The sequence below is a fragment of the Ovis aries genome, chromosome 12 (assembly GCF_016772045.2).
Source record: "Ovis aries strain OAR_USU_Benz2616 breed Rambouillet chromosome 12, ARS-UI_Ramb_v3.0, whole genome shotgun sequence".
NCBI lineage: Eukaryota > Metazoa > Chordata > Mammalia > Artiodactyla > Bovidae > Ovis > Ovis aries.
The window spans coordinates 16,490,759-16,634,937 of NC_056065.1; positions in this window are offsets into that span (position 1 = coordinate 16,490,759).

Genomic DNA, 144,179 nt, shown 5'->3' on the forward strand with positions numbered 1-144,179 from the left:
GAGAAGGCTGAAGAACCTTTTTAAATTAAATTGTTAGAAAGTTTTGAAATCTTAAGGGTCACTAAAGATGGTAATAATTTTTTTCCTGTATCTTGATAGTCAACAGCTTGATGGCTCTCTTTATATTAATACAATCACTATAATGAGATCCATGGGAGATCAGGTGGTCAAAATTAATATGGTGAAAAGATCTAGATTGAGATTCTAGTCCTATCATTTACTATGAATAGCTGAATTTCTTCATTTTTCCTAAGCCCAGTTTTGTCATCTGTAAAATAAGAATAATTGTAGCTACCTTGTTGTGAAAGTTAGACATAGGACATGAAGCAGATTCTCAGCAAATGGGTCTAACATTTTATTGACCAAAGTTTCAGGTAAAATTAATCCAGGCATTTGGTATAACTGACAGATGTCAAGTAGAGTCAGAGAAGAAAACCACAATTTATGGTCATAGAGACATAGGTCCAGCTTTAATGAAGACCTAAAGAAAATCTGTTGTTTTGGTTTTCGTAGTATACATCTTTTTCAGCTGAATCATTAGAGGGATCCCAGAAAAAATCTGGCTTACATAACATACAAAACATAAAAATATAGTGTGTTATAATTTTTTTAACTTTCAGACATTATATGTTAATAATCTTATAGAGAACATAACACTAAAACTATGTAAATAAGGATTATATTAGAGAATCTACTCTACTCATCTATTTTATGTTAAAGTAACTATAATAAAACCCCAGAATTACCATAACAATCTTTTTTTTTTTAATTTAGTCTAAATATCTGGCATATTTTGCTGCTGTTGTTTAGTCACTAATATCAGACTCTTTTGCTACCCCATGGACAGTAGCCCACCAGGCTTCTCTGTGCATGGAATTTCCCAGGCATGAATACTGGAGTGGGTTGACATTTTCTTCTCCAGAGGATTTTTCCAACCCAGGATAAAGCCCACATCTCTTATGTCTCCTGCATTGGCAGGCAGATTCTTTACCACTGAGCCACCAGGAAAACCCATTTGGCATATATGGGATCCTAAATTATGTGAAAATTACATGACTCATATGATTGTCTTACATAAAATTACATACAAATCCTACAAATCTTAATAGTTAGTTGATGTCAGAAGTCAAGTCATTGGGAAAAACAACAAAAACAACTATGATTAGCAATTGATTAAACTGTGAACTAGGGAAATATTTTTAAACCACAAAAATTATGAATGGTTTTGACAAAAAGAAGATTGGACAATTTGATTGGACAAACAGTACCAATTTATAGGTCAAGATAAGCTAATCAAAATTGTTTTTGTTTGATACAAAACTGAAAGTCAAATAGGAATCTCAGTAAAATATTAAAAACAAGTGCTACATATTCATCATATCTGAAATATATCCTTTCTGTTCATATCATTAAATACTCCTAAAATTCACAGATGATATGAGTAAGATCTCTCCTCACAATAATAACATAGACTAAGAAAAAGAACATATTTTAACAAAATATCTCATTAAACATACATGATTATAATTCTTCATAATATTTGAGGTACTTTCAAAGAACTACATTATGAAGAAATAGTGAGATAATATTTTAGTATTAAATTAACAAGGATAAGTTTTAACAACAAACAATTTTTAGTGTTTTTAGTGACAAAAGATAATATTGATGAAACAGATACCTTGAAACAGTATTGGTAGTAGTTTAAAGTGCTGCAGTTGTTCTGGAAGACAATCATAAATGTTAAAAATATTTTTTAACCAACTAACTGTGATTGGAGAGTCTGTCCTAATGAAAACTTCAAAGGTGATGTGTGTGTTACAGTAGATAGTCATTATTTAACAAAAAACAACACAATAACATATTTACTAGCTCCAGGTAACCTTAATTCCTTGTGAAAAAAAAGGCGAACTTTTGAATTAAGGTATTAAGAAAATGAGTAATATTCTGTGCATTACAGTTTTTAAAAATCTTCATTTCTTTTGTGACATTTGCAACATTTTTTATTCCTTGGTTTTTTTCATGTCTCTTTTTTTTAAATTTATTATTATTTTTGTTAGTTTTTTATTTTTTAAATTTTAAAATCTTTAATTCTTACATGTGTTCCCAAACATGAACCCCCTCCCACCTCCCTCCCCATAACATCTCTCTGGGTCATCTTCTATCTCTTTTCAAAGTGGCAATTATCTAGTGAATAGATATATATGATTTTTAAAAGTTGGGCAATAATTCATACTCTCTTATAGAGTAGCAATGAAACTATCTTGTGTGTTAATTTTGTGTCCTGCAATTTTTCTCAAATAGTCATCATAATTTATAACATTGAATCCCTGAAGCACATTATTCTATTTATAAAACTTAATTGTTTGCTGAGCATTAATGTTTCATAAAGTTAATACTTAGAACTTTATGCTCAACTAATTTTGATGGAAAAATAACTGGAGAGAGAACACAAGGGCAAGAAGAAAATGAAAGAAATAATACTTGGTGATTAATTGTGCTTGATTTAACAGCAGTGAAGGCTGTGTTACAAGTGCAGAGGAAACTCTATTGGCAAAGAGTTATTTGCTGCTTCAATTAATGACAGGAGGAAAACTGGAAAGAAATTACAGTTTTCTAACATCAAGGAGAATAAATTCAATATTGTATTAACTTTAAGATAGAACAGTGTATTCAGTAGTATGTTTCCTTTCCTCTAAACATACTTCTCCTTAGTATCAATATTGTTTAAAATGTCAGTTCTGTCTACTAACAACACTTTTACAATTCTTTAGAAAGAAAAAGTTAAGAGCACATTTGCTGGCAAAATCTTTTAACAACAACAAATAGCTATAATAGTGAAATATTAACTTTTATGCTAAAATGGCACTAAAATTTAAGCAGTTGGTTCTAGGTTTCTGGTTGTGAACTAGTTAAATACAATATATTCCCAAGCACTATTATAATGGGTAAAAAAAAAATAGAATCTTTTTGGGAAAAAAAAACATGTTAATACTTTGTTTTTCTAGTTTTATTGAGAAATAATTGACATGCATCTCTGTATAAATTAAGGCTTTTAGCATGATAGTTTGGTTAGTAGTATATATTGTGAAATGATTGCCACAGTAGGTTGTTAGCACCAGTTCATTTTCTCATATAGATATAATAAAAAGATAATTTAAAAAAATCACCTTGTGATAAGAACATGAAATTTATTTTCAACTTTCCTATATATCATACAGCAGTGTTAGCTATAGTCATCATCTTGTGCATCTCTAGTAATTATTTGTATCATTAATGTAGCTGGAAGTTGTCCTTTGCACCACCTTTCTGCAGTTTCCCATGTCTCTACCTGTGATAACCACAAGTCTGATAACTTTTCTATGAATTTGGTGATTTTTGTTGGTGGTGGTTTGTTTTGATTTTTAGATTCCACATATAAGTGAGATATATCTTGTTTTTCTCTGTCTAATTTACTCTGTCTCTGTCTAATTTACTTCACTTGGCATATTGTCCTCAAGATACATCCATGTTGTTGCAAATGTTACAAATTTCCTCATATTTATGGCTGAATAATATTTCATTGTATATATCACAGCTATTATATTCTTTCATCCACTGATGGACACTTAGGTTATTTCCATGTCTTAGCTTGTAAATAATGCTATAATAAACAGAGGTGTGCATATATTTGTTAAGGCAGTGATTTTGTTTTCTTTGGAGATATCCTCCAAAGTGGAATTGTTGGATCATATGGTATAGAGCCATAAAGTAAGACACAACTAAGCACTCAGCACAGCAAAAAAGCTGGGAAAGTAAAAATGAGCATTGCTTCAGGATCAGGATGGCATATATAGTTCAAATTTTTTGAGGCTCCTCCATACCGTTTTTCATAATAGCTATACCAATTTACAATCCTACTAACAGTGGCAAGGTATCCCCTTTGCTCCACACCCAGTTATTTCTTGTCTTTTGGATGGTGGCCATCCTAACAGGCTTTAGGTGATATCTCACTGAGGTTTTAATTTGCATTTTCCTAAGTACTGCAGATGGTGTTTGCAGCCATGAAATTAAAAGACAGTTACTCCTTGGAAGGAAAGTTATGACCAACCTAGATAGCATATTGAAAAGCAGAGACATTACTTTGCCAACAAAGGTCCGTCTAGTCAAGGCTATGGTTTTTCCAGTGGTCATGTATGGATGTGAGAGTTGGACTGTGAAGAAGGCTGAGAGCTGAAGAATTGATGCTTTTGAACTGTGGTGTTGGAGAAGATTCTTGAGAGTCCCTTGGACTGCAAGGAGATCCAGCCAGTCCATTCTGAAGGAGATCAGCCCTGGGTGTTCTTTGGAAGGAATGATGCTAAAGCTGAAACTTTGGCCACCTCATGCGAAGAGTTGACTCATTGGAAAAGACTCTGATGCTGAGAGGGATTGGGGGCAGGAGGAGAAGGGGACGACAGCGAATGAAAAGGCTGGATGGCATCACGGACTCAATGGACGTGAGTCTGAGTGAACTCTGGGAGTTGGTGATGGAGAGGGAGGCCTGGTGTGCTGCGATTCATGGGGTCGCAAAGAGTCAGACACGACTGAGTGACTGAACTGTACTGAACTGAAGTACAAGGAGATCAAATCAGTCCATCTTAAAGGAGATCAAACCAGAATATTCAGCCTAAGGACTGATGCTGAAGGTAAAGCTCCAGTATGTTGGTCATCTGATGTGAACAGATGACTCATTAGAAAAGCTTGGGATGCTGGGAAAGACTGATGGCAGAAGAAGATGGTGGCAGAGGACGAGATGGCTGGACGGCATCACCGCTGCAATGAACATGAACTGGGGCAAACTCCAGGAGATTGTGAGGGACAGGCAGGTCTGGTATGGGTCCATGGGGTTGTAAAGAGTCAGACACGATTGGGTGACTGAACAACAACAGCAAATACAAGTGATGCTGAGCATCTTTTCATACACCTGTTGGCCTTTTGGATAGTTTCCTTGGAAAAACTTCCATTCTGGTCCTTTGTCCATTTTAAATTTGAGTTATTTGTTTTTCACTATTGAGTTGTAGTGATTATTGACATATAGATTTTCCTTATATATTTTCCCATTCCTTGTCTTTTCATTCTGTTGAATGCTTCTTTTGCTATGCAGAAGCTTTTTTATTTTAAAGTAGTCCCACTGGCTTGTATTTTGTTTCTTGTGCTCCAGGGGTCATAATGAAAAATCACGAACAAGACCCATGTTAAGAGCTTTCTTTATTCCAGTGTTTTCTTCTAGGAATTTCATGTTTTACATTTAAGTCTTTAATCCCTTTTGAGTTAATTTTTGTGGGTGGTAAAAGATATGAATCCAGTTTCATTCTTTTATGTGTGAATATCCAATTCTCTCAGCACCATGAGGCGCACAGCACCATGAGGCGCACATAAAATACCTTCATCTCGTAACACTGTTTTAAACTGGAAACAACTTAACTTCAATAGAGTTTCTAAACTCTGCACTTTTACTTCTCTTTACCGTCACACTTTAGGTTATTGCTACTAAAATTTATATGTTTTTATATGGTATAACTAGTAACAGATTACTTTAACTATGGTTATTTTGACTACATTCTTTTTTTAACTTCCAAACTAGTTTTGTTATGTGAATTATACACAACTGTTACTATATTGCAGAATCTAACTGTGACTATATATTTACCATCACCAGTGAGATATAGACCCGATTTTTTATGTCTTTAATGATGTTAGTGTTCTTTTGTTGTTGCTCAGTCTCTGAAGTCCTGTCAGAATCTTGACTTTTTGAAACCGTATGGACTGCAGCCCACCAGGCTCCCCTGTCCTCTACTATCTCCTGGAGTTTGCTCAAAATCATATCCATTGAATCAGTGATGCTGTCTAACCATCTCATGCCTGCTGCCCCCATCTCTTCCTGCCCTCAATCTTTCCCAGCATAAGGGTCTTTTCCAGTGAGTCAGTTCTTCACAACAAGTTGCCAAAGCTTCATCCTCAGTCTTTCCAATGAATATGCAGGACTGATTTCCTTTAGGATTGCCTGGTTTGATCTCCTTGCAGTCCAAGGGACTCTCAAGAGTCTTCTACAACACCACAGTTCAAAAGCATCAGTTCTTCAGTGTTCAGCCTTCTCTATGGTCCAACACTCACAACTGTGCATGACTGCTGGAAAAACCATAGTTTTGACTATATGTACTTTTGTTGGAAAAATGATGTCTCTGCTTTTAAATATGTTGTCTAGGTTTGTCACACCTTTTCTTCCAAGCAGCTAGCATCTTTTAATTTCATGACTGCAGTCACCATCTTCAGTGATTTTGGATCTCAAGAAAAGAAAACGGTCACTTCTTCCGTTTTTCCCCCATCATCTATTTGCCATGAAGTGGTGGGACCAGATGCCATGATCTTGGTATTTTTAATACTGAGTTTCAAACCAACTTTTTCACTCTTCTCTTTTACCCTCATCAAGAGGTTCTTTTGTTCCTCTTCACTCTCTGCCACTAGAGTGGTATCATCTGCATATCTAAGGTTGATATTTCTCCTGGCAATCTTGATTCCAGCTCATGATTCATCTTGCCTGTCATTTCACATGATGTACTCTGAGTGTAAGTTAAATAAGCAAGGTAACAATATACAGCCTTGTTGTACTTCTTTCCCAATTTTGAACCAGTCTATTATTCACTACCCAGTTCTAACCATTGCTTATTGACCCACATACAGGTTTCTGAGGAAATAGATATTCCCCTACCTTCGAAAATTTTCCACACTTTGTGATCCACACAGTCAAAGATTTTAGCATAGTCAGTGAAGTAGATGCTTTTCTGAAACTCCCTTGCTTTCTCCATGATCCAATGAATGTTGACAGTTTGACTTCTGGTTCAACTGCCTTTTCTAAATCCAGCTTGTACATCTGGAAGTTCTTGGTTCATGTACTGCTAAAGTCTAGCTTGAAGGATTTTGAGTATTACCTTGCTTGCATACGAAACTTCTACTCAAATCTTCCTTTAGTATTTATTGTAAAGCAGGTCTAGCAGTAATGAACTGCCTTAGGTTTTGTTTGGTCAGGCATCTTTCTCTCTCCTCCATTTCTGATGGATATTTCCAGAAGTTATGGAATTCTTGACTGACATTTTTTCCCCAATATTTTGAGTTTGTCCTCCTATTCTCTCCTGACTCAAAAAGTTTCTGTTTAAAAATCCACTGATAGGCAAATGAGGTTCCTTTGTATGTAACTTATTTTCTCTGCTGTTTTTAAAATTATTAGTCTTTGATCTTTGTAATCTCCTTGGGTAGATAGGACCTGTTATCATGGTCTGTTTCTAGGTGAGGCAACTGATTGAGCTTTGAAGATATGTCTGACTTGGGGGGCAGGGGGATGTGCCACTGCTTTGAGAACAGTCAGCCAACTGTTGGCATCATTTTCTTCCCAAGAAAGGCTGTAGGATGGGGTCTGAGCTTGCTTGGATTCTCTGTCAGGCTTATGAGATGGCCAGGATTAGGTGCTGTATTCAGTAGCTGATGGGTTATGAATTAGGTTCCTTGTCCTGATGGGGTAGTAGGATGGGACATAGAGCCTTAACAACTCAGAATCAGCCCAGTGTTAGTGGCTGAGTCGTGTCCAACTCTTTGCGATCCCATGGACTGTAGCTTGCCAGGCACCTCTGTCCATGGAATTCTCCAGGCAAGAATAATGGAATGGGTAGCCACTCCCTTCTCCAGGGGATCTTCCTGATCCAGAGCTCGAACCCAGGTCTCCTGCCATCCTGTGGTGCTGGATCAAAGTAGGGGCTCTGGCAAAGCCACCTGCAGTGCACAGGGAGGACATTGTCCCCATGGTTCTCTCTCTTCACTGGAGGAATAGGAGGCTCACAGCTTGAGACTTCTCCGCATGGTGCTGCGCCTGCCGGAAAGTGAAGCCAGGTGGTCAACCTGCCGCCTGCTGATGCAGGGCCACCCTTTGCGGTACAGCAAGTGCTTCAGGTTTACCTTGGTGTTCTCAGATCTTTTCCGTGTATCTCATTCTTGAATAGCTGTTAGTTGCTCTTCTTGAAAGGAGAAAAATCAGAAACAACCTATATTGCCAGCTGGGTGATGTCACCCAGCCAATGCTAACACTCTTGTAACTATTCCGCATATTAAGCAATGATACAGATGCAGAAACTTTGTTTCTTCCTCATTGTTACTCTCTACTAGATAGCAACTTTGTAACTCCCCTATGTTCCTTCTTTTTTATTGAAAAGAAGCTCCTGCTCACTGCTTAACATACTTAGGTTTGAAGTTTGGAAAGTTTTTCCATTCTTCTGTTCATTCTCTTTTAACCAAGGTTCTTCATTTGGTCTTGCCACCCTCTAGCACTGTGCTAACAGTTGTACTGAACACCTGTCTACCAACTGAATTCAATTCTCTATACTTTGATTATCTCCCAAGTTCCAATCACCATTATCTCTAGCCAAGACAGACTAACTAGTCATACTGTCTCTGCTTTAAACTCAGCCTTTTATGATTATCTTCCACAAAGACATAAGTGCAGTTATCTTAGAATATAAATAAGATTTTATTTATCACTTGTATGTTTAAAACCTTCCAATGGCTTTGAATCACATGTAGAAAAAATAGGCAAACCTTTTCTGTTGACATTTAGTCCCTGCAAGATATAACTCTGACTTCTCGATCATCATCTACTACATACTCTTTTTCTTTATTTTTTTTTTCTTTTATACCTTTTTTTTTTGGCCACATAGCATGTGGAATTTTAGTACTCTGGGCATGGATTGAACCCATCCCCTCTGCAGTGGAAGCATGGAGTCCTAACCACTGGCCCACAACCACACACTCTTATTCACCCTAGTCTAGGGTTAGCAGGAGAACTTGGCAATGGCAACCGACTCCAGTATTCTTGTCTGGAAAAATCCCATGGACAGAGGAAAGAGTCGGAAACAACTGAGTGACTTCACTTTCAATTTTCACTTTCATGCATTGGAGAAGGAAATGGCAACCCACTCCAGTGTTCTTGCCTGGAGAATCCCAGGGATGGGGGAGCCTGGTGGGCTGCTGTCTCTGGGGTTGCACAGAGTCGGACATGACTGAAGTGACTTAGCAGCAGCAGCAGCTAGGGTTACCAGATTTAACAAAATTGGAAGAGAAAAAAAAAAAAAAGAACACACATATAAATTAAATTTCAGATTTAAAAAACAAAACAAAAAACAAATTTCTTTTTAAAGTAGAAGATGTATCATCTGATGGCTGGATCTATTTATACTAAAAAATTCTTTTATATTTTTAATATTTTGATTTGACTTGTTAAAAAATTCAATTTTAACTGGATGTTCTGTTTCTTAACTGACAACTCTATTCTAGGCCTCCAAATTTAGCTCCTCAAAATCTTCAAGTCTGTACATGATGGAGTTTTTAATATACTCCTCCATGTGCTTGAAATGCCCTTTTTAAAACTTTTCATACACAAAATTATTAAAATTTTAAATGGCAATGAGGCCTTCAAATAAAACACTTGTGAACATTCAAATGTAGTGGCAAATGGCAAAATATACTTTTTTTTTTTTTCAAACAAAAAAGCCAGTTTCACAAGCCTAGGACCCCTCCATGGCATCAAATGTATAAAGTGTAACATAGCAAAGAAAAGGAAGGGGGTTCTGAGGCAAAATTCTTTAGAAGAGAAGAGGAATACAAAGCAGGTGAAAAGAGAACAACTCAACTGTGGTGGCCTGAATAATGGCTCCCCAAATATGCCCAATCCTTAATCCCTGGAACCTTGGATGCTGTATTATGTGATGAAAGGATCTTTTCAAATGTGATTCAGTTAAAAATCTTGAGATTGGGAGATTATCATGGACTCTCCAGATAGGCCCTATGTCATTATGATAACCATTATGAGAGAGACCCCAGAGAGTCAGCAGAGAAGAAGGCTATGTGGATGACAGATGCAGAGACTGGAGAGATGTAGTTTGATGGTGGAGGTAAAGACATAAGCCAAGAAGCCCAGGCAGTCAGTAAAAGCAGAGAAATGCAAGGGAACAGATTCTCCACTCAGACCTTCAGAAGGAACCAGCTCGGCTGACAACTTGGTATTTCAGCCCCATAAGACTCAGCTCTTAGAACTGTAAGAGAATACATCTGTGTTGTTTTAAGCCATTGAATCTGTTGCAATTTGTTATAGTGCCTACAGGAAACTAATACGAGAGCCAACTCAGTTTCTACTCTTTTCCCATTGAAGCCTCCAAACTTAATGATCAAGGATTTTTCAAAGGAATGTTATTCATGTTTGTTTTAAACTTGACTTTCCCCCAGTATTCCAGTTAAATTAAGTCTTACTTAATCATTCTTCTGTATTACCCTGAGTTCTTTTTAAGATGTTGGTAGGGAAACTGATTTAAACTCTCAACCTGGTTTTTTATAGCAAGTACAATGAAATTCCATGGTATTGCTTAAAAAATATGCTAAGAAAAATGTATTAAGCCTTTTAATTTAGCTGCTGAAGTAGTCTTGGTGACTACAGAATATATTTTGGCACTCCTTGAATGATACAGTTTGTCTACTTCCCTTCAGAAATCAACCATGTAAATAAATACATCTGGTAGCCTCTTAAGTCCGTTGATAAGACAACAAATTATGTGGTTTTAGAATTAGGGAACAAAAAGAATTATTATGCATGAAGCATGTTCTAAAAATAAGATAAAAAGATTGCAAACATAATAGTATTCATAAATATGAGGCATTACAATATGAGCACAATTATGATAAAGGATAGGGGAGGAATAGTAATGATAACCAGGATTACAGCTAGAACTGAAAACGTTAAGAAATACTTCTTTCTTCAAAATCCAGGGGCACAGTTTAGGCTTGATTTTAGTATTAGAAAGTTTTTCAGCATAATGAAACAGTTTCTTAATACAGCATGATAAAATATCTTCAACACAGTAATTCTATAGAAGTAAACAATTTGGCAACTTCAGGAAAGAGAGATACTTTTGCTACAAATACTTGCGTGAAATTAGTGTAGTCATTTTAAAATTATAAAAATACAAAATATAATGAGTGCACCAGGATAGGAAGGAAAATTATCATAACATTGTCATTTTGTTCTGTAGGTACATTTTCTCTACAACCTGTAAGTACTGGTTTGCCCAAGTTTGCACCTCATTCTTTCTTTGTATTTTATACAGCTTTCCAAAGAAAGTCCAATCAAAAACTTAAAAATCAATAATCCCCATCTTACTTAATGCTAATTGCATTTCTGTATATTTACATAAGCACTAAATATCATCTCCTAAGTGTTCAAGATCAACTTCAACTCAACCCAAAGCTACCTTTAAGAACCTGTTCCTTTTCTCCTTTATTTCTAACCTTGATGAATGATACTTTTACACACTTGCCCAGATGATATACTAGAAAGCATCATAAATGTCATCGCTTTTCAATTTGTAATCAACTGTTAATATATTTCCCCACCTCTGTCTTGGTTTCACTACTGTTTCATCATCTGCTTTTGAGGTTGTCTCAGTCTCTCTTCATTGGCCCTATCTAGTCAACTATATTTTACAAACTACTACAGATCTTGTCTATATACAGTTGTTAGGCCCCAGGGCTTTGTCCCATGTTCAGCGGACTCTGTTCTCTGCTCATCTCTTTCTGTCTCTTAGCTTGATTGAGCTTACATGAAACAGGCAGCTCAGGTGAGGTCTCAGCCTCTTTCCTATGCTGGCTCCCATCTCAGGGCACAAACCTCCCAGCAAAAGATGTGTCTAGAAGTGGTTTGGGCCAAATATTTATTATTTCATAAGACATATACTTTATGATAACCACTTCTAACAGCTCTACCTTGTTATGTGGTACCTAAAGGCTCCCAGTCTCAGAATTCTCCATCAAAGTGGACTGTCAGCCAGAAGCAGCTTAAGTAAAGCTTCCTTTCCATCCATCACAACTTGCAGACAGCAAATCGCACTTGCAGACAGCAAACCTCTGGTGTGTTTACATTTTTCTTACAGGATTTTGTTTAAAGTGGAAAGAATCAACAAAAACATATATGCTTTCTTAATTTACTCTAACATTTCCATTGATGTTACAGAGAGGTAGGAATGCACTCTGCCTTCCATAATACAATCAGCAAAAGGAAGCCAAAAGCTAACCTTATCAGATATTCATATTTATTACAAAATGATCATACTTAATGGTTCTTTGGTGAATCATAGATTTACCAATTAAAACATGGATCATGATAAAAACTCCAGAAAGAGATGAACACATACAATAAACACTGCTATACAATAATGGTAATATCAGAAATCTTTAAAATAACTATTGTGGACAGTTGCTTCAATATCTATAAGGGGATGACAGTGATATCAGGTTCTTTATTTTATAATACACATAAAATTTAATTCTAGATAAACTAAAAACTAAAATCTGGTTAAGAAACAATAAAACATTTTTATGATATCCATTTTATAAATAAAAGGACCTCTGCAGAAGTACACTATGAGTAAATCAAGAAGGCAGAAATTAATCATTTTGATTGTTTTGAACTTGAAGATTTGAATTGATAGCCTAAAGATAAACCAATATTTCTGAGAAGATCTTTGAAAAGCATAGCCATGAAAGAATAATATCCAAAATATGTAAGTGTGCAATTAAGAGAAAAATCAAATATCTCAGGAGAATGTGACCTGAAAATGGAAACTGTTTCTGTGCAGAGGAAAACACATAGATGGTGATACATTAAATCCTTTCAGTACGAGGGGAAATGTAAGTTTTGAAAACATTCAGATACTTCATCCTGATGAATACATCTTGCAGAAAATGGTACCCAAGTGCAAGAGGCATGTGCAAGAAAGTATATAATAGCAAATGAGTGAGTGAGTGAGTGAAGTGAGTGAGATGAGTGAGTAAAGTCATTCAGTCGTGTCTGACTCTTTGCGACACCATCGACTGTAGCCTACGAGGCTTCTCCGTCTATGGGATTTTCTAGGCAAGAGTACTGGAGAGGGGTGCCATTTCCTTCTCCAGGGGATCTTCCCAACCCAGGGATTGAACCCAGGTCTCCCGCATTGCAGGCAGACAGTTTACCCTCTGAGCCACTAGGGAAGCTGGCGGAGGAGTATATAGTTTAAACTCAACAGTAATATTCTAGGTCTTACATGGGTACAAATGTTCTAATGATACTGCAGAATTACATGTATATTATGCATATTGTTTTGTATGCATGAAACACTGCAAAGTAGACTGTTTAAAGTTCAGTGCCACTTTTTATCCTATAATCAGTTCTTGTCCCAGATACACATGCTAATGAATAGATTTGAAAAGATCCAGTCTCCCTCTCCTTAACCCCTTGCTAGAGTGCTAGAGTGTTTCATCTTGGATGCCTCTTCACTTCTTTGCCTTGTGAAGAGTAAAACATTAAGCCACACTGGCCAGTTTTCTTAGGAATATCACTTAGATATTGGGCTGCAGATGTGTACATGCATCAGAATAGCGCATAGACGAAGTTCATGTGTAAAGGATAGAGGGATTAAGGTTCCAAAATAACAGAAAAAAAGTTAAATTGATCTCAGAAATCTTTTGAGAGAGGAGAATGAGAACTGCTCAGAACTTCAAGGTGTTAGTGGAGAAGAAGGCAAAGGATGTTTTCACCAGAGTTGCCACAGACTGTTTACAAATTCAATCTTGCCAATGCATGTTTAAGAAAAACATAGTTTAGAGCATGCTGTATATAGACCTGCTCTGAGAGTCCAACACTGAGCTCTGGATTTTCTTGCTCAACAAAGAGAAAATTAAGAATGAAAGTTTGGGAATGCATGTAAGAATTAAAGATTTTAAAATTAAAAAATAAAAACTAAAATTAAAAAAAAAGAAAATTGATGAATGTTCTATAGAGAAGGTGTATGACATTCAGGACTGTCCTAAAAAGATTGGTGGTGGGCATTTGCCAGGCTTGTATGCTACCCAGTATTTTCACTGCCTGCTAATTATTTCACCATGGAATTCATGTCTTGGATTAAGACAGTGATGCTTGGATGTCAGTAACAGCACTGATTATCTTCTTCTTAATTCTCAAAGCGTAATCACAGTAACACACAGTATTAAATGTTTGGCAGTGATGACAACAATATACTAACTACATCAGTTCTGCAGCTTCAGTTATTTTTCTTCCTTTTTCTTGTCTGTGTGCTCCCAACGTAAGAGTTAGGTCCTGTGGCGTACAATGAAAACTAATAACTTAAGATCCCCGTGATAGACAATGTAGTTGACTTCTTCAAGTCCTACTTCAAACTGCTTCTCCCTTGCTATATTCCACTATAGAGGCTAGAAAGCAAATACTCAATATCTAGTCTCTCTCTGGACGTAGCAGTGTTTGTGTTCACAGTTTAGAGGATGGTTTTCCCTTCCCAGAACAAAGAAAGCAGAAAGGAAGGGAGAAGGGGGAGATAAAAAAGAAAGAACAAGAAAAGAAAAAAAAAGAGAGAGAGAGGAAGGACTTAAAGAAAGGAGGAAAACATTAAAACATTAGGGAAAGGGGAAGAAGAAAGGCATAATTTTTTTTTGTTTTAGTTGTTCTTTTTAATACAAAAAGATGTTACAGCCACATTCCAACCCTAAGGTTTAAAGTTTTAAACAATGAGTGTTTAAGGAGCATATACTGGACATGGAAGGCCTTGCAACAGACATCTTCACATGTAAAACAAAATATTTTGTACTTCACATGTAAAACAAGATATTAAGTATTTAGTCACTGCTTATTGAGTTTTCCATTGCTCTAGAGCCTATTTGACATAGTTCATAGGAAAAAATATATAAATATCACTGCCATTGATAATTTTTGCCTGGCTTTTATTATTTAAATAATGAACACGTTATTGCATGAACAAATGGACCCATTACATGCATAATATATAGAAATTTTGATGAAAATGAAAGATATGTCTTATGTTTAAATCAGATTTCAGATTAGAATTTAACCTTTAATGAATGTATAATCTTTCCTGCACATTGTATTAGTCATGAGTAAAGAACATGAAATGTTCATTGTAATTAGGATTATACTTATATTCTCAATCTAAAGTTTAATTTTTATCTACATTTTTGTAATTGTTTCCCAATTGTGTGTGATCAGTTGTAATGGGAGTCGCTTTTCCTCAACAATCTGTAGATTCAAAATGGATATGATAAATATATTGTCTCAGCCTCAGCCTGCTCTCATAGGCCTCACAGTGTCTGCCTTCTATGCCAGGCATTTCTGGGAATCAGCGGAGTTCTCTGTGCTTCTCAGGAGGAAGCCAAATCATGTTTTTCTGCTCCACTGTCCTCCTGATGGCTTTCTGTGTGGCTTCTGCCCAGGGAGAATGCTGTTCAGCGGGGCACAGCTGCTGTCTGCAGGGGGTTCCCCCAGGCCATCAGTAGCAGAACACTAGCTTTCTTGCAGTTCTGAGTCAGCCTTTGGCACGTTACTACTTAAACTCAGAACCTCAGAAAGTATTTGTCAGCTACTTCATCTTGTGACAATAATCCCTAAAGATCCGAAAGAGTGGTATGTTCTTGTTGACTGCTTGAAATAGACTATGGTAATACTATTTATATCATGGAAATAAGATTGTGATACAAATCAAGTTCAAGTTATGATTTTTTAAGGAGGGAGTGATTGTTAAACATCTGCCTGACACACATGATTCAAAACAATCACCAAAAAAGATAGAACAAACTAAAAATGACAACGAGAAAAACAAAACTATCACTGATTTGGGGAATGGAAAAGAAATAGCATAGGACTTTTACCACACCATCATTTCTTCCTCCATCTCTTATCAGAATTAGGTGCATGGAGGGGAAAAAATCAAATTAATAAATAACAAAAAACAAAAAACTTTATTTTTCCACCTTTAGCCAAAAGTAAAGGACCCATTTATAAAAAGCCTGGATTTTTATGAGATGGTTGGATGGCATCACTGAATCAATGGATATGAGTTTGAGCAAGCTCCCAGAGTCGGTGATGGACAGAGAAGCCTGGTGTCCTGCAGTCCATGGGATCGCAGAGTCAGACATGACTGAACAACTGAACTGATTTCTACAAACTACTATATTCTGAAGATTCTCTGCTAACACTTCATTACAAAGTAATTTTTTTTCATATCTCTCTCTCTCCCTTCAACACACACTCACAGAGTCCCTGAGCTATGCTCCTAAGAGTCAGATATTTTTGAACTGACACCCCAACAGCTTTCTCTTAACCCTTTTACCTGTTTCTCTGGATTAATAATCCCCACTCTCTATAACAATTTACCTGACTTTCCTGACATTGATAGAGGATTAAGTTATCAGAAACGTTGAGCCAGAAACTACTTCCAGTAAATAATATGATCACTATTCTGCTTTGGATACTGAAAAGAAAGATACTGAATTATTGAGACCTTATGGGAAAATCAGGAAGTTTACTGAAATTGAATCTGACTCCATTTTTTATATTTTTTCACAACTGTCAAGCCCCAACACTTCTTCATGTCCCTCCTGTCCTCACCTTCGGGCAAGTGCATAAGAAAAGCCAACCACTCCCTACCTTCCTACTGGCAGGAGGTTCAGACCACAAAAGCCCCAACATTTGTGCAGGAGTAATCACTCCCCAGCCCTACCTCCTAGGCACCATGGAACTCCAAAGCCACTCTGTACCCTCCTTTCTCAAGCTATTTTCTGACATACCTGGAACTTGCCTTGCTCCCTCCAAAAAGTCTCACAGTGTGAATGGTAAATACTTTTATATATTTGTTTGTTTGTGTATAACATCATCAGTCATGACATATGAACTAAATTTGGCGTGTATATGGAGAAGGGACATACATCCTGTCTGGATGAAATTATCCAAGTATTTGCAGAGGCTCTTTGGGCCGTATTTGGTCCAATAATGGGAACGTATAAGTAGGAAAAAGTCCATAAAGAAATTTAGACTTGGCTGGAATTAATTCATTTATATGAAATTAAGCAGTTTGTAGGATAGTACTAATGTAAGAATTTGTCCATATTCCTCGTTGTAGGGTAAGGTTTGTCTTGCTTTTAATGATGCCAGTATTTTGGTCCTGTGCCTGGAATCCAGTAAGTGGAACAGAATGCAGTTCAAATAACTGTACAACCGTCAACTGCAATGTAAGGCAAGAGCTCTTTGTCTATTTTGTCTCAGCACTCTATCTCCTAGTATCTAAAAGTATCTAATATACAGTACGTGATACAATAGAAAGAAGAAGCTGAGCAGAATACACTGAGTACAATATTAGAAGTATCATAAATATTTTATGCTTATGTAGAATATCAAGGACCATCTTTTGTCTGAAAACAGAGGTGAAAAAAGAAAAGTGGTAAAGACTGTATCATGGAAGAAGCTTTTGAACTTGCTTGAGAAATGTTCAGAAATTCCAATAGTGAGCAGAAAACAGACTTAGAGTTGGGAAATAGCACTTTAAACATTGTGTATTTTAAGCAATAAAAGAGATCTGACAATTCAAGCCTGATAGACTAAAAAAAGTTAAGTACTGAAGCATGTAGAATATCATATATGAAATGAATCACCAGTCCAGGTTCAATGCATGATACTGGATGCTTGGGGCTGGTGCACTGAGATGACCCAGAGGGATGGTATGGGGAGGGAGGAGGGAGTGGGGTTCAGGATGGAGAACACGTGTATACCTGTGGCAGATTCCTGTTGATGTATGGCAAAACCAATACAATATTGTAAAGTAATTAACCTCCAATTAAAATAAATTTATATTAAAAAAAAACTCTAAGTAAACAATAACTTGCATTCAACTTGCATCTAGCAAACAGTGTTCAGGGAAAGTAAACAGAGTTTTTGAAAGCTGTACATTGTATGATTTCAGTATAAAATTCCAAACATGCTTTTAACAATCTGAATCCTGGTAACCCTTGAGCAGGACAGCTTAGTAAATGGAAGGGTCATAAGGGGGCTTCTGGAATGTTCCTAATCCTCTGTTTCTTGATCTGGGGCACTGATTAAACAAATATATTCAGATTACAAAAGTTTATTGAGCTATATATTATGATTTGTATGGTTTTCTAAATGAATATTATAATGTAATAAAGTTTGCTTTCAAAATTAAAATAAATATCAACAATTACATTCTGAGTAAAAATATATGAATGGTTATGTTTGGTTACAGATTAAATTAATATTGAATAACAGCAAGATATGCATTTGGAAATGAGTGATAAGCTATAAAAATGGTTCTCAGAAGCTTTGGGGCCAAAATTACACACAGAATTATAAAGAGTTGTATAAATACAGTTATGTTTTGCCAAAACTAATCTGAAATTAGTGCAGCTAATGAAAGGTAGACAGTAAGCAGGTATTGCATGGCAAGGCTCTGGGACAGGTGGTAGAACAAACCAGACAACAATTAGTTCAGCCGTGCGCTCGTGTGATAGCAATGGGAATAATCACACAAATCAGATCCTTCATATACTAACACATCCTCCCATTTAATAAGGTTAAGCTAAATGAGTGTGATATAAAGCTACTAAATCTTCTAGTTAATGGTACTAAAGATGCTAAAATAAGGGATTTGGGGCTTTACAAGTTCGAAATGAAGGACTGGCAGGACATGCTTGAATTCTCTCCCTCCCTATACTTGGAGAGACTGAGAAAAATTGAAACTGCTCTTTGTTTGGAAAAAGTTCAATTAAATCAATGTCTCAGGGCCTTTTGGGGAAAGTCAGCCATCCACTCTATGGTGCTTGGACTCTATTTCAAAGTGGCCCAAAGGTGTTATACAAAAGTGGTAATTAGGTTTATCAAACTGATTTGTATAGACTTTCGCCTGAAGCTATGGCTTATTCATTTCAATAAACTCAGTGATAACAGGCTTAAGCCTTACTTATTTTCTAAAGAAAAGTCTCTTGACCATAATACAGCCTGACATGAAGGAGACAAATTCTTCAGCTCTTATTCATTGAAAGTATAGAAATGCACAATTTGACCTGGCAGTACATTGATAGGACAGTAATTGTGCTTCATCCTGGCATAATTCCTGGACACAAGCACCCAGCAGAAGACTGTCATCCCTTTGGCATTGGTAGGGAAGGTGTAGTTAGTGCAATCTGTTTGCAGGAGCCTGAATGACTGCTTACAACACAGGCTCTTACAACACAGTACTAGAATACATATTTTTTCAGATCCCTAAAATGTTCTACAGCTATTTTAGGGCCAATATTTGTCATATATTATGTTGTTCTGTGTGTTTTGCCACCTCTAGCAGAGCAGTTCACAGAAGGAAATCAGATTATGGGGATCTCTTGTAAGCCTCCACTAAGCCTACCCAGCTACTTGCTTTGGCACCCATCTCTCCTTCTCCTCCTGTTAGAGTGAAATAAATCCCATCTTCCTACCTATGAGTAACCTGTGTATAATCCGGTTCCTATAATTAATCTGTTTTTTTTTTTTTTAATTGAGCATTGTGTTGGCTATGCACACTATTCTACTCTTCTGTGGCACTGACTTATTTAAAAGAAGACACATTCTGCTAATAGGAATGAATTAGGCACCTATTATATTTTTGCTTCATAAATTATTCATCAGACTGTGTCCCAAGAAAAGCCCCCTAAATAGGACTAGAATTTCTCTGGAAAAAGCATCATTGGAAGACTTTCTATATATTTCTGTTCTTCTTTCTATATATGCAATGCAGATTTTTTTTTCCTAGAAAATCCCCTGGATTTTGACCCAGGAAAATACACCTTGAGTTGTAATGATCAAGCAAAAGTAATCGTCAAAGGATGGCCACACACTGCCTCTGAGAGTTTACTGTCAGAGAGAGGGCACTGTAAGAGCTAGTGTGAAAGGGTTCCCGGGGAATATCAGTCACTCTCTCCACTGTCCCCAAGTCTACAACACACATGGGACACCTAACGTGGAGGCAAAGGACTTGCTTCTCTCAGTCAGTTGTGTCACTGAATACACCATTAATAGGAAAAGACTACACTCATGCAAGAGATGGGCTCTCATCTTTATGGGATCCAGCGGTCTCAGAACATTGTTATATGTCTTACTCCTTTACTCCTTGAATTTCATTCATAAAAACACCCAAAACTTCTAACACCATGTGGCAGAGATATGAGTCATTGACAGACATCATGGAGGGAACACTTGGTATGCTAAGGGAAAGGAAACCACATGATTATTTTAAATTAGTTCTTTAAATTAAGTTGCCTTTCTGAAGGGTCCTAAAAATCTCTTACCAGTTCAACTTCACTGCTAAAGCTCAGTTATCAGAATGTAGAGAAAATTAGGTCACGCTAATTTTTATATGAGTATTATCTGACTATTTCCAAATGCATATATATTTATACACACATACTCATATACATACACACATATGTAAGCCTGTGTAAGCTAACAGTTAAAATCACTTTATAGGCCATATATTTTTGAACAAAGGCTCTTTCAATCCCCACAGAGTATATGAATATTGAATGCTTGTTCATGTATTCACCAAAACATGTGACCAGTACTGAATGCTGAGATTACAAATAGGACTTGTCATGCTGATTAACTCCGGTTACTCTAAGACAGAATAAAAATATCTCCCTGCATTAAATTATAAATTCATTTCTTACAACACAGCCTTATTGTAATGTTCAAAAGGAAACATTTCATGTGCTGTTTTAGGATTCTGACTTCCTCTGAATTTCTACACAGCCAACTCTTAGAGCTGTGCTGTCTGATACTGTAGCTGTGAATCCTATGCTTCTCTTCAAGTTCACATTACCTTAAATTAAAAACCAATTTCCTCCAATGCACTAGCCACATTTCAATTTCTCAATAGCCACCTACATGTAGTGTGTGGCTGCCATGTTTGAGAGTGCAGAATTATTTCTTCTCGAGCCGTTCATTCATACTTCTGGCAAGCAAAGGAAGATAGCAAAAACTGAAGATCATCCAGGAGATTTTGGAATTCAGGCTTGAAAGGAGGAATTTCACTTTCCCCAGTATATTTTGGTTATAGATAGCCCCTGCACCCAAGGATAAAGGACCAAGGACCAAGGACCCTGGCCCTGGATCAAGAGGAATTGGAAATATATGTTTTTGCCAATGAGGCAAACTTAGATGGCTCACTGAATGAACAACATTGCCTCCACTATAGTTTGCTATAGCTATTGAGCATTTACTCCATTTTTCTTCAGTGGCTAAAATGTACTCACATACCTCTCCCCAAAAGAGATATCCCAAATACCTAATCTCTCTCAAAGTCCACTTAGAATTTAGAGACCACACCTGCTACTTGAAAAAGTCTCATTAAAATAATGAGCATTTATCATAACAGGAGGAACGTGGCTCAGTCGTGTCCGACTCTTTGCGACCCCATGGGCTGTAGCCTACCAGGCTCCTCTGTCCATGGAATTTTCCAGGCAATAATACTGGAGTGGATTGCCATTTCCATCTCCAGCAGGTCTTCCTGACCCAGGGATCGAACCCAGGTCTCCCACATTGTAGACAGACGCTTTACCGTCTGAGCCACCAGGGAAGTCCATCATAACACCTGAAATTGAAAGACGCTTGCTCCTTGGAAGAAAAGTTATGACCAACCTAGATGGCATATTAAAAAGCAGAGACATTGCTTTGCCAACAAAGATCCGTCTGATTTGTATGGAAATACAAAAACCTCGAATAGCCAAAAGCAATCTTGAGAAAGAAGAATGGAACTGGAGGAATCAACTTGCCTGACTTCAGGCTCTACTACAAATCCACAGTCATCAAGACAGTATGGTACTGGCACAAAGACAGACACATAGATCAATGGAACAAAATAGAAAGCCCAGAGATAAATCCACACACATATGGACACCTTATCTTTGACAAAGGAGGCAAGAATATACAATGGAGTAAAGACAATCTCTTTAACAAGTGGTGCTGGGAAAACTGGTCAACCACTTGTAAAAGAATGAAACTAGATCACTTTCTAACACTGTACACAAAAATAAACTCAAAATGGATTAAAGATCTAAATGTAAGATCAGAAACTATAAAACTCCTAGAGGAGAACATAGGCAAAACACTCTCAGACATAAATCACAGCAGGATCCTCTATGATCCACCTCCCAGAATTCTGGAAATAAAAGCAAAAATAAACAAATGGGATCTAATTAAAATTGAAAGCTTCTGCACAACAAAGGAAAATATAAGCAAGGTGAAAAGACAGCCTTCTGAATGGGAGAAAATAATAGCAAATGAAGCAACTGACAAACAACTAATCTCAAAAATATACAAGCAACTTATGCAGCTCAATTCCAGAAAAATAAACGGCCCAATCAAAAAAGTGGGCCAAAGAACTAAATAGACATTTCTCCAAAGAAGACATATGGATGGCTAACAAACACATGAAAAGATGCTCAACATCACTCATTATTAGAGAAATGCAAATCAAAACCACAATGAGGTACCACTTCACATCAGTCAGAATGGCTGCGATCCAAAAATCTGCAAGCAATAAATGCTGGAGAGGGTGTGGAGAAAAGGGAACCCTCCTACACTGTTGGTGGGAATGCAAACTAGTACAGCCGCTATGGAGAACAGTGTGGAGATTCCTTAAAAAATTGCAAATAGAACTATGGTATGACCCAGCAATCCCACTGCTGGGCATACACACCGAGGAAACCAGAATGGAAAGAAACACATGTACCCCAATGTTCATCGCAGCACTGTTTATAATAGCCAGGACATGGAAACAACCTAGATGTCCATCAGCAGATGAATGGATAAGAAAGCTGTGGTACACATACACAATGGAGTATTACTCAGCCGTTAAAAGAATTCATTTGAATCAGTTCTGATGAGATGGATGAAACTGGAGCCGATTATACAGAGTGAAGTAAGCCAGAAAGAAAAACACCAATACAGTATACTAACACATATATATGGAATTTAGGAAGATGGCAATGACGACCCTGTATGCAAGACAGGAAAAGACACAGATGTGTATAACGGACTTTTGGACTCAGAGGGAGAGGGAGAGGTGGGATGATTTGGGAGAATGGGAATTCTAACATGTATACTATCATGTAAGAATCGAATCGCCAGTCCGTGTCTGACGTAGGGTGCAGCATGCTTGGGGCTGGTGCATGGGGATGACCCAGAGAGATGTTGTGGGAGGGAGGTGGGAGGGGGGGGTCATGTTTGGGAACGCATGTAAGAATTAAATATTTTAAAATTTAAAAAAATTAAAAAAAAATTAAAAGATAAAAAATTAAAAAAAAAAAAAAACAAAGCTATGGTTTTTCCAGTGGTCATGTATGGATGTGAGAGTTAGACTATAAAGAAAGCTGAGCATCAGAGAATTGATGCTTTTGAACTGTGGTGTTGGAGAAGACTCTTGAGAGTCCCTTGGACTGCAAGGAGATCCAACTAGTCCATCCTAAAGGAAAGCAGTCCTGAATATTCATTGGAAGGACTGATTCTGAGTTGAAACTCCAATCCTTTGGCCACCTTATGTGAAGAACTGACCCATTTGAAAAGACCCTTTTGCTGGGAAAGATTGAAGGCAGGAGGAGAGGGGACAACAGAGGATAAGATGGTTGGATGGCATCACTGACTCAATGGACATGAGTTTGAGTAAACTCCGGGAATTGGCAATGGACATGCTGCAATACATAGAGTCACAAAGAGTCGGACACAACTGAGCAGCTGAACTGAGCTGAACCTAGTTGAGATTTTTCTGAAGATATTTTTAAACCAATATGATTCAATAGGGATGTAATATAGGAGACAAGATTATATTAATAGAAAAACTGAAAATGAAATTGATGCTCTTCGTGTTTGAAACTATGGGTTAAGATTTTCATATAACTGCTTATAAACCAAGGTTGATTTTAGTAAATAAAGGTGGTGGGAGAGGCCACGTTTATTACTGCACTCTTTTCATTCCACTACCTATGTCTATAGGTCATACTTATAAAAATACTTTTAAGGATAATGCACAAATACAAAAAGAACTTGAGTTGCCTTTTAGCTTAACAAATGAACTCTTGTATAGTAAGAATTCATCAATCATCTGTCAAATCTGATGACTACATCTATATCTACTTCTGGTAAGTCGTACCATATATTTTATTAGTATATTATCTCGTTGCCTCAAATAAATGCATTCTGTTATTAAGAATTAATTGGAGGAAAACAGCATGCTCATGGGTTAAAACTTAAAACAGTGGCTTTAGGATTAATACAGAGGTGGAATGAAAATATCATATTTGTAATTGGAATCCTTTTATGAGGGACTATCAAAGGAAAAATTAGTCAATTACAAAGCAACAATGAAAAATGCAAAGATGGCTTCTCCTGCTTATAGCCCACAGCTGCTCCTGCACATCCTGGAAAATAAACAGTCTCAATTATAAACTTGGCACAAAGAATAATGTTTGTGAGTTATAATTAATGTAACTTATATGAGCTGATTTTCTCAGCTTTATGACCAGTAACCTACAGGTAAACAGAATATTCTATTACATTTAAGAGGTTGTTCATAATTCAGAACTACTTAATATGCAAATAAGATTACTTACTGTGTTTACCTGAAATTTGGAAATATTCTTCAGAAATAAGAGAATAAGTAGACAAAGTGTGCATTTTAAGGGTGTATTTTTTAATAATGACTAATTTAGTTTCATTTATTCATGCTACTCTCATAACTGATTTGCATATTACCAAAGTAAAATAATCATTTGAGAAAAAGTTATTTTTATAAAAATATGGCCCCTTATTTTCTGGAGGTGAGTATTCTTAAATTATACTGAATCTTAATGATGAAATAAATAATTCTTCATTCAAGCTATCTTTCCACTGGGACAAATTAGAACATGAAATATATTTCTCTATATAATCACTACTTAAGGCATGTACTTGTGAACTATTGACTCAAATTTCAAAATTTAAATGTCATACATTCATTTCCCTGTAGTACACATTTGTATGTATGTATGTATGGAAATATGTAGTACATTTTTCTCTGTGAATACTCTTGTTGAACAATAACATTATAAGTGCTAATATATTTCTTTAGATCTCTGTTAGCTAAAGTCAATGAGATGCTGCTGTTCAAGATATTCTGTTTTGATCAAAGAAAATCTCAGGGGCAATCTTTTTTTTTTTTTTCATCAGATAAAATTAACTATCTTCAAATATCTATCCTCTCCATTTTTGTTTATGTAAGTGCCCTACATAATGAGTTCCATTCTGAGAGCACATTTGTAAGTTCAATTTGTTCTTAAATCCAACAAAGGTACCTAGGTACCCAACTAATACAATCGGCTATATAATACTGTACTGTAATAGATTTATTGTACTCTTCACATAAGTAATACATAAAAATAAATGCAGAAATAAACATTTTTAATTGTACAGTTAGTACCTTGAAAAGTACAGAAGTACCAGCTATATCACTGCTATTTTTACACTTGCTTCTGGACATTATGGGCTTGGAATAAAGATTCTGTACCGCTGTACTCTATACAGTACTGTACACAGAAGTACACAAAAATAACCACTTGTAGAGGATGCACACATGTGACAATGTATGTCAGACACGTGAACTAATGTGATTGGACGTGAAAACATGTGGTCACATCTTTGAAAGTTCACAAGTTGAAGGGTTGTATATGGAAACTTCTGCCTCATACTTTAATAGTATGCATGGATGACTGAACTGAACTGACGGCTAAATAGCAAAACTTGAATCTGATGCAACCATGTAACTAAGGTCTGTTAAATACAATATGAACAGAAGTGATATGTACAACTTGTGTGATATCTTCCCAATGAAGTTACATGCTTTTCACTGCCTTTCCCCTCTCAAGCCCTGCATACAAAATCAGGTACTATGATAATGAAACTCTTTAAAGAAAATGGACAAAATGTATACCCTGAATAAACTGTGGAGCTAAGGGACAGACTGATTCAGTGTTGAATGGCTTCATGAAGCAGAGCTGCCCAGTATGGTTCTATGTACTTCTCCAAACTTTTTCAGACTTTTTCAGACTTTTTATAAATTTACTCTTCTGGGTCCTAGAGTCACACCCATAGTTATGGTTTTCTCCTCCTCCGTTTTCCCCAGAAAAAACATCATCAGGGCCTAAGAGAACTGTCTTAGTTCAGTTCAGTTCAGTCGCTCAGTCGTGTCTGACTCTTTGTGACCCCATGAATTGCAGCACGCCAGGCCTCCCTGTCCATCACCAACTCCTGGAGTTCACTCAAACTCACGTCCATCAAGTTGGATGCCATCCAGCCATCTCATCCTCTGTCGTCCCCTTCTCCTCCTGCCCTCAATCCCTCCCAGCATCAGAGTCTTTTCCAGTGAGTCAACTCTTCGTATGAAGTGGCCAAAGTACTGGAGTTTCAGCTTTAGCACCAGTCCTTCCAAAGAACACCCAGGACTGGTCTCCTTTAGAGTGGACTGGTTGGATCGCCTTGCAGTCCAAGGGACTCTCAAGAGTCTTCTCCAACACCACAGTTCAAAAGTATCAATTCTTCAGTGCTCAGCTTTCTTCAGAGTCCAACTATCACATCCATACATGGCCACTGGAAAAACCATAGCCTTGACTACAGACCTTTGTTGGCAAAGTAATGTCTCTGCTTTTGAATATGCTATCTAGCTTGGTCATAACTTTCCATCCAAGGAGTAAGCATCTTTTAATTTCATGGCTGCAGTCACCATCTGCAGTGATTTTGGAGCCCAAAAAATTAAGTTTGACACTGTTTCCACTGTTTCCCCATCGATTTCCCATGAAATGATGGGACCAGAAGCCATGATCTTAGTTTTCTGAATGTTGAGCTTTAAGCCAACTTTTTCACACTCCTCTTTCATTTTCATCAAGAGGCTTTTTAGTCTAGTAAAGCATATCTCACTCAAGAGGAATAGTTATGGAACAAACTGAGAGGGCAACATCAAAATTCTCTAAAGTGTGCAGAGAAGAGAAAAATTTATAATTCATAGAAGATAAGGATTTCATATAATTAACTGTGGCAAATTCATTATAGAGTTTGAAAGATAGTTGCAAATTTAAAAAGAAAAGGAGCAGCCATGAGGTTTTTTTTTTTTTTTTAAATATTATGTCATGGAATAGAGTTAGAAAGGCATATTGTAGGAATCATTAAGAAGGACACACTCTTAGATTTATACTTATTCAGTGATTATTTTATATATTTGAAATTTACAAAAGGAAGATTAAATGGAACATCAACTAGCATATCCTCCCCATGAAAAGCTTTGAAAGCTTAACTAATACATATTGGTGACTGTATGAAAATCCTAGAATGGTTACAACTTTATGATCATCATACCTATACAATACTTGATAATTTGAAAACTTAAAACATGCTTCAAATTACTAAAGGATAAATTACCTTATGTCTTGCCTTTGGCTGCACTTAAGTTTCTACATTCAGTCTCTTCTATCCTGTGGAGTGAATATAACCCTCAGTTCTTAATTGAAGCATGTACTTTAGATGTTGAGCCTTTTTTATTTAAAGCTTATTCATATCATATTTTAGAAGTAATTGTGACTGACTCAACTCTTGTGGCTTTTCCAAAATTCTGCTTCCATGTTATAGTAACAGAAGTGTGACTTCAATTTTCTCTTTTGAATTGAGAAATAATTGAGGACAGTTTTGAAAAGGAGTCAAGTGCTTGTTTTCTCTGAATAATCCTGCAATTTTGTTTTTTGAATGTAACATCATGGATAATGTGTTTAATGCTGATGAGCAAATTGCATTTAAGCCAGAAATGTAAGAAGGGTTTGTAGATAAAAGAAATACAGTGGGTAAAAAGCAGATAGAGCTAATTAATGTGGATCTATTCCAGTGTAAAATTGTGGGTTTGGCAGTTATGAGAGGAAATATGTGGTTTAGAACTCAAAAACTCAAATCAGAGAGATGAACCAAGATACTAAAATAAACAGTAGCCACAAAGATAGGGTATGTTGAACTGAGTAACCACTTTAAATTATTATGCACATTTTAGTAAAATTGATATTAGGCTCCATTTTATGAGCAAGACACAGATTTAGGCTAATATTTTATTATTAAACAATAAGACTAGCACATTAATTTTCTCAATGTTAGCAAAGAATGTATATATTAGTCACTCAGCCATGTCTGAGTTTGTGATCCCATTGACTGTAGCCCACCTTCCAGGTTCCTTTGTCCATGGAATTCTCCAGGCTAGAATACTGGATGGGTTGCCATTCCCTTCTCCAGGGGACCTTCCCAACCCAGGGATTAAACCCGGGTCTTCTACATTGGAAGCAGATTCTTACTATCTGAGCAACCAAAATTGCTCTAGACAATTAGTACACATGATCTCTTCAAGATGTTCCCCCACATCCTTAGGCTAGAAACAAAACTGTTTATATTTCAAAGGAAAGACTAAATAGATAAAATGGGGGAAAAAAAGAGCCTTGTATGTATTCATGCTTTGTTTCCTTATTTTTTCTTTGTGAAGTTGAATGTGATACATTACTTAAAAGACTGGGGTGGAAATACACTTTGAGGTATGAAATACTAATTGGAAAATGGACTTGTTAAAAAAAATCTTTTAATTCTTTGGTTTTCAGATGACTTGGAATTTACCATAGAATGGTAATTCAAATAAAATGGAAAAGGTCAGTTTTCATGCCAATCCCAAAGAAAGGCAATGCCAAAGAATGCTCAAACTACCATACAATTGCACTCATCTCACACGCTAGCTAGTAAAGTAATGCTCAAAATTCTCCAAGCCAGGCTTCAGCAATAAGTGAACCGTGAGCTTCCTGATGTGCAAGCTGGTTTTAGAAAAAGCAGAAGAACCAGACATCAAATTGCCAATATCTGCTGGATCATTGAAAAAGCAAGAGAGTTCCAGAAAAACATCTATTTCTGCTTTCTTGACTATGCCAAAGCCTTTGTCTGTGTGGATCACAATACACTGTGGAAAATTCTGAAAGAGATGGGAACACCAGACCACCTGACCTGCCTCTTGAGAAACCTATATGCAGGTCAGGAAGCAACAGTTAGAATTGGACATGGAAAAACAGACTGGTTCCAAACAGGAAAAGGAGTACGTCAAGCCTGTATATTGTCAACCTGCTTATTTAACTTATATGCAGTGATGCAGAGTACATCATGAGAAACGCTGGGCTAGAAGAACCACAAGCTGGAATCAAGATTGCCGGGAGAAATATCAAGAACCTCAGATATGCAGATGACACCACCGTTATGGCAGAAAGTGAAGAGGAACTAAAAGCCTCTTGATGAAAGTGAAAGAGGAGAGTGAAAAAGTTGGCTCAAAGCTCAACATTCAGAAAACGAAGATCATGGAATCTGGTTCCATCACCTAGTGGAAAGTAAATGGGGAAGTAGTGGAAACAGTGTCAGACTTTATTTTGGGGGGCTCCAAAATCACTGCAGATGGTGATTGCAGCCATGAAATTAAAAGATGCCTACTCTTTGGAAAGAAAGTTATGACCAACCTAGATAGCATATTCAAAAGCAGAGACATTACTTTGCAAACAAAGGTCCGTCTAGTCAAGGCTATGGTTTTTCCAGTGGTCATGTATGGATGTGAGAGTTGGCTGTGAAGAAAGCTGAGCGCCGAAGAATTGATGCTTTTGAACTGTGGTGTTGGAGAAGACTCTTGAGAGTCCCTTGGACTACAGGGAGATCCAACCAGTCCATTCTGAAGGAGATCAGCCCTGGGATTTCTTTTGGAAGGAATGATGCTGAAGGTGAAACTCCAGTACTTTGACCACCTCTTGTGAAGAGTTGACCTATTGGAAAAGACTCTAATGCTGGGAGGGATTGGAGGTGGGAGGAGTAGGGGGCGACAGAGGATGAGATGGCTGGATGGCATCACTGATTTGATGGATGTGAGTCTGAGTGAATTCTGGGAGTTGGTGATGGACGGGGAGGCCTGGCGTGCTGTGATTCATGGGGTGTCAAAGAGTTGGACACGACTGAGCGACTGAACTGAACTGAACTGAACTGAATATACCAATGACTGCAGAAGCTCAGTAATCTCAGCTTCTTTAACATTTAATTCATCTCAGTTTAGTTGGTCAGCTAACTCTGATTCTTTGCGAACCTGTGGACTGCAGCACACCAGGCTTCCCTGTCCATCACCAACTCCCAGAGCTTGCTCAAACTCATGCCCTTGAGTCAGTCAACCAACTCATCCCTTGTCGTCCCCTTTTCCTCCTGCCTTCAGTCTTTCCCAGTATCAGGGTCTTTTCCAATGAGTCAGTTCTTTGCATCAGTTGGTCAAAGTATTGGAGTTTCAGTTTCAGCATCAGTCCTTCCAATGAATATTCACAACTGATTTCCTTTAGGATGGACTGATTTGATCTTGCAGTCCAAAGGACTCTCAAGAGTCTTCTCCAACACCACAGTTCAAAAGCATCAATTATTCAGCACTCAGCTTTCTTTATAATCCAACTCTCACATCCATACATGACTACTGGTAAAACCGTAGCTTTAACTAGATGGACCGTTGTTGGCAAAGTAATGTCTCTGCTTTTTAATATGCTGTCTAGATTGGTTATAGCTTTTCTTCCAAGGGGCAAGTGTCTTTTAATTTCATGACTGCAGTCACCATCTGCAGTGATTTTGGAGACCGAGAAAATAAACATTTAACATTATCTGATTATTAATATTTACCAGATTTGATCATATGTTTCATCACAACATACACATTTATAATAATATAACCAAATTCTTGTGTTCTTCTCCTCAATCTTATGTGCTACTCCATTTAGAAAACTTTAGAGGGGAAAGAATCTGGAAGAATTTAACAAAGGGGACAAAAATGACTAAACTTTACAGTTAACTGGTTGAGCATTTATTTGAATTAAACCTTTAAATGTGGCTAATTAACTCATTAACCTTTACATTAAAAATTCTGCTTCACACTGTGTACTACACTGTACTTCAGCTGTGGTTCAGGTGTTACTTAATTAAATCTTAAGCCAAGATATTTGTTCAAAGATTCTCTATTAACTCATTTATTAGGAGACCATAAACACTCAGAACAATGCCCAGATATATTTTACTATTATTTTATGATTAAATGATTTTCACTCTTATAATATGCCTGTCTTAACAATTTGACCAAAAACACAAATACTTTTATATTAATTAAGAGGCTTAATCATGAAAGCCTTATGGCTTTCATATATAAGCATAATTGCAATTATAGATTTTTAGTACCAGTTATGCATTTTTACTTCAGTTTTGTACTGTTTTTATGATATGATATATATTTTAAAATGTAATTTAAGGGAATTTATTTGAGGTAAAGATAATTATGTTACATATAAAGATAACTATTTATATGTCAGAAACTTTTCTTCAATTAGAGTAAAAATTCTATATCTTATTATGCTTACTATATCAGTATGGGATAAGTAAAATTTAATCTCTTTCATAAATTAAAATCATAAAAATACTGTAACCACAGCTTGACTTCTACCAAGCATAAAATTAAGTTACTTCTCCACCTATCTATCTATCCAGGGTGTATCTTCTTTTCCAAATAGGGTAATTGCTTCTTAGAGTGCCTTTTCACAAGATTTCTATTGCATGCTAAGTTGCTTCAGTCGTCTCCAAATCTATACAACTATGGACTGCAGCCCATCAGGCTCCTCTGTCCGTGGGATTCTCCAGGCAAGAATATTCGTGTGTGTTGCCATACCCTCCTTCAGGGGACCTTCCCAAGGCAGGGATCGAACCCAAGTCCTTGGCATCTTCTGCTTTGCCAGGCAGGTTCTCTACGACTAGCACCACCTGGGAAGTCCCAAGATACCTATTACCATATGGCTTCGTCATTCCCCTCAATTTCTCAACAATGAAACTATTTATGGTAGTTTTTTGCTCTATATAATTTATACTTTGTCATGGTTCACATAAAAAGTGACATAAAATAACTTGTTTTAAGATAGAGATTGGAAGAGTCTAATGACTGTATGAAAGTTGTATTTTCCAGGTTAACTAGATTGACAATAGGAAATCTGGAACAATGATATTTACTAGCAGAAATATATACAGAAGTTTCCCATTCTAGAATATTTTAGCAATACATACATAATCTGAATAAATTGCTTATTTTTAGTACACATAAAATTTGAGGCCTGTTTTTTCAAAGTTTACAGTTATTAAAAAAAACGAATCTCAAAATCTGTAAAGAGCAATATTATAAATAACATTTTTGCAATTATTGTTCAACCCTCACAACTTGATGTACGGAACAGAAAAATTTCAGCAGCTATTTCTCCTGCTTTTGGTTCCAAAGGTTTTGGATTTCACGCATATTTTATCTGTGCCCTGGTTCTCACCTATATCCTTTTAATCGATAGTAAAGTGTAGTGTTAGATAAGATCTAATTTTGAGAGATCAACTCTTATCTTACAAGTTTGTAGCAATAGCAAGATTGTTTTTCAGACCCATGGTTCACTTTTTTGACAGAAAAGAGAGAGTGGTAAAACCTGATGAGAACTGGAGTTCAGGATGGCTTTCTAGGCATCCTTGTGATAAAGTGGTGGACGTCCCAAATAATTGTATGATGTGATTTTCAAGAGTCAAACCAAGGAGACTTGGCCAAAGGAAGAGACAGAGAATGAAAAGCATTAAAAACATAAACAAAAATAAAGAAAAATTACTACTTCTTTGCTGTTCTTAGTATCCCCATTGAAAACTTACAAAGAGAAAATAGAACAATCTTAAGAGAAAGTAATTATTTCTTTATGTCTCTATTAATAAGAAAGATTTTGTATTGTCCTGAATACCTGAATAGATATAAAAAGTGAAGACAATAAATGCAACTGGGAGCCAGGGCCAGATGACCATGGAATGCAGAGGATATTCTATTCAGGCACAGCTCTCAGCATAATATGATTGTTGTACAGATTAGAGAGGGGATTTTAAAAGGCCCAGAGGATAACTTGGATGATGGTACATCATGAGTTGGAAAGTGATAGTGGAGAAGGGTATTCTGTCATTTCATCCCTGCAGCACAAAGGCAAGATGTCAAGGTCTAATATGTAACAACAGGCTCTTAAAAGTTGAATAAGAATGAAATCAATGTGAGGAGTTGTTATATTATGTATCTAAAAGGTTGGATTTGAGAACTGACTAATTGTACATCATCTCAAAAAAAAAAAAAAAAACTGAAGAAACAAGATTTAAGCAGAAATTTTGTTTTTAGTCAACAACATACCATCTTAAATATGGCTGAAAATAAATCTCAGTTCCTGATATTCATTCCCATGTATAGTCCCTTCCTCACTGAGTCTAGGATTTTCCATGTGACTGGTTTTGACCAGTGGGAGATTAGCAAGCATGATGCACACAGAGGCTTAAAAAGTGCTTACAAACTGAAGTTCCTCATGGAATGTGAGGTCTTCTTTTTAGGGGAACTGCTCCTGAATTGTCCTTTGGGGGAACTCTACCCAAAGTGCCTTAATTGCACTTAGTTGTAATTCAGATTATGATATAATAGTCTTCGGGTCCGTCCAAATATTATAACTGGATGAAAATCGGATGGTTTTAGGATTAGAGTAGGTTGGTATGTTTTACATGTAGAAGGAAAATGAATCATTGATGTCCACAGGGAAGATTATGGCAGAGAGTTAAAATGCCTTTCCTGCTCCTAAACCACTAGTCGCAGTATTCATACTATATTTTATTCCCCTTCCACACTGACTCTTGACTTTTCACTTTAATAAGTGGAATACAAGTAGAGGCTTGAAAAACCCTTTTGCCTACTCTGAGACATTTGTAAGAATATAAAATATATTTCTATAGTTATTTAAACCATTGCTATTGCAGGTATATTTTAAATATACATACCTAAAATATACGTAAATCAAAACACACAAACTGGAAAAGAAAAATGGGAAAATATATAACAGAAAAACTATAACCAAAATAAAGCTGAGTAACCATAATAATAGTAAATAACACAAGCAAAAATGTTATTTGAGGAAAGAACATCATTATAAAATGTTAAGTTGTTAATGGTCAATCGTTAACATTCTAAATATGTATATTTGTTCATGTTTACTCACTCAGTCATGTACAATTCTTTGCAACCCTATGGACTGTAGCCCATCAGTCTCCTCCGTCCATGAAACTCCCAGGCTAGAGTACTGGAATGGCTGCCATTTCCTTCTCCAAATATGAATAACGTATTTCTAAAATATGTAGAGCAATAATACAGCAAATTATGAGACTAAATAGTAATGTAAGAAAAATTCAATAACATTTTAATATACCAAACATTAACCCCCCCCCCCAAATCAAGTCATAACCAACAGTAGTTGCAGGGTCAATAACTGCAATAGTTCCCATTGTATATGGAAATTATTTTGATAATTCTACTAAATATAAGGTGGTGAAGCATAATATATATTTTTTGAAGAATTCAGTGGTAGTACAATCATGTTAAAAGTCAATCATAGAAGAATAAATAAAAAATATTCTATGAAATAAAGGAATTAGAAGGGAAAATAAAAATAAATGCAATCAGAAATTAAATAGACCTTAGTGAATGTAATGAAAACAAAATCAAGAAAACAAAAAATGAAGTGGATTAGAAAACTGGTAGGGTAAAATGTATGAAAACATTGGGAAAGCCAAAAAAAAAAAAAAAAACAAAACATTATTTAAGGCAAAATGAGAAGTATACCTTGACATAGAGAAGAAAAAAACAAACTTTACTCTGACATAAGGATAAAAGATTGAATAAGTAAACATACATACACAAGAGACTTTTTTAGTTGGAAACAAGATAAGCTGAGGAATTTATGCTCTATAATGTCAAATTTTGAGTACCAAAATAAAAAAAAAAGAGTAATAGAAGAAGAAATGCTGAATTGGCTCAGAAGCTCAAAGAACATGGATCTGAAAATCTTTTCTGCGGGATATAAGTAAAAGTCAATACAGACTTGATTTAAAAACAGTAAAGAGATTTGGTTAATCTGTGATAGACTTAAGAAACAGGAAACTTATTAAACAGGATTTAATAACTATTTTACTATTAGAGATGTTCAGCAGCCTAAGAATGAGAATTTGGATGTGTGAGGATCCACATATGACCACGTGCACACTAGTGTTATTAAACAATCTAGGGAAAGATGTTAGCGATGGCACCACACTCCAGTACTCTTGCCTGGAAAATCCCACGGATGGAGGAGCCTGGTGGGCTGCAGTCCATGGAGTCCCTCAGAGTCAGACACGACTGAGAGACTTCACTTTCGCGCATTGGAGAAGGAAATGGCAACCCACTCCAGTGTTCTTGCCTGGAGAATCCCAGGGACGGGGGAGCCTGGTGGGCTGCCGTCTATGGGGTCTCACAGAGTCTGGCACGACTGAGGCGACAGCAGCGGCGGCAGCAGCAGCACAAAAATAAGATCTTCGTCTTTCAGTATTTTTACTATGTTGCGTCTGGGCATAGATCTTTCTGCATTTATGATACTCTGAGTTTGAGCTTCTAGGAAGATGCAGATAAATATTTTTCAGCAAAACTGGAATAGTTTTCAGTCACTATTTTTTCAAAAATTTTTTCTACTTTTTCTTCTCTTTTTGGTTCTCCCAACTATGCATATTTTGATGCACTTTAAAGCATCTCTCATTTCTCTAAGGCTTTGTTCATTTTTCTTCTGTTTTATTTTCAGATTGCTTTATCTCCCTCAATCTAGTAACCTATCTTCAAATCTTCTGCCAGTTCAAATGTACCCTTGGATCCTACTAAGTTTATTTCAGTTATTGTATTAATACATTTCAAACCGAGAATTTCCATTTGTGAAATAAAATTCATATATGATGGCAAGACAAGAAAAACTTATATATAAAAATTGTCTCTGCCAGTTGGCCCCCTCTCTCCTTCCTGCTATCCACTGTGTTGTCTACATTATGCATGGAACACCATTCCCTCATTGCTGATCAACCATAAAAAGAAATATTCTCAATGTGATCATATGACTGGAAACTCAAAGAAAAAATGTGTATGACTTGAGTAATAAAGTTGAATTCCGTTAACAAGAAATAAAAATTAGGGCTTCTCTGGTGGCTCAATGGTAAAGAATCCACCTGCCAATGCACAGGTTAGATCCCTAGCCTAGGAAGATCCAACATGCCGCTAAGCAGCTAAACCCAGGCACCGCAGCTACTGAAACCTGAGCACCCTAGAGCCCATGCTCAGCGACAAGAGAAGCCTCAGCAATGAGAAACTGCACAGCGCAACTAGAGAGTAACCCCCGCTCACCAAAACTATAGAGAAAAGCTTGAGCAGCATCAAAGACTCAGCACAGCCAAAAATAAATAAATATTGCTTAAATGCTTAAAAACTAATAAAAAATAAAGCATATATTTTCCTTAAAAACAATAAAAAAGATAATCATTTTCCTAGTACCAACAAGACAGTCCCTTCAAATATAACATTTCTGCTTAATTTTGTAAGGGACCATAAGGGCTGGATTATGTAAACTGCCAATAATACTTAATTTAATGGACATTCCTCTGTCTCAAAAGCTTATATAACTGTGCTTTGACCTCTAACAGGAGGTACAGTTCTCAAGGCTTCCTGAGAGGCTATTCCCAGATTATAAACTTCGAATTGGCTTGAATAAAATTTTCCATTTCTTTCTCAGATCAACTAATTTTTGTCAACAGATTTTATTCTTTATTATAATATCCCTCTCTGTATATTCTTTATTTCAGGAGATTTGTTAGTCTCCATTTTCTGATCTTTATGCCTTCCTTCACTTCTTCTTTTTTTTTTTTTTTTTTACTTTATTTTACTTTACAATACTGTATTGGTTTTGCCATACATTGACTTGAACGCATGTACACCTTCACTTCTTTAAGCATGGTTTTCTTTAGTTATCTGAACAAATTTATAATGATTGATATGGAGTCTTTGATAGATGTGATACCAGGCTCTCTCTCACAGAGGCAGTTTCTGTTGCTTACTGTTTTTCCTGCTTATGGGTCAAACTTCTTTGCCTCATAATTCTTGGTTGAAAATTGGATGTTTAGTATATTATAATAACTCTGGGTACTAATATTCTCTCCCCTCTCTGAAGGTTGTTTTTAATGTTTACTTGTTTGTGAGTTATCTTAGAAAATCTGTTTCCCTTGTAGTGTGAATCTATATAGTTTGACAGAGGGTGCAGTTTTGAATTTGCACACAGTCAGGAGGAGGACAAAGACTTCAGCAGGTCTGTCTGTGACTCTCTTCTCTCCTGTGTTCTCTTAAACTCTCTTGCCTTGTTTGGTATTATACCACCTTATTTCCTATCTGGCTTCACTAACTCCTAGTTGATTGCTCCACTGTTTGCAATGAAGCCCTGGGGCATCACTTCCTCATTAGTCTGATCCAATTACTTCTGGGTAGGGGTAGTTTCTGAGGTCATTTCTTTGAGGTCTGTTCTGAACCCAAAGGTTAAAGCATCTGCCTGGAATGCGGGAGACCTAGGTTCGACCCTTGGATGGGGAAGATCCCCTGGAGAAGGAAATGGCAATCCACTCCAGTATTCTTGCCTGGAGAATCCCATGGAGGGAAAAGCCTGGTAGGCTACAGTCTATGGGGTCGTAAAGAGTCGGACACGACTGAGCAACTTCACATTCATTCATTCATTCTGAACCCAGGGGAACTCTCCTTAGCTATCTCTATTCCTGATTCTCTCTGGTAAATTAACTGGCCTGTTGTTTACCATGTTGCTCTTAATTAAGAAGAGCAGTTGCTTTCAAGAACACCCATAGACTTTAACTTGCCCTTTTTGTTTCAAATAAATTTTGTGTCTTTGGGGAGAACCCCAGAACCCTCTTCTACTCCTAGGAGAAGAGTCCTTACTCTAGGTGCTGAATGTAGTGGTACCTCTGGTTTTTTTATTTCCTCTGAGACAACTAAGGCAAGAGCAACCTAAGACACAGTGTCTTAATTCTGAGCACCCAGGGCATAAATTCCATCCAATGGTAGATGCTGGTGCTGGAAAGGAGATCCAGTCTCTCAGCCACACTTAGTGAAAAGTTAGCCTCCTCTACTTAGAATTGGAGAGGATGAGAAATGCTGAGATCCTGTCCCTCCCCATGAGATAAAATAAATCTCTACGGACAACTTCCCATCTTTCCGGCCACACCTCACGGAGTCCAGATGTTAAGCTCTGTTAGGCTCAGGGAGGTGGGGATGGAGGAAGCAGATCATACCTCAAAAGTCACAGAATTTGGCTGTTCTTACAGAACATTGAAGAAATGTTTCTTCACTTGCTTTATGCCCTTAGGACAATTTCCAGAGACTTTAAACAGTTATTTTACACAGTCTTCTCCAGCTCTGCTTGTTTCACTAGATATTAGGTTTGTGGTATTTGTAAGGTTGCCATCTGGGATGTAGTTCAGTTCAGTTCAGTTGCTCAGTCGTGCCCGACTCTTTGCGACCCCGTGAATCACAGCACGCCAGGCCTCCCTGTCCATCACCATCTCCCGGACTTCACTCAGACTCACGTCCATCGAGTCAATGATGCCATCCAGCCATCTCATCCTCTGTCATCCCCTTCTCCTCCTGCCCCTAATCCCTCTCAGCAGCAGAGTCTTTTCCAATGAGTCAACTCTTCGCATGAGTTGGCCAAAGTACTGGAGTTTCAGCCTTAGCATCATTCCTTCCAAAGAAATCCTAGATCTCCTTCAGAATGGACTGCTTGGATCTCCTTGCAGTCCAACGGACTCTCAAGAGTCTTCTCCAACACCACAGTTCAAAAGTATCAATTCTTTGGTGCTCAGCCTTCTTCACAGTCCAACTCTCACATCCATACATGACCACTGGAAAAACCATAGCCTTGACTAGACGGACCTTAGTCAGCAAAGTAATGTCTCTGCTTTTGAATATGCTGTCTAAGTTGGTCATAACTTTTCTTCCAGGGAGTAAGTGTCTTTTAATTCCATGGCTGCAGTCACCATCTGCAGTGATTTTGGAGCCCCCAAAAATAAAGTCTGACACAGTTTCCACTGTTTCCCCATTTATTTCCCATGAAGTGATGGGACTGGATGCCATGATCTTCATTTTCTGAATGTTGAGCTTTAAGCCAATTTTTTCACTCTCCTCTTTCACTTTATTCAAGAGGCTTTTTAGCTCCTCTTCACTTTCTGCCATAAGGGTGGTGTCATCTGCATATCTGAGGTTCTTGATATTTCTCCCGGCAATCTTGATTCCAGCTTGTGTTTCTTCCAGTCCAGCGTTTCTGATGACATACTCTGCATATAAGTTAAATAAGCAGGGTGACAATATACAGCCTTGACACACTCCTTTTCCTATTTGGAACCAGTCCGTTGTTCCATGTCCAGTTCTAACTGTTCCTTCCTGACCTGCATACAGATTTCTCAAGAGGCAGGTCAGGTGGTCTGTATTCCCATCTCTTTCAGAGTTTTCCACAGTTTACTATGGCTAAATAAATTGGTTAAAATTGAAGAGATGGAAAATAAGTTGTTTTAACAAAAAGAAAGACGTCCAAAGTCACTATCTTATAGAAGACTAAAGAAATGAAAGGCTTATCTTCAGTAGCAGCTCAAGTATAACTTTTGTTGTTTTCCAAATAATATACATTTTTGTAGATGAATCAATAGCACTTACTCTTTTAAAGTCTAAATGAATCTATATAATTATAATTAGAGCAGGTTAATGAACAGTTTCTGAACTTGATCAGTGTATTAATTTCTAGCATACTGAACTATCTAATGTCCATTTTAAAAAATAGTGATATTCCAACTAAATCATAGTATAATAGAAAACTTCAGTAGTCTCTACAGCTCAATTCAGTTCAGTCGCTCAGCTGTGTCTTGATTTTTTGCAACCCCGTGGACTGCAGCATGCCAGGCTTCCCTGTCCATCACCAACTCCCAGAGCTTGCTCAAACTCTTCTCCATCTAGTCGGTGATGCCATCCAACCATCTTATTCTCTGTCATCCCCTTCTCTTCCTGCTTTCAATCTTTCCAAGCATCACGGTCTTTTCCAGTGAGTCAGTTCTTCACATCAGGTAGTCAAAGTATTAGAGTTTCAGCTTCAGCATCAATCCTTCCAGTGAATATTCAGGACTGATTTCCTTTAGTAGTGATTGGTTTGAACTCCTTGCAAGGTTCAACAATTACTTAACATATAATTGTGTATCATTTTACTATTCATGCTTGTCAGTTTTGTATTAGTACCAACTGAACTGAATTGTTTGTCCACTGCAACCAGTGAAATAATCCGTTCTATACTAAATTATGCCTTAGAAATCCTGTTTGATTAGAATGGTGAAATACTGTTTATATTTGCAGATACCTATTCCACAGCTGAAGCATGTACACTTTCAGTGGTTTTTACATAGTGTTTGCTCAAGAACCAGCTTTTATATATGTGCTTTTTTGCTTGTGCTCTGGAACTTACTCCAAAATAATTCCAATTATATTGAGTCTTTTGTTCTTAAATCATCCCCATGATCGACGTTGTGGATCCATGTGTTGTGATATGTTGACTCAGTCTGTCCACTGAAATGTGATTGAATTTATTCAGCTGGATATCGGAATGCCTGTAACAGTATATTTACAGTTCATTTATTTTTGTGTTATCACTGTTTTGTGATTGGCAGGTCCATGGTCACATATACAAAAGTAAATCAGAATTTTCCCAAGTATTCTGCCCAAACCAAATAGCAGTTAGAAAATGGCTGGTGTTTGACCTACAATTTTCCTGTAGGTTTTGGTGATATTCATCATTCGATCTAAATTTGATTTAAAGATATACACAGAGAAAGCATAATTCTGTTCTTACTGTATATAAATGTTTCTTGGATAGTGGAAATGAAAACGGATGAAGAAAAAATGAAACAAAAACCACAGATTTGTAAGCCTTGACAGAACTCCAAAACTCCATTAAATAAAAGAGAAGAATCTGAATTTTCAGCTTTTAACATGAATCACCTTATGTTCAACACATGTCCAAACAACTGAGAAAAATAGTAAAATAACTGTATTTAGGTTTATTATTGATATTATCAATATTACTTTTGGGAACTGATAGTTGGATTAAAAAATAAGAAACAAAGTAGTTTAAAGTAGTAACACATATTTTTATGCTTGTAACTGTGATTAAAATGTTGGTTAATAGAAGCCTTTGAACAAGTTTGATCTCAGTTTCCTTAATTAATAAGATATGGAAAGTAATGCCTATACTGACATATTTTTGGTGAAGGTTCATATTAAATAACGCTATAAACACATTCTCCAATAAGGAATTTTGATACTTTAATGTCTTTTAATCACTACTGCAAAAATAATTTAGTAGCCACATATCACATAATATATTATGCCTAAAAATACTCAGTTTCAATTACATACTATGTATGTGGTAGATATTCAGAAAAATTTAATTGTGGTTATATCTTCTAGCATCTAGATATTTTAAAAGTGGAAAGTTAGCAAGCAAGTTTTGTTACCCAAATTTATTAATTTATAAAATGATATTTTAGCATTAGAAGGCAATCTACTGAAATCTATCTATCCATCTTATTATTAGGCCAACATGACCAAAGACAGTAAAGGGGATTTTCTTTGGTCATAACAAGGAAAGAAATAGGATTAGGATCAAGATCTCCGAATTTTTTAGTTACGTTCTCTTCCGTATTGTGTCACTGTATACAAATGCAAAGTAATTTATAGTCAATTAGTTGAACTACCAGTAGTTACATTTCCTTGCTTTATGTTGGCAAATTATTCCTCAAGGGAATTTTCGTCCTGACTATGATTTATGTAATCAGATAGAATAATCTCCCTTTCAACAGTAATTACCACTGGGGCTGGAGGAGAGATGTTTCATTAGTAAAATTGTTCAGTTGTATATTATACTTTATACAGACTGAAATCACACATACATGAAATTGTACAGATTTAATCTGAATAGGAAGTCTGTTTATGAGAAGCCTTAGTGAGGGAAACAGTTCCTTGATTATTGGAAACAAGAAAAACAGGTGGCTTGGTTTGGAGATTAAAATGATATTTGGCAATGGAAACTGTTGATGCAGCCAAACATGACCACTGTAGTTTTGCCACTATTATTAATAAACCCCTCCACTTTGCACTTTTTAGTGGAGAAGACAAGAAATGGGTACTGTGGGAAGAAAAACATAAAGGATTCTACAGATTTTTCACTGAAATCTGAAGAACAAAAGGAAGATTGAAGTTATGTGGAAGAAATGATGGTATTTATTTGCCCTCTTCATCGTAATCTAGATAAAGCACATTGATTTAATGTCTACTAAATCAATTTAATATTATTGACTATTATTTAATGTCTGTTATGTACCAGGCATTGTTTCTATGTGGTAAAAGTGTAAAACAGTATCTACCTTTCAGACTCATAGGTTAGTCGAAATAAGAACACAACATGTGTAAATAACCAAAGCTACTAAGTAGAATTTAAGTAAGTGCATAAAATTATGAGTAATGAGTGTTTCCTTCTACAGAGGGAGATGAAGAAACACTACTTCAGAGACAATCATTTGATCTAAATACTGAATGTGAGTACAAGTATTCTTTTGAGTTAGGGAAAAGGAACATTTTTGCAGAAAGAACGTATGTTCATAAGTGTAGGCAACAAATAAAGCTGTTTGGCTATGAAACAACTCAATTTTAGATGGCAACTGTAGTGAATTAAGATAAAATTTGTGTTCAATTTTCTATTCCATAATGAATTTTGTCAATCAAAAATATACTTCCTGGTTAGAAATTCAAAGATCTTATCTGTCAATGAAAAACAAATGCTTCTGTAGTGACAGATTCAATTCAGAACTTTCAAAATCATCAGGTTACACAGGCAAACATGTAACTAATAGCAATGCATAAAAACAGCCCCAATTCCTTATAAAATTACTCCTGAACAAATCATGGAAGTCAAGTTAATTTCAAAATGGGCAATCGTTTTGTGTAAATAACATTCATGTAATTTTCTGAGTGTGGTAATGTATTTAGCAAAATTTGATTCATAAGTCCTACTCTTAAAGACTTAAATTATTGTTTAATTGTTTAATTTCCATTCAAAACTGTGAGTTAATTAAACAGTAGTTTGTCAGTATTCATTCAGTCTAGTTTATCATTCGCTATATAGTTTTCTATTGTGAATCAGCCTAGAAACAAAAATCAAGGTTTCTATTAAATGTACATACTAAAACATTGTGTTTCTTTCAAATGTCACAGCAGAAAAATATTTAGAAAACGTTTAATCACTAGCAAATTGTCATATTACTGTAATAAAGAATTCATATTCAAAATTTAATGATAAAACATTTAAATTGAGATGATAAACATTCATTTCTTTACTGAATTTTGTGGTATATGAATAAATAAAAAAATTTGTTTCATTATGCATAAAATAGAATAAGCTCCCTGTATACTTAAGCAATATGCAGGCATACACCCATCTCTTAATGTAAAATAAGTTCTGCACAATCTTTACAATGTATTTTACTCTCTATGTATGTCTTTGTGTCTAAATATTCTCTATGGAATTTGACTTCTTTTTAGTTATTACAATTTTTAGAAAATGATAGAAAATTGTGTTCCCCTGCTTGGAAAGATACATGGAAATTTTGTTTTCAAATTTTGCCTTAATCTTTAAATTTGCTAAGACTCATTCAAAAGCTCAAGTAAATGTCCTTTCCTAGCGGTAAATATGTTGCTTGGAATCCTTTATTTGAGTTTAAAGTCTAATTTAAAGTACATATTAATAATATGTAATGTCCCAGCCTGAGTCATCACCACTGGAAAATTTAAAAGAAAAAATATATATTACCCTATCTATTAGTTAATAGAACAATATTAAGAGCTGGTAAAGATGCCAGCTAACCAGATTCCCTCAATCACTGTTTAATTCACACATCATTCTTTTTTTAATATAAATTTATTTATTTTAATTGGAGGTTAATTACAATATTGTATTGGTTGTGCCATACGTCATGGGGAACACACATCATTCTTGATGTTGTCTGTTCCTCAGAATTTAACAGTGTTTATAAACTTTCAAAATTTCAAAAAGAAACCTCCACCAATCTCCAATTGCTTGATGATCTGTTAGTGTTAGTTGCTCAGTCATGTCTGACTGTAGTCCGCAAGTTTCCTCTGTCCGTGGAATTTTCCAGGCCAGAATTCTGGAGGGGGTTGACATTCTATTCTCCAGGGGGTCTTCCCGACCCAGGGATTGAACCCAAGTCTCCCACATGGCAGGCAGATTCTTTTCCATCTGAGCCAGCAGAGAAGCCCTCAATGATGAGACTTATTATTACTTTATCAGTTCCTGAGAAATCCAAGTTATGGTAAAACTTAACATCTTAACTCCCAGCATGTGGTACTTTAATTTTCCTCTGGCACTAAGACTTGATTCATTGAATTTTTGCCAGTACTACCACTTAAATTCTGGGCAAGATCGAAGGCAGGAAGAGAAGAGGATGACAGACCAGAACATGAGATGGTTGGATGGCATCACTGACTCAATGGACATGAGTTTGAAAAAGCTCGAGAAGATAGTGATGAAGCATCACTATCATGCCAGGGAAGCCTGGCATGCTACTGTCCATAGGGTTTCAAAGAGTCGGATATAATTAAGCAACTGAAAAACAACAACAACCACTTAAAAACCAGCTTTACCACTAAGTAACAGTGTGAACTTGAGCTGGTTTCAATGTCTTTTGGTCTTAGTTTCTTATCTATTGTTCAGTTCAGTCACATCCAACTCTGCAGCCCCATGGACTGCAGCACAACAGGCTTCCCTGTCCATCCCAACTCCCGGAGTTTACGCAAACTCAAGTCCATCAAGTCAGTGATGCCATCCAACCATCTCATCCTCTGTTGTCCCCTTCTCCTCCGGTCTTCAATCTTTCCCAGCATCAGGATCTTTTCAAATGAGTCAGTTCTTCACATCAGGTGACCAAAGTATTTGCCTTTCAGCTTCAGCATCGGTCATTCCAATGCATATTCAGGACTGATTTCCTTTAGGATGGACTGGTTGGATCTCCTTGCAGTCCAAGGGACTCTCAAGAGTCTTCTCCAACACCACAGTTCAAAAGGTGCTCAGCTTTTTTTTATAGTCCAACTCTTACATTCATACATGCTACTGGAAAAACCATAGCTTTGACTAGACAGACCTTTGCTGGCAAAGTAATGTCTCTGATTTTTAATATGCTGTCTAGGCTAGTCATAACTTTACTTCCTGGGAGTAAACGTCTTTTAATTTCATGGTTGCAGTCACCATCTGCAGTGATTTTAGAAGCAAAATAAATAAATAAATAATTATTGATTATTATTGATAATAATAATAATAATCCCCACCATTGATGCTTTGAACCCATTATAATGCTATTACTTTTTAAAAAAATAGTGGAGATGATCCACTTATTTCCCACTCCTTCACTCAATTAATATTTCTATTACCAGTCTATAGGAGCTTGAAGATATTTCCTGGGATACTTCGCAAGTTCAACTTGACCAAAGCTGTCAATCTAAGGACTCCTGGGATAGAAATAAGGAGAAAGGATCAATTCCCTAAATGAAAGTGCAGGTTTATGAGATTTTAATAGGATTTATATTAACTGTTATGTAAACATTATTTCACTGTTTCCATTGTTTTCCCATCTACTTGCCATTAAGTGATGGGACTGGATGCCATGATCTTCGTTTTCTGAATGTTGAGATTTAAGGCAACTTTTTCACTCTGCTCTTTCACTTTCACCAAGAGGCTCTTTAGTTTCTCCACTTTTTGCCATAAGGTTGGTGTCATCTGTGTATCTGAGATTATTGATATTTCTCCTAGCAATTTTGATTCCAGCTTGTGCTTCATCCAGCCCAGCATTTTGCATGATATACTTTGCATATAAGTTAAATAAGCAGGGTGACAACATACAGCCTTGGCGTACTCCTTTTCCTATTTGGAACCAGTCTGTTGTTTCATGTCTAATTCTAACTGTTGCTTCTTGACCTGCATTCAGATTTCTCAGGAGACAGGTCAGGTGGTCTGGTGTTCCCATAGCTGATTGGTAAAAGATCCTGACAAAAACCAAGCCTGTATTTTGAGAGTGAACCAGAGATGCTTAATAGGTGTTTGTTTCTAATTGTCAAATGTCCCTCCACAGAGTACTCTTCTCTAGGGTGTGCATGCAAAATACTGTGATCTTCTTTTAAGTTAAGGAAGCAGTGGAAATGCCTTTGATGTAATGCTAGCTACATGCACACATAATTAATCAAATTATGTATTATTGATGTCCAGTTTGCAGGCAGTACTATTACAAAATAAAGTAAAAGCTCTTGGCTGTCTGAGAAATCCTCCCCACTATTGATGCTTTGAACCCATTATAATGCTATTATTTTTCTAAAAATTAGTGCAGATGATCCACTTATTTCTCACTCCTTCACTCAATTAATGTTTCTTTTACTAGTCTATAGGAGCTTGAAAATATTTCCTGGGATACTTCGCAAGTTCAACTTAACCAAAGATGTCAATCTAAGGACTCCGGGGATAGAAATAAAGAGAATCAATGCCCTAAATGAAAGTGCAGGTTTATGAGATTTCACTAGGATTTATTTTAACTGTTATGTAAACATTATAATGGGAGAAGAGAAAATGATCTAGATACGTCTAGAAGTAATTTATCTTTCAAGGAATACAGACAGATAAAATTATTGAAAAATTAGTTTTCAATGATACTTTAAAAATATTCATTTTATACTAAAATAGATATTTACACTTAATGGCAAAACTGCAGACAACAATAGAATTTTTATTTATACACATGCATTATAAGTTAGAAATCATATCAAATGAAAATAGTTTTAATAATGTGGGCTCTAAATTATTGCAGTTTCCATGATAAATCTTCTAAATTTCTAATGAGATTTGATTAAATTTGATTTTAAATTTGATTAAATTTTCCATATGATTTATCACAGTGAATAAAAGCAAAAGTGTGATAATTATGTCTTTTAACCACCAGCTCTATATTCACAGTACCCAGTGTATCACTAGAATAGATTTCTAATCACGCCATTTCCAAATCAAAATTTTAAACACATAAACTAGGGGAAGAGAAAAAATCCAAGAGTTCTAAGAGCAAGTATCAAACAACTGACTGTGTAAGAGCAAGATTTTTAGACCATTTATTTTTTGGTCAGTAGAGGAAGGTAAGCCCTGTGTTACCAAGAGATTTCTGTAGCTGCAGAATTCCTATAAAATTGGTATCATTTTTTTTTCAGCTTTTAAAAGTTTTTTTTGAGGTAAGAAATAAATTGAGTTCAGATCATTTCTGTCAGAATTACTATTTCAAAAAATGACTGAATGTTCATTTTCAGCTCTACCACTAACTCTCAGGCTTGTTACAGAGACTATGTTTGCCCAGTTCTGTCATTTAAATGTTGTCCTTAGGTTGTGACAGATGAAAAGAATTTCTAAACTGTGTTCAGTTCCCTGTTAGTTTTCCCTCCTTTAGAATCATTTTCTATTAATTCTAGGTCAGCATATCCAGACACTATTTATGGATATTTATTCTGTTGGACTTAATAACTGCAATTTTCCTCTCTTAGTGCTGGCATCTCACAGTTTAAATAAAGGCCAAGGGTAATATACTTGTAAATACAATGAGAGCATTCATGAAATATTTTGGAGAATTGACTGCAGCATAAAATTTGACTTGTGTGTGTTCTGAGTCAAATCCACTATATAACTATAGTTTGAAACTATAATTTTTAGCCTGAGTAGGCTTCCATGTTACAAACTTTTTGGTTCATGTATAAACCAGAACTTGAACATTAAGAGTTATATTAAACAATCATAAAAAGATAACAGAAAAGAAATAGTCCTTAGTTTCATATTTTATGTTTTCTTCTAATGATGTTTGATGTACTCTTTCATATGTTAACAAATATAATAAGAGCCATAATCAATACTTTGTATTATGCATCAATTAAAGTACCCCTTTTGAGTCCTAATTGCTTCCATAATGCCATATATGTATTTTTGAATAAAATAGCATGAGCAAACATGCAAATCAAAACAGAAGAAACAGATCTGGAGAAACAGAATTGAGGCTGGCCAACTAAAGTCCTAAGAAACTTTGCAAGAAGAACATTAATGCTTTAATTATCCTGAAAAAATAATAAAAGAACTAACGCAGCAATAATATGTTGAATTCCTAAAATATAACAAATTATCAGACTTAATACACAGCTTTACTAGTTTAAAAAGTTGGAACTGCAGTGAAGAAAGCAATCCACAAAATGAAAAGGTAGCTGACAAAATGGAAGAAAACTTTTGAAAATGATGCAGCAAGCCAGGGATTAATCACAAAAATATACAAACAGCTCATACAACTCAGTATTAAGAAAATAAGCTATCCAATCAAAAATCAGTAGACCCTTTAACAGATATTTTTCAAAAGAAACCACAGAGATGGCTAAGAGGCACATCAAAAAATGCTCAACCTCACTAATTCTTAGAGAATTGAAAATCAAAATCACAATAAAGTATCACTTCATACCTGTCAGAATGGCTATCAAAAAGTCTACAAAAATGATCAGTGAGGATGTGAAGAAAATAAAAACCTCATATACTTTTGGTGGGTATGTAAATCGGTGCAGCTACTGTGGAAAACAGTATGGAGTTTCCTTCAATTTAGTTCAGTTCAGTCACTCAGTCATGTCCAACTCTTTGCGACCCCATGAATCGCAGCACGCCAGGCCTCCCTGTCCATCACCAACTCCCGGAGTTCACTAACACTCTCATCCATTGAGTCAGTGATGCCACCCAGCCATCTCATCCTCGGTTGTCCCCATCTCCTCCTGCCCCCAATCCCTCCCAGCATCAGAGTCTTTTCCAGTGAGTCAGCTCTTGGCATGAGGTGGCCAAAGTACTGGAGCTTCAGCTTTAGCATCATTCCTTCCAAAGAAATACCAGGGTTGATCTCCTTTAGAATGGACTGGTTGGATCTCCTTGCAGTACAAGGGACTCAAGAGTCTTCTCCAACACCACAGTTCAAAAGCATCAATTCTTCAGCACTCAGCTTTCTTCACAGTCCAACTCTCACATCCATACATGACCACTGGAAAAACCATAGCCTTGACTAGATGGATTTTTGTTGGCAAAATAATGTCTCTGCTTTTCAATATGCTCTCTACGTTGGTCATAGCTTTTCTTCCAAAGAGTAAGTGTTTTTAATTTCATGGCTGCAGTCACCATCTGCAGTGATTTTGGAGCCCAAAAAGATAAAGTCTGACACTGTTTCCACTGTTTCCCCATCTATTTCCCATGGAGTGATGGGACCAGATGCCATGATCTTCATTTTCTGAATGTTGAGTTTTAAGCCAACTTTTTCACTCTCCTATTTCACTTTCATCAAGAGGCTTTTTAGTTCCTCTTCACTTTCTGCCATAAGGGTGGTATCATCTGAATATCTGAGGTTATTGATATTTCTTCCGGCAATCTTGATTCCAGCTTGTGCTTCTTCCAGCCCAGGGTTTCTCATGATGTACTCTGAAAACAAGTTAAATAAGCAGAGTGACTATACAGCCTTGACGTACTCCTTTTCCTTTTTAGAACCAGTCTGTTGTTCCATGTCCAGTTCTAACTGTTGCTTCCTTTCCTGCATATAGGTTTCTCAGGAGGCAGGTCAGGTGGTCTGGGATTCCCTTCTCTTTCAGAATTTTTCATAGTTTATTGTGATCCACAGAGTCAAAGGCTTTGGCACAGTCAAGAAAGCAGAAATAGATGTTTTTCTGGAACTCTTGCTTTTCCATGATCCAGCAGATATTGGCAATTTGATCTCTGGTTCCTCTGCCTTTTTAACACCAGCTTGAACATCTGAAAGTTAATGGTTCACGTACTGCTGAAGCCTGGCTTGGAGAATTTTGAGCATTACTTTACTAGCATGTGAGATGACTACAATTGTGCAGTAGTTTGAGCATTCTTTGGCATTGCTTTTCTTTGGGGTTGGAATGAAAACTGACCTTTTTCAGCCCTGTGGCCACTGCTGAGTTTTCCAAATTTGCTGGTATATTGAGTGCAGTACTTTGACAGCATCATCTTTCAGGATTTGAAATAGCTCAACTGGAATTCCATCACCTCCACTAGTTTTGTTCGTAGTGACACTTTCTAAGGCCCACTTGACTTCACATTCCAGGATGTCTGGCTCTAAGTGAGTGATCATACCATCGTGATTATCTCGGTGGGGAAGATCTTTTTTGCACAGTTCTTCTATGTATTCTTGCCACCTCTTAATATCTTGTGCTTCTGTTAGGTCCATACCACTTCTGTCCTTTATCGAGCCCATCTTTGAATGAAATGTTCCCTTGATATCTCGAATTTTCTTGAAGCGATCTCTAGTCTTTCCCATTCTATTGTTTTCCTCTATTTCTTTGCACTGATCACTCAGTTAGGCTTTCTTATCTTTTCTTGCTCTTCTTTGGAACTCTGCATTCATGTGCTTATATCTTTCTTTTTCTCCTCTGCTTTTCACCTCTCTTCTTTTCACAGTTATTTGTAAGGCCTCCTCATACAGCCATTTTACTTTTTTACATTTCTTTTCCATGAGGATGGTGTTGATCCCTGTCTATTGTACAATGTCACAAACCTCAGTCCATAGTTCATCAGGCACTCTATCTATCAGTTCTAGGCTGTTAAATCTATTTCTCACTTCCACTGTATAATCATAATGGATTTGATTTAGGTCATCCCTGAATGGTCTAGTGGTTTTCCCTACTTTCTTCAATTTAAGTCTGAATTTGGCAAAAAGGAGTTCATGATCTGAGCCACAGTCAGCTCCCGGTCTTGTTTTTGTTGACTGTATAGAGCTTCTCCATCTTTGGCTGCAAAGAATATAATCAATCTGATTTCAGTGTTGACCATCTGGTGATGTCCTTGTGTAGAGTCTTCTCTTGCGTTGTTGGAAGAGGGTGATAGAACTACTATATGATCCAGCAGTTCCTGCTAAGTCACTTCAGCCATGTTCAACTCTGTGCCGACCCTGTGGACTGTAGCCCACCAGGCTCCACTGTCCATGGGATTCTCCAGGCAAGAATAACTAGAGTTGGTTGCTATTTCTTCCTCCAGGGGATCTTCCACTCCTGGGTGGGTATATATCTAGAAAAAAATGAAAACATTAATTCAAAAAGATACATCTACCTCAATGTTCATGGCAGTACTATTTACAAGAGCAAAGACATGGAAGCAACCCAAAGGCCGATCAACAGACAAATGGATTAAGATGTGATGTATGTGTGTACATACACACTCACACAATGGACTATTACTCACCCTTAAAAAACAATGAAATACTGCCACTTGCAGTATGCTATGGATGGACCTAGAGAATATTATGCTTAGTGATATAAGACAGAGAGAACCCCAGTTACTATATCACTCATATGCAGAATCTGAAAAATAGTACAAATGAATATATATACAAAATAGAAACGGACTCATAGAAAAAAAGCTTCAGTTCAGTTCAGTCCAGTCAGTCAGTCGTGTCTGATTGTTTGTGACCCCATGGACTGCAGCACACCAGGCCTCCCTGTCCATCACCAACTCCTGGAGTTTACTCAAACTCACGTCCATTGAGTCAGTGATGCCATCCAGCCATCTCATCCTCTGTCGTCCCTTCTCCTTCTGCCTTCAATCTTTCCCAGCATCAGGACCTTTTTAAATGAGTCAGTTCTTCACACCAGGTGGCCAAATTATTGGAATTTCTGCTTCAGCATCAGTCCTTCCAATGAATATTCAGGACTGATTTCCTTTAGGATGGCCTGGTTGGATCCCTTTGCTGTCCAAGGGACTCTCAAGAGTCTTCTCCAACACCACAGTTCAAAAGCCTCAATTCTTCAGTGCTTATAGTTTATCAAAGGGGAGATGGGAGGGGGACAGGGTTGAATTAGGGTTATAGGATTAATAGATACAAACTACTATATATATCGGAGATAAGTAACAAGGATTTAGTGTATAGCCCAGGGAATTATACCCAATATCTTGTAATAACTTATAATGGAATATAATCTGCAAAAAAACTGAATTACTATGCTGTATACCCAAAACTATTAAAATTATACAATTAGCTATTCTTCGATTTTTAAGAAAAGTGGAAGCAGCTTGTCTAAATGATATATAAGATATGGAGTTACCAATTTATGAAAACAAGGATGAGATGTGCAAATACCGGGGAGAACAGTGCAATTAGCACTGCATGGACAGAACATGTGACCAAACTAAGGCAAAAGGAAGACCCTGAGATAAAACTGGCATTGAGTTTTCACAGGGCTTGCTGAGGCTGGCTGGTTTAGTGTTCTGTATCTTTAGTGGTTTTACTCAAGAGCAGGAAACATAAATGTCCTGGGAAAACACCATATGGACTAACACAGCTTCCATCTTCAACAGTGTCATTCCTTCTTTCCCCAGTCATCCAGGAGCTGATTTGAATTACAGAGAAAATAGAAGGGACTAAATGAAAACAATTATTTTCATTGGCGTAAAACTGTCATTACTCTATATACAAACACTTGCTTTAGTATTTTCACTTTTATGATATATATGAATATAACTATCATAATTTTGGAGTAAATTTTAAAGTGCTACAGAAAGTTATGCATAATGATTGTCTTTTTCCATGTTAGAAATATCCCATTTTCATTTATTTTCATATTTCCACATACATATACACTTTAAGGAATTGAGGTCAGTAGAAATTATAAAAATAAAACATGTTGCTAGTACATTTAAAAAAACTTCGAATTCTGATTCTTACATTTTCCAGAATTTCAGAAAAGATTCTTGCAGTTTCTTTGCTCTCTTTTTTTCTTATAAGTTTGTGTTTTTCTCATATTTATATCTGATGATGTGCCCTATAACCCCACTCCAAATTCCACTAAGATCTAATTTAGGTGTTTTCTTACATGGTTTTGTTATTATTTCACCCTTTATGATATTTTTTTTCTTTGTAAATGTTTCTTGGAAGTTCCTCCAAGTTCTCAAAGCTTTTATTTACCAATAGTTATATATTTCCTGTCATTTCTAATTTGGGGTATAGTCACCATTTTGAATAACTATTTGTGAAGAAAGGTGGCCTCAATATTCTAAACATAACTCATGGTTTTGAAAAGGCCATTCAAAATATTCACTTCCCTCATGCTCCGCCAGAGTTTTTTTTTTTTGAAAGTTCTTTGAAAAGTTTACCGTTATCTAGGGAGCAAAGAAATAGCTTTGGTTACCTTTTAAAGAGTTATCAGCTAAGATTACAGTGTTCCTGCTCATCAATTTGCTTTTCCACACTGATCTCTGACTTGAAATTTTCAGGCTGTCTTGAAGGTCAAGTAACAAAATAGCACTATTCATTATAGGGAACATCACTCCTGCCCTTTCGTTTGGAGGACCCTGCTGCTCCATAGGTATGGCAGCAAAAGGAGGGGTATGAAGGCTCCATCTGCTTCTGACCTTTGTAAGCTTCATTCCAGTAGAAGCAAGGATTAATGGAGAGAAATGACTCCTCTTTTGAAAACATCTTGTTAAAATTCCACAACTCAAAAGGAGGTGTTCAAATGCTCTGTTTAAAGAGCCTAATTTTTAAAATAAAAATAGATTATACATTCATTATAAGCACCGGATTTTTAAGACATTTAAAAACTCTTTTCTCTCACATAATCATTGGGCTTAACATGCCCTTTTATACCCTGTTTCCAAGATAGCTCATGCATCTGCTTTATGACAGGACTTCAGTCAGCATGGAGTGAAGGATGACTGTCCTCTGTTACTTTTTGTAGAAAGATTTAATTGTGTTTTACATCTTCTGAGTCACAATTATTCTGATAGATTCCCTTCACAATTCCGACCCTCTGCAAGCTCAGCAGGGTGACAACTGATATTCTTCTTACAATATCAAAATCTGACCTGTAGGACACTGACCTGAACTGGTATATGAGCAAAAAAAAAAAATTATGTGGGAATCATTATATATTTTGACTCTCTTTGTTTCATCACAACAGCCTACCCTTGCTGACACACTCTTATGTTAGCCCAATGTCTTAACCGAGAAAATACAAGCATTTCTCATTCAAATATAAAAGTTATTTACTTAAAGTTTTTATGCCTTTGGAATTAAATTCTAACTGCTAAAAGCTCATATGTTCAAGACTAATTTTGATAAATCCATAATACAAAATTGTACTCACATTCTATTAATATGCCAACAGCTTTAAATGGCCTGAACAATTTGCTGCAGTGTGTTTCACAAAAAGAACGGAATAGATTTGTGTAATCTTCAAGTTTGATTTCTTTTCATTTACTTCATAGCTGGTAATTTTTTCCATAAGTTTTTGCCCTATTATTTTATTCTTTGATTGCGATATATTTTTTTCTCCTTTGGTTCAGAAATAATGTTTAGTCAGGTTATCCTTTCCAAATAGATTTTTCTTACAATTACTCCATGTTCCTACATTTCACTCTGGTCACCATTCTTCAGTCTGCTTATTTATGTCTTAGGTGTATGTGACTTCATCTTGAACATATGTGATTCAGAAGCAGCACTGCAATCATTCTTTATATTTTTCCTAAAAGACAGCTGGAGACATTCTTTAAAGTTAGAAATCTTCAAGTCTTGTCCCTTGCTTTGCCGGGCCCATTTTGTGAAATGCCAGAACCTTAAAACTAATATCAAAACCATTCTCACATATTCTATATTTTGAAAAAGATCTTTTTCTCAAATGTAAATATATATATTTTCTGGAAACCCATAGAGTGACACCCAAGGTAACAGATCCATGAAAGGAATGTGGGGTTGAACTGTCATTTTTTCTAGCATAATATAAAAACAATATCACAGCTGGGATTCACTGATGAATTCATAAAGCATTTACTGATTCATTTTTTCTAAAGACTCATCATTCTCCCAGAATCAAAACTAACAACAAAAGCAACAAAATGAGAAATCCAAATCAGTAAATTAAAAGAAAGTCTGAAATGTTATATCAAATCATACAGTTGCCCAAGTGGTATAATAAAATCTCATTTGGGCAACCGTTGAAAGAAGATTCTGCAGCAAGTAAAATAAATTTAACAAATTCATCTATATCTTCATATTGGATTCTCATTTTATTTTTGTAGGTAAAACACGTAGATTTGACACTGACCTACAACATAGTTGGATTAAATGGAGGAAGGAAGGAGATTGGTGGAAAATGTATGTGCCCAATGGAACCTGGTTGGGGGGAAATAAATAAGAGGCTGTTGTCACCTAGAGAAACTGTGAATTTTATGTAAGTGTGGTACATGTGTGTGGATAGGGAATGTTGCCTGCCCTTCCTGTAGATGAAAAATGTTGCCCACCATCTCAGTTTTAAAAGGCTCAAGCCATCAGCCTCTGAGGCTGCCTGGGACAGCGCACCCTGACAGGATGGGAAAAAAACAGGAAACATTCTGTGCTCTGGATACTGGCTAGGATAGTGAAGATGCATATCAAAGGGACCATTTCAGTGAACCCAGATCTCCACATCCTCCCATATGCAGAAAAGCACTGAAAACACTAAAGGGAAGTGTTTGTTCTTTGTGATTAGCAGTCACCTTGTGATGTTTTATCACCTGCTTTTTCCAAGCAAAAATGTCCTATGTCCTGGCTCCTCCCTCCCCTCTCCAGAGCAGTTTTTCAGAGCGATCTAAAAGGCTGCCACCTGTGCTACAGTCCTCAGTAAGATCCCAGGGTCAAACATAACTCACAACTTTTAGATTGTGCGTTATTCTTCAGATGACATGTGTGTGTTCAGCTATAAATTAAAGAAGTAACAAGTTTCATTCTAGGTTATTGAACTGTTTTTTTGTCATTATGTCAATCAGAAGAGCTGGAAGAATTAAATGATAACAAAGATGCATTACCTAAAATGATTTAGAATAGGAGAAATAAAGAGAAGAAACAGCTGAGCTTCCTTGTGATAAAATCTATATAATTTAGGTCAATTCTAGATTTATAAATACATAATTTTGATGAATTTGGGCACACTTTGGGAGATGGTGAGGGACAGGGAAGCCTGGCATGCTACAGTCCATGGGGTCACAGAGTTCGAGAAGACTGGACAACTGAAGAAAAACAATTTTGATGTCAGTCCTTGTGCCTGATAAAATTCTGACAAAGACTATTGCAACCAATACAGCTAATTTCTTGCTCCTAAATAGCTGGGAAAACATCCTATTTATTTATTTCTGTTGTTGTTGATATTCCTAATTACATAATGTATTATACTCCTGCTAATTTTGTTTAATGGAAAGGCATTTTATTTTAAATATATCAGTGTGTACACATCCATTTTAAAATTGTTTTCTTCTCTTGGATATCACTGGAAAGAAAACAAAAAAGTGAGAAACACAATTGTCAATTTTGAAGAAATCAATAGATACTTAAAACTCAGAATCCCAGAAGAGAAGGCATGGTTATTTCCAACAGCTCCTGAAGGTCAAGTAAGTTCAGGAAAATGTAGATTATCACATCCATTATCACAGATTTTGAAAAAGCTTCCAAAGTACACTTCAACAAGTAAGTAGTACACCCTGAAATGGAAAGCAAGCTATTGAGATAAAGTGCAAATTCTTGGCTGTGAGATTTTGATGGGTTGGTAGCTTGATAGACAGGAGTGAAAATGGGCTGTTTACCTGTCTGGACAGGAACAACCTCTGTCAGAAGAGAGGGGAGGTCTGCTCAGGGCCAAGAGGAGTCCTATGATGTCACTCTTGACTGCTTGGGGAGACCTCACTCACATACAAAAAATCCTAAAAGGGAAAGTCTGGGAAACCTGGGAAAATGAGTCTGAATTCCCACCCCCAAACCCCAACAAAGAGTTGTCTGGTTCAGAGAAGAGAAATAATTCAAAAGAAACAAGAACAGACTTATAAAAAGTAATTAACGTGCATAGGACAAGGAATGAAGAAAGAAAGGAGAGAAAATGTAACATCAGAAAAATACCATAAAAATGTTGCTGTAGGTCAGATAAACAGTCATGTTAATAATGCAAGAGCATTAAACATTTCTTCAGAGATGAAATGGTGAGAAGCAAATAAAACAGAAAAATTAAGTCTCATAAAAATAAAGGCTAAACTGGAAGAAGCAAAAATGTATTATTGCTGAAATCACAGTAAGAAAAAGCAGAGCATGACTTTGAAAAGTGAACAAAATGAAGTATGAATAAACAAAATACAGAGAAACTTAAAACAAGCAGTGGTTTCTCAAACATCATCTAATACGCTCAACCAGCACCTCCCTCCAAAGGGTCCAAATAAGATAGTGGAACAAGGGGGAAATGTTTATAAATTCAATGTAAGAAAAACTTTACAGATGTCAAAGAACATATGAATTTACTTCATTAAAGAGAATACTTTATCTTAGGAGAAGCTGACCTAACAGTATCCACTGTAAAATAAACCCTTTAAGTTAACTGAATTTCCAATTTTATATAGATATGAATGCTTTGGGCAGACAGCAAAAAAGATTTAATTCATCTATAAGGTGAAACAATAGGCTGACCTTCAGCTTCTCCACAGCAATACTTGATGTTATAATGATCATAAAAATTCACCTGTACGATCTTCAAGGAAAGAAAGTGTGACCTAATAATTTTAGAGCTAGCCAAACCACTATTCAAACATGAATGAAACAGGGACAAGGGAGCTATATTTTTTAAGTTACAAGAAACCAGAGTTCCTAGTAAGTTCATTTGAACTCTAAGTTCATTTTGAAGAAATTCTCAGAGAACACATATCATCTACCAAGAAAAAAAATGGCAAATGAACAGCCAAGGGATATTAAATCTATTTAACTGTTTCAATGAATAGGACTAAAAGAAAAGAATGTGTTTTGCTTACAGAACATAATGTGACTTTTATGAGAACAAATAACAAAGAAATACAGAAGAGATATGTGAGATATTTTAAGTGTGCTGATTTCCAAAATTTTACCAGCTGGAATAAAATATATATTATCTAAATGCATAAATTAAATAATAATATATTAACAATATTAAGCTGTATTAAAACTAGGAAATAGGAAGGGTAGAAATGAAAAAATCTAACAGAAAAGGAGAGAGAATTTTTTTATCACATATTTTACCACATCTTAAATTTGAGCTATATACAAATAATAGGTATCAAAAGAACAAAAATAAATGAAAAAATCATAAACAACTAATTAAAAAATAAATAAAATTCCTGACTTGTTCTGGAAAGCAGTGTATGACAAATATTCCTAGATAGTCAAATAGATCTTAGGATTTCCTAATACCAGTATCTCAACACTTAAATAACATCCATATGCTACTAGCAACCTTTACACAAATATCCCGTTGAGGTTCACAGGATTCATGAAGTCTCTCTATTATTTATAATTTGAAATGTGTCACTAATTTAATGCACAGTCAAAAGCCATGAGGTACTGCTACAAGGATATCAGCATACTCACTTTGATTACCTATAATTACATTCAGATAGTATTTTATTTTATGGCATGATGAAAATATTAGAACTCACGAGAATGTAATATTTGTTCAATTGCTCATGATACTTGTTTTAAAATTTTCTTTAAGAACTTTGCATTCATATATAAGTATTAGTTTAAACTTATATTTTTCTCCTTGATTTACATGAGTAAAATAACACTTTCCTCTAAAAACACATTATGATCACCATCAGTACATGAATGACAAAGTGTACTTGGATTTCCTTTTTTAGTCTTAAAATTTTGCTAGAAATCTGGTATGTCAGATATGTGTTGACAACATGGAAGCTATTTCTTAGAAACTAACAACTCAGTTCTATTTTTCTTGTGCACTACTAATGGAAATCTATTTCTGAAAATTAACTTTATATCATGAATATACAAAAATTGATCTTAGAATAAAAGGTGAAATAAAAATGGTTTTTAAATATTTCAAAGCTTTAAAATCAAATCTGGAGATTAAATTCACCTGGAATAAATGTACATATATGAAAAACTCTGCATGGGTCCGCTCAGTTTCAAGGATCTTTTGAACTGCCTTCACACCTATGACTGCCTCTGGCCTCTTGTTAGCAAGAGGTTTTACAGCTTATCCACATGTCCTTAGGATGATTCTTAGTACCAAAGTACCTGGTTCTCAGCTTTTATAATACTTAAGTATCTTCCCACTGTGAGCATTTCAAATAAATGAAATTACCAAACTGCAATTTAGTAAGATACTGAACTTCAGTTCCTTCAAAACTGATATGTTTCCATGCATAACCTACTAACACACCAAGAATAATAAATGGAATTGAAAAGCATCTCTATTTTGAATTAAATAATATAGAACAAAGAGAAAACGCATGCCTTTTTTAACCCTAAACCACTCATTGGGCTCCTCTGGTGGCTCAGAGGGTAAGGAATCTGCCAGCAATGCAGGACACCTGGGTCAGGAAGATCCCCTGTAGAAGGAAATGGCAACCCACTACAGTATTCTTGCCTGGAGAATCCCATGGACAGAAGACCCTGGCAGGCTACAGTCCACGGGGTCACAAAGAGTCTGACAAGACTGAGTGACTAACACTTAAACACTTAACTCATTTATACATAAAAATTGTAGTGAACTCTCAAAGGAGCAATTATAGAAATAAACTTTCTGAAGACAGAAATGTACAAAACATTTCCTAAATTTTTCTTCATTAGAGAGTTTAATTTGTTCTCAAGATTAAAGCCATAGTGAAATTAGCCATAATAATTTGGCAAATTAAAATGTCCATCCTTCCAACTTTAAACAAAAGTGGTCAGTAATAAACGTCAATACTGATACTAAAAATTACAAAATTTATTCATGTATTAAAATAGCTAAAATTGTCTAAATCTCTGTTTATCTACAAATATGTGATAGTCTTTGGATAGCCCTTGCAAAACAGAGAGACCAAATGTTATAAGAACTTTCTGCTCAGCAGTTTCTGCTCAGCAGATACTTTTAAGGAAAGGAAAACTAACAAATTCAGTTATTTGAAAAATAACTGAAGCAACAACCCGTGAAGTCTACGACCATCTTAGTTTTTCATTTTACAAATTAATAGTTCTATTTTGGAGAGTATTTATGTTACGTACCAGAAATAAGAAAACAAATGCATAATGTTTCTAGAGAATAGTCTTGCTTCACTGTCTCATTCTACTGTCAACTTGCAGTTCAAGTCTGGACTGAAAATGTCAGTAAAAATAAGGAATCTAAAATAGCACTGAATGTTTTACACTTTAAATTCTATGATTAATAAAACAAAGAATCTCAATTCTCAATATACATAAGTGCAATGCTGCTGCTGCTGCTACGTCACATCAGTCATGTCCGACTCTGTGTGGCCCCAGAGACGGCAGCCCACCAGGCTCCTCTGTCCCTGGGATTTTCCAGGCAAGAATACTGGAGTGGGTTGCCATGTCCTTCTCCAATATATAAGCGCAATAATGACTTGCAAAAATATATGAGAAATTGATTGCATCATTCAGTAGATACATATTTCCCTTCACTGATCAGGCACTGTTTTTGTACATGAGAGACATAAAAGTGGAAATGGAGATTTGGAACTAGCATGGTCCTTCAGTGTTGCCCCAAGGGGGCTCGATGGAAAAATTATCCAAATCCTTTATCAGTCAGTCATTAGATGTGGTCTGTCCTTGTGCAGACTTTGCTACTGAGGACCCCTAAGGATGACAAGGATTTCTGCCCAAGCTGCCACCTATACTTCCCCAACACACGGTCTTATTTTTATAGGATCCGTGTGACACATTACAGCATCCACCAAAATCAGATTAACTAGTGAAGTTGTTTGAAGTTACTCCACCTATGCAAGAAATGTGATATAAAGATTTGGGTGTGGTGTTGGAGAAGACTCTTGAAAGTCCCTTGGACTGCAAGGAGATCCAACCAGTCCTTTCTGAAGGAGATCATCCCTGGGATTTCTTTGGAAGGAATGATGCTAAAGCTGAAACTCCAGTACTTTAGCCACCTCATGCGAAGAGTTGACTCATTGGAAAAGACTCTGATGCTGGGAGGGATTGGGGCAGGAAGAGAAGGGGACAACAGAGGATGAGATGGCTGGATGGCATCACCAACTCGATGGATGTTGAGTCTGAGTGATCTCTGGGAGTTGGTGATGGACATGGAGGTCTGGCGTGCTGCGATTCATGGGGTCGCAAAGAGTCAGACATGACTGAGCAACTGAACTAACTAACTAACTAAAATAAAATAGTGTGACACCACCAAATTATAGGAAGTACAGAGAAAAATTGAATCACTCATATATTGCTTGTGGGAATGTAAAATGGTACAGCCACCCTGGAAAGCAGTTTGGTATTTTCTTACAAAACTGAACAGGCAATCATCATCTTATCCAGCAAATGGGTTTCTGAGCGTTCATCCCAGAGAAATGAAAACTTATGTTCAAAGAGAAACCTATACCAGAACATGCAGCAGCTTTATTTGTTCAGCAGTTCAGCAGGTGGATGATAAACAAACTGGTGGATCCAAACTATGGAATATTTGTCAGCAATAAAAAGGAATGAACTATTGTTACATATAACCACTGAGATGAATCTCCAGGGGCTGATGTTGAGTGAAAAAAAAAAAAAAAAAAAGTCAACCACCAAAGGCTACCTACTGTGTGATTCCATTTATGAAGCATTTTCAAAATGAAAACATTTTGGAAATGGAGGAGCATTTAGTGGTTGCTGGTGGTTGGGGATCGTAGTCAAGCAGGTATTAGACTGGTAGGGATAGTTCTAAAAAGGCAAAACAGGGATTGTTGTCGTATTGGGTCTGTTCAGTATCTTGACTGGCATGGGCTACATAAACCCACTCAGGTGATGAAATTATATAGAACTTACTACACACAGAGAAAAAAAAAATGAGTGTAAGTAAATCTGGGTAATTCTGAAAACAATTGGTAAATTGCATCAATTCCAATACCCTTGTCGAGGAATTATACTACAGTTTTGCACAGTGCTATCTTTGTGGGGTACAAAATGTACAAGGAGTCTTTCTGTATTGTTTCTTGCAGCTACATGTGAATCTACAATTATCTCAATAATAATTGCAAATTACAATGTCTAATAGAATGATATAGATAAGAATGTTTATGTCCAGACCTGAGAGAAACCACTGTGAGACAGAGTAATTAGAGAAGGGATAAAGAAGACATTAGGTCTTAGGCATTAAGTCGTTAGTTTGATAGGTAGAAGCAAAAATGCAGAGCACATCTGTGACCACAGTTGGTAAGCCCCATTATTAAAATAAATTTCCTCCCTTAGTTCTTGCAAGAGGCCATGAACTCCTCTTTGAAGTCTGACTCTTCTTTGCCTTATTCATCTTTTTACCACCAGAATGTAGCACTGTTACTTGCATGCAGCTCCTGATCAGCAAGTGTTTGGTGACTGAATGTGTGTTTAATCAAAAAGTTTATTGATAGGAATACAAAGTTATTTTATGATAGACTGCAAAAGACTGCAAATGCTGGAATGCCTTTCACACTTAGGAAAGTTAATAGGACAAGAATGAATATAAACAAAAATGTAATTGCAGATTAGTGAAAATGACACCGAAAATTGATTTGAATTAGAAGGGTTTGAATGGAAAACGAGGGGCTTCTTACTTAAGATTTTGGAAAGATGGAAACTATATATCCTCTTCATATGCATGTATAGGAAGAATAATTTCAGCATTCTTAGATTTGCTTTCCCTAGGTTCATTATCTAAATTTACAGCTTTACCATCTCCACTGCTGTCAAGGGCTTTGGAGGTATTTGTCAGTCCTCCTCCTCTCTTACCAAATATATCAAATTAGCCTATATTCTCTTCTTGATCTCACTTCCAAAGTGTTTCTTTATTTCCATTCCACCTGTCTCTATTCTAATTTCAGTTCTCATTATCTTTCCCTTACACTAGGCAATCATTTCCAGACCAGTATCCCTGTTGGTAACTTCCTCAGCTTCAAATCCATGCATTGTGCTGCCGACAGAATTTGTTTGCTAAAACAGACTTGACCAAGATATACTACTGTTCACAGAGCTCCAATAGCATTTCTTCTCTCATGATAAAGTATGAAGAATCTCAGGAAAACATTCAAATTTTTATTTAATTTGGTTTCAGTCATTCTGTCCAGTATTAATGCTATTAAATATCTTTATTATATGTTAAAAATTATCATTTTTTAGCATGTTATGCTGTCTTAAAAACATATTTATTTTACTATTATTTCAGTCTTTAGTGCTATTTCACATGTCACTATATTCTTCAGAATGGATCTCAAAATTTAGTTAGTAGTGTAGTATGTTAGTTGTTCAGTCATGTACAACTCTTTGTGACCCCATGGACTGTAGCACACCAGGCTCCTCTGTCCATGGAATTTTCTGGGCAAGAATATTGGAGTGAGTTGCCATTCCCTTCTTTAGGGGATCTTCCCTACCCAGGGACTGAGCCCAAGTCTCCTGCATTACAGGCAGATTCTTTACCATCTGAGCCACCAGGGTAGCCCAAATTTTAATTACTTTTCATTAAAAATTAATTATTTCTTCCTAAAACTCTTTGCTTATATATTCCTTATATTTAGCACATTACAGTTTAGCTGTTTTATTAAATACTTCCTCTAACATTTGATTTTTATAGCAAATTTAAATGCTTGAGAGTAGACACGATATCTTTTTCTATTAGTATCTGAAAATGGTCTAGCTTTCACTGAATTGGTTTCATACATTCTTTCAACAGTTATTTACTATAGGTGCAAGTCATATGTCCACATATTATAGAGGAGACAAGGAATAAAAGATAAAAAGTCCTTGCCTTCATCTAGCATTTATTTTGCTGGGAAGGACAAGCAATAATAAATGTACATATAGTAGTAGGTCAGATACTAAAAAGTACCTGCTATAAAGAAATAAATAGAGAATATTAAACTGAACTGAACTCATGAATGATATCAAGAGTTAAAATATCTTTGTATAAAAGTCACATTAACATGTTAACTCTTCTGGGATTACATTCTAAATGCATATCTAGTACTGTGAGTGATAAAACTATCACATATTTTGTGACTGCTGGGGATTCAAAAAGAGATATTTTAAATGGATGAAAGAAATCAGCAGTCTTACTGATAAAACAGTATAATGCCACAGACATTAACCACCAGATTGTGATACTCTTTTTCTACTTATGGCAATGCCTCTTGTACTTAGAATATAATATGGAAATCATGACCAAGTTATCTTCAGAATTTTTACCCCATGTTGCTATAATTATAGTGTTAGATTAAAAGGATTTTGCAAATAGAGGGCAAAATGAATTGCAAGTTCAGGGGCTATGGAAAAAGGCATTTTAAGATATCAAAAGCTAAGAAAAAATATATTTATTTAAAACTTTACATCCGAGCCAGATGGAAGAATAAGTTCCTATATTCTCTCTGCCTGCTAGAGTCATACAATTCCTTCTGAAAAAAAAAAGAAAGAAAAGGGAGAGAGAGAGAAAGTAGTAAAACGGCTCCAACAGATTAGGAAAATGAGAAAATTCTTATGTTGAAACAGGTAGGAAAGGTTGAGATATATTCACCATAAATCCCACCTCTAGGACAGCACTGTATAATCAGGAGGGAACTTCCTACCCCCAGCTTTTCCCTAAGGAGTGAAGAGTTTGGACCACACATCCAGTTATCCAGCTTTTACGGCTGTCACGCGAGGCCCTGGCTCCCAAATCTCCCAGCTTGGAGAGCTGAAGGGGTTTAGCATTCAGGAGTCCCTCGGGACTGCAATAAGCAATAATGCCGTTTTTAAAAGGGCACTGAACACCTCCTGCGACTCTTCCAGGGCTTGGCACAGAGCTATCAGGCAGAGACATCCTGTGCCCAGTTTCCCCTTGAAAGGGATGTGACTGTGTATTTTCTCAACTGATATCCCCAGATTGGGCCTCTGGGCTCTAACTGAAACCACCTCCCTGTCACTTTCTCCCCTTGACTCACTCCAACAATAAATCCAAGTTCCTGCTTTACCATAAATCCAGTGCTTCATCCCACCTCCAGGACAGCGCAGTATAATCAGGGAGGCACCTCCTAACCCCAGCTTCTCCCTGAGGAGTGAAGGGTTTGGACCACAAATCCAGTGCCCCAGCTTTTATGGCTGCCACCTGAGGGCTGAGTTGATGGGGGATATTGAGGAGTCCTGGGACCACATTAAACAAAGAGGGAAGTTTTCAACAAGCACATGACTGCTCCCCACAGTTATCACCTCACCGCTGGGCTCAACACAGAAGGAACAGGCCAAACGCTCATTGCCCAGTTTCTCCTTGGAAGACTTTTGACTGCATCCTTTCCGAGCTGAACTATAATAAACAGACAAATTCTTAGAAACACACAACCGATAAAACCTGAATCATGAAAAAAAATGGTAAATTTGAAGTAATTCCAAAAATTAATAAGGATGTAGACTTAGTCATTGAAATCTCACAACTACAAAAAATATACAGGATCTGATGGCTTCACTGGTGAAGTCTATCAAACATTGAAAGAAAAATACCAGTCCTTCTTAAGCTGTTAGAGAGGAGGAAATACTTCCAAACTCATTTTATGAGGCAGAATTGCCCAGATACCAAAACCAGATAAAGACACTATAGGAAAAGAAAGTTACAGACCAATATTCCAAATGAACATAGATACAAAAATCTTTACTGAAATATTAGCAGACTGAAGTCAACTATGCATTAAAGAATCATCTGATCAAGTGAGATTTATATCTGAGATACAGAATGGTTCAACATATGCAAACCAATAAATGTAATATGCTACATTAACAAAATTAAGGATAAAAATAATATTATCTCAATGGATGCAGATGCAGCATTTGACAAAATTCAATATCCTTTACTAGTGAAAAAAAAATCAACAAATAGGTATAGATAGAATGTATCACAGCAAAATAAAATGACCAGCCCACAGTTAAATTCATTTACGAAAATGAAGAGGTGAAAGTTCATCCTTTAACATCAGGAGCAAGACAAGGGTGCTCACTCTCACCAGTTTAATTCAACAAAAAATTGGAAGTGCCAATTTCCAGAGCAATCAGATGAGAAAACAAAATAGAGGGCATGCAAATCAAATGTTTTCATATCATGGATGTCACACATAGAAAAACCTAGATTCCCCTGAAAAACTGATGTTTGTGCTCAGTCTCTCAGAACTAATTAACGCATTCAGTAAAGTTGCAGAATATAAAATCTATATAAAAATCAGTTGTACATCTATATAAAATCAAAGAGAAATTAAGAACACTATATTTATAATATAAAAAGAAGAATATATTTAAGAAGAAATTTAACCAAAGAGGGAACCATTTCACCATATATATCCATATCAGATCATCAAGTTGTATGCTTTAAAATCATTGCAGTGTTGTTTGTCAATTATAACTCAAATCTAGGGGAAAAAATTATATCAAATTATATATCTTTTTAACTTTTTTATTTCATGCTCTTGTTTTAAGCAGGACACATCATTAAGTAAGGATTTGGTGAGTACCATTAATAATTCATAGTAACTTTTATGATATTAACTATAATTCTTCATGTTATATAATTGGCTATAATTTTAAATCATGTATATCATTTATGAAACTTGAATATGTTTTTAAACTGGTTTTTCACATAACAGAATATACATACCTTATTATATCATGGTATAATATTAATGTTTACAACATAACATCAAGAACTTTGTGGCATTAATGATCTTTCTAGGTGAACAGTTAAGTACTATAGTCACATGGTCATATAAAATTATTAAATACTACTTAAGGACTTATACAAATGAAAAATTTCTTCCTCCTCATTTCTCTTTTTCATTTCCTAAACATTTTTGTTTGGTAATTTCTTTTTTTCATTTCTTCCAGCACTAAACTCCTTATTGTAGGAAATATATGCCTGTAACCATTAGGTGATTTATTAGTTTGAGACCTTATTTATTAGTTGTCCCTATGAAATGTGAGGGCTTCTCTAGTGATGCAGATGGTAAAAATTCTGCCTGCAATGTGGGAGACAGGGAATGGCTATCCACTCCAGTATTCTTGCCTGAAGAATTCCATAGATAGAGGAGCCTGGTGTGCTACAATCCATGGGGTCTCAAAGAGTCGGACATGACTGAGTGACTACACTTTCACTTTCATGAAATGTGAGGTATGTATTACTTATACTCCCTCTCCTCTTCCAAAATTTTAGAAATTATAATATTAGTTGTTACAGTGGTTATTTTTAGGGGGGATTAAAGATAACAAACATTCATATTCTTAGAATATTTAAATGATGCTGGAAAAAATAACATAATTTTAAGCTTTTATTTATTTATTTTTGGCCATGCCTTGTATGGCTGGCAGTATCTTAGTTCCCTTACAGGGGACTGAATCCAGGCCCTCTGCAGTCAAAGTGTGGAATCCTAACCACTGGACCACCAGGGAATTCCCTGAAAACAGTTTTGAATTTTAAGTACCATCTGTTATTTAATATCATAATATATAATAAACCCATTACTTGGGGCTTAAAACAATGTCCTTTTATTATTTCTATAAATCCACAGGTCAACTAGGTTGTTAAGTGATCTTGGCTAGGTGTGGATTGATGTTTTTTTCTGGTTTCTGGAAGACAATATGCATAAGATGATCATGTTTGGGAATGAAGTGCTTTTTTCTCCAAGTGTCTCATAATTCAGAAAATTTGTGTCCACTTATTCTGTGATAGCAGCAGAAGTCTAAGAGAGAGCAGACTTTGTAAGGCCTCTTAAGGCATGACCTTGGCTGGCAGAAGATATTAATTCATTTTTTAACACCATGGGTACAGGGAAAGGCGGAGAACTGGTGTGATTTTTCCTATCACTTTACCACAAAATGTTTGGAATACAGTCCACACTAACAAATATATCTGGTACTGACATCAGAATCAAAATATAATAATTTGACAATATGTTTTTTTCTCTTTTAAGAAAATAACTAAGATAGCTATTTTACTATATTTTTAACTCACACAATGAGTATCATATTGAATGCTATCATATGGAATGAATATTTTATCTCTTCAATTAAATTTATTGCTATTAACACATTAATGTAGGCACCAGTAAGACATGTGTCTTGACTAAGAAATATCTCCCACAGAGCTACCTTTTCCCTAAGTATGAAAATTAAAAAGCTGATGTTTAAAACTAAATGTAGGTACAACAGGAGAGGGTTCACTGAATCCCAATTCAGCCCTCTGCTATTTTAGTTCCCATACCATCAGTCATGATGATGCTATTTAAAGTTACTTGTAAAATATAATGGCTGTGATTAGCCATTTATATGTTTAATTCATGAGGACAAGTTGCAAACATTTCTGATATATGAAGCAAATCTATTTTTCATTTGCATTTTCAATGACTATTCTAAAGGAATTTTTAATTTTGCTTGTCTGATGTTTAAAAAGAATCAAATTTAGGACCTGTATAACATTTAGTCTGATGTATTGCTTATGAAACTAATTTACTCCCTTAAATGTACTATAGGTTAAGAAGGTCAATAGTCTGCTTATAATTATGTTATCTATACAGTGTGAAATGTATAAAAAAAATTAGTCTATTAAAAGAGGCCTTTTTCCTGCTGATCCACATTAAGCAATTCTAAATGGCTAACACTAATTTTATAAGATTCAGTAGGAGGAAGAGCTTACCAAAATTCTTCCAACTGGAATACATCACACTCTGGTCCTTTTCCTTAGTATATTCACATAGGATGGGATTTCTTTTACCTTGAAATGTTGTATGTTGAATGCCTATAATGTTACAGATTTTTAAAACTATAGTCAAAATGAATAACTTGAATAATTTAATGAGAAAGAATACCTTTGCTATGGCCTGAAAATGTTTTTGTATTGCAGGGATAAGGAGGTATGAGGTAATCAGAGATGGTTTTGGGAGCATAGATGTGAGAGGCAAAGCCTCAAATAATTGAATCTGTGATACATTAAGAGAGGGAGCTGGGGTAGAAGGGGTTAAAGATGATTGACAGTTCTGGTTATAGATAGGCAAAACAGGTAATTAGTGGTTAAAAACTATTTGGGAGGCCAGAAAGTCACATAATCATAAAAAATCATCAAAATAACCTCCCTATTCATGTTTATTTCTATACCACTAATGAAAACAAACATATCACTTTTCTTTGATGCAAGCTGCATAATCTAATTTTGGCCTGTTCTTCTTAATCCACAGATGTGAAATAGTTACCTGAATGACAAAGAGTTAAAATGACCTCTTAAAGATGCTTGTGCAAAAGTTACACAAGCACTAAACAGGGAGCATAACTTTGAAATTCAGGCCTTGTAACTATTCAAATTAAAATACATATTCAACTTATTTTCCTCTTACTTATTTTCTATTATGTTCATCAAATTCTAAATATACTGAAAACTCAATAAAATAAGTTATGAACACACAAAAAAATTATTGAGCCCAAACCTCGATGGCAGACAGTAAAACATATGTTAAGTGCTCTTCACAAATTTTTGAAATAGCTATTTGCAATACAATAGCTAGATATTTAACTAATACTAGAAACACAAGCTGGAATCAAGATTGCCGGGAGAAATATCAATAACCTCAGATATGCAGATGACACCACCCTTATGGCAGAAAGTGAAGAGGAATTTAAAAGCCTCTTGATGAAAGTGAAAGAGGAGAGTGAAAAAGTTGGCTTAAAGCTCAACATTCAGAAAGCAAAGATCATGGCATCCGGTCCCATCACTCCATGGGAAATAGGTGGGGAAACAGTGGAAACAGTGTCAGACTTTATTTTTTTGGGCTCCAAAAATCACAGCAGATGGTGATTGCAGCCATGAAATTAAAAGATGCTTCCCCTTGGAAGAAAATTTATGACCAACCTAGATAGCATATTCAAAAGCAGAGACATTACTTTGCCGACTAAGGTCCACCTAGCCAAGGCTATGTTTTTTCCAGTAGTCATGTGTGGATGTGAGAGTTGGACTGTGAAGAAGGCTGAGCGCTGAAGAATTGATGCTTTTGAAGTGTGATGTTGGAGAAGACTCTTGAGAGTCCCTTGGACTGCAAGGAGATCCAACCAGTCCATCCCAAAGGAAATCAGTCCTGAATATTCATTGGAAGGACTGAAACTGAAACTCCAATACTTTGGTCACCTGATGTGAAGAACTGACTCAGTGGAAAATACCTTGATACTGGCAAAGATTGAAGCCAGGAAGAGAAGGGGATGCCAGAAGATGAGATGGATGGATGGCATCACCACCTCAATGGACATGAGTTTGAGTAAACTTCAGGAGCTGGTGATGGACAGGGAAGCCTGGCATGCTGCAGTCTATGGGGTCACAAAGTGTCAGATGCGACTGAGTGACTGAATTGAACTGAACTGAAAGCAAAGTCAAAATATACTATGTGTGGTCAAAGCTGAGAACCAAAACTAACTACTATTTCTGGCTATTTATTTTGGGACAATTTGAAGTACATTTTACATCACTTAAATTACATTCATTTTAAATGTACATCTCAAGTTTTGACAAATTCATACACCTGTGTAACCATTACCACATTAAAATATGGAACATTCTATCATCTCCAAAAGTTCCTTGAGTACCTACCATGAAATTCTTCACCTCCAGCCCAAGGTAGTCAATCACTATGGCTTAGACTTATCTTTTCTAGAATTTCTTATAAATGGAATTATTCATCATATAATCTTTTATATTTTGATTCTTGCACTCAGCATGCTTTTGATAGTCCCCATGCTATTGTATACAGAACTTACTAACTTGTCTTTATTACTGAGTATATTCCATTTAATGATTACCTCCATTGGTTTGTTGCTTTACCCATTGATGGATATTTGAGCTATTATCACATTCTGGTTACTATGAATAAATCTGCTGAGAACTTTTGTGTGCGAGCCTTGTTTCTCTTTTGTAAATACCAAGTAATAAGATTGTTTGGTCATGCTGCTGCTACTGCTAAGTCGCTTAGGTTGTGTCTGACTCTGTGTGACCCCACAGACGGGAGCCCACCAGGCTCCCCATCCCTGGGATTCTCCAGGCAAGAACACTGGAGTGGGTTGCCATTTCCTTCTCCAATGCATGAAAGTGAAAAGTGAAAGTGAAGTCGCTCAGTCGTGTCTGACTCTTAGCGACCCCTTGGACTACAGCCTACCAGGCTCCTCCATCCATGGGATTTTCCAGGCAAGAGTACTGAAGTGGGTTGCCATTGCCTTCTCCTGTTTGGTCATATGGTAAGTTTAATTTTATAAGAAAATGTGCAACTATCTTCTTTCCAAAAATTGTTCTGTTTTCACATTCCCCTGTGTTTTCTATGGTTTTGATAAGTGTTCTGAGACATGGATAGTTAAGAATTCAAATTATAGTTTAGCCCAGTACTGAAATACCACATATTGCATGATGAAGTTTCTGCTTGAATTTTATCCACTGTCAGTATAGGAATTCTGGGTTGGTTCCAAAGTCAAAGCTATTCAGAATTAAGTTAGTTACTATTAAAGGTCATCTTCATTCATGTCTTTTAATGACAATGATTGTAACTGACTTCTATGGACACTCTGAAAGTTTAGGAAATATACTACCAACCTTATTTGCATGTCTGATAATATATCCTTACCATCAGTGGGAGAAAATAATATTTTACAGAGGCACTGTAAACAGCACTACAATTTAGTTACTTGTTTTATTCATGAATAAAAAGAGATAGGCAGTAGTGAGACACAAGACCACAGTGACCCAACAAATTCCAAGCATCTGCTAGGGTCTCCCCTTGTGGTTTTCTAAATAAACCCAACATTAGGGAAAATGCAGAGGATCAGTTATCCCAAAAAGTTAGTGCTGAGATAGCTAATCTTAATAAGCATGGAAATCTTCATGAGTATTAAGTGGAATTACGTAACTAGTTAATCAAAAAGCCCAGTATGAATGAGGGTAGCTTAATATCTGAATGGTAATTCCCTAGGAGAATTCCCAAATAAAACTTCATCCAGATTTCCTTGTCTTTAGATACATAAAATCATTTTGAAACAAAACAGCATTTAAAAGTTTTAAATAATTTTATGAAAAGAAAGATGAGTCCAGATTATAGATGAGTCCAGAATTTCTGAAAGGTTACCCTGGAAACTTTCCAGCATCCACAGAAAAATCACAGGGGAAAGGAATATATGAAATACAAAGAGAGACTACAGCAGCCTGGGTAGCCATGCAAAGAGAAAATTATGGAAAATGAAGTAGTTTCCTATGGGGACTGACGAATGCACAATTTTGAATCCATGCTGCTTCTAAGATATTAAAACTAAATATAGTACATCTGCTCTACTGCATCAGAGATAATATATCGCAGTGTGAAGTTTCATGATGATTATGTGAATTCAGCTGTTTTTTTCTGGATATTGCCATTCCTTTGCTTTTTTCATTATCTGAGAACTAGAAAGGCTGCTTTTACGAAACTAGTGGGAAAAAATAGCAATCCAGGTGACACCATAATGAAAAGTGCCGCACAGTAAAAATCCCATGTTGGAAAGCAGGCTGGTCTCCAGATCTAGGACTGATTATGTTGTTGGATGACTAAATACTCCAGGGTTTTACACTGGTCTGGCTGACATGTGGTCTACACTGCCCACACACCAGTTCAGCCATATGATATCATTTCTGCCTGACTTCAGAGAAACTACTGACCCAAATCCTGAGGTTCTGAGTAAAAGTTATACAGATACAGCAAGGTATGACAGGCATATACAGTCAAGGCAAAAGGAACAGCTAAGAATTCCCTGATATCATAAAAGCATGTTATGATATTGTGCCATGAAACCATCAGCTACTCCAAATAACATGGAAACACAAGTAAATGTTTCTGTTTCCTCTGTTACTTATAAAAAGCAAAACAGAATTTCTTCCTTGCCAACTTAACAAAGGGAGATGAGAAAATCATCCAAGTACTTAATCATAATAACCAATTTATTTTTAAGTATGATGAATGCATAAGAGGTAACTTTGGGGTGGAAACATGATACCAATTAATGTTCAAATATCACAGAGCAAGTGTAGTTTTCTTACCTCAGCACACATATCCAAGCCAGGAAATTTAGATTTCTGTGATCATGGACAGAAGCTTATTATTAATGTGTTTTTCTTGTCCCTTAGTCTCTTCCCTGAAATAGAATTCAAGGCTCATGCTGTGACTCTGCAGTATTGTTCCCTGCAAGAAACAATTTTGTTCTGCCTCAGAGGCAATATGTTTTTATGCTTAATTCTGCCCCTGGTAACCACAATGCTTGTTCATGTCTTTAACACACCTTTTAAAGAAATTAATTTCCATGAATCATCAATAAATCCTGCTTATAGGAGCTAACTCTCTCAGTTATGAGCTGAGGGAAAAAATTACATTTTCCTGCTCCATCATATGTTTATTAATTGTGATTAAGCAATAGCATTTAATCACATGTGTGGAGATATATAAATATACAGTTTTCATATTTTGGCCTTACTTTAATTTTATGCTTTTATTTAAAGTTTTGTCACTAGCTTCAGATCAGTTTAGCCCCAAGCATGCATTTACACTGTAATAAAGCTATGCAACTAAATTTTATCTTTTGGATAAATGCAAAATAAAACAAAGTTGTGTTCAAAGGAGTGAGAAAAATGGTCAGCTCCAGCAGCTCAGGGGAATAAAAAAAATTTCCAATGTCCATCATTAGTGACTGGCATCACTATTATTTTTCATAGTCCACAAAACAGTGGGGTGATATGATGAAACTATATTTCAGAATGAGATAATTAAAGTATCAAAATTTGCATTTTGAAGATAAAAGATTCAATTAGAGAGATGTATTGAAGCAAAGCCACCTACATCCAAGTAGAAATCATCATTATATATTTAGTAATATTACAAAGAAGTTGAATAATGAACAACTTCTACATAAAGAGAATTTCCTTCTATCTAGAGAAAACAAATGAATCTGAACTACTTTTAAAATTCTGATTTTAAAAGTGTGTTTAGTGTCCATCTGAATATAAAATGTTCTCAAAAATATTTAGTTTTGTCAAAGTATATGTGCTCATAAATGCTAAAGCTATAACCACCGATGACTCATTTTTGAAAATTCTAGCATTTTTGAACATTCACTATTCTATATATTCAGCTAAATCAGTGAACACATACACATTTATGTGATTGATCTTCTAAAAAACTATTATACATTCTGTATTGTAAATTATTTATCAAATTTGCCATGGTCATTTCCATATCAACAGATACTTTCCTGCATCATTATTTATATTGCTTCAGTAATGTTCAAAAGAACATTTATATTAGAATTTTTCTTAACAAATTTCCTATTGACAAGTAATATATATTTTCCAATTTTGCCATTATAAATACTCTGAGCAAAGCAATTATTCAATATTTACTGAGGGTCTGACTTGGCTTTAATCCTATGACTGACTTACATGGTCATGCATTGAGCCTCATCCTAAGTAACAATTAGCATTTAAAAATTTCAATACCAAACACCACACTCTGACTACCATATTGTATGTTTTTAGCAAATGCTCTTCATGGCACTAGCTGCAGTCATCTTTAACCCATGAGGTTGAAAACCCAAACCCTTTCTGACCTGTGTTGCTTCAAATTCATGACCAGAGACCAGAGTAGGCTCATAATTATGCTAATATCATATTACTTTTCCTTGGTTCATTTTCATTCCTTTTCTCCAAGACAACTTTTGTATTTTTTTCATCTCTTATAACTTTCATAACCTCTTCTCTGATATTCATTCTCATCTAAAGAGCTAGGTTCTCCCTTTGCCCCGAAAATGGAAGCAATGAGAAAAGATGTTTCACAAGCTTTTACCATATCAGTGCTCTGGGCCATCAGCAGCTTTTATCCATTTTCTTTCCAGTTACTGTCAACTTACTATTTAAACTTTACTTTTGGCAGGAGACTCCATCTCCTCTTGCTTTTTCTAGGGCTTTGCTCCTACAAACTGCATTCTTCCTCCCTTCCTTGCATCATCCCTTTTTTTCCACTGCACTGGATCATATACATCAGTATAGAGTAAAAAACAAAGAACAAAAAAACAAAAAAAACCTGCCCGCCAATGCACTAGATATAAGAGACACAGATTCAATCCCTCCGTTCAATCTCTGGAGGAGGGCATAGCAACCCACTCGAGTGTTCCCTTACTGGCTCCATAGGGCTCCAAAGAGTTAGACATCACTGAAGCAACATAGCATGCATAGAGATGTTATTTTATTTTTCTATTTTACAAACAAAACAAAGTAAACCACAACAAAATCAAACCAATACAAACAACAAGCATCAGATTGCCCAATTCCTCTTCCAGACAAGATAAGAAAATTCTTTCCATGTTATGGGGCCGTGCTTCCCTGATAGCTCAGTTGGTAAAGAATCCACCTGCAATGCAGGAGACATGGGTTTGATTCCTGGGTTGGGAAAACCCACTGGAGAAGGGATATGCTACCCCCTCCAGTATTCTTGGGCTTCCCTTGTGGCTCTGCTGGTAAAGAATCCGCCTGCAGTGCAGGAGACCTGGGTTCAATACCTGGATTGGGAAGATCCCCTGGAGAAGGGAAAGACTATCCACTACAGTATTCTGGCCTAGAGAATTCCATGGACACTACAAGTCCATAGGGTCACAGAGTCAGACATGACTGAGCGACTTAAAAAAAAAAAAAAAAAAAGTGGCTTAGATAGTAAATAATCCAACTGCAATGCGGGAGATTTGGGTTCAAACCCTCGGTTGGGAAGATCCCCTGGAGAAGGGAATGGAAACCAACTCCAGCATTCTTGCCTGGAGAAGTCCATGGACAGAGGAGCCTGGCAGGCTATGGTCACAAAGAGTTGCACAGAACTGAGGAACTAACACATTTCACGCCATTTCCATGTTATTCCTGCTGCTGCTGCTGCTGCGTTGCTTCAGTCGTGTCCAACTCTGTGTGATCCCATAGACGGCAGCCCACCAGGCTCCCCCGTCCCTGGAATTCTCCAGGCAAGAACACTGGAGTGGGTTGCCATTTCCTTCTCCAATGCATGAAAGTGAAAAGTGAAAGTGAAGTCGCTCAGTCGTGTCCGAACGAGACCGCGTGGACGGCAGCCTCCCAGACTCCTCCATTCATGGGATTTTCCAGGTAGGAGTACTGGAGTGGGGTGCCATTGGCTTTTCCGGTGTTATTCCTAGTTATCTTTAATTCCTTCCCCCCCTCCCTTCTCTCTTACTCCAGTCAAATTTCCTCCTGCCACTACTCCTCAATTGCTGTTGCCAAAGTTGGTGATACTAGTGGTAAAGAACCCACCTGCCGATGCAGGAGACATAAGAGACCTGGCTTCAATCCCTGGGTCAGGAAGATTCCCTGGAGCAGGGAATGGCAACCCACTCCTGTTCTGGCCTGGAGAAGCCCAGGGACAGAGAAGCCTGGCAGACTACAGTTCATAGTGTCACAAAGAGTTGGACATGCCTGAAGTGACTTAGCACACATGCAAAGTTGCCAATGACCCCCACAATGCTAAATTCACAATTTTATCCTACTTGATTGTCACAGGGAATTACTTTCTGCTTTTTAAGATGCTTTTTCCCCTGGTGTCCAACATGCCGCATTGACTGACTTTCCTCCTTTCACTTTGGAAACGTCTCACTGCATTCTCAGATTTTTCTTATTAACCCACTTTCTGGATGTCAACTGACCCAGAAATTAATCCTTAGATGATCTTATCCAGTGTTATGGTTTAGTACAATTCAAGTGCTAATGATTTGCACGTGTACACATGTAAGCCAGATCTTTCCCTTAAATTCCACATATTATTTTTAATTGCTTACTTCAATTCCCAACACTCATCACAAATAAAATTAATCTCTTCCTATTGAAACTCTCAATCCAGCTCCACAAGAGACATTGCATCTCAGTTAATGCCAACTACATTACTCCAGTTGTTTAGGCCAAAATATTTGTATCATCTTTGATTCCTTTACCTCTTTCGCTCCCTAGATCTAGTGAACAGTAAAGTCAGATGATGATATCCTTAAAGGATATCATCTGGAGTTGACCACTTTCACTCTGCACACTGTCCTCACTATGGTCTAAGAAACCAATCTCCTATTATTGCACTGACATTATTGCATTGACTGTTTATCCAGTCTTTGGTCCCAGTTCCATGATTCTTCTCAACACAGATACCAGAATTCCATCATATGACTCAAGAATGGGATCATTTTTTAAAAAACATCCTCATGGCTTTTTTACATCCCTCATTGTGATAAAGTATTGATAGAGACCTGGCATGACCTGGCTTGCTATCACCACTTTAATATTGTCTCCTGTTAGTTGCTCTTTCTACCTTGGCCCTCCTGGCCTCCTCCTCACTGCTCCGGGAGCACACCAGGTGTGCCACCAACTTAAGGGCTTTTTTATTACAAATCTTTCCTCAAAAATTCACCTTCTCAATTAGGTCTTCCACGGTCACTCTATCAAGAAGTCCACACAGATCCCTAACTCGTATAATCACTCTTTCATGCTTTCCATATCTTTATCACTGTCCCTAATATGTATAGTCTATATTTTTAATATTTTTTGTATGAATGCCTTTATCCTATAGAATCACAATTTACAGAGAAGGAAACAATTTGTCTGTTTCATTTATAACTGCATCCTGAGCACTGGAAGCCCTGCTATACACACAGCAAGGATACAATTAATATTTTGAGTGAATAAATGGATTTTTTAATTAATTCCATCTTAATTTATATTAATGTTTTCATATATTTGCCCCAGAAACTAACATCTCAGCTTTGCTAGAGAAGAAAAGTTGGTAACAGATATACCCAGGGAGGCTTGTATGGATGATGAGAAACATAAATTCTATAACAAATATAAAACCCTGAGAAGTTGGTCAGTTATGGTCCTAGAGTTTAAGTTATGCATCATCCATGGAAATAACTAACATCAAGATCAAACAATAGATAACACTAAACACTCAACACTCAGTATAAGAGGAGGGTGAAAAAGCTGACTTAAAACTCAACATTCAGAAAACTAAGATCATGGATTCCTTCCCATCACTTTATGGCAAATAGATGGGGAAACAATGGAAACAGGGAGAGACTTTATTTTCTTGGGCTCCAAAATTACTGCAGATGGTCACTGCAGCCATGAAATTAAGACATTTTCTCCTCGGAAGAGAAATTATGACCAACCTGCTGCTGCTGCTGCTAAGTTGCTTCACTCGTGTCCGACTCTGTGCAACCCCATAGACAGCAGCCCACCAGTCTCCTCCGTCCCTGGGATTCTCCAAGCAAGAATACTGGAGTGGGTTGCTATTTCCTTCTCCAATACATGCATGCATGCTAAGTCACTTTAGTCATGTCCAACTCTGTGCGACATTATGGACAGCAGCCCACCAGGCTCCTCTGTCCATAGGATTCTTTAGGCAAGAGGACTGCCATTTCCTTCTCCATGACCAACCTAGACAGTGTATTAAAAAACAGAGACATTACTTTGCCAACAAAGGTCCATCTAGTCAAAGCTATGTTTGTTTGTTTGTTTTTTTCATTAGTCATATATGGATGTGAGAGTTGGACTATAAAGAAAGCTGAGAGCTGAAGAATTGATGCTTTTGAACTGTGGTGTTGGAGAAGACTCTTGAGAGTCCCTTGGACAGCAAGGAGATCCAAGCATCCATCCTAATGGAAATAAGTCCTGAATATTCATTGGAAAGACTGATGCTTAAGCAGAAACTCCGATACTTTGGCCACCTGATTCGAAGAACTGATTCACTGGAAAAGACCTTCATGTTTGGAGAGATTGAAGTCAGGAGAAGGAAGGGGATGACAGAAGATGTGATGATTGGATGGCATCATCAACTCAATGGGCGTGAGTTTGAGTAAGCTCCATAAGTGGGTGGTGGACAGGGAAGCCTGGCATGCTGCAGTCCATGGGGTCACAAGGAGTCTGACACGACTGAGTGACTGAACTGAACTGAACTAAAACATTCAACAGAGATATTAACACCTGAAAATCCAGGAGAGTACACAGCAGATCAGTAAAACTAGATTAGATTTTAGAGCTGGTGAGCACAAAAGTGTAGGGTGGGAAAATAAAAAAAAATGAGTAGTTATATGAGAATATCTTTTTTTTTTTTAAAAATTTTCTAAGTGGGTCATGTTTCCTAGAGTTGACTTGGTTAAATTACAAGGAAATTCTTATATCCCATGGAATAGAGAGCATCCTTATAGTAGAAATGATTTTCTTATTTGTGTTTTAGTACCTAGATAATTTTTTTCACATTCAGTTAACACAGTATTTAATGAGGAGAAGCATCAAATGCATGCAAATAGAAAGTTCATTTTGTACATTTGGAAGACATTTTCCATGTGTGCAAGAGAAATGAGAAACTAGTAAGAAGGACGAAAATCTTTCTCTAGAAAGAGAGATAAAAATTTACATCCTGTTCTTTCCTTAGCACGTATATTGCCAAATAAGGAGCAAAAAACAAGACACTTTCTCTTTAAAGTAGAATTCATATTGGAGCATAGAAGCTTATTTAGAATACATTACAAAGTTGCCAGATGTCAGGACTCTTAGGTAAGACTCGATTCAATATAAATACTGTAGTTTGGGTTTATTGAACCAGAGAATGCCTACAATAAAGTGATTTTATGAAGACTGATTTGACAAGAACAATTAGTAAGGAAAAGACTGGAGGCAAGAAGAGCAGAAAATATGGTCATTAAGACATAGGATTTGGGGAAATGAATGTTGACTATGGTGTGAAACAAAAGAGGTGCTGAAGAATAGGGAGAGGGAGGAATCACTTTAACTTAGTGATTAGTTCACCGTGGGGCAAGTGAAGTTAGTAGTTAACTTGTCTGTGCATGCATGCTCAGTCACATCTGACATTTTCTGACCCCAAGGACTGTAGCCCTCCAGGCTCCTCTGTCCACGGCATTCTTCAGGCAAGAATACTGGAGAGAGTTGCCATGCCCTTCTCCAGGGGATCTTCCTGATCCAGAGATCAAACCTGGGTCTCCCACATTAGAGGCAGATTCTTTACCATCTGAGCCACTAGGAAAGCCCTAAATACCTATGATCATTCTCAAATTTACTGATTACATTTTAATATCTTTGAATTTATTGATTTCATTTAATGTCATTGATTAAACTGTAAAAAGACATTTAGAAAATAAGTGTCTTTTAAAGAAAAAATTTAGGTTTGCCACATTTACTGCTCTCTTTCTTGTGAATAGGAAATAATATCTAGAGTTGACTGCTTTTTTTCATGTAAAAGACTTCTCTCAGCAGTCAAATTGTTCTCAATTATTGTTAATTAAAAAGTGTCCCAGGGAACAGCCATCATGATCTCTACAAATCTGTTACTATGTGCCCTATCTTTTTGAAGATATTTGTTTTCTATTAAGTAAGTTGTAGGAAAATATATTGATATTAAAAATGTTTCATTTTTTCAGTCTCTGTGTATATTATATTTAGAGTGCAAAATCAGCTAGTACACAAAATCCCCAATCAATATCTAAAATGACTAGAATGGATTTTCTGTATTAACAAAATTATAAACACAGCCCAGCAGATTTTAAGAACTTATCTTTACTAAAACCCAGATATATACTTAGTTTTGAGGTAAGCATGTGTAGATAATGTGTAAAGTATGTGAAATGCTTTATCACATCATTGCTCATTAAGCTATTATTCAATTCCCCTCCAATCAGATTATAGCTCCCTCTTTTCTTGTCAAAGATATTAGGGCTTCATGGTGCCTCTGCCTAAAGCCATCTTCTCTAAGAACTTTGCTTAATATGTTCTGTTCCATATTTTAGGTCTCAGATTACACATTACATACCTAAAGAGGTCACAGTCATTCATACTATTTAAACTGTACAAGTCCACATGAATTATTTAACAGATTACACTTTCAATTACTTTATAAAATGAATTCAGTTCAGTTCACTTGCTCAGTCATGTCCAACTCTTTGCGACCCCATGGATTGCAGCACGCCAGGATTCCCTGTCCATCACCACTTCCTGGAGCTTACTCAAACTCATGTCCATCAAGTCAGTGATGCCATCCAACTATCTCATCCTCTGTTGTCCCCTTCTCCTCCTGCTTTCAATCTTTCCCAGAGTCAGGGTCATTTCAAATGAGTCAGTTTTTCCCTTCAGGTGGTCAAAGTATTGGAGTTTCAGCTTCAGCATCAGTCCTTCCAATGAATACTCAGAACTGATTTTCTTTAGGATAGACTGGTTGGATCTCCTTGCAGTCCAAGAGACTCAAGAATCTTCTCCAACACTACAGTTCAAAAGCATCAATTCTTCGGCTCTCAGCTTTCTTTATAGTGCAACTCTCACATTCATGTAATAAACTGAATCACAGTGAATATTTTACATATAGTTATATTTTCCACTTATTTATCTTTGTTAGTAAAATAATCGTGTCCTTGAAGGTACACACACGTAAAAATGCTCAACATGTTATTTCAGGCTCTATCTGCAAGGATTGTTTAGATATTTTTACTGAAAGCTGTATACATGACTAACACTAAAATTCACAATTTAGTATTTCTACTTTGATCATACTTAAATGGAATATCTTTCATTTATCAAAAAACCTCCAAAAAACTTACATTTTAACATAAATTTTCTAAAGCAATAGTTTGGTTCTCCACTTTGGGGCTGTGGGATTTTGCCTTTTTTTTTTTTTTTCCCTCTTCCTAGACACAGATTTCAAATTATTTATAACCAACCTGATCCATAAGTGTTTCATTCCAAAGTGTGCCCTGGCTTAGAATTATAGACAACTCGATGGAAGTTTACTTCTATTTTCAGGAAAAAAAAAGTCATCAAAAAATTTTTTTAATTACATTGAATTTCAAATTTTATTATAAGATTAGGGTAATATCTAATTTTAAGTTTAAAATGCATTGAAATACATATACTGTTCCTATTAATGCCATTGTAAACCATTCCACTTTTACTTCACTTTCAAGCTTATGCCATAAAACAACAATGTTTTTATTGTGTTCAAGGGTATGTGACAGACTTTACAAGGCAGAGCAGGGATAGCTTATTTTCACTCCATTATCAGCAGGGGTGACTAGAAAGGCTGGAGGCTAGAACCATCAGGAGACTTCTTCACTCACACATCTGGTGCCATGACGGAGGTGATTCTACGGGCTTCTGATTGGAGCTTGGACTCACCCAATCATATAGATTGGTTCGAAGACTGAGCCCTGAAAGTATGTCTCCAAAATCAGCACTTCAAAAGATCCAAATGAAAAGTGCATGGCCTTTTATGACCTAGTTTAAGAAGTCACAACACACCACTTGTGCCATCTTCCATTGCTTAAAGCAGTCACACGCTTGCCCAGTTCTGAAAGGTGGGGACAAAAACATCCTCTTTTTATGGTAAGGGCATTTAACATGAGATCAACCCTCCTAAGAAATTTTTAAGTACACACTACTGAATTGTTAAGTGCAGACACAATACTCTATAGCAGATCTCTATCAATTGTTCATCGTGTACACTTGAAAGTTTATACCATTTGAACAGAAATTCCCTTTTCCCCTTCCCTTCAGCACTTGGAAACTGTTATCCTTCTTCCTGCTCTATGAGTTTGACTATTTTAGTCTCTTCATATAAGTGGGCTCAAGTAGTATTCCCCATTCTTTGGATGGTTTACTTCACAGAGCATGATGTTCTCCAGGTCTGTCCATGTTGTCACATATAGCAGAATTCTCTTCTTTTTATAAGACTAAATAGTGTTCCATTGTGTGTCTACACCACCTCTTCTTTAATTGTTCTTCCATTTGCTTCCATATCTTGGCTATTATAAATAATGCTGCAATGCACATGGGAGTGTGGATATACATCTGATGGTGGGAGGGACTGGGGGCAGGAGGAGAAGGGGACGACCGAGGATGAGATGGCTGGATGGCATCACGGACTCGATGGACAAAAGTCAGTGAAATCTGGGAGGTTGTGATGAACAGGGAGGCCTGGCGTGATGCGATTCATGGGGTCGCAGAGTCGGACAGGACTGAGCAACTGAACTGAACTGAACTGACTTTGGATAAACACTCAGAAGTGGGTTGTTAGACCATATGACGGTGGCATTTTTAATTTTTTTGAGAAATCTCTATATTGCTTTCGATAAAGGCTGAACAATTTTACATGGCCAGTAGGCCCAATTTCTCCACATCCTTGCCAACACTTATTATCTCATTTTTTGATAGGCATTCTAATACATATGATGTTATATATTGTAATTTTTGACTTGCATTTTCCTGACAACTAGGTATCTTGAATATTTTTTTATATACCTTTTAGCCATTTGTATGCTTTCTTTGGATGAATGTCTATTTAAGCCATTTGCCCATTGCAAAGTAATCTTCAGAAAGAACAATAAACTTACAATAATTAAATGAGAATAAACTTACATGCATCTATGATTGTTCCAGATTTTATGTGAATTGCATGTTCTTATCTCTTAAAAGTAATTTTTAAAAATGTAATAGCAATATAGTTAAAATTTTGGGAGCAACTATTTTTAAATAGGAAGCAAGTGAACACAAAGCAGGTCTAACCAAAATTCACAATAACTTCACAGATAAACTTTGTCAGACATTTTTCCTCAAAATAGAGACAGCAGTATATCTGAGAAACATAAGTTTTCTAGACATCACCAAACTCCACTTTGACTACATAAAGGGATTAACATCTGAATCATTCTAGCGGCTTTTTTGGAACTGGCTCTACAGATTTTAATTGAAGGTGCCAGCACCTGAGCAGTATAACCTATCTTACTTGGTTAACAGCCGAGTATTCATGTCCTCTTATCACCTTAAGTTGCTCATCAGGTTTTAAACCCAACCTTTTGCATTTTCCTTGGAAATGACTATTTATTAAAAGTGAAAGATTCTATGTTTATAAGACCTAATTACTGGGAAAGAGATATCATGGTTTAAAGGGAACAGTTGAACACTTTTCTTCATCTATGTGTATCTTCAGCAACCTTCGAATGTGTGTGTGTTAGTCATGTCCGACTCTTCATGACCCCATGGACTGTAGCCCACCAGGCTCTTCTGTCCATGGAATTCTCCAGGAAGGAATACTGGAGTGGGTTTCCATTCCCTTCTCCAGGGGATCTTCCCAACCAGAGATTGAACCTGGGTCTCCTGAATTGTATGCAGATTCTTTACCATCTGAGCCACAGTGTCTTCAATATTTTACAGCATTTTGCTATCTCAGGATGTAGCATCATAGACTGAATTTCAGTTATTTTTCCCCATTACCTAATCTGGTAAAATACTGTAATTTAAAAATAGGTGTTATAGAAAGACATCTGGTTTTATAACTGAAAGGTAAATCCTTCTATTTTAAAATAATATGCTCCATTTTAATTTTTGATGATTTTTACACTGCTAAATCAACATTGATTGTGCCCTTTAATATCATCTTGAATGTAAGAAAATATTAACAGTAAACTGAATCTAACAACTTCAGTTGATCCAAACTTTTCAACTTGTTCTTTCTGCAGAGTTTCCTCTTTATTAAGAATTACTCATCAAAAGTAAAAGAAAATGAAGAAACACTTGCAACACCAAAGGGGATTTTGATGGCCCAAAATGCAAACCATTGCAGTGGCCTAGGCGTCCCAACAACAATTTTCTACTTCTGAAAACATGTAGCTTCCATTTCTTGGCTTCTAAATTAAACAAACAAACAAAAAAGAGTTTTTAATTACCCTTTTTCCCTCTTGAAATTAATGAGTGACCTGAAAGTCAGCAATGTCATTGCCACATCATATAAGCTGTCTCATTCACAGTTGTTTTTTTTTTTTTTGTGGTCTATTTAAAAATTTGAAATATGAGTTCCATACTGACAGCCAAATAAAATAATTAATTGAACTCTTACTAATCCAGAGTGATATTCAAAAAAGTCTTGGTGTTCTGAACTATTATGATAGGTAGGTGACATGATGAAATATTTCGACTGATAACAGAAAGTTGTTTCCAACCTATTTGAATGCATAAATTGCTTTGATTGAGGAGCAGTAAAGAAACTGCAGGTTGACATGTTACTTTCCCAACACTTCAAGTATTAACTGTTCACATAACTGTGGGTATTAATGATATATTCCTTCTCTAATAAAACAGGTTTGGAAGTCCATGTAATTCCTATATTTTCAAGACTTAGAGATTTGCCTTAGTAAAAAATCAATTTTAGAAAAAGAAATAACAAGATTTTTCTCATTAAATGTGTGACTCATTAATAAGGCAACATTAATTTGGGAACATTTTTTTCTCTGGAAATAATATGCATCACTTATTTAGGATATGCTATACATATTTTTACAAAATTTCCTGTGCACAAGTACATTGGGCATTCATGTGAATCTATAAACTTAATTTGAATTATCCTGTCAACATTATAAGTTAATCACTGTTACCTCAACTGTTTTTCAAATGGTGAATTCACATCCAGGATGATAACTAATATCATCTGAGGAACAGCCATCAAACTCATGGCAAATACTCAGAGAAGGGCAAAGGTGTCAACCATTAATACACAAGCACTGAACTGGACAATGGACAGAGGGAAAGCTGTGAAGTATATGCTAGGAGAACCCAGAGCCTTTACCATAAGAGAGAAAACAAGGATTACGTCTGTTACCTCTTCTGTAATTAGGTAATATGTCTGCTCAACCAAGATTCGTTGAAAGCCAACCAAGCGCCAGCTACTATACTAGGAAACCATGGATATCCAGACTAAGAAATATGGTTTCTGCCCTAGAGGATTCTTCAATGAAGTTGAGAAGACCAGAGTACACGAATAATGACAACAATAAAGTACCGTACCGAAAGAATCGACAGGTTTCTCTGGGGGCATAGAAAACGTAGAAAATTTCATTCTCCAACAGGCACTTGTTCTCAGATCTTAATCCTTTAGATTTCTGTTTTCTTCCATGATCCTTTAAATCTTTTCTTCATAATGAAGTCCATATCCTTCTTTGCACACTGATTGTATTAACATCTCTCTTAATTATAGCAGAACAGAGAACCATGGAGCTTCTTGCTTGAACACAATGCAGTTCATGCACACAGACCTTTCCTCATCCTACTCCTCAACTTTTTCTTTTGTCACACAATAATGTGAAAATGCAGATGAACAGTACTCAAACATTCTTCGTTTGCTTGCTCTACTAGTCCTACTTCATTTAAAACAGAAATGGTTCTCAAAAAGAAACTTCTAATAAACACTTTTTCATTTACTCACCAACTATTTACCTTCAATAAATAAGCTGATTCTTGTCCCCATATGTACCTGTGTGGAAGTTTCTTTTCCTGTTATATACACAAAAGTCAAGTTTCTAAGTCTGAAACATAATACTCTATTTCTCAAAACCAAATATCAGCTAACTAATTTTCTTCTTTGTTGACATAACTTAAAGTAAAATAATGATTATTATGTGTCTTGGTCAATCATGCCTTTGTGTACATATAATGTGAGAATAATCACTCTTTTGTAGATGCACTTCAAATGATTATGAGTGAGTATAAACAAATCAATGGATTTGTAAATTAAAAGGCAGAAATAGGCCCAAAACTATTCATACACATCATTGTTGCTGTTTTTTTCTATATAGATGATTTGGTAAAATAGAGTTTTGATGGTGTTCAGTTGCTAAGTTGTGTCCATCTCCTTGAAACCCCATGGATTGCAGCACACCAGAGTTCACTGTCCTACACTATCTTCCAGAGTTTACTCAAACTCATGTTCATTGAGTCAGTGATGCCATCCAAGTATCTCACCCTCTGTCAACCCCTTCTCCTCCTGCCTTCAATTTTTCCCATCATCAGGGTCTTTGCAGTAAGTTGGCTCTTTTCATCAGATGGCCAATGTATCAAGGCTTCAGCTTCAGCATCAGTCCTTCCAAAAAATATTCACGGTTTATTGCCTCTAGGATTGACTAATGTGATCTCCTTGTTGCTTAAGGGACTCTCAAGAGTCTTCTCCAATGAAACGCAGTACAAAAGCATCAATTCTTCAGTGCTTAGCCTTCTTTATGATCCAATTCTTAACATCCATACATGACTACTGGAAAAACTATGCATTTGACTATATGGACCTTTGTCAGCAAAGTGATATCTCTGCTTTTTAAATACACTGTCTAGGTTTATCACAGCTTTTCTTCCAAGGAACAAGCATCTTTTAATTTCATGGCTGAAGTCACTGTCCACAGTAATTTTGGAGCCCAAGAAAATAAAATCTGTTAATATTTATACATTTTCCCCTATCTATTTGATATAAATTGATGGCACAAGTTGCCTAGTCTTAGTTATCTTAGTTCTTTAAATACTGAGTTTGTTTGTTTGTTTTTTAATTTTACTTTACAATACTGTACTGAGTTTTAAACTAGCTTTTTCACTCTTCTCTTTCACCCTCATCAAGAGGCTCCTTAGTTCCTCTTCGTGTTCTGTCATTAGTGTTGTATCATCTGCATATCTGAGATTAAGGTCCCCTGGAAAATGGAATGGCTACCCACTTCAGTATTCTTCCCTGGAGAATTTCATGCACAAAGGAGCCTGGAGGGCTACTGTCCATGTGGTCAGAAAGAGTCAGATACAACTGAGTGATAAGCACTTCCACAAAATAGAATTCAGTAGTAAATAAATATAAGATGCATTTTAAGGTAGTCCAAGCCTCTCCTAGATATCACAATGCATAAAGGCACAACTTTATTTTGACAATTGCTCTACTGAAAACACTTAACCTTTGTTAATGTTATGGACACTTTTTTTTTTTTTAAACTAAATTTATCATGGAAAAAAATTTCAGACTAAATTGAAGAAAGCAGGGAAAACCACTGGGCCTTTCAAGTATGACCTCAATCAAATCCTTTATGATTATTCAGTGGAAGGGACAAATAGATTCAAGGGACTAGATCTGATAGACTGGGTACCTGAAGAACTATAGACAGTAACACTGTACAACAGGTGATGATCAAAATCATTCCCAAGAAAAAGAAATGCAAAAGGAAAAATAGTTGTCTGAGGAAGCCTTACAAGCAGCTGAGAAAAGAGGAGAAGCTAAAAGTAAAAGGACAAAAGGAAAGATATATCCATCGGAATGTAGAGTTCCAAAGAATAGCAAGGAGAGATGAGAAAGCCTTCTTAAGTGAAAAATGCAAAGAAATAGAGGAAGACAATAGAATGGGAAAGACTAGAGATTTCTTTAAGAAAATTAGAAGGGAACATTCCATGCAAAGATGGACACTATAAAGGACAGAAACAGTATGGACCTAACAGAAGCAGAAGATAAGAAGAGGTGGCAAGAGTACACAGAATAATGATACAAAAAAGATCTTCATGACCCAGATAATCATGATGGTGTGCTCACTCACCTAGAGCCAGACATCCTGGAATGCAAAGTCAAGTGGGCCCTAGGAAGCATCACTATGAACAAAGCTAGTGGAGGTGATGGAATTCCAGCTGAGCTATTAGCTTTTAGCTAAATCCTAAAAGATGCTCTTTTTTAAGTGCCAGCAAATTTGGAAAACTCAGCAGTGGCCACAGGACTGGAAAAGGTCAGTTTTCATTCCAATCTCAAAGAAGGGGAATGCTAAAGAATGTTCAAACTACTGCAACATTGCACTCATTTCATATGCTAGTAAAGTAATGCTCAAAATCTTTCCAGCTAGGCTTTAGCAGTATGTGGACTGAGAACTTCCAGATGTACAAGCTGGATTTAGAAAAGGCAGAGGAACCAGAGATTAAATTAACAACATCCATTGGATCATAGAAAAAGGAAGAGTATTACAGAAAAACCATCTACCTCTGCTTCATTGACTATGCTAAAGCCTTTGACTGTGTGCATCACAACAAACTGTGGAAAATTCTGAAAGAGATGGGACTACTAGACCACTTTACCTGGCTCCTGATAAACTTGTATGCAGGTCAAGAAGCAATAGTTAGAACCGGACATGGAACAATAGACTGCCAAAACTGGGCAAGGAGGACATCGAAGCTGTATATTATCACTTTGCTTATTTAACTTCTATGCAGATTACATCATGCAAAATGCTGGACTGGATGGAACATAAGCTGGAATCAAGATTTCTGAGAGAAACTTCAATAATATCAGATATACAGATGACACCACCCTTATGGCAGAAAGTAAAGAGGAACTAAAGAGTCTCTTGATGAAAGTGAAAGAGTGAAAAAGTTGGCTTAAAACTCAACATTGAGAAAACTAAGATCATGGCATCTGGTCCCATCATTTCATGGCAAATAGATGGGGAAACAATGGAAACATTGACAGACTTTATTTACTTGGGGTCCAAAATCACTGCAGATGGTGACTGCAGCCATAAAATTAAAAAACCAACCAACCAACCAAACAAACAAACAAACAAAAAAACACTTGCTCCTTGGAAAAAAAGCTATGGCCAACCTGGGCAGCATATTAAAAAGCAGAGACATTACTTTGCTGACAAAGGTCCATATAGTCAAAGCTATGGTCTTTCCAGTAGTCATGTGTGGATGTGAGAGTTGGACCACATGGCTGAGAGTCAAAGAATTGATACTTTCCAACTGTTTTGTTGGAGAAGACTCTTGAGAGTCCCTTGAATTGCAAGGAAATCACACCAGTTAATCCTACAAGAAATAAACCCTGAATATTTATTGGAAGGACTGATGCTGAACCCTCAATACTTTGGCACCTGATGGTAAGAGCCAACTCATTGGAACAACAGAGGACAAGATGGTTGGATGGCATCACTGACTCAATGAACATGAGTTTGAGCAAGCTCCAGGAGATGGTGAAGTACAGGGAAGCCTGGCATGCTGCAGTCCATGAGGTTTCAGAGTTGGACTCAACTGAATGCCTGAACAACAACAACTTCTTCTTGACATAATGCCACTGCAGAATCTGTGATCCTGGGATGCTTTCTAGAATAGTGTTCTAAGACTTTTTTCACAGCTAATTTGAAATATTATTTTTCATTTGTGATTTATGTTGCTCTACATTCCGACTGATGTATACCTACAAATATAAGTTCCTTATAATTCTGCATTGACGGATGCTTGTAAACCTCCTTTGACAATTTCTATGTCAATATGCTTATGTGCTAATGCCATCTTTAAATCTCTCAACCATTCTCAAAGTGTAAGCTTTCCAAATTAATATTATTATAAAGATAATAATTTAGGAAGCAATATCTATTTAGGATTATAACTACCCAAACATTTTTTGACATTTATATTTTATTGAAGCAGTTTCTTTAAAACTGAATTTCCTAGATGACTAAATTGAAAACTGTTATAGCAATGATTATGTTTTATTTATATTTGAACTGGCACTATCTAGCATAGAGACTCAACAACTACCTTTGGATAAATTAATGGTTATGTGGCAGAAACAATCAGCTATGGATTAGTATTAAAAGTGCTAACCTAGTTGGTATATATTCAAATAATGTAGATGTGAAAAGTTTGGTATTATAATAAAGATACCCTCAGCCCTCCATTGACTCTTCAGTCCAGTGTATTATTTGTCATTTTACACTATGTATCTGGAACCTATGTGACATTGCTAAGATCTGAAATGAAGCCATTTTACTGGAATGTAAGTTAATTTGCCATATGCCCACTAGTCGTGTCAACAAATTCAATTGAAACTTTTTTTTTTTTAAATCTGAAGAAATCTCCTTCCATCTAGCACTTGCAAAAAAATGACCTGTATTAACATAGTAAAGTAAACAATGATCATGTGAGTTAAAATGAATTATTGGAACAAAAGAAATATATTGACATTTTACTCTACCCTGAGGAAATAGCCAATCACTTGAGAAAGGAAAACTCTGAGATAAAAATTCAGTATTCCTTGTAACAATAGTTAAGAATTTATTTTAAAAATAGTTTCAAATGACCAAAGGGGAGAAAACTAGTTTATAAAATCATGGAAATTAATAAATGTGTAATTAAAGTTAATATGATAACATAGTTTATATTGTTCTCTATACTATACAGAGTAAACAAAATATAATAAATACAATCAATAGAAGAAGTTAGACTTTTTCTGGTTTTATGTATCATAAAATACATTATCACACATGTAGTTGTCACTTCTAAATTGGAAGTTTGTTTAATATCACCTACTGATTAAAATTGGGACAATTCACAGAAACAGGTATAAACTGAGCTCCCAAAATCACACACAAAAGCAATACTAGAAAGTTTCCTCAATATGAGGAGACCAAATTTCTCCTAGTACTTATAGAAACAGGCATTCTAAGAACCTGGACTCTAGAAACTCTGTCTTGTTTACAAGCTTTACCCTCAACTTAGGTATCTTGAAAATATACCTGGATGTCATTCTCAACCCACTACCTATTATTTAATATTTTTAAGACTTGATATTAGGCAAGAGTCTGTATAGCAATTATTTTATTGTGCAATTTATTTTTCATTTTGAAAATTTCATGATCTTGAAGGGATAGTCTGTGCCGTGTCAGACACAGGGCTAAGTGTAGTTACAGATTAATAGTCTCAAAGAAGGTCACCACTAGTTGAAAATAAAATAAATAAATTTCATTATGGAAAAATCTGCTGAATGTTATACAGTACCCACTTCCTGTTGTATCACTATCACAAACAACTCTTCAGATACACTTTATCAAGTTCTATGGTGCCTTATTACTTATTTACAAACTTAGTCAAACAAACATTGATATAATTCGTTTGTCTTCCTTCCAAGACTCACTATGGTCCTTTATTTTGTCCCTACTTAAAATAGGGACGTTTGTCTTGTTCACAAGAGTAGCCCAGTAGCCCACACTTAGTTATACAGTGTCTGCCATAACAGCCAGAATGTCATCATCTTCATGGAAATAGTTTAGCTTATATCCTCTTTCTCACTCCACAGTCTCCCATCCAAATTTCCGCTTCCTTAAACAGTATAACACCATTCACCATCCCACATCCTTTGACGATTGTTTTCATATCTTTTACTTTCTCAAGTTACAAATCCATCAGCACTGGACATATCATTGTGTTCTTCTGGACTTATACCATTACTGACTTATCTGTGTATGTGCTCAGTAACATCCAACTCTTTGTGACCCCATGGACTGTATACCTCATCAGGCTCCTCTGTCCATGGAATTTTCCTGTCAAGAATACTAGAATGGGTTGTCATTCCCTACTCCAGGAGAAGTTCCGGAGAAATCAGGAAAAATTCTTACCATTGTTCATATGTATACATATATATTTTTCCTTCTGGTGTTTTCAAGATGTTCTCTTTCTCTTGTTGTTCAGTTGCCAAGTCATTTCCAACTCTTCACATCCCCATGAACTGCAGCACACTAGGCTTCCCTGTCTCTTACAATCTCCCAGAGTTTACACAACTTTATGTCCATTGAATTGCTGATGCCATCAAACCATCTCATCCTCTGTCACCTGCTACTCCTCTTGCCCTCAGCCTTTCCCAGCACCAGTCTTTTCCAATAAGTTGGCTCTTCACATCAGGTGGGCAAAATATTGAAGCTTCAGCATCAGTCCTTCCAAATAGCATTCAGGGTTGATTCCCTTAGTGTTCTACAATTTGATTAACTTTCTTTAATGTGCCTGATGATTCTATTTATGCTGTTTGTGATTGTCTGAGCTATGAAATCTAAATGTAACTTTCATATGATTTTAAAGATTTTAGCATTTTCCTTTAACTTTTTTTTTCTGTCCCAGTTACTTTATTGTTTGATATTGTTCCACCCAGGGCCCTGAAACTTGCTCATTCTTCTTCAATCTTTGTTCCTCTGGTCTTCAGATTAATAATTTCCACATATCTGCTCTAAATTTACTGACTTTTTATTCTGTCATCTGCAATCTGCTAAAACATTCAGTTTTCTTAAATTTTTGTTAGTTCTAGAATTTCTTTTTTATTACTGTCTCCACTTACATGATAAGATTAGCAATTATGATCAATTTGGACCGCTTTTTAGTTTAACTATTCAGAGATGTTTATAATAGATGCTTTAGATTTGTATTTGCTTAGTCTAACCTTTGTGCCATTTCAGGCTTGTTTTCTGTTAACTGGTTTCTCATGATTATTTGTAATGTCTTATTTCATACACATATATAATCACATAGCTTTATATTTCTAATGATGTCTTTGTATGGTCATTGATTTGGGAGTAAACAACAGCTTTACTGAGATAAACTTAACATATCATATAATTCAACCATTTATTTAAACAACAGTGCTTCTTACTATATTCACAGACTTTGCCATCCCTGTACCCAATTTAAGAACATTTTCATCACCCCTAAAAGAAACCATATACCCTTTTGCAGTCAAGCTCCTCATTTTCCTCCACTAATTTACTCTTATCCTCTACAGATTTGCTTATTCTAGACACTTAATATAAAGGAAATCATATGATATGTGGTCTTTCACAACCATTTTTTTCACTTGGCATGATGTATTCAATGTTCATCCATGTTGTAGCATGTGTCAGTACTATATGTTTTGTAGTATTTAAAACAGGAGATAATATTAATTTTGTCAAATAAAGTCATTTAAAATGTCCCAAAGTCTTTGTCACGTACTTCTTAATTTTGTTGAGACATTTTAACACACACACGAAAGGGAGAAGATAACCAACAAGGTCCTAGTGTATAGCACAGGAACTGCTCAATGTTATGTGGCAGTCTGGATTGGAGGGGAGATTGGGGAGAATGGATGGATGCATATGTATGGCTGAGGCCCTTGCTGTCCACCTGAAACTGTCACAAAGTTATTAATTGACTATATTCCAATATAAAATTTAAAAAGTAATTTTTTAAAAATGAAAAACATAAACCCTAATGAAGGGTTGTGATATGTTGATTAAATTTAGCCACAGGAAAAATAGCATTTCTTTCTTAGTGTGGGTCATTAAAAAAATTCCATTGACTTAACTTTTGTCCCCTACCTTCAGAAAACAGGTATATATACCTCAACAAAGGCAATATTGTGCTTCCTTAATAGAAACTTAGGTAACATGGGAAATTCCCATGGCTGTTCAAAAGGGTGGGGATCCCTTCTCACCTGTAAAAGGAAAGTTGGACCAGATGATTTATCTATTACTCCACTGCTTCACTTTTTTTTTTTTGTTTGTTTGTTGCTGTTTTTAATTCCAGGCAGTGAACTAAGCTGGGACTGCAAAAAAGAAATTCAAAGATGATGTACTATAGAGCAGTCATGGGTCATGCGGATAAAAATTATTAGTTTCTGAATCAGTTCTGATGAGATGGATGAAACTGGAGCCAATTATACAGAGTGAAGTAAGCCAGAAAGAAAAACACCAATACAGTATACTAACACATATATATGGAATTTAGGAAGATGGCAATGACGACCCTGTATGCAAGACAGGAAAAAAGACACAGATGTGTATAACGGACTTTTGGACTCAGAGGGAGAGGGAAAGGGTGGGATGATTTGGGAGAATGGGAATTCTAACATGTATACTATCATGTAAGAATTGAATCGCCAGTCTATGTCTGACGCAGGGTGCAGCATGCTTGGGGCTGGTGCATAGGGATGACCCAGAGAGATGTTGTGGGGAGGGAGGTGGGAGGGGGGTTCATGTTTGGGAACGCATGTAAGAATTAAAGTTTTAAAATTTAAAAAATAAAAAACTAAAAAAAAAAATTATTAGTTTCACCATCTTTGGGGGTCAGGCTTCCCAAAAGAGGTGCTACCTGGGAAGCGTATGCCAGCCAAGGCAAGACCTCAAAGCTGAATTGGAGCCCAGGCAGCTGCATGTAAGTTCTATGCAAAGGAAGGAGGATTGTACCTATGAGATGAGCTGCAGCTGGGCTTTTCAGCAGAGAAGCAAAACTGAGCCTCATCAGGTCAGCCCCACCCAGACTGAGCCAGGCAAATTCAAGGGAGGGACTCCAGCAAAGGTCCAAGGAGAAATGTGCAGCCTTACAGCCTGAAAGGAGGGGCCGAGTTCCAGGCAGTTTTGAAGCAGAAACACTAGGAAAGGGCACTCACCACCTGTGTGAGCTCCATCAAAGATCTGACTTCTTTCCTCAGGGCTGTACCCCGTTTCCTCCCATCATCACACCATCATACCTCCTTTTTCTGATCTTCTTAGAGTTCCGAGTGATACCAGGCCTGGACATCCACCCTCGGTGGCACTGCGGAGCTTTCCTTAGGGAAAACTGAGTCAGTCAACCATACAAGTCCTCAGGCAGCCTGAGATCCCCAGTGATCTAGCGAGTTGAGAGGCCAGATTTGTACAGGTGCATTGGCCCCAGTCTCTCTCTCTCTCTCTCTTTTTTTTTTTTAAGGAACAAATTAATATGCCTTTGTACTTTCCTCTTGGGTTAATGGTCATTTGCATTGTTTCCACTTCATGACTATTATGAATGAATGATCGTCCATGTGTAAGTTTCTATGAACATGTTCTTTCTTTAAGTTAATTAATTTGTTTTAATTGGAGGCTAATTACTTTACAATATTATGGTGGGTTTTGCCATACATTGACATGAATCAGCCACGGGTATACATGTGTCCACCCATTCAGAAACTCCCTCCCATCTCCCTCCACATCTCACCCCCCTGGGTTGTCCCAGTGCACCGGCTTTGAGTACCCCGTTTCATGCATCGAACTTGTACTGGTGATCTATTTCACATATGGTAATATACATGTTTCAATGCTATTCTTTCAAATCATCCCACCCTCACCTTGTTCCACAGAGTCCAAAAGTCTGTTCGTTGTATCTGTGTCTCTTTTGCTGTCTCATATATAGGGTCATCATTACCATCTTTCTAAATTCCAATATACTGTATTGGTGTTTTTCTTTCTGACTTACCTCACTCTGTATAATAGGCTCCAGTTTCATCCACCACATTAGAACTGATTGAAATGTGTGTGTTTTTTTTTTTAAATAGCTGAGTAATATTCCATTGTGCGTTGTACCACAGCTTTCTTATCCATTCATCTGCTGATGGACATCTAGGTTGCGTCCCTGTCCTGGCTATTATAAACAGTGCTGCGATGAACATTGGGGTACATGTGTCTCTTTCAATTCTGGTTTCCTCGGTGTGTATGCCCAGCAGTGGGATTGCTGGGTCATATGGCAGTTCTATTTTCAGTTTTTAAACACTGTCTAACACCATACACAAAAATAAAGTCAAGATGGGTTGAACACCTAAATGTAAGACCAGAAACTAAAACTCCTAGAGGAAAACATAGGCAAAACACTCTCTGGCATAAATTTCAGCAAGATCTTCTATGAACATGTTATTTCTCTTGGGTAGACACCTAGGAATAATACTGCTAAATTATATAGTAACTCTCCTTTTTCGTTCATTTGTTTTTTGAAGAATTGCCAGGCTGTTTTTTGGAGACACTGTCTTATTCTGCATTCCCAACAGCAATGTATGAAAGTTTTAATTTCTCCATCTCTTCACTTGCTGTCTTACTTTTTGATCATAGCCATCTTATTGGGGCTGAAGTTGTATCTCATTATAGTTTGATTTGCATTTCCCTGATAGCTAAAGATGTTGAGGATCTTCTCATATGCATATTGGCCATTTGTATTGTTCTGAATATCTATTCAGAATGTTTGCTTCTGTTTAACTGAGTGTTTTGTATTTTCATTAAGTTGCAAGAGTTCTTTATATATTCTGGATAGAAAAGTTTCCCATCAGAAATACGAATTTTAGTATTTTCTTCCATTCAGTGGATTGTCTTTGCGCTTTCTTGATGAGATGTCACAAAGCATAGAGATGTTTACTTTTTTTAAAAAAAATCCAATCAATCTATTTCTTTTTGTCTTAATGCTTGTGCTTTTGTTGTCATATCTAAGAAACCATTGCCTACTACAAGGTGATGAATGCTTACACCTGTTTTCTCTCAAGTGTTATGTATTTTTTAACATTCATTTAGATCTTTGATTCACTTTGAATTGATTTTTGTATTTGATGTGAGGTAGGAGCCTAACTTTGTTTTCAGATGTAGTTATCCAGGTGTCTCACCACTATTTGTGGAAAAGACAATCCTTACCTCACCAAATCATCTTGGCACATCTGTTGGTGATAGTTTTTGTTTTGTGGTTGTTCATTTGTTGTTCTGTTGATAAGTCATATCCAATTCTTTGTAACCCTATGTAAGCATGCCAGGTTTCCCTGTCTTTCACTATCTCCTAGATTTTGCTCCAACTCACATCCATTGAGTCAGTGATGCCATCCAGCCATCTCATCCTCTGTTGTCCCCTTCTCCTCCTGCCCCCAATCCCTCCCAGCATCAGAGTCTTTTCCAATGAGCCAACTCTTAGCATGAGGTGGCCAAAGTATGGAGTTTCAGCTTCAGCATCATTCCTTCCAAAGAAATCCCAGGGCTGATCTCCTTTAGAATGGACTGGTTGGATCTCCTTGCAGTCCAAGGGACTCTCAAGAGTCTTCTCCAACACCACAGTTCAAAAGCATCAATTCTTTGGTGCTCAGCCTTCTTCAAAGTTCAACTCTCACATCCATACATGACCACTGGAAAAACCATAGCCTTGACTAGACGGAACTTTGTTGGCAAAGTGATGCCTCTGCTTTTGAATATGCTATCTAGGTTGGTCATAACTTTCCTTCCAAGGAGTAAGCATCTTTTAGTTTCATGGCTGCAGTCACCATCTGCAATGATTTTGGAGCCCCCCAAAATAAAGTCTGACACTGTTTCCACTGTTTCCCCATCTATTTCCCATGGAGTGATGAGACCAGATGCCATGATCTTCGTTTTCTGAATGTTGAGGTTTAAGCAAACTTTTTACTCTCCTCTCTCATCAAGAGGCTTTTTAGTTCCTCTTCACTTTCTGCCATAAGGGTGGTGTCATCTGCATATCTGAGGTTATTGATATTTCTCCCAGCAATCTAGTGATACTCAAATTCCATGTTTCATCTTCCCTAAGGATTTATCTTTTTTAGACTTGGATTTGGGCTTTTAGGATATCATTCTTTTTTTAAGGTATTTCTGGCATCTCAGTTTACATGTGAAGGATATCTCTTCAGTGGTATGGCCATATGTCACCAGACGGTGCTTTTATGTGCCTTTCCCCCTGACCAGCACCACTCCCTTGCTTCTCAACCCTGTAGAGGCTGGTATCCAACAAGTCCTGAGTAGTCTCATGTTCTGGAGAAGGCAATGGCAACCCACTCCAGTACTCTTGCCTAGAAAATCCCATGGATGGAGGAGCCTGGTAGGCTGCCGTCTATGGGGTTGTACACAGTTGGGCATGACTGAAGCGACTTGGCAGCAGCAGCAGCAGTCTCATGTTCCTCAAAAGTCCCAGCCCTTGTGCCCTGGCAGGTGTCTCAGCTTGACCTGTTTTGCTCCCTCTGCATAGGACAGACCTTTTTGATGCTTCCCTCTGTGGACAGACTCCAGCCACTTCACTCTAGTCACTGTCTCCTCAGCTTTGTAGGACTGTGTGTGCTCTTTTGGGAACTCAGCTCTGAGCTGTGGTTCTCGGGGAATTGTCCATAGACATGAAGGTGGGACTATACAGAGCTAAACTTTTCAGTTTCCCTTTATGTAAGGATCATAGCTTTGTGCTTTCTGTTGCACATTGCCTAAAAACAGCTGTCTTCTCTTATCATTATAGTGAAATGGCTAGTCTGGGCACCAATCACTCCTTTAAGGCTATCTGGTATAGATTAAAAAAAAAAAAAACACTACAATGGGAATATATTTCTTTCATTTCTCTGAATGTTCAGGATCACAAAGTAATATCACTTATCCTGAGTATTCATTCGATGCACCTTTTGTTATAATAAAATCTTCCACCACACGTTTAGTATCTTAGAAATTTTTTGATAATTTTGCATTGAAGAGACAGCTTTGTACATTTTGTAAGATTCTAAGAGAGTTATAATTCTGAAGTGGCCTTAAAAATTACAGAATATCTCTTTCAATAGCAAAAAATCTAAGGTAAACTGAAAAATTCCTGATATAAATTAGCTGAATTATTTGAATGCAATTCAAAGCACTACAAAGAACCTACTAAAGAGTGCAAATAATACTGTTACAAGAATCATAACGAGGGGGAAATTATTCTAAAGAAGTAGAGTGCTCAGCTGGAGGAGATAATTAGGTAATGAATGGTTAATTGGTAGAGTATGAAGTTGGTGTGTAGGTATATTAAAGTAGATTAAAAAGTCTCAAGAGAGTCAAAGCAAAGGAGAAAGCAATCTAGCATATTAACCAGTATCCGCCCTCCACAATTCTTAGACATATATAAGAGCATAATCTTTCAGGGAGAAAATGGATACAATTCATTTATTCACTAAATGGAGAAAACCGTGAAAATTATTTGGAAGCATTAACATTATGAAAATAATGTCATTGAGAAATTAATTAAATAGATACATAATTTGACTTGACTCTCATATCTTTAATAAAGAACACTAAATCTTTTAAAGTGAAAGACCAGCACCCTGAGGTTAAAAAGTTAGCACTGAAAAGAATTACTCAACACAGGCAAGCAGAAGATTCCCATAAACTAAACAAATAGCTACACACCAGGCCACAACCATCATCCCCAAATGCTGGACTGTGATAGAAACAGTCTAGTAGCATAGAAACATGTTCTCTTCCAGTCATTCCCTTTTGTAGTATTTTCTTATCTATGACACATAGTAAATGGTCAAGTCATTCAAAATTCTCCTTGCTAAGGAATGATTTCCTTATATCCCACCAACTCTAGTTTCTCTGAACTCTAAAGTGCTAGCACTCCTGATCAGATCTCCAGGACTTGTGTACAAAATAAGACAGCCTATCTGTAGAGTTGTCAGGAAAAACACAGGCAGCCCCGTGTAGGGAAAGAGCAAATTATCCAAGACAGCAATGGTCAGGCTCTCTCGCCCCAGGTCTTCTCACTCTCGGCCCATGTTTTGTAAATGCATGGTTATGTAACAGCTGAGCTCACGTATAGCACTGCACATGCCCGTCACAGGTACTCACTTGACCATGGGCTGCTTTTGTTCTGTAAGGATCTATCAGCTCCACCTGGAAAGCCCTTTGAGGCTGTGTTGTGTTGGGGTCTGTTGTGTCATGTCATGTCATGTCAAGTCTGCTTCTACGGCTCCTGTGCCAGCCAGGTGAGAACAAACGTGTCTGCAGTTCCTATGGCTCCTTGCAGCTTTCTCCCAGCCTCTTAAGTCATGGCTTGCCTACCACTGGTTCAAGGAACCGTGTGCACAGTGAGATACAGCAAGAGACCCAGTTAAACTGTATTTCAGATAAACAACTTTTGGGGGAAGTGTATAAACATGCTAAATATTACATGGGACACACTTCCACTATAACTTTTTCATTGTTTAGTAGAAGTTCCAGTTTCACTTAATGTCCTATACTTTTATAATTGAATCTGGCAAATCGACCTATTCAGGAAATGTGTGACAGCTTGGTCAGCGGTGGCAACTGGAAGTTGAGACTGCAGCTTTAGAGTCAGAGAGACTTAGGTTCTTATATAAGAACTGCTTTCAAGAGACATTTATTGGGTGTAATTATTTTTTTCAAATATAACAGGGAAATTTAGTCCTTGGAATACGGAATGAAGCAGGGCAAGGCTAATAGAGTTTGGCCAAGAGAAAGCACTGGTCATACCAAACACCCTCTTCCAACAACACAAGAGAAGACTCTACACATGGACATCACCAGATGGTCAATACTGAAATCAGACTGATTATATGTTAGCAGCCAAAGATGGAGAAGGTCTATAGAGTCAGCAAAAATAAGACTGGGATCTGACTGTGGCTCAGATTATGAACTCCTTATTGCCAAATTCAGACTTAAATGGAAGAAGGTAGGGAACACCCCTATCATTCAGGTATGACCTAAATCAAATCCTTTATGATTATACAGTGGAAGTGAGAAGTAGACTTAAGAGACTAGATCTGATAGATAGAGTTCCTGATGAACTTTGGACAGAGGTTCCTGACATTGTACAGGAGACAGGGATCAAGACCATCCCCATGGAAAAGAAATGCAAAGAAGCAAAATGGCTGTCTGGGGAGACCTTACAAATAGTTGGGAAAAGCAAAGGAGAAGAGGAAAGATATAAGCATATGAATGCAGGACTCCAAAGAATAGCAAGGAGAGATAAGAAAGCCTTCTTCAGCAATCAATGCAAAGAAATAGAGGAAAACAACAGAATGGGAAAGAGTAGAGACCTGTTCAGGAAAATTAGAGATACCAAGGGAACATTTCATGCAAAGATGGGCTCCATAAAGGAGAGAAATGGTATGGACCTAACAGAAGCAGAAGATATTAAGAAGAGGTGGCAAGAATACACGGAAGAACTGTACAAAAGAGAGCTTCATGACCAAGAAAATCACGATGGCATGATTACTCACCTGGAGCCAGACATCCTAAAATGTGAATTCAAGTGGACCCTGGAAAGCATCACTACGAACAAACCTAGTGGGGGTGATGGAATTCCATTGAGCTATTTCAAATCCTGAAAGATGATGCTGTGAAAGTACTGCACTCAATATGCCAGCAAATTTGGAAAACTCAGCAGTGGCCTCAGGACTGGAAAAGGTCAGTTTTCATTCCAATCCGAAAGAAAGGCAATACCAAAGAAAGCTCAAACTACCACACAATTGCACTCATCTCACAGGCTGGTAAAGTAATTCTCAAAATTCTCCAAGCCAGGCTTTAGCAATACGTGAACCGTAAAATTCCATATGTTCAAGCTTGTTTTAGAAAAGGGAGAGTAACCAGAGTTCAAATTGCCAACATCCGTTGGATCATCGAAAAAGCAAGAGAGTTCCAGAAAAAACATCTATTTCTGCTTTCTTGACTATGCCAAAGCCTTTGGCTGTGTGGATCACAATAAACTGTGGAAAATTCTGAAAGAGATGGGAATACCAGACCACCTGACCTGCCTCTTGAGAGACCTGTATGCAGGTCAGGAAGCAACAGTTAGAACTGGACCTGGAACAACAGACTGGTTCCAAATAGGAAAAGGAGTATGTCAAGGCTGTATATTGTCACCCTGCTTATTTAACTTATTTTCAGAGTACATCATGAGAAACCCTGGGCTGGAAGAAGCACAAGCTGGAATCAAGGTTGCCGGGAGCAATACCAATAACCTCAATATGCAGATGACGGCGCCCTTATGGCAGAAAGAAAAGAGTAACTAAAAAGCCTCTTGATGAAAGTGAAAGAGGAGAGTGAAAAAGTTGGCTTAAAGCTCAGCATTCAGAAAATGAAGATCATGGCATCTGGTCCCATCACTTCATGGGAAATAGATGGGGAAACTGTGGAAACAGTGTCAGACTTTATTTTTCTGGGCTCCAAAATCACTGCAGATGGTGATTGCAGCCATGAAATTAAAAGACGCTTACTCCTTGGAAGGAAAGTTATGACCAACCTAGATAGCATATTCAAAAGCAGAGGCATCACTTTGCCAACAAAGTTCCATCTAGTCAGTGTTATGGTTTTTCCAGTGGTCATGTATGGATGTGAGAGCTGGAGTGTGAAGAAGGCTGAGCACTGAAGAATTGATGCTTTTGAACTGTGGTGTTGGAGAAGACTCTTGAGAGTCCCTTGGACTGCAAGGAGATCCAACCAGTCCATTCTAAAGGAGATCAGTCCTGGGTGTTGTTTGGAAGGAATGATGCTGAAGCTGAAACTCCAGTACTTTGGCCACCTAATGTGAAGAGTTGACTCATTGGAAAAGACTCTGATGCTGGGAGGGATTGGGGACAGGAGGAGAAGGGGACGACAGAGGATCAGATGGCTGGATGGCATCACTGACTCAATGGACATGAGTTTGTGCGAACTTCAGGAGTTGGTGATGGACAGGGAGGCCTGGCATGCTGCAATTCATGGGCCACAAAGAGTCAGACACAACTGAGTGACTGAACTGAACTGAAGTGATGGTATGCTTAATATTCTTGCTTGCAAGGATTCAAAGAATGTTTTATTTTATTTTTTTTTAATTTTTATTTTTACTTTATTTTACTTTACAGTACTGTATTGGTTTTGCCATACATTGACATGAATCCACCACGGGTGTACATGAGTTCCCAATCCTGAACCCTTCCTCCCACCTCCCACCCCATATCATCTCTTTGGATCATCCCCGTGCACCAGCCCCAAGCATCTCGTATCCTGTATTGAACATAGACTGGCGATTCGTTTGAACTCAAAGAATGTTTTAAAAGGTAACATGATAACAGTGCTAAGTTCTTACATATAGTAACCCCTCAGTAAATATAAGCTATTTATAAAATACTACAATAGTTAATATGTAAGTATTATTCATGAAAAGTTAGAAAATATATACTTATTTTTCTTTCTAATGTCCAAAGATAGTTTCCTCAACATATTACTTTTCTATTAAGATATTTTGAAGTTCCCTTTACCATCACAATATTTCATTCAAGACTTCTCACAATCTTAATACCTACAAACAGTTTGAGCCATTACAGATCAAATAATCCTCTCAAAACTGAAGATCAGTGAACTAGGTTCATTTTTTTCCCTCTCTTTTCTTCATGTGAATTTACTGAATTGTTTGTATAAGTCTGTGTGTAACCATACATTTAAAACAACTGTTATTAAGCATAGATCATGAATCTATTAAAATATTGGTTTATCTCAATCTGGCATATGTATCAAGTCTAAAACTACATATAGTGCACATTGGAGTATGTAAATTAATATTTTATTTTAGCCTGTATAAAAAAAAGGATGGAAAATCAAAAATAGTTTGCAGTCAATTAACAACATCTGCTTCAATTCCTTATTTCCACAAGACCCAGTTATCAGCACCAGAATCTTCTCCTCATTCATGATTCCTCCTACTTCCTCATCCTTTGCTTCTATGACTTTCTTAATGGACTTTACCAAACACACATATCTGAAGTTTACCAATGTTTCTCCCACCACCCCCCCCCCAACTAAAATAACTTTGTTGCATCATTCTTATTTACACGTGGCTTTTGTTCACATATTATGACTCTACCAGTTCTCCACATGGAAGCCAGGATGATTTGTTCAACTGCCCTGCTAACACTCTTTTGTGTCTCTTCAATACTCCCAAAATAAGTTAACATTCTACATCATGACTTATAAAGCCCTCATAATCTTTTATTTGCCTTTCTCTGCAGAATTATGTCTTAATCTCTTGCCACATACTCTTTCCTCTAACTACTCTTGATTTTTAAAAATTTGTCCAAAATACTGCATTTATGCTAAGATACTATAGTTGCGTCCAACTCTTTGCAACCCTATGGACCATAGACTGTCAGGCTCCTCTGTCCTTGGGATTCTCCAGACAAGAATATTGGAGTGGTTTGCCATGCCATCCTTCAAAGGATCTTCCCAACCCAGGGATCGAAACTGTGTCTCTTACATCTCCTGCATTGGCAGCTGGGTTCTTTACCACCAGCACCCACCTGGGAAGCCCCCAAAATAAAACAACTCTGATCTATAGAAATTAAATGAAATATTGAATTGGCCAAAGTTTGGTGAGTTCAGTTTTTCCATACATCTTATGAAAAAACCTGACCAAACATTTTGGTCAATCCATTAGAAATAACAGATTTTGTAAACGATTGAAACCAGTTTCAAGTCAATAATAAACAAGTTTGTAGATTACCCTGTATGTATACTACTTCCTTCAACATTTAGACATTTAAAAGTTGTTTTACAATGAAGTAGTCAGGAATATGGCCTTCCCTGGTGGCTCAGTGGTAAAGAAAATGTCTACCAATGGAGGAAATGTGGGTTCCATCCATGGGTTGAAAAGTTCTGGAGGAGGAAATGGCATTCTTGCCTGAGAAATCCCATATACAGAGGAGCCTGATGATCTATGAGTCAGTCGGATACTACCTATGGCTAAACACACCAAGAGTAAAGAATTAGCTTTCAGTTCAGTTCAGTCGCTCAGTCATGCCTGACTCTTTGCGACCCCATGAATCACAGCACGCCAGGCCTCCCTGTCCTTCACCAACTCCCAGAGTTCACTCAGACTGATGTCCATCGAGTCAGTGATGCCATCCAGCCATCTCATCCTCGGTCGTGCCCTTCTCCTCCTGCTCCCAATCCCTCCCAGCATCAAAGTCTTTTTCAATGAGTCAACTCTTCACATGAGGTGGCCAGAGTACTGGAGTTTCAGCTTTAGCATCATTCCTTCCAAACAACACCCAGGACTGATCTCCTTTAGAATGGACTGGTTGGATCTCCTTGCAGTCCAAGGGACTCTCAAGAGTCTTCTCCAACACCACAGTTCAAAAGCATCAATTCTTCAGCGCTCAGCCTTCTTCACAGTACCACCTTCACATCCACACATGACCACTGGAAAAACCATAGCCTTGACTAGATGGACCTTTATTGGAAAAGTAATGTCTCTGCTTTTGAATATGCTATCTAGGTTGGTCATAACTTTCCTTCCAAGGAGTAAGAGTCTTATAATTTCACGGCTGCAGTCACCATCTGCAGTGATTTTGGAGCCCAGAAAAGTAAAATCTGACACTGTTTCCACTGTTTCCCCATCTGTTTCCCATGAAGTGATGGGACCAGATGCCATGATCTTCGTTTTCTGAATGTTGAGCTTTAAGCCAACTTTTTCACTCTCCTCTTTCACTTTCATCAAGAGGCTTTTTAGTTACTCTTTACTTTCTGCCATAATGTGGTGTCATCTGCATATCTGAGGTTATTGATATTGCTTCCAGCAATCTTGATTCCAGCTTGTGCTTCTTCCAGCCCAGGGTTTCTCATGATGTACTCGGCATAGAAGTTAAATAAGCAGGGTGACAATATACACCCTTGACATACTCCTTTTCCTATTTGGAAACTGTCTGTTGTTCCATGTCCAGTTCTAACTGTTGCTTCCTGACCTGCATATAGGTTTCTCAAGAGGCAAGTCAGGTGGTCTGGTATTCCTATCTCTTTCAGAATTTTCCACAGTTTATTGTGATCCGCACAGTCAAAGGCTTTGGCATAGTCAAAAAAGCAGAAATAGATGTTTTTCTGGAATTTGCTTTTGTTTTTGATGATCCAACAGATGTTGGCAATTTGATCTCTGCTTCCTCTCCCTTTTCTAAAACCAGCTTGAATATCTGGAAGTTCATGGATCACGTATTGCTGAAGCCTGGCTTGGAGAATTTTGAGTTTTTACTAGCATGATTTTGAAATAGCGGAATTCCATCACCTCCACTAGAGTGATGCTTCCTAAGGCCCACTTGACTTCACATTCCAGGATGTCTGGCTCTAGGTGAGTGATCACACCATCGTGATTCTGTTAGGTCCATACCATTTTCTGTCCTTTAGGGCATTGATTGCTCCTGCTAAACTCACAGATGCTTAGACTGGGGCCTGCCACTGAATTTCATGCCGAAATGAGTTCATGATCTGACCAAGCTCCTACTGTACAGCTCAACAAAAAGCTTGACTTGAACTGTTGGCTCAGTATTTGTTCACTCTCTGGAAGGTCTGGAAACTGAGGTCAGCAGCATGAGGGAACAACCACATTTGGGCTCCACAATCACTGCAGATGGTGACTGCAGCCATGAAGTTAACAGATACTTGCTCCTTGGAAGAAAAGCTATGACCAACCTAGACAGCATATTAAAAAGCAGAGACATGCTCTGTCTAGTGGTGTAGTCATGTATGGATGTGAGAGTTGGACTATAAAGAAAGTTGAGACTGAATAATTGATGCTTTTGAACTGTGGTGTTGGAGAAGACTTTTGAGAGTCCCTTGGACTGCAAGGAGATCTAACCAGTCCATCTTAAAGGAAATCAGTCCTGAGTATTCATTGGAAGGACTGATGTTGAAGCTGAAACTACAAAGTTCAGCCACCTGAAGGGAAGAACTGATTCATTGGAAAAGACCCTGATGCTGGGAAGGACTGAAGGCAGGAGGAAAAGGGGCTGACAGAGGATGAGATGGTTGAATGGCATCACTGACTCAATGGACATGAGTTTGAGTAAACTCCAGGAGTTGATGATAGACAGGGATGACTGGCATGCTGCAGTCCATGGCATTGCAAAGAGTCGGACACGACTGAGTGACTGAACTGAACTGACAGGTCCTGATGAGAATTCTGGATTCCAAGGCCCAGATAAGCTTCCCAGTTGGCAATACTCCACATATTGTCACACATTGTTGCCCAGAAATTTAGTACTATGGCTCCACTTGGAGTGACAACTGGAAATTATGTGTGGGTTCCTCTCAATGTATCTGTTTCCTTGGCAGATTTTAATCTGTATGTGCTCAGCTGCTCAGTTGTGTCCAACTATTTATGACTTCATGGACTGCGTAGCCTGCTTGGTTCCTGTATCTGTGGGGTTTTCCAGGCAAAGTACTGGAGCGGGTTGCTATTTCCTGCTCCAGGGGATCTTCCTAATCAAGGATCAAATCTATGTCTCTAGATCGGCAGCTGCATCACCTGGGAAGCCCTCAATCTGTATCATTTCACTGTGATAAGCCTTAGGTGAGGTGAGGTGAGGTGAAGTCGCTCAGTCGTGTCCGACTCTTTGTGACCCCGTGGACTGTAACCTACCAGGCTTCTCTGTCCATGGGGTTCTCCAGGCAAGAATACTGGAGTGGGTTACCATTTTCTTCTCCAGGGGTGATAAGCCTTAACTGTGGGTATAATGGCTTTCAGGGAGTCTGTGAGTCCTAATGAATTATCAAAACTGAAGGTGACCTTAAAGACAGTCATACTTGCAATTGATGTCAAAGTTAGGGTGATTCTAGGGGGTTATTCCCTACCTTCATAATAATATATTAAGGAAGGTCAGTTTTCTTCTGCAGAACATATATGTATGTGTATTTATGTTCATGTATGTATTAATTAACAGATCTTTCCAGTACCCAAAGAATGTTTCCTCAAGATACCTGTTGTATTAGATGTTAGAGCCTTACTTTACCATCCATCCCCCTTATACCAGACCCCAATAAATCACTATTGATAACTTTACACTAATATGACTGTATAATTATATAGTATATACCTACTACATTATGAATTCCTTGGCAGCTGGGACTTTAGTCATTTCATTTTAGAATATTTAATTTTAAGCATACGACACATTTACAGGCAAATTTTGAGTATCAATAACTTTGTTGAATAATGAATGAATCTATAGAACCATTACAAATTCAAAATCATTTAAGTCAGATTTTGATCATGTGACAAACAGAACTTCCAATTCATAATACTCAAACACAACTTTTACAGAAAGCTGAAATAATACAGCTTGAGTTTTAGTGATGTTTATGGCCTCCAGGTTTCTTTTTAATCCTTTTTCCCAATCACAATTAATGAAATTCTAAACCATTCAGCATGAAATTTAATATAAATTTCAGAGTGTAAATGTATTTATGCCAGTTATCTTGTTGGATCAGTGCTCAAGTTCACATTTATCCCGTCACAACACTAGTCAGGAGAATTCTAATGAATCCTGATTTCTGGCACCCAGTTATTCACATCATTGTGTAATACTTATGCTTGAGTGTGAGTGGAACATGTGATTTGATTCTAATCAACAGAACATAAGAGAAACAATAAGTCAAGAAATTTTGCAGATGTAATTCAAGTCCTACTCAGGTGATTATAAGGTACTCAAAGGGATATTTCCCCAGGTGAAGTCTAGGAGTATCTTAAAGTAGAGTATCAATGCTTAGCATGCACCTCTCTTGCTGGCCATGAAGAAGTAAATGTTTAGAAGTACATGGAGAGGGGGTCCCTCTGGGAGCTAAGGACCTCAGGCTTGTCACTGAAGAAAAAACTGATTTCTGCTCCCACCCTGAGAGAGTTGGAAAATGAATCCCAAAGTCTATTTTTTAAATCTCTTGGCAGCAGTGTGCCAAATGTGGGATATTAATTCCCCAACCAGGGATTGAATGCACTTCCTGCTTTGGCAGCTCAGAGTCTTAATCACTGGACCTCTAGGGTAATCCTAAACCCCAATCTCTAGATGAGAACCCATTCCAGGCAATATCTGGATTTCAGCCTTGTGAGACCCTAGGCAGAGGAACCAGTGAAACTCTGCTTGGACTTGCCAGCCAAGGAAACTGTAAGCTAATAAAGGTATGTTTAAAAAAAATTAAAATAAGCAAAAAAAATTAAATAAATGCATGTTGTGGTCACCCACTAAGTTTGTGGTAATTTGTTTTGCAGCTTAGAAAACAAATGCAACCACTTTACTGCAATGCAGGAATAGTAATACTTTCTCTTGCAAACAGGTCATTTATCTCTTCTAAGCTTTATTTATTGCCCCTCCTACCTAAGAAATATTAAGTTAGACCCAGTATAGATTAAAGAAATATATATTTTATTATTGCTTAATTTTCTCTTATATCTGTATCTTTTTTCCAATTTAAATTATAAATATCTGCAATGTTTATCATTATTTGTATTCAAGATCACTTAGCCCTTGGATAAGCTCATGATGGTATGCAATAAATATTTGTTGATTATAGAAACAAAAAAATATAAGAGAAAACCAGTTAATTTTTAATTTTATAATGAAATGTAACAGTGGTTTAAATATAAAAAGATAAAGTAGTTAATTGGCTAGTTTGTAATGCTAGTAAATTTAAATGAAATAAAATGATATATTTTCCTGTTGTCTTTCTTCATTTAGATTCATGTACAAATCCTATATTCAGAATATTTACTTAATTTTAATAATATATATCCTTACATTTTCATATTAATTTCCTCTCATCCCATCTTTTTCAATTCATAGATTAGTTAAATTTAAAGTTTTTTTAATTAAAAATTTTAATTTTAAATTTAAATTAAAAATATCAGTTAAATTTAAATTTAAAAATTAGAACACCATTCTGTTTTTTTAAAATTTTCATCAGAAAATTGTGATATATAACATGAATTTGGATATTTTGTGTGTAGCAATATTTCTGTTATAGTGCTGTGAAACACTTTCTGTGAATATAAGCTAGATATTATAACATGAGATAAGAATAAACTTTGGGAAATATTTATTTATTTATTTATTTTTAAATTTTAAAATCTTTAATTCTTACATGCGAAATATTTAAAGTCTGGTTCAATTGCATATGATGGGGTATTTTGAAACTGAATTAGTATTTTACTTGTATTTAATACTTTGGCCACTTCATGTGAAGAACTGCCTTGCTGGAAAAGACCTTAATAAAAGGAAAGATTGAAGGCAGGAGGAAAAGGGGATGATAGAGGATGAGATGGTTGGATGGCATCACTGACTCAATGGACATGAGTTTGAGCAGGCTCTGGGAGTTGGTGACGGACAGGAAAGCCTGACGTCCTACAGTCCATGGGGTCACAAAGAGTCGGACACAACTGAGGGACTGAACTGAACTGAACTGAATAAACTTGATTTTTCTCTTCTTGTCTGAATATTGTTATTTAGTTGCTAGGTCATGTCCATCCCTTTTGCGACCCCCAGGACTGAAGCCCACCAGGCTCCTCAGTCCATGGGATTTCCCAGGCAAGTACACTGGAGTGGGTTGCTATGCCCTCCTCCAGGGGATCTTCCCAACCCAGGGATGGAACTCACATTGCCTGCATTGGCAGGTAGATTCTCTACCACTGAGCCACCAGGAAGCCCTCTTGTCTGAATATAAAGTTCATATTTGTCAAAATGTAAGATATTATATTCATGCTTAAGAAAAAAATATTTTATTTTTTATTTTTTTAAAAAATATAAAAATTATAATTTTATTTATTGTATTTAGAAAAAGCAATTATTATTTTAAGATTATAGCATGAAATATCTATTTCATTACACAAAACAAATTAATATTAATAATTCATATGGAAATGAAATTTTAATTCTAACTATATTATTCAGGCCTATAGAAAGATATTTATGTGAACTGTTATAAAGTTTGGGAGAATGAAAGTTTAAAACATAAAAATAAATGTTTCATTTTATACATGTTTATATAAAATTTGTCCTTTGGCATAGGCATAGGACATAGAAAAATGAATGCAGCATTAAACTAGTTTAGAAAGAATTCAATCACCCACCCAGTATTGACATCCTATAGCTAATTTAAACTAGCACATTTACACATTTCTGGCTTTAGACTTCAAAAGTTGACATGCGTAGACTCTAATTGCATTCTGGCAATTATTCACTAGAAGTTTAAGCAAGAGAGCTTTGAAATCTTTCTGGAATGCTGTTTATATATTAAATAGTTCAACATGTAATGTGATTAAACCAGTGAGTCTACAAATCAGTCTCAAGGGAAGAACATTCTTTGAACATCTGTGAAATTATTTTTCAATCATTTTAAATTTTATTTAAGATTGCATAGAGGTGCCTTGAGAGGCCCCATTTATTCTCCTGTTATTTATTCCTATTGCCATTTCAGTCTGCATGTCAAGGTCACAGTTCTCTTTTGGTTGTTAATCAGTTTCACTTTGAAATGTCAGAATCAGACAAAATTCAGCATGTCTGCAACAAATTCACTCTTCCTAGGAAATGGAATACTTCTGAATGTCCAGTTTGTGTGCTTTGCCATTACCCAGGATCAAACATAATTTCTGCTGCGTTCTTCTTCACTGCAGTGTACAGTTAGTTGTTATATCTTGTCAGTTCTTCCCCTACATTCTCTGTGTGTTAGCCCTGGTTGTCCACCATACACATGTAAGGACTCACACACACACACACACACACACACACACTCCATACCCATTCTTCATTTCTGGTCTGAGGAAGGTGAAGGTGAAGTCGCTCAGTCGTGTCCAACTCTTTGCGACCCCATGGACTGTAACCTACTAGGCTTCTCCGTCCATGGATTCTCCAGGCAAGAATACTGGAGTGGATTGCCATTTCCTTCTCCAAGGGATCTTCCCGATCCAGGGATCGAACCCGGGTCTCCCACATTGGAGGCAGACACTTTAACCTCTGAGCCACCAGGGAAGCCCTTGGTCTGAGTAATTTTAAATGATTTAGAAGCCTTCAAACTGCTTCTGTCTCTCCCCTTTAATTTATCCTGCATGTAACTATCAAATTAGCCTAGGGTAAGACTTTCTTCATGTTTTTTTGTTTGTTTCTTATACATACCAAAATAATGGTGTCCATTTAACATTGATCATTTTGCAGTATGATCCCAGTATGGTTTCTAATCAATACATTTCTATACCATATATCCATACAGTCATCCCATTTTCTCCCTCTTCATTTTATACCATAAATGTTGAGCTTCTTAGATCAACTTTTTATCCCAAGTGGTCATGAATGAAATTTCAAATTTTGGCCCCGAAAATTGAATAACTACTAAAAGAAAATCTTAAGGTACAGAAAAGAAAACTCCCCTCTTTCTCGTAGGACTCAGGAAAGCAATTACTATTTTGTTATCATAAAAAATATCCTTGCAAAGTGGTACTTTTGGAAATAAGCCTTATAAGACACATGGGCCTTAGGCACAGCTGCTATGTGCAAGAGAATTCTGTGATTCTGCCCTTAGACTAGCAACTTCACTTGATAGAATATATACTTATGTTCACCATAAGGCATATTTAAAAACTAGTAGCCCAATCTGGGAATGACCCAAAAATATATCAGTTATAGGATAAATGTACTGTAATATATTAAGATAACAGAATACTATAGAAGATTAATTAAGAATTAGAAAAATAAAACAACAATGAGGATGAGTTTCCTTTAGGCATTGAGCAGGATAAATGAACTCTGTATGAGTTCATTTATAAATTCCAAAAACAGGCAAAACTGATCTATAGTTTATAAGTTACTATAATGGTTACCCTTGCTGGGGTGGGGAAGGAGGGGTGGGAGGAGAGTTGTTACTAGACGTGACTTAGGAGGGGCTGATGCAGATAGCACTATTGGCCCCAGTTTTGAAAACCAGATTTTCTTATTGTTTCTTTCCTCTAAGCTCATTCATACCTACTCTTTCATCAATTGGTGACACTTCACCAATTGAAGTAAAGTGTCCTCTGTTGTGGGTGTGTTTGGGGTATGATGTGTTGTGGGTGTGGTGTGAACTTCTTCTGTTGTGAGTGTGATGTATTCAGATCACGTTTTTAAACAAGGCACTATAGAAGAGGAATATTCCCAGACATTCAGAATTCTCACATACACACACACACACATGCACACACAATTCTTCTTTGCCATGTCCTATCCTTCCATAGTGTCAGCTATACCTATATAGACTGAAGGCATCGTGTCCCCCTATAATTTGAAAGGCAGGGAGGATGCTACTTGGAGTACAAAAAATGAAATATCCGCATCCCACGTCTTGTTTTATCTGTAACCCTCATGTGAAGCATAAAAGCACATACTGCTACTGCTACTACTGCTAAGTTGCTTCAGTCGTGTCCAGTTCTGTGCGGCCCAATAGACGGCAGCCCACCAGGCTCCCCCATCCCTGGGGTTCTCCAGGCAAGAACACTGGAGTGGGTTGCCATTTCCTTCTCCAATGCATGAAAGTGAAAAGTGAAAGTGAAGTCGCTCAGTCATGTCCGACTCTTAGCGACCCCATGCACTGCAGCCTACCAGGCTCCTCTGTCCATGGGATTTTCCAGGCAAGAGTAGTGGAGTGGGGTGCCATTGCCTTCTCCGAAAAGCAAATAAACTAATAGCAATTTAATAAATGATATAAGGGAAGTATGTATAAAGCTATACAGGGATGCAGACAACTCGCCGAAAAGTCTTCATATTGAAACAATAGTTGAAGTGATATTTGACCTCATCAGGAAGATGAGAGGAAAATAATCCAATCCAGGGAGAATAACAATTTGTGTTAAAGGCACAGCCATGTGTAAAGCAACAGTGTGTTCTCAGAGCGGTGAGCTGTGTTGCATGATGGTGTAGGGGATGGGAGCATGAGATGAATTCAGAAAACTAAGTATAAATTACATAAGTTAGGTCCAGAAAGGACTAGCGGCCAGGTATTCAGTTTCTTCATTGTAAATTGAACCCAGTGTAACGTGACTTGCCACAGTATATATCAATCTGAAGAGAACCTTTTAAATAAAAAATATTTTCCTATGTCTTGTTCAAATTTAATTCAAAACTTAGTATATTCTAATGTTACAGCAGAAACTAGGAAAATTAATTAGTAAATCGTAATCCCTCACAGTTTAGTAAGAGAGACAAAAAAGAAACAAGTAAACACAATAGAGCAGAGCATTTGTTTTACTGCCATTAATTACTTATAAAAGAAGTTAGAATAATGACAAAAATATAAAAATAAGGAAAGTTAATGTATGCAGATAGAGAAGAGAACATTAAGGAAGGAAAATATGCTTATGCATAGAATAAAGAAAATCCTCCCTTGCTTAAAAAAAGGCACAAAGTTTAAGACATTTTGGAAATTAGGGAGTATTCCTCATTACAAAATGGATGGCAATGGTGTTATGACTTTAGCGTTTGATTTTTAACCTCAAATGAACCAAATGGCAAGTGGTTTAAGCTTGTTTGGGTATAAAAAACTCATGCCTCAAATGTAATCCAGGAAAACAAAGATGAGCTCCATTGGGAGTGCCTCAAAGGGATACCAAGTAATTAATTCCAGTGCCACGAACGGAAGATCATTTCAGAAGACAGAGAAATGGGCAAGAGATGAGATGATGAGTCTTGATATAAGTAAATGGCTTCTATAGTGCAGTCCTCAGCCTGCTTCTTACTCCTAGAAACTGCAGGTCCAGTACCCACTTCCTTGTGGTTTCATTCTCTTTCTGCCGCAGTGACAAGCCATATTTTACAAAAGGGTAGCCCCACAGTGAGCATGGCACATGTCCAGACCCATCCCAGTGCACACAGATGTGTAACACCTGCAAGAAGGACACTTTCCTTGTTTTAAGTCCCTGGAAAATTAGGCTTTCTTTTGCTATTATATTATAATCTAGTACATTCAAAGCTGTTGTTGTTCAGTCACTAAGTCATGTCCAACTCTTTGCGACCCCATTGACTGCAGCACACCAGCTTTCCCTGTCCTTCACTGTCTCCCAGAGTTTGCTCAAACTTATGTCCTTTGAGTCAGTGATGTCATCCAACCATCTCATCCTCTGTTGACCACTTCTCCTGCCCGCAGTCTTTACCAGCATCAGGATCTTTTCCAATGAGTTGGCTCTCTGCATCAGGTGGTCAAAGTATTGGAGCTTAAGCTTCAGCTTTACCATCAGTCCTTCCAATGAATACTCAGTGTTGATTTCCTTTAGGATTGACTGGTTTGATCTCCTTGCTGTCCAAGGGACTCTCAAGAGTCTCCAACACCACAGTTTGAAAGCATCAGTTCTTTAGCACTCAGCCTCCTTTATGGTCCAGCTCTCACATCTATACATGACTACTGGAAAAACCATAGTTTTGACTATATGGACCTTTGTTATCAAAGTGATGTCTCTGCTTTTTAACACTCTATCTTGGTTTGTGATAGATTTTCTTCAAAGAAGCAAATGTCTTTTAACTTCATGGCTACAGTCACCATCTGCAGTGATTTTGAAGCCCAAGAAAATAAAATTTGTCACTTTTTTTACTTTTCCCCATCTGTTTGCTATGAACTAATAGGACAGAATGCCATGATCTTAAGTTTTTCAATTATTGACTCACCCATTAAACATCGTAGCCATAATGCCTAAGGCTTATTTAGGGACCTGAAAAAATGTTCTAATTTCTTTAAATAAGATCAGAAGAACAATTAACGCAATCATATCTGGATTATATTTGTGTTTATATCCATGTAGTCACAAAATATAATGAGTAGTGCTTTGCAGGAAAGAAGACCATGAAAATGTCCTGGAACCATAGAAACCATAGAAACCATGGGACCATAACATGGCTTTGAGCCCCCTCTGAATAATACAGAAATTGACAAACAAGAAGTTGGGAGTGTGGTCTTAACACAAACATAAAATAAATGGAGAGATGGTCTAGGTTTTAAGCAGTGAGGTGGTGAAGAAATTGCAGGAGTGAAGGAAGTTTATTTATATTACTTTTATTTATATTAGTTGTAAAGTATTTAAATGATCACCTGTGAGTGTGTATAAGGCAACTGGTGAACTTAATGAATCCATAATGTGTTAAGTTTTATTGGCTATGGTTGGCAAACATAGAGGAAAGACAGAGGAACAAAGAGGCACGTAGAGGCACACAGATAGAGGAACTTAGAGGAAAATAGAGGGAATAATAGAGGAAAGATAAACTCAGAAAATGCTACTTCTATTTTAAGCAAGTTAGAAAGTTGAGGGTGCAGCTGGCAGTGGGGTTAGGACAAAGAATTACATATAATACAAAAACAGTAAGTCAAAGAACTGTGTATAGAGAAGAATGCTGGTGAGTAGGTTTGGCTATTGGCACATGGACTTGAGTTACGTCCATATATTTGCAAAGTCCTTTAAATATTCTAATACATGGAGACAAGTTGACATATTCCAAGGTTACAGTTATTTTCTCATAAAATTCTGTGGCTGTTCCCAACTGTCTCCTGGTATGTATGAGTTTAGAAGAAAAACTTGATAGTAGGCATACGAGTTTCATTTTGTTTTGCTTGATGTGTGTCTGTGTTGTTTTCTGGTGTTTGACGCCTTGATTCACTGTCAAGGATACTGTGGGATTCTCTCCCTAACCATGTAGTCCAATAATTTCTCAGTTCCTACCTTCTATTTCTTTATAACAGAACCTAGAATTAGAGGTCCTTTGTTCTGTTTTGTAAATTTTGTTCCCTTTATTTCATGAATTTTTATTGTTTGAATGTAGTGTTAATTCAACCTCTTACCTAATGATGCCTAATTTTTGTTTCATTATTTCTTTTTGCCTAATTTTTATTTTGTTATTTATTTTTAATATGCCTTCCAGTTTCTTTTTCATGCAGCCCCATTCTATTTCCTCATAAATTTTACATTGTTTTACATTTACATTGTTTTTAGTCATTGAAAGTAAGAAGCAATTGTAGAGATGCTTCTGGGCTATTTATATGGGTGTATGTGTGGGTATCCATCTTGATCATCTTATCTCTGATTCTCAGAAGCAAAATAATTTTTCTTCTAAAATTTATTTTCCCAGTTAGAATTTTTTCAGAGAAAGAATATATGGCTTGAATGAATGAATCCTTATCCTGCTCTCTCTGCCAAAAGTGCAAGAGTGAGGTCTCAAAGTGGGAGTTTCTTCTTTTCCTTGGAGCACGTTCATTGCCCAGCCATCAATCACAGCACTTGGATGAGGATTCTCATACCTGGTTTTATGCCCATTTTACAGATGAGACAATTAAGGCTCAAAGAATTAAAATAATTCTCAGAATTATTTTTTTTAATCTACAACATTATCAAGAACTAAAACTGAGGTCAGTCATCCCATTTTTGTTACATTAATAAATCTATTCACTCCAAACATGTTATATTAATTTAAGTCAAATATTTCCCATTAATCCCTAGAGAACCTATTGCTATGACACACTTAGCAGAAAGGCCAGAATAGGGGATGTTTAATTAAATTTATTCAAATTTCTCAAAAATGAATATCTTTAGATATTCATATGGCTCTTGATAGGCTCTGAGCCAAGTCAGATATTCTAGAATACATATCCTGAATTTGAGCAAAGGAGAGAAGAGTTATAACCCATCTTAAGGACAGAAATTTAATCTGAGCAAAGCAATTATAAAGTCAAGTCACCCATGTTTAGTCAAATTGGAATACCAGTTTTCTCAGAGCAAGCCAGAGAGGAGATCAGGACAGGGATGGCAGAGGCAGTCCTAGGATATAATGCGACATAAGAAATGTCTCTAATGAAAAAAAAACAACAACAACAAAAAAAAAAACCCCACAAAACTGCCTTAGAGAGGGAAATTGGGAATAGAATTGTTATTTGTAAGTTCTTCTGTTATTTCTAAGTTTTTATCATACCATTACTTGTGGAATTTATGACAGAGAATTCTCTGTGTGGTGTTACAAGCAGTGTATACTTACCACCAAGAACATGTTTGCTTCAATCTTTCCCATACCCGCTTCTACCCTTTTTTAACTTCACTTTTTTCTAGATATCTAGGTTTGGAACATGACAGCATTGACATTATGAGTACTGTTATAATTACTATGTTGGAAAGAATAGTTTGTGTAAGCAAACAAACTCTATTTTGTCACTGTATATATCGGATATGATGCATTTTACATATATATATATATATATAATATATTATATATACACACATACACACATACCGATATTTAGTGATATAAATAGCATCCACTTGTTTAGCTCACTATTTTACGAGTCAGCAATTTGGCTAAGCAGTGCATCTGCTGGGCTTGACCTGACTCATTCATGAATTGGCAGTCAGCTAGCACTCCATGCTTTACTTACCTGTTTGGCAGGTGGCTGTCCCATGATTCAGCGGTACTGATTGTGTGTCTCTCATCACCCTATGTCTGATCATTGGATAGGCTGGTCTGGGTTTGTTCACATACTGGGTGTGACAGGGTTCCAAAAGTAGCAAGCACAAAAGCCCCAATTCTTCAGTGTTTTGTAAACTCCTGCTTTGCTCACAGTGTGATGTCTCATAAGCTAAAACAAGTCACATGGCTCTTATCCAAGGGCTACATCCATCTTTTAAGACAAGGGGACAATGCTTTGGCCACAAATAGGGGAGCTCTAACTCAAGCTTCAACAGTGAGGGAATACAATATCTGATGTATCAAGAAGCCCAGAGATAGGGTATCACTCCATGATAACTGATTCGGGAGCTCAAGAATGACACCGAATCTCTTTCAGATCCTTTTCACCTCTCCTCTCTGATATCTGCAGTATTCATAGCATGTATGGACTTAATGTGATGACCACAGAAGTTCCAGACATCAGTTTTTACAAAGAAAAAGAAAAGGCATAGAAGATAGTCCCTTCTGAGGTTTTGTCATCTGAGAAATAGGAAAAATTGTTCAGAGTCTCTCAGAGACCCCCTTGTAGACAGCATTGGCTATATTGATGTCACAGAACCAGTCCTGAAACAGTTCTTTCCTCAGACATTTCATTGCCATGAATACCTTAGACTGCACACCTGGCAAGGACTGCACCATGAATTCAACAACTGTTTATTGTGTGCCTGCTATGTGTGAGCATATGGCAGGCACCAGGAATGTAGCAATGAATGAAATATTCTCAGCCCTCATGAAGTTTACATTTGAGTCATAAGGACATGCAGTGAATATAAGCACAAAGGACATATAGCTAATAATAAAAAAAATCTACTGAGAAAAAAAAAAAGTGTTAAGGGGGGTACTGAAAGAGGATGGGGTAGGGGTTCTAATTCATATAGGAGAGCTAGGCAAGGCCTGATTGGCCGGGTGATCTTTGATCAGAGTCTTGTAAGACGAAGTGTTTTGCCATGGAGAGAGCTGAAGACCTCCCAGCAGAAGAGAAAGCACTTGCAAAGGTCAGGCCTTAAGGAGGTTTGTCTGAGAAACTGTAAATAGGAAAGTGAAACTGCATCAGAATGATCGAGGGATAGGCTGAGGGTGAGAATCATATGAAGCCTGGTAAATGATCATAAGGTTCTTGAGATTTTCTTGAAGTGAAAGGGGAAGCCATTTGAGGATTTTGAGCTGATTGGTGACATTCCTGACTTTATTGTAAAATATCCTGCTACGTTTCTACTAGTCAATATGGGGTGGGGCAGCAGTAGCAGAATACTGGAATGTCCCAGGTAAGCACGTGAGGTGGCTTTGACCAAGGGGTGACGATAGAGAAGCGCTCTGGTTCTAGATACATGCTAACCACAGAACAGAGAAAATATGATGACAGATGTGATATATATCATGCAAGTATCTTTTCTGAGCTGTAGCTTCCTCATCTGTAAAAATAATGGCTACATCACAGTATAGTTGCAAGGATTCTGTGATATACTTTATATAAAATTTCTAAAAAGTCTCTAATGTCAGTCTCTCACCTCATCCCAAAATGATTATAATTCATCATGCTTGTACATAGAATTTCTAGCTAGTAGGTATTTCACATACCATGTTGTTGGTGTTTCAGTCATGTCTGACTCTTTTGTGCACCCCATGGACTGTAGCCCTCCTGGCGTCTCTTTCCATGGAATTTCCCAGGCAAGAATACTGGGGTGAGTTGCCATGTCCTTCTCCAGGGGATCTTCCCGATTCAGGGATCAAACCTGAATCTCCTGCATTGCATGTGAATTCTTTACCACTAAGCCACCAGAGAAGCCCTCACATACCATAAGTCTCCTAAATGAGGAGATTGGGATGGATTTGGGCAGATCCTGAGAAACAGAACTTGAAAGAGAACCAGGAAGCTCAGACACTATGAACAGAAAACAACAAAGCAAGTGAAATGCAATAAGATGGAAGTATTTGCCTGTAGCTGACTTTTATTTATTTGTTTGTTTTTCCTGTATAGTCAGTGATGGATGAGTAAGCCAGCCACATACAAAAGTTCCTGGACTAAAACATCCTCTTCTCCACTAGGTCTTCTCATTTTGAATAAACCTTAACTTTCCTGAGGGTTCCAAATAAAATACCTAGAAATATCCTGGTGCATATCTAATTCAGGGGCTAATTCTTATGACACATTTGCCACCCCATAGCTTTCCCAGGAAGCATACATCAGTGATATCTTTAACACTATATCACTGCACCTATTGTAAGCTCAGATTTGTGTAATGTTACTTATTTTATTTTCCAACACTGATTTTAATAGGACCTTGAATCAGCTGAAAATTTTATATATTATTATTTCTTCTAATAAACAAAATCATATTTTACACTGGTATACTTCAAGCATATCACAAAATCAAGCCTGGCTATTTCTACTCGTGCCTTTAATTATATTAGAATTTCAGAAAATTCTGTTATAAATGTATTCCCATTTATGTGGATTTAATTTTAAGGTATATCAAAAGATTTGGCTTCAGTATAGCCCTCACTATTCTATGGAATATTTTTCTTGCTCTCAACAATATGGCCTGATTATATGGCCACGAGAATACAGAGATTTAAATGGCTATTAAGTGATACCAGATTTTATGGATGATAATTTGATCCATAAAATTTATATTTGTGAAATACACTTAAGAACTGCTTTATACAAGGCATTTTATATCTATTGCTGCTTTTCTTTTTCCTCCTGATACAGAAAACTGGCATGTTATTTTTATTGTAGGCATAGACATGCAACTAGAAAGCAATTACTTTTGTTTCTTTTAGAAATTATTCCAGCCAGGATCTGGTTAGACCAGCTGTTGTATGTGTTTAAATTAAGTCTAACAAATCAGTACTTAGAGCCACTAGCACATTTTAGATTATAGATCATAGCAAATCTTCAGTAACCTGATTTCATATTCAAAGATGGATTTTGGCTACTGACTATACGGTTCATATGTTGAGATAAAAATGTGGTTATTTAGAAGCTGGCCAGGCTGTTTCAATAGATCAGTGCTGCAAAATATCTTGCAAAGGACTTAAGTAGGCAGCACAACATAAATTCTGCCTTTTCATAATGATACCAGAGCTGTGCAACTACATATATTTTAGTGTTTATGGAAAATGTGAAAAAATGATGCTACCTTATTTCTAAAATTACATATAGCCTTGGTCGCAAAACTGGAAAAAAAGTATAACCATATTTTGTGTATATGAAAATGATTTCAATATTCAAATGTTTATGTATATGCTCTATAAGTTGAGCAATATGAAGTTGCAAGTATTCAACCATTCTTGACCCTCAAAAATGGTAATTTCCTTTGATTCAACTTAAAATTTGTGAAAATCTGGCTACCTGAAAAATCTAGGATTGTATTTTACTTCTAACTTATTAGTTTCATGATTATCTCAAGTTGGAAGCAAATCAACATTTCAGTCAGGGGCCTGCCTACTCTGAGACTGCAGCAAACAGTTCATCACAAGTAAAACACACAGAAGAGGAAGCAGCAGGAGGTTTTCACTTCCTAGGTCATCACTGCCAGATCAGATTTAGGATTTTATTTTAGCCAACTGGCAGTGATTAAAAGCTTCAATGTAGGCTTTGGTTCAAGATACATAAAAGATGGAATTCAAGGATGAAAGTTGAGAGAAGTGACCAAGAAAATCACAATTTATTCATTACATATTTGGGCTTTGCTGGTGGCTCAGTGGTAAAGAACCCAACTTCCAATGCAGGAGACAAGAGTTCGACCCCTGGATCAGGGATATCCCTTGAAGAGGAAATGGCAACCCATTCCCGTATTCTTGCCTGTGAAATCTCATACACAGAGGAGCCCAGAGGGCTACAGTACACGTGGTCGCAAAGGATCAGACACAACTGATTGATTGAGCAGGAACACACACACATAGATGTATTTATATTTAGATCCTATCCAAATAGTTTCTTGGACCACGTGGGCAAGGGCCATGCACTTAATTAACAGGGCTGCTTCACTGACTGGACCAGCAATAAGTGACTTGACAAACTGACAGAGCAAAGGCACTTTCCTCTGTGTTTTGATAGTTCCTCTACTGCGCTTTATTCCTAGCCTCAAAAATGAGCTTTGTTCTTGAATGTTCTTTATCCCAAAGAGAGTAATGGGGTGACAGTGACCTTATGATGTATGTGAAATGGTCCACAGCCAGCTTAGTGCACTCTAGGGAAACACAGAGAGACTGATGTTGTGTTTTTAGATGCTGGTGAGGCAAGCTGTACTTTTATGCTGATTGAGTGTTTTAGACATGACTTATATCCCATGAATCTAGGGTCATTTTTATGACTGCCTGGACAGTTCCAGTCAACAAAGGTGATTACAGGAGATGTTACCTTTTATATTTTAAGTACTAGCAGGTATTTTTCTTCCATGAGAAAGAGCCATACCCTTATCAAAGCAATTTTAAAACTTATCAATAACTTGGTAGCATAATAAATAGCTAAATATGGTTATAGGTTTAGAGGATAAATTGTGTTTACTTTTTTCCAAGAATTTCATCACAGCCAACAACTCAGGTGAGACATCCTTTACCTAATGTGTAAGTCATAAATATATCATTGTCCCTATACTAACATCCAGACTATGTTCTCATATATTTTTCAGGGTTGTTGAATGTCCTGTACAATAATTCAGCAAGTTGGTATTAAAAATGCATCTTCTGCTTCTTTTGGGGTCATAACAATGTACAAAAGATATTTCTGCAGAATACAGGCTCCAATTGCATGTTGGAAAGTTTTTCTTAACAACAACAATAAAAATTACGTGCACTAATAAAAGTAGTGGAAATCATTATGGGTATAAATAAAATAGATAAGATACTGTGAAAATTCTTTATCTGAGGACATATGCTGAAAAATAAATGTGTCTCCCTATAAAAGATAAAAGCTTGAATAACTCGCTTACTTGCACAAATTAAAATTTAGGATTAAAGCAATGATCTGGAACAGCTAAGAAAAGAGTGATTCAGTAGGAGAAGAAGGACCACAATTTAGCCATGGAAAAGAGCCAGTCACTGGTGACAAATCCATCAACTAAAATTCTTCAAATTCCTTGGAGTCAACATGCATGATCTGTAGGTAACCTGTTTTTAATCGGTTGGATTTTGTGACTTTCCCCTTTTAGAATAATAAAATAATAGGAGCCAAAGGAATACTTTTATTTCTAGTAGAGATAATGTGAAAGTTTGTGTAAGTGCCAAGCAAATTGGTTATCTTAAAGTACTTTCAAAGTGATAATTAGACATAGGCCTAGAAAGTAATACAGCTGGCAGATACTGAATCAGGCTACCATTTCCTACTCCAGGGGATCTTCCAGACCTAGGCATCAAACCCAGGTCTCTTGCATCTCCTGTATTGGCAGGTGGATTCTTTGCAACTATCACCACCTGGGAAGTCCTAGAAAGTAATACAGCTTGCAAATATTGGATCAGGCTACACTTTTAACATTTTTTTTCTTTTTAATTTCAGTTTAAATGCAAATATATTGTATTTTTGTGTTAAAACTGGACATGTTTTGTGAGTTAAGAACTGGGTTCAGTCTCTACAGATCACTTATATAGCAAATAATTCAAAATATTGTAATATGTAGAATGCTTCTGGTAATAGAAAATACATTGTTAAGGACTATTTGCATATCTATCGTACTGACTCAAACTTCAGCATTCTGAAGACTATCGAAAGTTTAAATACAGACACAACTATAGGTTTTACTTTATATTCTTTATTCTAGACACATTTTACATGCAGAACCATCAGTCACAACTCTGTCTTCTTGCATATTTGCATAATACCCTTTCTTTTCCAGTCCATTTAGCAAATAGAACCATGCCTGATATATCATAAACAAGTGGGAAAAAATCAACTGCTTCATATGGTTGATACATAATTTTTAACTTCATTCTAGTAATAGCTTTTGAAAACAGTAGATTGTGAAGAAGTGGATCTTTTTAGGAGGCAACAAACTACATATATTCATATACACAAATATCACTTGAAATATGAAGAATTCTTTGATTTTGACCTTTTATGTGTGTGTACAGGCATCCCTCAGTATCTCTGGGGCATTGTTTCCAAGACCCCCAAGGATACCGAAATCTGCAAATGCTTAAGTCCCTTATGTAAAATGCTGTGGTATTTTATATCACTTATAACATCCTCCCAAATACTTTTAAAATAATCTCTAGGTTACTTATGATACCTAATGTAATATAAACGCTATGTAAATAGTAGTATACACAATGTGAATGTGAATAGTAGTAAACACAATGTGAATGTCAATAATTGTCTTTGCAGCAAATTCAAGTTTTGCTTTTTGGAAATTCTGGAATTTAAAAATCTTTGTCCCCCATTTGGTTGAACTTGTGGTTGGCAAATGGGGAACTCGCAGATAGGGAGGGCCAATTGCCCTGCCTTTCTGTGTCTTTTACTTTCATTTATATGTATATATATTTAATATAGATAAATATTTATATATTTTTATATATTTAGATCATGAAATACCTCCTTGATTTCTATCATCTCCATTCTATCCATCTCTCTTTACCTACTTTGTTGTAGACAAAGTGTTATGCCAGCAGGTTGCATAGAATTTTAATGGTTGCATCATATTCTAAAAGCCAAATTTTCATTCTTAATTATTTATTTTCTCTATACCATTTTTTGCTAACTTACTTAGGTATAGTTGATGCAGTGTTTATTTTGCTTTTATTTTCTATTTGCTGATGGGATTCTGGCTGACTGCTCTGGCTGTACACCTTTATTTTGTTAACACACTTCTGACTTCTACTGTTTATCAGCTGGATTTCAGAATGTTCCCAGTAGGGTTTGTTTTCTGACTTCCAGAAGTCTTTCGTTCATGTTAATACTTGTCTTGGAAAAAATTTGTATATACATTTAGTCTCATGCATGCATAACTATGCATCTTAGATTGTAAACACTAGTGACACAAACCATGAAATTACAAATAGAAAATCTCAATAAACCTTGATTGAATGAATGAATCATGTCTTCATTTTGCTTAAGAATACATAAGTACATAGAAAATCTTATAAAAATAAAAATTATATATGCATCAATTTTTCTTCAACATCTTGAAGACAGTATAAGTTTGGTTTTACTTGATAATTTGAAAGATTGCAATTTTAGAAGAGTAAATCTTTCTATTTTACTAACTTATGGAGGCCAAAATCACCCCACTACTCTTGTTGTTTATGAATTTCGCATTCAATATTACTCTGCAATATCAAGTCACTTCTCAGGTGTCTTTTAGGGCTTGAATAAAGAATTACCAGTTGACACTAAATTTAGCTTATTGCCATGACTGATCAAGAAATAGTGACAAACAAGTTTTCTAATCACTTTTAAATGTAACATAAATTGAAAGTTCTAAATTGTTTCATTCCAATAGAAAGTTTCATACATGGCTGCCATTTATTATTGTGTAAAAAGATCCTGGTTAAGAGTAAAGATTTCTATATATAATTTTTAATATCAGTTTTGTTACTTAACCACAAATTTTAAATTTCCTCACATGAAAATAGAACTCAATACTATTCATCTTACTCACTCATAGTAATTGGGAGAGTTTCTGATAACTCATTTTGGAGAAAGAACTTTGAAATGAATGTTACTAAAATAATGAGACAGAAAATGATTTTAAAAGAAAATAAAATGTGTAATTCAGTGTCACGCCACATAGGTAAATATGAGTTTTGTTTAGTTTTATACAGTTTAGAATTTAATACAAAAAATATTCATCTCCCAATATTTCTAATAATTTGGTTCAGAAACTAACAATACTGATGACATCACAATTTGAAAGTCTTAGTTAAAACACTAATGTTTAAAATTATTTAAAGTAACCATGGTTGCTTCGAAAGCCAAAAAAAAAACCAACACACAATAAAAATAGTATATGATTCTTGTGAATCACACTTTTCAGAAGAAAGAAATAATGTCTGCCATTTTACAAAGAATAAACAATAAACACAGGAAATGTGTGTGGACACTATAAATAGTGAGCATGTTTTGAAACTATAAACACTGTGTATGTATATATATATAAAAGTAAAGTGTGCAAAGTAATAATTGGCCAATGTTTTACTTTCAACACCACAGTATAGGAAAATACATTTTCAACACTGAATATAGTGTCCCATCACTAGCATATAATAGGGGATTAATCATTTCTTAGCTATTAACACTTAAAAAAAATTAACACTAGTCATTTGACACAGTCTTAAGGAGTGTGACAAGACTGCCATTCTCATGGGGAGGAAAATACATAAAATATTTTCTAGAAATAGTAAAAAAGCAGCCTCTTTATTAAATTTATACATTAACTATACATATTTGATAGGTACTGCAAGTCAATTTCATTAAATTTTTGCAATTATGCTGTATATATATATAATTAATTAGAAGATCAAAGATTATATTCAGTTGAAATTATAAAATGAAGAATGCCTTGTGGATATATTTGCAGACATATTTTATAAGCTATATTAGGGGACTAGTTCTATATATGTAAATAATATAAATCTCCATTAAACACAGTTTATTTTCAGTAAGCATTTTACCAACACATATGTGTGTATAGGAAGTTGCATGAATTGTAAATATGCAGTTTGATGAGCCTTCACAAAGTGGCCACCTATGTGTGACCATCACTCAGGAACCAGTATTGCCAGCAGCCCCGCTGTGTGCCTCTACCATACTGTCCAATCTAAGTCCTGTAATAGTTAATCTTACATGTCAATTTGACTAGGCCACAAGGTTCCCAGATATTTGCTCATACATTATTCTGTGTGTTCCTGTGAGGTGCTTTTGGATGAGATTAACATTTAAATCAGTAGATTAAGAATTAAGCAGATTGCCCTCCATAACATGGTTACGTCACCCCATCTGTTGAAATCCTGAATAGAACTAAAAGGTTGACCCTCCCCTGAGTGAGAATTCTTCATCTGAAAAACTCAAACCGAACCTTTGGCTTTTCCTGTCTCTTGAGCCTATAGGCCTTAGAACTGAGGCTAAACCATCAACTCTGCTGGGCCGGCAGCTTGCCAGCTAACCCTGAATATCTTGGAAATTTCCAGCTTTTATAATTATGTGAGCTGATTCTGTATAATAAATCTCTCTCTCCATCCCTCTCTCTCTCACACACACACTGTATTTCTAGAAAAACCTAATAAAAATACTATTTTAATTTATGCCTTAGAATAACTTTGCCCATTTTTGAACTTTATATATGTGGCGTCATGCTACGTGTATTATTCTATGCTTGGCTTCTTTCACTCATCAATATATTTGTGAGATTTATTTACAGTATTGCTAGTTGCTTGAACAGTTTACTTTTATTACTGTATAGATTTTTAGTCAGTGTGTACATAATTCATTTTCTGTTCCAATTCACTGTGTAATAATTTATATTGGGTTTCCATCTTAGGGCTGTTACTAACACTGAAGTTACATAATTCTACTACATGTGTCTTGATGAACACTTTTGAGTATATACTTAAAAGTACAACTGCTAAATAGTGAAAAAGAAAAAGTGTATTTTCAGTTTGAGTATATGACCGTATTTATTCACACTCTTATCAACATTTTAAGGGTGTTTCAATTGCTCCACAGCCTCTATAAATTTTTTGGTTGTTTAACTTTAGAGTTCATAGTAGGCATGGACAGGTATTATACTGCATTTTAAAATTTCATGTCCCTGATTACTAATAACATTGACTTTCTTATTTATTTATAGATCCTATTTCATGGCATGCCTGTTAAATATTTTTCTGCTTTCCTGTTAGATTGTCTATCATTTTTCTTATTAATTAGAATAGATTTTTAAATATATTGGATAGATTTTTTTTTCTCAAATGTATGTGTATATCCTTCAGAAGTGAAGGAGAAATACTTTTCTCAAACAAAAATTTAGTGAATGGGTTGCCATAGACTGACCTTGAAAGAAATGCTGAAAGGAGTCCTTCAGTAAGAAGATAGGTCAAAAATACAATCTACATGAAGAATAGAAGAGCATCGAAGGAGAAATAAGTGAAGATGAAATAAAAAGTTTTATCATATTCTAAATTGATTTAATAGGCAACAGGACTTTTTATATTAAAAGGCATTGCAACAATGTATTGCATTTTATATGCTTGTGGATATCTCTTATGTATGCCTATATATAAGGGCAATGAAGGACAAAAACATGATAGAAGTTATAAGTGGAAATATTTAAGAATATTTAGTTACTATAAGGTACTCACATTGCCAGTTAAGTGGTTTAGTGCTATTTGAAGTTGAACTTTGACCATTTTTAAATGTACAATGCAAAAGTTTTTCACTGAAGGAAAGTGGCAAAAAGCATAATTAATATGCAAAGAAGAGAGAATGGAATCATATAAAATATTCAGTTTAAAATACAAATGGCAGAAAATGAATAGAAGTCAAAAATAGGAACAAAAAACAAGAGAAATAATTAGAAAACAGTGATGAATATGGTAATTATATGTCTAACTTCATCAATAATCATTTTGAATGTCAGTGGTATAGTGCATCAATTAAAGACAAGGATTGTCACAGTAGATCAAAATCCACAGCTCAACTGTATGTTGTCTAAAAGAAATTCACTATAAATATGGAGAAACATATAAATTAAAATACATCGATGGAGAAAAATATACCATAGTAACATGAGTCAAAGGAAAACAGGAGTAGCTATATTAATTTCAGATTGAGCAGACTTCAAAGTCAGGAGAGTTACATTTCCTTACCAGAAATAGGAAGGGACTTACATGACGGTGAAGGGGTCAGTTCTCCAGGAATATATAACAAATTTTAATGTGTATGCACCTATGTGGCAATAACATGAGGCAAAACTGATGAAATTGCAACAAAAACAGATAAATCCAACTACTCTGGTAGTTGGAGACTTCAGCACCTCTTGAGCAGAAATAGATCCAAGAGGCTGGAAATCAGTAAGAACACGGTTGAACTCAACAACATCATCAATCAGGTAGATGTAACTGACATATGTAAACTCCTTCACTCCCCAGGTGGCTTAGTGGTAGAGAATCTGCCTCTCAATGCAGGAGATGCAAGAGACACAAGTTCAGTCCATGGGTCAGGAAGATCCCCTGGAGGAAGAAATGGAAACCCACTTCAGTTTTCTTGCCTGGAAAATTCCATGGGCAGAGGAGCCTGGCCAACTACAGTCCATGGGGTTGCAAAGAGTTGGACATGACTGAGCACAAACACACACAAACTTCTTCATCTAACAAGAGCATATACACATTTTTCTCAAGCTCACATTGATTTTTCACCTAGATCACAAACTAGGCCATAAAATACACCTGAACAAATTTAAAAGAATAAAAGTCATCCAATGGCTGCCCACAAATCACAATGGAATTAAACTAGACCTTAAATGATTGATAACTGGAAAATCCCCAGTTAAGTGGAGATTAAACAATGCACTTCTACATAAAACTTGGCTCAAAAAAGAAATGTGAAGATAAATTTTAAAAATCCTATATTAAATGAAAAAGAAAACACAACTTAAATTTTGTTTTAATGAAGCAAAAGCTTAAAGGGAAATTTGTAGCATCAAATGTACATATTCAAAAAGAAAAAAAAAATAAATCTCATAACAATTTAAGGTTTCATGTTAGGAACCAAGAAAAAAAGAGTAAATTAAATCCAAAGTAAGCAGGAGAAGGGTGGGGGGGGGTGGGGAAGCAGAAATCTGTGAAATTGAAAACAGGTAGTTAATATAGGAAATCTAAAAGTTGATTCTTTGAAAAATCGGTGAAATTGATAAACTTTCAGCCAGGCTATCTAGAGGAAAAAAGAGAGAGAATACAAACTACTGATATATGAAAAGGAAACCATCACTACAGATCTTATGAAATAAGAAGGATAATAAAGAAATATGAACAACTTTGTCCTCACAGATTTTATAACCTAGATGAAATAGATCAGTTCCTTAAAGTATGCAAACTGTGAGAAATCATTCAAGAAGAAATAGACAATATGATAGGCCTTTATCTATTTTGAAAATTAAATCAATGACTAGTAACCTTCCAAAGCAGTGAGCACCAGGCCCAGACTGGTTCACAGATAAACTGCATCCGACATTCAGGAAAGAAATTACACCAAAAATATGCAACCTCTTTTGAAAGATAGAAGCAAAGGGAATATTTCCTAACTCATTTGATGAGGCCAACATTACCCTGATACCATAGCAACACAAAGACACTATAAAAACAGAACAGAAAATCTCAGAAATAGACACCTATAAATATGGAACTTTTTCTCATGTCCTCTTTTTCTTGTGTACTATACAATTAACATGCACGGGATTAGATATCACTGCTTCCCTGATGGCTCAGCATAAAGAATTCACCTGCAATGCAATAAATGCCAGTTGAATCCCTGGGTTGCGAAGATCCCCTGGAGAAGGAAATGTCAACCCACTGCAGTGTTCTTGCCTGGGAAATCGCATGGACAGAGAAGTCTGGTGGACTACAGTCTATGGGGTCACAAAAGAGTCAGACACGACTGAGTGACTAAACAACAACAACAACAACAAGACTAGCTATTAATGTTACTCACAAGGTTGATGGTATAAACAAGTGAAGATTACAACACAATAATTCTAAATTTATTTTTTCTCTTCTTAGACAATAAAAGACACATTATGTTTATTATACTGTCATGAAACATTTATTAAGATCTTGTAGGCAGTTAAAGCTTTATAGGAAAAAATCATATATAGTAGGCTATGTGATAATAATGCAATTAATAAAGCCATAACTAGGAAATTTTCATAATTACAAGCTTCAGAACACAATTAACCCATGTGTAGAATAGGAAATCCTATTAAAAATTATGTAATGTTTAACTAAACACTATTGGGAAAAACTATGTAATTGGAAAGATCTGATTGTGTTTAAATGTCCTGCATTAGACACAGTTCAAATGTGTTCAAAAACAGCTTGGAAATAGCAAAAAAATAAAGAAAGCCTTATTTGTCATGAACATCAAAGTTCAAATGCTTGCATTATGCAAATTGTGTTTATGTACGGTAGCACATAAAAGCGACCATAGAAAATAATAAATTACAGTACTTATTATATTGTACAGTTTCCAATTAAATAAACTACAAAACTAGAATTGTGAGTCAAAGAGTGTTTGCCACTTGATTTGAGCCTTACAACCTACAAGTTGTTTATTTTCCATGTAAATTGCTTTTCTGAATGCTCTAACAGCATATGCTGAAAAGAAACAAAAATATAAACAAAAACCTCAATAAGCATAACTTGAAAATGTGGAAAGTTTTCTGTGCATATGTTTTAAAGTCAGATTGAAATATTTTCATGAAGTTTCAGGAGAATTCCTGTTTTAGTCTAGTGCATATAAAATACCCTTCATCTTACTTATTGCAGTTTGAAATGTGCTGTAGTGTAACAATTAAAGGAACTTTATAATAGATATTGAACTGAATAAAATTAGAAATGCTGATTCAACAGTCTTGCAATTTGTGGCATCTTATTAATCTCTAAATGATTAAAAAGTTGAGCATTAGTCAACAGATTGTAGTTCTAAAATACTCATCAATTTGCATTTTCATTATGTACAGAATATGTTTAAACTGCTTAGTAGCGAAGGTTCACCAACACTATCCAGTCAATTTTATTTAAAATAAACCCCACTAAAAGATTAAGTTAGCATAAGAATACATTTTCAGTGTAAAAAATTGCTTTGGCAAAATGAAAAGTTTCAATAGAAATATGGTAACTTAAATATCTAAAAGCTAAAATGTCAAGAAAGTTCATGTTCAAAGTTAAAGAACTGTGAATATAAGTGATGACATTTAGAATTCATTTAAAAAACACATTTTATTTGAGAAGTTTTAGATTTATGATAAAATTGTCAAGATAGTACAGAGACATTCCATATATCCTACACAGTTTCCCCAGTTCTTAACATGCTGCATAAATAGAGTATGTTGTTGAGTCACTAAGTCATGTCCTGCTCTTTGCAACCCCATGGACTGTAGCACGCCAGTCTTCCCCGTCCTTCCCTAACTCCTGAAGTTTTATTTGGCATGATTAAAGAATGCATATTGATACCTTATTTTTTAACTGAAGTCCTTATTTCATTTACGTTCCCTTTCTTTTTACCTAATACATTATTCGGTTTCGGAATGATATCCAAGATACTACACTGCATTTAAGAGTTACATCTCCTGATCCTTCTCTTTAGAACAGAGTTATGTGTTTTGGGAAGAGAACAGAGGTAAGGTGACTTTGTATCATAACATATTAATGATACAGAATATCAACATAACTTATTGCTGTTAATTTTAATCTTCATTACTTTACTGAAGTAGTGTTTATAAGATTTCTGCAAATTCATTGTGTGTCTGATAGTCACTCAATCATGTCCGACTCTTTGCAACCCCATGGTCTGAAGGCTGACATGCTCCTCTGTCCATGGAGTTCTCCAGGCAGGGATACTAGAGTGGGTTGCCATTTCTTTCTGCAGGGGATCTTCTCAACTCAGAGATCAAACTTGGTCTCCTGCACTGCAGGCAGTTTCTTTACCTTCTAAGCCATCAGGGAAGCTCCGTGAGTGAGAAGTATCAACATAAAGTATTTGGAATTCTTTTTCACAAGAGATTTATCTCTTCTCTTATGTTTATTTATTTATATAAATCACTATGACTCACGATGTTTGTTTCATTATTTGGGTAATAATCTAATATCATTTAATTTTGTTGTTAATACTGTGTCAGTCTTGGCCATTGAGAGCTCTTTGTGTTGGCTCCTCTCTCAACTGTCTCTTTGATCTACTCCAATCTGTGTGTGTGTGTGTTAGCACTTTCTTAATTTGTGGATGCTCCAGGCTTATTTTGCACCATTCTTACCTTCCAAGTTATCCTAGAATCAGTTATTTACCAGAGGAACTTTGCTCTCTTTAAATGAAGAATAATATTAGAGCATACTGCCAGTGGTGATCATTGTCACCAGATCGCACCGGCTCTAGATCATCTCAGCTAAGTAGGGGTATAGATGTATACACACTAACCATCATACATAATAACATGTCTGTAATACTTTGTTGAAGATTTTTGCATTTATAGTCATGGGCAATATTGGTCTTGTTTTCCCTTTCTTAAAAAGTGTCTGTTTTATGTATTTAAAGTCACTTGTGTAATGCTATGGAGAAGGAAATGGCAACCCATTCCAGTATTCTCGCCTAGAGAATCACATAGACAAAGGAGCCTGGTGGGCTGCCATCTATGGGGTTACACAGAGTCCGAGATGACTGAGGCAAATTAGCAGCAGTAGCAGCAGCAGCAGCAGCAGCAGCAATGCAATGCTAGCCTCATTTGAGTAGTTAAGTGTTCTCCTTGTCTGCTCTGGAAGAGAGTATATGGAATTTGTACCATTTCTTTCTTAAATGTTTGATGAAACCTGTTGGGGCCTGGTGCTTTCTTTTATGAAATCTCTTAATTTTTTTCTTTTTTTTAAGTTTTATCTGTTGCTTTATTTTTTTAGTGTTTCAAAAGAATATATTTTCTAATTCTAAATTTTTTTTTCCTATTTTATGTTACTTTTAATATAAATTTAAACACATTTCATAAGCATGGTAAAGAATCCGTCTGCAATGCTGGAGGCCTGAGTTCCATCCCTGGGTTGTGAAGATCCCCTGGAGAAGGGAAAGGCTACCCACTCCTGTATTCTGGCCTGGAGAATTCCATGGACTATAGTCCATAGGGTCGCAAAGAGTCGGACATGACTGAATGACTCTCACTTTCAATAATCATGGGGCTATTCATGTTATTTACTTCTCCCTGTGTTGGATTTGGTAGTTTACATTACTTTCAAGGGATTGGTTTCTTTGGTATGTTATTATGTGTGCACACATATTTTTCATGGTATTCCTTTATTATATTTATAATGTCCATGGAATCAATAGTGGTGACTCCTTTTCTAATATTTTTAATTGATGTTTTCTCTCTGTTTCTCTGTATATCAATCATATTCCTCTTTTCAAAGAAGCACTTTTTTAAAAATTTTAATGTTTTTCCTGTTGTTTTTTGTTTTTAAATTTATTTTATACATGTTTTACACATTAATGTAATTATATATGCTATTTTAATTTATTATAACTTCCTTTCTTTTCCTTATAGTAGGATTAAATTACACTTTTCCCCTAGTTTCCTAAGAAAGAAACTCAAGTTATTCATTTTATATATTTCTTTCTTTCTAACATATTTATTTAATGCTATAAATTTCCCTCCAACACTTGCTTTCACTGAATCCCACACATTTTTTCAAGCTGTGGCTTTACTTTCATTTTGTTTAAAATATTTCTTAATTCCCTTGAGACTTCATCTAAGACTCATATGTTATTATGAAATGTGTTATTTAATTTCTAAATATATGAGGGATTTTTAAAATCTATATTTCTATCACCGAGTTCTAGTTCAATTCAGTTTTTAACTGATGAAAATATGATTATCATGCTTTAAACCTCTTACAGTGTGTGTGTTTGTTTGTTTGTTTGTTTTTTTTTTTTTGTCTGTACCATGCAGCAAGCGGGACTTAGTTCTCCATCTAGGGATAAAACCCAAACCCCATGCATTGGGAGCATGGAGTCTTAACCACTGGACCACCAAGGAAATCTCAGTTACAGTGTTTCTGACGACCCCTAATGTTGTCTACATTGATATATACTACACTTAAGAGGGATGCATATTTTTCTGTTGTAAAAGAAAAAAAAAAAATCTGTAAGTGTCCAAGTATATCACATTGCATGCATAATAAGTTGCTTCAGTCATGTCTGACTCTTTACAACCTTATGGTCCATAGCCTGCCAGGCTCCTCTCACCATGGGATTCTCCAGGCAAAAATACTGGAGTGGGTTGCCATGCCCTCCTCCAGGGAATCTTCCAGACCCAGGGATCAAACCTGTACCTCTTTTGTCTCCTTCATTGGCAGGATTCTTTACCACTAGCACCAACTGGGAAGCTCGTAACACATAGATTGATAGTGTATCCACTTAAACTATATCTTCACTGACTTTCTTCCACCCAATATAAAGTTAATAAGAGATATGTTGAAGTCTCTAAACCTAGTAATCGATTTTTTAATTCCTTTTTTTAGTTCTGTCACTTTTTGCCCTACTATATAGACCCTCTGCTTTTGGGCACCATACACCATTAGATTATGAAGTCTTCTTGAAGTATTTATCCCTTTATCATTGTGTAATGTCTCTCTTTATTCTCGAACATTTCTTATCTTCTTCTACAGTGTACACTAACATTTTTCAGTGTTAAATATGTGAGAGAGTATAAACATAAAAGATACCTATTTATTTGTTTTTGTTAAGAGGAAATCTTACCACCATTTAAGTTTTTTTCTGTAAAATGTGGGAGAAAATATGAAGATATTTTATTGCAGAACTACAATATTCCACATGAAAATCCAAGGCTAAATACAATTTAAATAATTTTCCTTTTCCATCACTTTTCATCTCTTAAGATTGAACAGCCTCAACTCTGGTAGGTCTCATTTATAAAGATATACAATAGCACAATACATCATAGTTTCTCAATTAGAATAGAAGTAAAAATATTTGTATGACACTTGGACAAAAATGTTTTTCCTACATGTTCAGCATGCTTAATTGTCTCATTTTTTTATGACATTAACACAATTCCTCAAGGTAAATGCAAGATATTTTTTTTTCATTTTTTACTCTTTAAGCAAGGACCCAGTTAATGTATGTAAATCTGCTACATATATTAAAGCTGTAATCTTCTGAAAGAGATGGGAATACCAGACCATGACCTGCCTCTTGAGAAATGTGTATGTAGATCAGGAAGTAACAGTTAGAACTGGACATGGAAAAACATTGCTAAGTCACTTCAGTCATGTTCGACTCTGTGTGACCCCATAGACGGCAGCCCACCAGGCTCCCCCATCCCTGGGATCCTCCAGACAAGAACACTGGAGTGGGTTCCCATTTCCTTCTCTGATGCAGGCAAGTGAAAAGTGAAAATGAAGTCACTCAGTCATGTCCAACTGAGTGACCCCATGGGCTGAGGCCTACCAGGCTCCTCCATCCATGGGATTTTCCAGGCAAGAGTACTGGAGTGGGTTGCCATTGCCTTCTTCGTGGAACAACATACTGCTTCCAAATAAGAAAATGAGAACATCAAGGCTGTATATTGTCACTCTGCTTGTTTAACTTATATGCAGAGTACATCATGAGAAATGCTTGGCTGGATGAAGAACAAGCTGGAATCAAGTTTGCCAGGAGAAATATCAGTAACCTCAGATATGCAGAAGACACCAACCTTATGGTAGAAAATGAAGAAGAACTAAAGAGCCTCTTGATGAAAGTGAAAGAGGAGAGTGAAAAAAGTTGGCTTCAGGCTCAACATTCAGAAAACTAAAATCATGGCATCTGGTCCCATCACTTCATGGCAGGTATATGGGAAACAGTGGAAACACTGGCTGCAGCCCATGGGGGTTGCGAAGAGTTGGACACGACTGAGTGACTTCACTTTCATTTTTCACTTTCATGCATTGGAGAAGGAAATGGCAACCCACTCCAGTGTTCTTGCCTGGAGAATCCCAGGGATGGCAGAGCCTGGTGGGCTGCCGTCTATGGGGTAGCACAGAGTTGGACACGACTGAAGCGACTTAGCAGCAGTAGCAGCATGGCAGTTCTATTTCCAGTTTTTTAAGGAATCTCCACACTGTTCTCAATAGTGGCTGTACTAGTTTGCATTCCCACCAACAGCGTAAGAGGGTTCCCTTTTCTCCACACCCTCTCCAGCATTTATTGCTTGTAGACTTTTGGATAGCAGCCGTTCTGACTGGCGTGAACTGGTACTTCATTGTGGTTTTGATTTGCATTTCTCTGATAATGAGTGATGTTGAGCATATTTTCATATGTTTATTAGCCATCTGTATGTCTTCTTTGGAGAAATATCTGTTTAGTTCTTTGGCCCAGTTTTTTGATTGGGTCATTTGTTTTTCTGGAATTGAGCTGCAGGAATTGCTTGCATATTTTTGAAATTAATTCTTTGTCAGTTGCTTCATTTGCTATTATTTTCTCCCATTCTGAAGGCTGTCTTTTCACCTTGCTTGTAGTTTCCTTTGTTGTGCAGAAACTTTTAATTGTAATTAGGTCCCATTTGTTTATTTTTGCTTTTATTTCCAATATTCTGGGAAGTGGGTCATAGAGGATCCTGCTGTGATTTATGTTGGCAAGTGTTTTGCCTATGCTCTCCTCTAAGAGTTTTATAGTTTCTGGTCTTACATATAGATATTTAATCCATTTTGAGTTTATTTTTGTGTATGGTGTTAGAAAGTGTTCTAGTTTCATTCTTTTACAAGTGGTTGACCAGTTTTCCCAACCACTTGTTAAAAAGATTGTCTTTTCTCCATTGTATATTCTTGCCTCCTTTGTCAAAGATAAGGTGTCCATAGATGCGTGGATTTATCTCTGAGGTTTCTAGCATCACCAGCTCAGTGGACGTGAATTTGAGCAGACTCTGGGAGGTAGGGAAAGAGAGAGGAGTTTCTCCTGCTACAGTCCATGGAGTGACAAAGAGTCAGACATGACTTAGCAACTGAAAAACAACAATTGTTGTAAAGTTATATAGGAACAAGATTTTTTTTTAATATATAGCTGGTTATGATTTATTTTCTTTGTCTTTGTAAGGATTTTCAACTACACCACTGAATCAATGGACAAGGCAAGTAGCTTTCAGAAAACTTTATACTGCACAGTCCTCACAAGGAAAGCCCCAGACTCTGAGCCACAGAAAAATCTGAAACGTAGTTGGCCAGAAGACTGTAAAACAGGGGCAGATTTTCATCTAGAATTGAAATTTCTAGCGGGGAAGGATCCATGATATTCTTCTAGAGATAATAGCTTTGGACAAGGAGCAAATATACTTTGAGGAGGCAACAAAGAGAAACCGACTAAGATGAACAAAACTGTAAACATTTTGTCAGTAAATTATAATCTCTATCTCCAAGAATGTCAATCTCTCACCTTATAGAAGCATTGGAAAATTAATTTAATAAATCAACTTTCTACAGATGTTCTGTATTTTGACAATAGTGTTTGAATGCAGTGAAATGGTTATCTGAAGTTCTGAATATGTACCATGCGTTGCATTGAGGTTTATTAAGTTAAGGCACTCAATCCTTGCAGAGAGCTGCAGAAGTGTGATATTAATTTGAAGAAACATGAATTGGAAATGTGTCTCATTCTAGATTCAGTCATTATCATTGGAATGAAGTCTTATTATTTCATTTTCAGGTTTTCATTAAGCAGCTTTATAATACGGATGAAACATTAACATTTTAATGCTTTTGTGAATAAAATTGTTGTTGCACTTGCTCTTGGAAATAGACGCAATCCTGTTACAAGTGCTGACTCTCCATTGTAATTAAAGATTGTCTCCTTGACGAAAACCCTGATCTCTGAAATAATAGATAGTATTGCTTTTAAGTATTGCACCATTATTCAGAAAGCATTTTGTATCTATTTTTACATTTCTTTTAATATTATCCCCCAAATTATCAGCATCCATGCTTAAACCCAATGGAAATTTTTCAAATCATATCTTTCTCATCATCTCAGTTATCTTTGACACTGATGACTTCCTTGCTCATGAAATACTCTCATCTCTCTTCACTGAAGATTCTGGATTTCTTTATGCATATATGGATACACAATAATTGATTTTGTATTTTATTTTTATCTTCTCATCTCCCAAGTTCTGGTTTTCTTCAGGTTACTGTCCTAGAACCTCGTTATTATCACTATCATTCACTGTAAAATGGGTGCCAGATACTGTAAGCACTTTACATAGGGCATCAATTCTCACTTTTACACCAGCAAGTAGTGTGAAGCCTAACAACTTCATATAGATGATGATTTTCATAACTTGCCGAAGTAACTTACTTGTGACTAGAACTCAGGTCTACATGAAGCAGAGATTGAGTTCTTAGTGTCTATTGAAAGTTCCACCATATAAATAATTCACATAAAATAGCCTATACATAAAATACCTTACCTGTAGTACATATGGATGTAGGGAGAGACACTCCAACATGAAGCTAATACCCAACCTCTTCAGTTGAATATAGATATCTGAAGTTCAACATAAAGTTTGATGATTTAATAGACTATTTCCCTAACTAGCACAATTTCTTTCCTCCTGCTTTTTCTTTTCACTACCAAATTCACTTTACTGCCTCCATCCAACCTATCATCATCAATCCTTAAATTTCATCTTATTAATATATGTTGCATCCATTTACTTCCTCCCTTTTTGCTACTGCAATTTAAATGACCAAATTCACCATCTTCTCACACCTGGATCAGTTCAGTGCAGTCCAGTTCAGTCGTTCAGTCATATCCAACTCTTTGCAACCCCATGGACTGCAGCACTCCAGGCCTCCCTGTCTATCACCAACTCCAGGAGCTTACTCAGACTCATGTCCACTGAGTCGGTGATGCCATCCAACCATCTCATCCTCTGTGGTCCCCTTCTCCTCCTGCCTTCAATCTTTCCCAGCATGAGGGTCTTTTCCAAATGAGAGAGTCAATTCCTAGGCAGGTTGATAAGTCTGGGGTCCCCAAGGACCCCAAGGGCGTGGGGTTCTCAAGAAGGAGATAGGGGTCTGGAATTCTCAAGGAGGAAAAGACGAACTTCTCTTTTTTCTTCTCTGTCAACATTCCTTAGCCACATAAATTGTTTTTTCCTTTAAGCCCAAAACCGATGATTACACAACAAATAACTACGTTTAAACTCTGTACTAGGGATTATATAACAACAATGTATCCTGCTTCAGGACAGTTTCTCTTTCCTGAAAACCTTCTGACTAATCCTGATATTTTAGAATGTATATTATGGGAGTGGGTCTGATAAGATCTTTCTATTGTTAAATTCTAATCCTGTTATCTTAAAATGTAAACTGTGGGAGTGGGTATGGTAAAATTTTTACAACCTTGAGACATCCTTTTGATTTATTGTAATAACTAATTTAGAAAGTATATAATTCCCTTGCTAAAGACTACCTAGGGGAACACTCTCTGTCTCCCTTCTGATGTCTGTGTCAGAAGCTTGCTCTGTCCATTTTCACTTTAATAAAACTCTTATACACAAGCTCTCAAGTAATCAAGCCTGTTCCCTGGTCTCGAAGTTAAAGATTCTTTGGAGATCACAAATCCAACACCATTCACCACAAGCTATCACAATGAGTCAGTTCTTTGCATCAGGTGACCAAAATATTGGAGTTTCAGCTTCAACATCAGTCCTTCCAAAGAATACTCAGGACTGATTTCCTTTAGGATGAACTGGTTGGACCTCCTTGCAGTCGAAGTGACTCTCAATAGTCTTCTCCAACACCACAGTTCAAAAGCATCAATTCTTCAGTGCTCAGTTTTCTTTATAGTCCAACTCTCACATCCATACATGACTACTGGAAAAACCACAGCTTTGATTAGATGGAACTTTGTGGGCAAAACAGTATCTCTGCTTTTTAATATGCTGTCTAGGTTGGTCATAGCTTTTTTTCCAAGGAGCAAGCAATACATTTAACTAAGATGCCCCTTTCACATAGTTCTTTTTAATTAAATGTAATTATTATATGTCCTTTCCTACTTCCAGACAGCAGAAAATGTTTCTTCCCTCTAACTTCCTTCACTTGTGAGGCTAAAATGAAATCATCTTAAAGTAGGTGACAAGATCCATATGTCTGAATTTGGCATAAAGTAATTATCACATATTAAGTATACTTGAAGAATGGTGATTTTTTCACATTCAGGTTTTTGCTTGCTTTTTATTTTATCTAAACGACTGTTGCCTACATTCATTACTTTCCTTGTTTATTTCTTTCAAACTGAAACATTTGTTTACATCTTAAGTTATAATTTTTTGTTGTGCTTTTTTTTTTAATTGATCATGGTATCTAGTCCATCCCCCATAGCAAATAAAGAGGGGAAAAGTGGAAGCTTTTATTTTCTTGGGCTCTAAAATCACTGTGGATGATGACTGCAACCACGAAATGAAAAGATGCTTGCTCCTTGGAAGGAATATTATGACAAACCAAATATTCTGGATATTAACCTTTCATTATATGACTTGAAATATCCCATTCAGTCAGTTGTCTGTACATTTTGTTGATGATTTTGTTCTTCTTGCAGAGCATTTAGTTTGAGGTAGACTCATTTATTTACTTTGCTTTTGTTGCACTGGCCTGTAGAATTATATCCAAAACATACTCTTGAGGCTGATGTAAAGGAAATCATCTTCTGTGTTGGTTTTTTCTTTTTAATTAGTTTTATAAAGTCAGGTCTTACATTAAATTTTAATCTATCTTTACGTAATTTTTGTGGCCCAGAGTAATTTTTGGCATGTTCTAATAGCGGTCTAGTTTTCCCAACACCATTTATTGAAGAGATTTTTTCCATTGGATATTCTTGCCTCCTTTGTCATAACTTAATTGAGCTTATCAGCATGGATTTATTCCTGGGCTTTCCATTCTAATCCATTGATTTATGTGTCTATGTTTGTGCGAGTATCACAGTGTATCCGTTACTATAGCTCTTAGCGAAAGTGAGAGTCAGTAAGTCATGTTCAACTCTGTAATCCCAAGGACTATACATTCCATGGAATTCTCCAGGTCAGAATACTGGAGTGTGTAACAATTCCCTTCTTCAGGGGATCTTCCCCACCCAGGAATGAAATTCAGGTCTTGCACACTGCAGGCAGATTCTTTACCAGCTGAGCCACAAGGGAAACCAATTATAGCTCTTCAGTTCAGTTCAGTTCAGTCGCTCAGTCGTGTACGACAGTTTGTGACCCCTTGAATTGCAGCACACCAGGCCTCCCTGTCCATCACCAACTTCCAGAGTTCACTCAGACTCACATTCATCGAGTTGGTGATGCCATACAGCTATCTCATCCTCTGTCATCCCTTTCTCCTCCTGCCCAATCCCTCCCAGCATCAGAGTCTTTTCCAATGAGTCAACTCTTCACATGACGTGGCCAAAGTACTGGAGTTTCAGCTTGAGCATCATTCCTTCCAAAGAAATTCCAGGACAGATCTCCTTCAGAATGGTCTGGTTGGATCTCCTTGTAGTCCAAGGGACTCTCAAGAGTCTCCTCCAACACCACAATTCAAAAGCATCAATTCTTCAGCCTCAGATTTTTTCACAGTCCAACTCTCACATCCATACATGACCACAGGAAAAACAATAGCCTTGACTAGACGGGCCTTAGTCAGCAAAGTAATGTCTCTGCTTTTGAATATAATATCTAGGTTGGTCATAACTTTTCTTCCAAGGAGTAAGTGTCTTTTAATTTCATGGCTGCAGTCACTATCTGCAGTGATTTTGGAGCCCCCCAAAATAAAGTCTGACACTGTTTCCACTGTTTCCCCATTTATTTCCCATGAAGTGATGGGACTGGATGCCATGATCTTCGTTTTCTGAATGTTGAGGTTTAAGCCAACTTTTTCACTCTCCACTTTCACTTTATTCAGACTTTTAGTTCCTCTTCACTTTCTGCCATAAGGGTGGTGTCATCTGCATATCTGAGGTTATTGATATTTCTCCCAGCAATCTTGATTCCAGCTTGTGTTTCCTTCAGCCCAGCGTTTCTCATGATGTACTCTGCATATAAGTTAAATAAGCAGGGTGACAGTATACAGCCTTGACGTACTCCTTTTCCTATTTGGAACCAGTCTGTTGTCCCATGTCCAGTTCTAACTGCTGCTTCCTGACCTGCAAACAGATTTCTCAAGAGGCAGGACAGGTGGTCTGGTATTCCCATCTCTTTCAGAATTTTCCACAGTTTATTGTGTTCCACACAGTCAAAGGCTTTGGCATAGTCAGTAAAGCAGAAATAGATATTTTTCTGGAACTCTTTTGCCTTTTCCATGTTCCAGCAAATGTTGGCAATTTGATCTCTGGTTCCTCTGCCTTTTCTAAAACCACCTTGAACATCAGGGAGTTCACAGTTCACATATTGCTGAAGCCTGGCTTGGAGAATTTTAAGCATTACTTTACTAGCATGTGAGATGAGTGCAGTTGTGCAGTAGTTTGAGCATTCTTTAGCATTGCCTTTCTTTGGGATTGGAATGAAAACTGACCTTTTCCAGTCCTGTGGCCACTGCTGAGTTTTCCAAATGTTCTGGCATATTGAGTGCAGTAATTTCACAGCATCATCTTTCAGGATTTGAAATAGCTCTACTGGAAATTCATCACCTCCACTATCTTTGTTCATAGTGATGCTTTCTAAGGCCCACTTGACTTCACATTCCAGGATGTCTGGCTCTAGATGAGTGATCACACCATCGTGATTATCTGGGTCATGAAGATATTTTTTGTACAGTTCTTCTGTGTATTCTTGCCACCTCTTCTTAATATCTTCTATTTCTGTTAGGTCCATACCATTTCTGTCCTTTTTCAAGCCCATCTTTGCATGAAATGTTCCCTTGGTATCTCTAATTTTCTTGAAGAGATCTCTAGTCTTTTCCATTCTGTTCTTTTCCTCTATTTCTTTGCATTGGTCGCTGAAGAAAGCTTTCTTACCTCTCCTTGC